Below are 106,323 nucleotides of genomic sequence, written 5' to 3' on the forward strand. Positions count from 1 at the left end.
AAAAAACAGTACAATTAAATTTACCAGAGCTGACACTTGGTAAATAGCTTTAATTTACCTTGTCAAACAATGAGTAATTCATAACAAATTGCACAATATTTGACACAAAACCTTAAAAGTGTATGGTTCATACTACGGTGAAGCAGTACAATGTGCCTATAGGATTAACTGTAGCAGGAACATTGATATTGGCAAACAGATGACCCAGGTTCAGGTGAGTTTGTGAGCAAGGTTATGAATAAAGATAAGATAAGGCTAGTGTTCACAAGAGGGATGATTCAGGTATGGCAACACAAATTAAGAATAATTCAATTAAATAGGAGGTATGTACAACTAGTAGAAGATAAATTAACTATACAAGAGCAATTAAGGTAAAGTTTTGAGGTGGCAAGCAAAAGTATAGTCAAAGCATGGATTTAAGTCAACAGTGTACACCAGAATAATATATACTGTGATTAAGTAATGATACTTACTGTTGTCTGTACTAATATAACACAAAAAATACAGTGTTTGATGCAGTATGGAGAACAACCAAGTCCCATATGAACCCAAGATACTTTAAGTGCAGCTGTTGATGATGTTCACTACAAACAAAACGCAGATGGTTGTAGTCTGTAGCCAGTCATACAGAGGTAATCTGGAGCAGATGGTTGTAGTCTGTAACAGTCATACAGTAGGTAATCTGGAGCAGATGGTTGTAGTCTGTAGCCAGCCATTACAGTAGGTAGATCTGGAGCAGATGGTTGTAGTCTGTAGCAACATACAGCAGGTAGATCTGGAGTAGCAGGGTGAATTCTAGCTATCATGGGTTGGTGATATGCACACAGATCAACAGGGGTCAAACCCCTAGCCCCACCTGGATGAAAAGAAAGTAACAAAATACTTGTTTCATTCAGTTTGCTTTGTATCAATTAAACAAATAACTGCTATTTAAGGAGCAAATAAAAACCATACATTCTAGATCTGTTTTATTATAGTGATAAATTGAACTTAACATTACGTTTTATACAGATTGCTATGAATCTATTTTCAAACTAATGTTATATGAAAATGAAACTAAATTGATGAACAACAAACAACAGTGATGAAAAACTGACACAAACAATCCAGTTTCTTGTGTTCTTTCAGTTATATTACAGTTTATGTTTTACTACTGGCTCTAACATGAAATAGCTAAATCCCAGGAACATGGTTAACCAAACGAGGAAAAAACAAAGTAGGGTCACACATATACACACACTGTCCGTATATGCGTTCAATCTAGCTACTATACAATAAAAACATATATTTGTTCTGGACATCAAGCTAGGCTATATGCAGCGCCATATGCTAGCTAGCTAGCTACAGGTGCTTAAGTTATGTTACTCACCCTCGTAGTTGTGGACATAACTTCATACGTCCCACTTCAAAGCTTTCTCCCGTTTCCTGACGGGTGCAGGTGAAAGTCGTCGACCATTCTGTGCACATTGTTGACATATACTTATAATAAAGCTAAAACGGCGGGATATAAACTTGGTTACAGTAGGTTACAGTGCAGCGCCCTCAACAGACGTCAAAGTAAAGTAGCAGCACCCTCAACGGGGTTGGGATCTCATTGGTCAACACTCAGCTGGCATTCTATTGGTGTTGACTTTTGATAGGGTTATAACACACAAAAATCCAAGCGCCAGGAGAACGAGAGCAGAAACTTTGCAAGTGAGCAGAACAGCCTGAGTCGAGGAGGTAGCTGAGAGCAGGAAATCTGTCCAAACAACAACATATCTGAGTCCAAGCAGAAAGTTTGAGTGCAAGCAGAGCAAATCCAAGCGAGCACAAACTTTGAGCACAAGCAGAGAAAATCAAGCGAGCACAAACTTTGAGCACAAGCAGAGCAAATCCAAGCGCGAGCAGTGACTATTTGAGTGTGAGAGCAAGGTTTTGAGGGAAATTATTACAAAATCTGAACGTAATATCAGTGAGAAATGCTCTCAAATTGAAAGAATGCGCTCTTGATTAAAGATAGGAATATAACTCCATAACTGCTCCCCAAAATATAATGCAAAAAGGTAGATTAATAAGCAGTGAGATCAAATATCCTGGTCATTCTTTTACTGATGACCTAGCCTGACTCACCGGATGTAGACTGCCTATTTGAGCCGGCATTCTCCTCCCCTTCTGCTATCTCCACTAGCCATTTTGCAAGGGTGCTGTCGCTGCATCCAAGGCTTAGCGCTGCCCAAAACGATTGTGATTGGTTTAAAGAAATACAAAAAAAAGCCACGTTTCCCCCCTTTCCCAGAATGTTAACGTGTTCAGCCAGACTTTTCTCCGGCGTCGTGGAGATGTCTTGCGAGCCTACTGGATGTTAGAGACATTATGCTCAGAGCAACATATTTCTAAGTAAATTTCACATGTGAACATATATATAGCTTCTTATTGTTTGCTCCTATACACACCTAACCAATGTTGTAGGTATAAAAAGAGCAGTCTGCAGAGACGTGTGTGTGCCAGGTTTTTATGTGAGTCATATTTTTATTAGCTGGCAGTGATAAGAAACCTTGTATAATGTGGCGCAGATGAGAAGGTAGAGAACAACATAATTGAACTGCACACATTAGGGATGACAACTTTGTTTGGACATCTTGAAGCTAGGTGATGATAATGACGTTTTACATACAATCATTTTACCAGGCAATGTATGTGTTTATACATTTACGTGCTTGTACAGCAAATTTTAAAATCTGGCCCTGTGGACTGGAATGAAGTGAATTGATTGATAAGTGCAGGAATGTAGCTCTGGAGGCCATACAGTCGTAATGCTCAGCACCTGCTTCCATCAGCATTAAGACGCTGTCAGACACCTGTGCTTGCTTGCTTGGTTTGTATAAAGGATATGCAGTCGTCTTCTACAATTTAACGATTGAACCGTTTCAGCTTCCTGCCAGTAAAAACCTCTAGGACAGGAAATTCGACTTTGTCTGCCTCTTGAAAAACAAACCTCCATCTTTGACTAGACTCAGAAATGCCACCATTTGCATGCGAGGTGCCTTAAATGAAGCTGTTAAGTGAAAGTGGATTATATCTGTACACAGTGACCTTTGGGCCCAGATAAGGGCCCATCAGCAGCCTCCCGCCCGGCAAGCTGTGTGTTTTTAATCTCCCATTGTTTTTCCCAGAGAGAGGGACATTTGCTGATAGACTGCCTTAACCCACTGCAGATCAATACTGCAGGAAGCCTTTGTGATGCATATCCAAGCAGCCCCCACCTATCTGTGTCTACAGCAGGCCGGAGGGGGGAGGGTGGGGGGCAAGAGACTCCATCAAATCAACCCTCACTTCCTAACACAGCCATTGTGTTGGCCACCACATTTGTTTCATTGTCTCTGTGTTTTTATTTTTTTATTTTATGGGTATTTCTGATAACAGAGAATGGACTGGGAAATCCATGGTGGACAATACCCACACAACAGCGCATTGACGCACTTTATGAGCTGTGAAATGAATCAGGGTTACCTAACCTCACAGCCCGACTCCAGTGGCATTTTTCAACACTTTTTATTATTTTGACAGCAGGGGGTTCTGTGGGTATTGATAAGTTATGAAATGCAATAAGTGTTAAAGCACCTTTGCAGGTCTAGTCATGTATTGTAGATAACCAGTATCTCGGCTGTATACTTTACAACAACACTACATCACATAAATGAACCGATAAATAGCGCCCAAAAGGCAAAATGTATCCAATGGCATGGAAAATGGAAAGAAACGTACATTAGAAAATGCACATATCGAGAAATTGTCTTGTCTGGCAGCCAAAGGAGTGCAACCCTTGGAGATCAGAAAGTTGAAGGCACACTTGAATATTGGCCACGTCTTAGTTGAAAATGAAAAAAAAACAACTTTAGAACATGTTTTAGGGTTGACCAGTGTTCCCGTCGAGCACGTTCCAAATATCTAACTGTGGAATCTAAATTGCAATTTCATTTCGTTTCCACCCTCAATCCTTCACTCGGATCCTGGGACTCTACATCATTTCTGTACACACACGTCTCTCAGAAATGAATTCTGAAATTAAATTCAGGGACACACGTCCAGCGGCCAGTGTTAACAGATCAATCAGCTGGCCAAACAGCAGGAGGGGCCCGCCGGACGCCTCTGCAGACCAATCAGAAATCTGGGTTCGGCCTGTCTGAGTCGATAGCGTAGGTCCAGGGCCGCCTGGGTACGGTCAAGGCAAGATCCACTGACAGACTGATGGACAGACAGCCGCAGTCCATCCCAGGGCTCCATATAGATTAAAGCCAGCTTCTGTTAGCCTATAGTCGCTGTGCGGTGATTGTGCCTGCAGGGCCTATAGGCCCCAAGGGGGGACTGGGCTTTACAGCGGGAGGGGGAGGGGGAGGAGTGAGGGATGGAGTGGACACCCAGCCCAGGGACCATGACCCCTTCGACCTTGCCAGAAGGGCAGCAAATGTTTCCGAGCTGATTAGCGCTTCCCCAGTAGAGGGCAAAGGCGTGGGCTGAAATCTAGAAAATCATTCCAAAAAAAAAATCTAGAACTGCAATCGATTAGTTGTCAACAATTAAATCTATCGGCAACTATTTGGAAAATCAGTTAGTCAGTTTGAATAATTTTTTATGAAGTCTCTTCTCTCCTCTGTGGCAGGTAACTGAATAGCTTTGAGTTGTGGACAAAACAAGACATTCGAGGACGTCATCTTGGGCTTTGGGAAAACACATGTTCTGACATTCGATAGACCAAACAACTAATCGATTAATCGAGAACCTATTCCACAGATTAATAGACAATAAAAGAAATTATTAGTTTCAGCCCTAGTAAGGTTAGAACAAAGCATTCACTCAATTCAGATGTTTTAAATAAATGAGGACTAAACATTCTTATATTGTCTTATACACTTAAGTAGCAACACATTGTATGTTACCAGTACTGTATTTAGGTTCAACTTTGATGTACTTTTAATTGAGTTTTCCCTTTCATTGTACTTTATACTTCTGCTTCACTGAATTTCATAGGGAAGTATTGTACATTTATTCCACTATATTTATTTGGCAGCTATAGTTACTTTGCAGATAAAACTTACAAAATGTATAATATCCATCTGCATATCCTATAACATAATATATAATAATATAACACTTAAACTGTCCATTCTGTATGAAAAACACTTACTTTTGATATTGATTTACATTTTGCTGATGAGGTAAGGTTTCTTTGAATACCACCTTTTAATAGCAACCCCATTCAAAGTGCAGAAAGAAAAAGACATACATAGGATGTAAACAAAAAACTGTAAAATTAAATAGAAGATACAAATAGGCAAGAATTTAAATGAAACAAACAAAAATAATAAAACTATAGTGCAGTTACAGTGCAGTGCAAAATAGGAATGAATGGTTCCAAATTAAATAGATAAAAAGCAGTCGCAACAAGCAAAAATCTAAGCCTTGATTCAAAAGAACTAAGGGTTGGAGCAGATCTCATAATATTAATAGACTTAAGTACATGTTTAATGCAGGACTTTTACTTGCAGTGGAGTATTTTTAACTAAAGATGTCAATACTACTTTGACCATTCCATGTTTACAAGACCCTTACGGGAACAAATTGACAAGCAAGAATGAAATATCCTAAACAACCACAAGGTGGCGATAAGTAGCCATGGAATGAGCTGCAAAAATGAGGCCTTCATAGAAAACTCCTGCTGCCTTGTGTCATGACAGAAAAGCATCTTCTTTCTCATGCACGCCTTAATCAGCTCGTACAGTTGGCCTCCAACACTGTACACAATTTAAAAAGCATGCGATCCCGCTAAACAGCCAACACGAGGCTATTCAACTTGTCTTTTGAGAGACACTGCGGTGGAGTCAACTGTATTGATCCGAATAAGGAATGATAAAAGGAGGGGAGGCTGAGAGCAGGTGGTGGTGGGCCAGCAGATTCAGGGATTTAGTCGCTCACAGGGTATGTATGGTCAGCGCTGCCGAGCGGCGAGGGGACCAATACCTACTCGAAACAGATGCTCAAAGCAATGGGATGTGCCCCTATTGTGATCAGAGTGGACAGCTGAATTGTTTACCACCAAAGGGCCCTTTTCTTCAGCGGCAGGCCCGTTCACAATGGGGCCCCCACCGCACTGACACACTGAGGATTTCTGCATGGGAGGGTGGGGTGGGGGGGATGAGTGTGTGTGCATTGAGGGATAGGGGGGTTTATAGGGTGCGCCTCTGTCCGTACCCCCTTTTTTCTTTCTCTGTGCTCAGATGGACCTCTCTGCGGCCCCCTGTCTCCTCCACAAAGCCCCCCAAAAGCCACCGGAGGGCAGGGGTTTAAATGTCACGCTTGGCCATCAGAGCTTCCAGCCCCCGGCTCGTGTCTCCAGGGGGAAGCACGCCAAGAGACAGGGAGAGGGAGAGAGGAAAGCTAAGGGGAGGGAGACACTTGCCCTTGCCCCATTGTCCATTACGATAGGCATGAGCTGCTAACTGACTCCAAATCAAGTGTATCCTCTCGCCACGCGCCCTAGCCTTGTCCTGCTCTTGCTCCGACACAAAGGCCCTCTGTGTTTTCAATTTTTCAGCCATCCATAGGTGAATAGCAGCTTTGGTCATGGTATGTTTGACGGAGCAGCTTAAAAGGAGGCTGCAGAGTCTAAATTCAGCTGGCCACCGGGCAGAATGATAAACACAGTTTGTCATCCTGAGACGCTCGAGATCCGTCCACATTGCACTCCGGTGAGCTCTTACATGACAAAAATCAATGCTAACTTTTTGCTTTCAGTCACATAAGAGGGACTTCAAAATGTTAAAGCGGTTAGAGAGGGGAGAAAGAGTGCGGGGTGACAAAGTGTCAAACTGAAATACAAGTACAGGACGAAATATACGAGCTGCCGGCCAACTTTCTCCCGGCTCAAGGTCCTGGCCAATACTTAACCAACCCACAAGATTGAGTGCTTTATGTATCTATTTGTTCTAAATAGTGGCACACTTGACCTTGAGTCAAGATGTGTGTGCTCCTGGCCCGGCCCAGGAATCATCCCTCCTGTCGGAGGAGGAAGGGAGTAACCTTGAACCGCCAAAGGCGCAGGCGTAGCTGAGTGCACAAACTCATTTAACTCCCCGGTTTGTTATCGACATGCTGTAATCATTAACATTATGGATGATGAATAACTACCGACTGCCGCATACCTGCGCAATACGTCGCCGCGCCACGCCGGCTCGGTCCAGCTAGCGGCCGACAGTGGGTGACACGCCGTGGGTGACACGCCGTGCGGACGGTCAGGTGACTTGGAGGGCCACATCACTTAGACTTGTTTTTCCATCCAATCATAGCGACAACTCATCAAAAGTGCCAGCAAAGCACACTGAGGTGCTTAAGGACATATATCACTTCTGTTCTTTACACTTTTTCTTTTTTTTTTAGCACACATACCTCTATGTGAACACTTCACCTCCAGCACCAGCTGTTCAGGCATCTGCAGTGGATAGTTTTTTTTTTGTTCTCTGTATTGATCGTTGCAAATGGGAGAATTCACTGTAGTTTCTGAAAAACACAGAAAATAGACAAAGAAATGATTATGGTCAACACTGCCAGAGCTGTAGGCATGAATGTTAAATGTTAAGTTATTTCAACACTAAAGCAAGTGGTTAAGTATTCATGAAGTAATTTGTGAGAGAGGCACAGGATTAGAGCTGGAACGATGAATCGATCAAGCTAGCAGTTGTCAACTATTAAATTAATCACCAACTTTTTTGATAATCGATTATCAATCGGTTTGGGTCATTTTCTAATAATTCTCTGGTTCCAGCTTCTTAAATGTGAATATTTTCTAGTTTCTCCTCCTTCCCCTTTGTGACAGTAAACTGAATATCTTTGAGTTGTGGACAAAACAAGACTTTTGAGGACTTCATCTTGGGCTTTGGGAAACACTGATCGACATTTTATAGACCAAACAACTAATGGATTAATCGAGAAACAACTCGACAGATGAATCAACATAATTGTTAGTTGTAGCCCTACGCAGGATAAGGATTTTTTTTTCTGTGCTGCAATTTTTTGTTATAGTACACTAAGGTTATCTTCTCAGCTTCCCTTTGTTTTAGGTGTTTCTTTCGGAGCTGGAGTGATAACATAATGGCCCTTTAGTCCCAGGAGCTAAACTCATGAACTACTATCAGTTACATACACATACATGGTTATTTTGAAAAACAGAGACATTTCACTTTGTTTGTGCCCTTCGTTTACACGCAAATGGAGAATTCGCCTCTGAAAACGATTCTTTCTAAAATAAAATCCGGCCAGAGTGGAGATTTTGGAACACTTTGTTTGCACGTTTGCATGTAAACTGAGACAAACAGAGGTTTAGGCAGCCAAGGAAGTGATGAAGAGAAGAGAGAGGAAGTGATTCGTTGCTCTTGTTGCTATTTTCGGGATTCTGATTAGCTAACATTGGCTTGAGCTTCACGTTACACTGCCACCTACAGGTTTGGCGTGCTCTTGACGGCATTGACAGCATACGTATATACACGGGTACGTGTAAACGAATACTTTTCTGAAAACTGACAGGTGTGCACGATGTTATTTTTGAAAACGGAGAGGTTGAAATGTCCGTTTATGAAAATAGCCGGCCACGTGTAAACGTAGCATGTAAAAGTCTCTGTGCCCTGTCAGCGCAAAGCCCGATGCAAGTGTCTTTGCTAGTTTAAGACCGACGCAGTCGTCAATTTCCGGTCCAGCGGCCACGTCGTTGAAATAGCAAAAGGACCTGCGCCAATCTGTGCACCCATGGGCGTGCTGGTCTTACAGGGAGGTGTGTTCAGGTGCATTCTTGGCGTATTGCTATCTTGAGACAGCGGGAAGTGATCGCGCCATTGACCAACAAAAACCTGGTCTAAAGTCAATAGCGCAGCATTTCATTGTTATTTTAACAGCGCATTAGTAAAATGCGCCTAGGCTTATGCACAGCGCATGTACACTATGCTTGTTACACACACAGGGACGCGCAGCAGCACACAAACATGCACAAGATTACAAATAAAAATATTACGGTGCAAATCTGCCGTCATAATAGCAATGCTACAAGGTACAAACACACCTGTTTTTTTAAAGGGAATGGGAGAAGACACATTGATTGGTTTATTGTATGTCACGCCCAAAACACACCTATGAATTAATGAAGACACTAAGTACAACCCTTTTGAACCATGAGCCCGGCGCACGGACCCTTTTTTCCACCGTCAAACTAGCAAAAGTGGATTTGGACACGCCCTAAACGCACCTGCACCATGCCTTCATGCCGTGCGCTTAGATCGTTAAAATAGGGCCCTCTTTGTGCATTCTTGTTTGCATGTCCACTGCATTTAAGGAACTGTGAATGTTAGGTCTATTAGTCCGATACCCGATTGAGACGCAATTCTTGAGGTGGGAGGGAATTTATCAATAAGTAAGCATTTTAACCAGAATACGCAATACTCTGAACAGAAGTCAATGTCATCCTGATTCTTCACATCCCAGCTAAAAGAGAGCTTAAGATATATATTCCAGTAGGCCAGATAAGGAATGAGCATGAAGAAGGGCAAATGTTCAATTTTCACTTTAGTGTCTTTAACCCTAATCACCAAAGGGGTGTGACAATTAATCAATAATGCGATATGTCATGATGTGCTCTCCTGTGATATGGTATCGATACTCTGCATGGGCGTCGCTAAACGTTCTCTTGCAGACCATTGAACTTAAAACCTTTCAAGCTTTCTTGCAGCTCAAGCTTTAGCAACATTGTGGTTGTTTTAGACTAAAGTACACCTCAAAACTTGGCTTCAAATGTTAAAGCTACTCTCCAGACATGTTTTAAAGGTCCCATGACATGGTGCTCTTTGGATGCTTTTATATAGACCTCAGTGGTCCCCTAATATTGTATCTGAAGTCTCTTTTATATAGGCCTCAGTGGTCCCCTAATACTGTATCTGAAGTCTCTTTTATATAGACCTTAGTGGTCCCCTAATACTGTATCTGAAGTCTCTTTTATATAGGCCTCAGTGGTCCCCTAATACTGTATATGAAGTCTCTTTTATATAGACCTTAGTCGTCCCCTAATACTGTATCTGAAGTCTCTTTTATATAGACCTTAGTGGTCCCCTAATACTGTATCTGAAGTCTCTTTTATATAGACCTTAGTGGTCCCCTAATACTGTATCTGAAGTCTCTTTTATATAGACCTTAGTGGTCCCCTAATACTGTATCTGAAGTCTCTTTTATATAGACCTTAGTGGTCCCCTAATACTGTATCTGAAGTCTCTTTTATATAGACCTTAGTGGTCCCCTAATACTGTATCTGAAGTCTCTTTTATATAGACCTTAGTGGTCCCCTAATACTGTATCTGAAGTGTGGGTGTGGCCTTGACCAACTGCCACTTTGCTCGTTTGAAAGCCATGATGTCTCTCTCTCATGGGTGGGCCAAATTCTCTGGGCGGGCAAAGCAGAGAAAGGGGAGGTAACCTTGCTCCTTATGACCTCATAAGGAGAAGATTCCAGATCGACCCATCTGAGCTTTCATTTTCTCAAAGGCAGAGCAGGATACCCAGGGCTCGGTTTACACCTATCACCATTTCTAGCCACTGGGGGACCATAACCTCATAAAGTGACATTTTCATGCCATGGGACATTTAAGACATGTAAAAAATACTTCAAATCATAATTTTGCATCTAATGTGACTTCCACAAAAACATTGAAATTACACCTACTCCATCTCCCTCATTGAAAAATCCAGAATCTATAAATATGCTAATATTTTTTTCTAGATAGAAAGTTTAACTGTTGGACAAAATATGTTTCCTTCTCCCCTGAAACATCCATTCTTAGTGTATGTGCACTAGAGGTTTCAAGTTTCCACATCACTAAGGTTGATGAGAAAAAAAGAAATCCTCCTGGTACACGCACAAACTCTGATTTAAGGTGAGCATAGAGAAACTTCCCTCCTTCAGCAGATTCATGTAAAAAAACAACCTTCTCGTGTCAAACTCTGCAAATACATTATTCTGTACGATGAAGGTCAAACATCGGAGGAACAATAACCAAAATACATTTTTGAGTGGAGTGGGACTTTAAGTACTTCTCTGTAACATTAACTATCTGGGATTAAAAAGTGAACAAAGTTAGAGGACAACTTGGTCAGTTATAAATTAATAATAGTTCAACACTCAACATCAGCACAGAGTGTGTTTGTGTGTGTGTGTGTGTGTGTGTGTGTGGTCTCCTCGGCAACATTAGCAAACAACCTGATATATATCACATTCTGACTCTGGCTGTTATATTGCGAAATTCTGATTGGTGTGTGTAAATACCAGACTTCAACTGTTTCCATCTAATGTACTTCAATCTAGTGAGAAGAGCACAGAAAAAAAAAATCCAGAAAATTCTTATTAAATAGCCAATAGACCTTTTTCATGTTGACATGCCATAGTAGGAAAAGCACAGGTGTATTCAAACCCATTACTGATGGCTGCATTCCACTTAGGAGAGGCCCTGGTATTGTGCATGCTGACTCACTGAAATAGCTTACTGGGACACTTGATGGAATTGAGCCATCGTTAAGGTTATCAATTTCAGCTGTGCTTTTCCTACTATGACAAGTCAAAATGTCTGCTGTGAAAAAGCTCCATATGGTTCTGACTTTAGAAGGTAATGTGTTCATGAAGAACCACATCTTTCATAGTTCGAAGCAGATATAAGACATACATTTTAATGGCCCTTAATGTAATTGTTTATGTTGCCGTGTATGTAATCAGGCCGGACTCACTGACTTTTAGTAGACTCAGTTGTCTATAAAAACGGTGAAACTGAAAAGAAAAGTGTATCGGGCGGGATCACGTTGGTTTTTTTGTGCACGCACATGTATCACCCACATAGAGTACAGTAACATTTTATTATCATTTTATTGATCAAAATTCTACATGGTGCAATACCTTAGGCAAATAAATAAAAACCTAAACTAAAAATCTGAAAAAAAGAGCTTCTGCAAGCTTATGGTTGAATCCTAAACACAAAACCAGGTCACTTCAGTCTGGCAGCCTTTGACAAGTTTGCCCAGAAGTTTGCAACAGCGTCGGATGTACACTTCATATACACTAACTGTTTTTACACCAGGTCTTCGGTTTGACCACATACACAATCTGCCGCAGGGCAATGAAAAAAGTTTGGTAGATTTTCCTCTCTCTCTCTCTCTCTCTCTCTCTCTCTCTCTCTCTCTCTCTCTCTCTCTCTCTCTCTCTGATGGCCTTGGGAGTTTGACTTTTGCCCTGCCAGTGTTTTCCTTCTCTCCAAGCTTTGAGGGCTTTTCATCTCGCCAAGGTGCAAGGGCAGCCACTTCTCTCCTCTCCCAGCCCCTTCATCCCATCCAGCATGCACATACACATGCGCATTTCCATTTCAGCTATAGCGCGAGATTAGCAGCTCCACCAGCCCAAGGCTGGCTTAAGACAAGAGGGCAGACATCTAGCAGTGTTGGTGGGATGCATGCGGGGGAGAAGATCCCCCAAGACTTGTTTGAGGCCGCTGTGGATTCTCTGGATGAATCCTCAAAACGCACATGTGGTTGTTTAGGATGAGCCCTGTGTTGTGAAGTGTCAATTTGTTGTCAACTTGATCGCCTCGCATAGAACTAGCGCTACACTGGATGCATGGAAAATATGATCACATTTAAAGGAGCCTACGGTACTTAGGGATTTATGTTGGAGAAAGCCATTTAATCCGAGGGATTGTTTTGTTTTTTTTCTTCACTGCATAAAATAATACAGCTTTTAATCGTCGAGATTGAGAATCGATCAGTAAATTGTAGGTGGCACTGTGACGTCTTTTCAATTAGATTTTGGTCTAACCTCTTGAACCTATGGTTAGATTTTTTGCTCCATTTGCTTCAAAGGCACTACACTAATACACCATATTGTTATTTTAAGGAAAGATATGACGACTTGGAAAACACATTTGAATGGTGCTATCGGTATATTTTCTTTTATTGAGGTTGTCACTGCTGATGCTACATTCTCTTCTTCTTCCTCTAATCGTCCTGAATGATCTGGATCAGAACCACAGTACTTCCTTTGCATCAGAAGACAAAACCTGCCGAAAACCAAATGTAAAAGATTTCATGAACTGGTGGTATCTGGTTTTGGTGTCATTTGCCTAGATTTTGAGTTATAGATTTCGGAGATGTCATACTTCTCTCTGGTGGGTGAAGCCAATTTCATTTGTGAAATGACATTTTAAATAATTCATCACCTACATTCTTTTTCCAGAATCTGTGTCCCTGTTACTCTGGATAATCTACAGAACATGCTGTCAACAGTTTTAGTAGTGCTTTTTGAACACCACAAAAAACAAAATTCATTTTACACATAGTGGTGTGTTGCTGAAAATCTTAGAAGGGCATGTCTCAAAACTTCAGCAATTCAAACCATACTGTCCTTTTACACGTTTTAAGAACTCTGCTAGCAAAAGGTTATTTGTCTTTTTAATTTCTGTGTCATAATCAAATGGTACTTTATTATTAAGCATGTGTTCGCGAGAGTGAAAAATAGTTCTAAATTAAAGTGCAATACATATTTTCCATTTGGCTTTTAATTTGAAAGTCGATTAGGGGTAAGTAAGAAAATATGTAATTTTCTAATTTGGGTGAAGTGACCCTTTACGTATTTTGGGTTATTGCTATTTCTCTGAGAATGATGCATAGTTCTATTTTAAATACAGACTTAAACCTGTTAACAAAGCTTTGTACAGCCTTCAGCCGACTTACGCTTAGGCCCACATTAGTCAACCCACAATGGTTGGACATCAGGCCATTTGACCGCAAAACCCCCAACAAGTCCATCAGACAGATCAGGCATCCTGTGGCAATATGGCCTGTTACAACTGACCCGTAACATGTTGCCCAACTACAACTAAATTGTGGCTGAATTATTGATACAGTGGCGTTGGCCGCTTTGCAAGTGGGGCCATGAAAGGGAACCAACATGGGAATGGTCTGCTAATTTTATATGGGAGCCTCAGGGCACATTCCTCCCACTGAAGACCAAACATATTGACATATGTGTGTAGGGGGAGAAAGTGTATATGATATCAGCTTGGTGCTGAAGGAGAAAAATGGACAATGTGGCTCTCCACATAGGTTGAACCTCAGTCTCCATGTGTCTATCATTTTTCTGTAAATATGGCTGAGAATGTGAGCGCTGAGGCGATGCATGTAGTGGGTGCATGTATGGCATTGCTTGGCAGGTTGGAGTAAAAATGTATGCAATATCCTTTTCTCTTTTGCTCTCATGCTTTTTAGATTGCTCCCCTGGCATTATTACGGCTAAACTGTCTGTTTCGCATTCATTTGTCAGTGTTACATCAATACCGTATGGAGAAATGGTGGGATGAATTGTGATGTATGCGATCAAGTCGTTTAGAAGGGTAGACCAGGGGCGTGGGGGGCTGTTTGTAGCTAAGCCAAGGTTGTTGACCATCAGTAAACTGGCTGGCTAATTTCTCCAGAAGTGTCCAAAAGCCTTTGTGTCCTCAGTGCACTTTTATTTCCACCTCTCTTGGAATTGTGATGGCTGTGCCTCGGGGCGACAGAGACACCTTGAGGAGCGCCCACCTTTAAATCCGCTGCTCCATGACTTCAACCATGACCCCTCGCTTGAGGGATCCCTCAGGCGAGATTTAAACGAGCTCCCCCAGGTCCGCAGCGGCTCCTCTATTCACCGTCACATTTTTTAAAGACATGAATTGGCCCCTCTCTGATGGTTGATTGTAAAATGTATTTGAATTAAAAATAGAAGATTTGGATAAATTGATATAAAAACGCACATATGTGGGTAAATGCGCCGTGACATGTATGTATAAACAGTGTGCCAGAGAGAAGAAAAGGGCATGCATTTGGAGTGGCTGTGACAGAAAGACAGAGGGAATGCTGAGGGCCCTTGTGACCCTTTTCCTTCTCTCAGTCCTTCTTTTTTTCCATCCTTATTCATAAAATAGAAGATAGTGCTCAGAATAAAAAATAAAACACCCTTACTGTATTTGCATTTCATCAGAATCCAGGGTTTTATTCCTTTTAATTCTAATGTATTTTTATTTTTTTCAAATCTTCTTTCACGTTAAATACGGCTTACATTTTTTCAATGCCTTCTCTCTTTTTTTTCTATTATGGAGGACGAGTGGCGAGAAAAGCATACAATATACAGGCTATTGATCCACGGCCATCACTGCAGAAAAAAAGTCAGTTCGGGGGGTGGGGGAAAGGAGGGGGGACTGGACACAGCGATCGATAACCTACTCTATCAGCCGTTTCCATGGCAACCGGCCGAGCAAGGACAGAGGGCTGCCATGCATTTTGCACCTGTCTATTTCATATACCTATTGTGATAATGAAAGTGTCAGGGAAACGAATGCAAAGGTGACGTGGTGCTCCAGCCCTGCGTCAACTTCCACAATTAAAGAAATTACATAAAGGTTAATAGCTTGCTGGAAAAGTGAGGTGAAAAATGGAAGCGAGGACGGGGGTTCTGGGGGGGGGGGATTCCAGTGACCTCCTCCTCTCCCTGATGTAGGTTGAAGGACGCTGGAAGGCAAACTGGGTTGCAGGAAGTCAGATGCAAATCCGGGTGCCTGGGTTATTTTCAGAAAAACACGCACAGATGACAGTTTGAAATCGGCAGTTGTTTCCTGACAGTAGAGACGGGGGCCTCTTTTGTGGTTGACCCCAATTTGGAGGTCGGGCAAGCATGATCAATGTGCTGGCCATTAGCTCACCATGAGCAACTTTAGGCACAAGAACAGAGAAATATAGCAGGGTAGATACAGAAACTGAGTGAGGAACGAAGGGCGGGCAGGAGGGAGGGAGGGAGGGAGGGAGTGAGGGAGCGGCACTGTTGGTCGAGGTTACCGAAAGCTTTCTTTCTTCAGATCAAAACCCAGCACCGAGCCAGACAGACTATCAGGAGAACTTGACACCCAGACAATCACCGAATCTCCGTCTGTCTGCCCATGGTGGGCATTGAACTTCCAGCCCCCCTTTGAACCGGAGGCTCATTGGCTCCAGAGCAGTGGTGCTGAGCCGGGTCGGCCCTAAGTGAACGGGATGGATATCATGATCTGGGGCCTGTGTTGATCATGTGCCGTATTGATCGCCAATCGAAACTACTGCTGAAAACGCAGGATTGAGCAGGGGAGAGTGCGAGACACAGAGTGGGAGGGAAGGCAATCAGCTGTGGCTTCTTGCTATGGCCGGTAGCCCTGTATCAGGCTGCTGTGGTTGCCGACGCTGCTGCAGAGGAGGAAATGGCGGTTTCGGAGAGTGCTGTACACCACGAGTGCAACACGTCCGGCTTACATGTATTTCCTTGAGGGTTCCCCCCCTCTGTACTGGTGTATTCTGGTCTATTTCTCATTGATGCGGCAATCATGAATGGCAAACCGCAATGGATTTGCTTGAATGACAGCAGAGTGAAACTCGAGCATGAGCGCAGCGTGTCAGCGAGTGGCAAGCTGCACCACTGTGGACAACACAACGGTTGTCCTTCTAGCACCAGAGGCACTCTGTGTTTTGTGAGCTGTGACAGTGAGCTATCGACGGGCACGTGGCTCTGCAGTGTTGTTCAGGGGCCACTGGCCACTGCACTGACCTTTGACACCCCATCCGTGCACTGGCCTTTATTGTTAGGGGAGAAAGAGGAAGAAAGAGGAGCAGGAGGAAGAGGGAGTAGAGGGGGGAATAGATGACCCATTGGCTCCTTGTGTTTGGATTCTCCCTCCCCCCACAGCCTCACCCCTCCCAACCCAACACCTCCATCCATCCCTCCCTCCTTCCCTTACCCCTTCTCCCCCCTCACACACTCTACCTCATGCCGATCAATGACAGTTTCATGTGGCTTCTCTGGGCCTGCAGTGACGTGTGTCCTATTGATTTATCGACATTACTCGAGGCGAGCGAACCCAGAAGCCCCCTCTCTCAGTAGGCAGCCAGGCTCCAGCCCAGCAGAGGCATACCTCCCCCTGCGCCGGGTGGGCCCATGCCAAGTCATCCAACTGTACCGGGCTCTCCGGAAGCGGCGGCGCATTAGCCGCACACAACCGAACAGTATTTTTGTGTGGATGCATGTCTGCGTATGTCACTGAGAATGCTTTTAAGCATCGCCCCCTCCCTCTGCCCATCTAGCTTCTGCCTGTCCCCCCCCTCTTTTCTCCTGCACTCCATGGGACATGTAATGGGGACAATGAGTGAGACACCCTGGCACTCACAACACATTTACTGTCGCCTCCGATTTCCAGAGGCGACTATTCCACTTTTATGGTTAAAAGGTTCTTTTCTTTCGTCCGTGTCAATGTCATGCCTCTGTGGCCATGGCCCATCCTTGTGGCTATGGCTCTCATCTGCCCCTCTTCCTATCTTTTACAGGGGTGGGGGTGCGAATCAGACAAGCCCATCCTTTTACACTCTGCCCCCCCCCCAGGCTCTCCTGTGTCCAGTGAAAGGCCAGTGGATTCAGCAAGAGGAGGGGTAGAGGGCAGCTGGACACTCCCCGTGGCCTGGCTAGCCGCTGATGTGGGGGTCGTAGAGGGGGGGGGGCAATCCAACACCATTAGGACAGGACTGCTGCGATGGCAGCTGGCCCTAAAAAAGGAGGAGGAGGAGGAGGGGGGGGGGTCAAAGGAGGCTCAGAGATCAGTGACCTGGCCACAGTATCCAGCTGGGGGGTTATTTCACGGCCCACCTCCAGCCACGTGCTGGATGACCATCTGGGGATCTGCCAAAGCCCCACAACAGAGGTAGCATCATCTTCTGAGTTGCTGGGATAAGCAACAACAAAAGTCAAGAAATCTGTCGGCCTGATCTTGAGAGAGGTGGGAGGGGGCACCGCAGCTGCCTGTTGTTGTTTGGCATCAAGTGCGGCACGCATCTGCTGTTTAATGCAATGCAGTGCAGTGTTTGCACCTCACAGGTGCTCTGATCTTGTTGAGTGATCGCAGATATAAGAAATCTCTCCCATACTGTACCTTTAGTTTGGGCTGTAGCTGACGATTATTTTCAAGTCTTCTTTGGTTAATCGTTTAGTCTATAAAATGTCAGAAAATAGCGAAAAAGGCCCATCATAATTTCCCAGAGCTCAACGTGATTGATTAATCGAATAATCGTACTACATCTGATGTTGCCTTCCATGGGTCTATATACTGAAAATGACTAAATATCTGAAGTGGAATCCCTGAAAGGTTAAAGGTGTTTCGAATAGGAATTCTCCTCTAAAGTGCAAGAGAGCACAGGGGGTCAACTCAGCAGTCCAGATGGACCGCCAGATTCTCTTTTAGATGAGCTGTTCAGTTTGATGGCTCTGATCGGAGGACAGATTAGCACTGGTTTGTTGTCAGTGCTAACCTCACCCTCCTCCTCCCTTTTACTCCTCCCCTCCTTTCTTCCTCCTCCACCCACAATCCTCCCCCATCCTTTCATCATCCTCTTCTTCTCCCCGAGCCTTCTGTCTTAAACTGTTTAAGGTGATCGAATTTTGCCCATCCTCCCAATGTGGTCGGAGGGGATCAAGGGTTGCTGACCCCAGCCTGATTGTAAAGGTTGTGGAGGAACCTCCATAATAAATAGAGGTCCTGCTAAACACATCTGACCTTCGAGATGTTTCTATGAGCTTAAAAAAAACTCTGCCTTTTATTTTTGGGGATTCTGTAATCCCTTTAACATTTATCATTGTTCTGCTAATGAAAGTGATCTTTGCGTTCATGTCTGATAGGTTTCTAATTAGATTCACATAGACCCATGTGGAAATGGTCCAAAGCATGAGCCAACGGAGGATTGGAGTGGTGGAGTTATTGCTCTCAGAAAACACCGGAGTGCTCCGATGTGCTGAAAGAAATTCATAAATGTGGCGGAGGGGTGGGGTGAGCTGCAATTGTGCACCAGTGTAATCTTTGGTCAGCACTTCTTCATGGCCGATACCCTGATAGGAAAGAAATCCTCTTCTGAAATTTGATTAATTGTTGTCTCTCCGCCTCTCAATCCAAACATTGGTGGAAATGGAGGCCAGTTGACAGGACAGATACATCAGCCTCGAGAGCTGCGAGCCCCTGGCAAGCAGAGGCATTTCTTATCCTGTAACAGGATATCCACATACAGCGAGGTGTGGAAAAGTGAGAACTGCATCGTCTTCATTTGGCCATAACAAGGGAGAGGGGGGGGAGGGGTGTAAGGAGGAGAGAGGTGGGAGGAGAGGGGGGGAGGGGAGTCAGCCAGCCAGCCAGGCAGGCAGCTCGCTAGGTTGGGCCGAGGCGTATCGATTGATTTCCCAATAGCCTCTGGTCCATGAGCGGCGAACCCTGGCCCCGGTTGCTAGGTGACCACACCATCCAAGATGGAGAGCGGGGTGATGAAGGGTGACAGCAGCTCTGGGGGTCAGCGGGGCCACTGGTCATTCTGCAGCCCCTCTGGGACGCTCCGGACATGCAGATAATGCAATGAAACTGGACCTCGACTCGCAGGGAGAGACGAGCGAAGCTGGAATATAGAAAGACAATATCGGAGAGAGGAGAGTGTCGCCCACCATCTTTGTTCTTCTCGGCTGGGATCAATGCAGCGTCTGCGAATCGCCTCGTAGCTGTATGCGCGTGCATACATTACGGCAAAATAAAATTGGAAAAGCAGCCGTTCGATCAGTTGTATGGAGATCGTGTGAGGTTTCAGGTTTCACGTCGTAGAGTTTTTACGCAAAAATTAGATTCCTTGAAAAATGTTTACGACACCGGTGTGATTCCAAAGGGGCCGTTGACCATATATGAAAATATTGATTTGACAAACAAAGGGCTATTCAAATAGTCATTGTCCAAAACATATTGCCTAAATTTGAAGATGAGGGATGTCGTCTTTTTACAACCACAGTAAAAACACACCGCTGTTCTCATCACAGGTCCAAAGCAATTTACTCAAATGTACAATTTACTAAATTGCAAAATAGGTCAAGACATTTTATTGTCACAGTTCTGTTGAAATAAATACACAGCACTGCGTCCTTAGGGTCCGTAGAAAGGAGTTAAATTGTTCATTCATGCATTCTCATTGTAAAATGAAAGGTAGCATATGAAATAAAGTGCCTAATTCCTGTTAATGAAATATCTAGATATTTATAAAAATGACACCTTGGGTTACAAACTGAATGCAGGCATGCAAGTAGAACATTTTGCAGCTTTTTACTAAAGTATGACAAGACCTCTCCTCATGAAGCCAAATATATATTTGACTTATATAATGTTCTGTTTTAAATGATAAACCAGTGAGACCCTTCAATCTTAAGAGCAGAATAAATGCTCAGGGAATGCAGGCTTGGCTCACAAACCGTCCGTGATCTGATCCGTACAAAAGAAAAATACTGTAAACATGAACTGGCCATAATCTATATCACATATTCCACAATGATACATGATACCGTAGCGCTTTTCTACATATCGATTGTTCCACTGTGCGAGTGAAAAATGATACGGAGGGCAAAAGAGAAGAAGACGAAGCAGGAGGAGGAGGAGGAGGAGGAAAAGAAGAAGCTGGGAGGGGGCGGGGGGGATATAAACTGGGAGACAAATGTAAAAGGATCTACATCACACTGTAAGCTGTGCACTGAGAGAAGTTACCAGAAGGCAAAAAAGCAGCACAGAAGGGGGTGGGAGGTTTTGTGTGTGTGTGTGTGTGTGTGTGTGTGTGTGTGTGTGTGTGTGTGTGTGTGTGTGTGTGTGTGTGTGTGTGTGTGTGTGTGTGTGTGTGTGTGTGGGTTGAGGGTCACGGGGAGAAACCCATCCAGTCGGCCCTGAAAGGCCACCTTGCATTCTGGCTGTTGCTTGTGTTCTTCCTGTATAAAGGATTTCCCTTTATCCTGTGCCATGCCTCTCATGTCCTCCTCAGAAGGAGCCTGAGCGTTTTCATGTCTGTTGGAGTTCCATATCCCGAGGAGGGAGGACTTATGTGTCTCTGTGTGCACTTGTGTATTTTCCTCCCTCCTATCTATTAATAATATTGAGGGGGGAGGGAGAGAGAGAGAGAGAGAGAGAGAGAGAAAGACAGGGCGATAGAAGTGGATGTTTGCTTTGGTACTAGGCGATATGTTTCTCTGTTTGCAGCCCTAAGCTGTGCGAGTATTCAGCTCCTAAATATTCCCTTCCCTTGTGACTCCAAACTATATCTCGCCCTAAAGGGCTGCTTGGACCTCCCTGGCCAAATATCAACATACCTTTAACAGCAACTGGCAACCGACATTTTCAAATGGAAGGATTTAGGGCCTGGATGGCTAGAGGAAAAGTGAAAGAGGAGAAGAAGGGAAAGGGAAAAGAGCAAAAGTACAAACCAAATTGTGTCCCAAACATTTTTGGAAACGGTCATTTATTACAAAAAGATTGTTATGTTTGGCCCCGAGGACTCCACCATGGCAGGAAGTCAAATCCTTGACAAGTTGGCTGACTACGTTACCTGTTCTGCCAAAATAACTTGGTGTCATTTTTGATTCTGATCTCAGCTTTGAGAAGCAAATCAGTTTGACGGTTTGATCCAGTTCCCTTCAGCTGTGGGCAATTTCCAAAATCAAGTCTTTCCTCTGCCCCCGTGATCGGCTGGAAAAGGTTTTCCACGCCTTTGTTTTTTATAATGTACGCATTATAACAGTATATCTACTGTAGCATAATATATTCCTTATATGTTCGTCAGCCTTTCATGTCCCTGCTGTTACTTGTTCAAAATGCTACTGCCTAACTTCTCACTTTCACCAAAAAGAAAGACCACGTTGCCCCTGCGCTGGCCTCTCTTCATTCACTTAGATACAGTAGATAGATAGATAGATAGATAGATAGATAGATAGATAGATAGATAGATAGATAGATAGATAGATAGATAGATAGATAGATAGATAGATAGACAGACAGATAGATAGATAGATACTTTATTGAGGGGAAATTCAAGGCCCCAGTAGCTTAAAGACATCACACACAACATACACATACATCATAAACATTATGATAAAAATAACAAATCCACATGAATAATATGGACAATAAAAGAAAAGATACTGAATAAAAAATCCACATGAACGTACTAAGGGATGTATAAGCATGAGACAGGGCAGGGACTGACCCTGTGATTCAGTCTGCACGCTAAGGTGCTCTATGAGGGTGTGTGTCATGGTGGTAGTGCAAATAAGTCCAATAGTGCAAGGATGACGTCTAGAGACCAGCATTAAATACGGACAATATAAGAGAATGGTGTAGACATAGTAATATAAAAACTATAGCAGTGCAAGGATAAAGTTTAAAAAACACAGCATTAAATATGGGCATCATAAGGGAATAAAGTAGACACAGTAGGATAGACACTTCCAGTGCAGTATAGAATTTTATCAGTTGTTTATCAGGCATTTAATTGCCTCTTCTTGCATCTCTGACCTTTTAAATCCTCAAATGTCTTCGCACGTCTTGTCTTTGGGCCTAACTCTGTTGGATGTCCGTGACTGAAACTAAAAAAAGTCCTCAAAACTGAAACAAAATCCGTAGTTTGTCAAACATAGCGGGATCTGTGGCCATTGCCTTCTAAAACTGTTACATATGGCCGTTACAAAATAAAATGTATTTCCTCTGCGGCACAAAAACGTCTTGGTTAAGGTTTTGGGAAGACCATGGTCACGGTTAAAAGAAAACTAGCGTTGACTCTTGGTAAGAACCAATGTCAAAGCCTCACACTTTTTCGACGAATCCATCCAACCCAAACTCCCCCCGGACAAGGTTTTCGGCACCATACAGTACGCTACCTCCACCTTTGTGTCTGCCATCATTTGCGTGGCCGCAAGATGTCTTTGTGTGGTAAACGAGGTCTTTTTGGGGCATTCGATCAAACGACTAATGCTGGGAATCGAGCCTCTGCTGTTTCCTAGTCTATGGAACAGCCTTCCTTGTCAGTATGAGGAGTGCCCCCCCCCCCTCCCCACACTTGAAACTTGCCCCACATGCCATTTTTAATCCTCTGTATTTGGACCTGTGTCACTACCTGTACAGCACAGTGTGTGTGTGTGTGTGTGTGTGTGTGTGTGTGTGTGTGTGTGTGTGTGTGTGTGTGTGTCACTTGTTCTCACAGGGCCTATTTAGCTTTTTTTAAATGTGCTTTCCAAATAAAGTGACTTGACTAAATGACTACTGAGGGACCCCTGCACCCAAGACAGTCCTCCAGCTGTGTTTGTGTGTGTGTGTGTGTGTGTGTGTGTGTGTGTGTGTGTGTGTGTGTGTGTGTGTGTGTGTGTGTGTGTGTGTGTGTGTGTGTTTAGCAGTGGAGAGCGAGGGGGAGGTGGATGGAGATGGTATCAATCGCCAAGCCAGGCCATTGAATGTATTGATTAGTTACCTTTCTTATTAACATGCTGATTAAGAGAGAGAGAGAGAGAGGGAGTGAAAGAGAGGCAGACGAGGCTGCACACACACGCACTCCTGGCTCGCCTCGTACGGACGGACGGAGAGGAAGCAGCAGCCGTGGCCAAGATAGAGAAAAGGATGCAGAGTGGATTTAACAGCCGAGCGGGGAAGGAAAATCAGGGAATAATTGGGAAGAGGAGGAGAGAGGGAAGCAAGTCGAAGAGAAGAGGAGAAGGAGGAGGATGATGAGGAGGGGCGGGAGGTGGGGGTGGACGCAAAGGGGGGGGGGGGGTGGGCCGACCTGACTGGAAAACCAAGGAAGGAAAAAGAGAGAAAGCCTGCTGCCTTTGATCCCCCACCGAGTTACACTGGCTGACTGGCTGGAGAAACTGACACACACTTTTTTCGGCTGTGAGACACACACATTTACACCCACACACACTCACGAGCTCACACACACACACACACACACCTGCACCCTTACTTAAACACACACGCACACTACGAGGCTGACAGGCCAAGGCAAACGCATGCATTATCGAAAGAGAAAATAGCTCTGTGTGTGTGTGTGTGTGTGTGTGTGTGTGTGTGTGTGTTGTGTGTGTGTGTGTGTATTTGCGTGATCAATACGTAGGTGCTTTTTAAACTGTACTTTTATCACTGAGTGACCATGTTAAGCAGCGTGCGGCGAGGGATTTCTTGAGATGCATGCCAAGGTTTTCCGAGAAAGGCGGAATTTTTTATTCCGAGAGGGACCGGAAGGGTAGAGGGCAAGATGGAGGGAGAGAGGGAGAGAGAGGGAGAGAGAGGGAGGCAGGGGGGGGAAGGCAGAGGATGCAGCGAGATGCAGACTTGTTTATTTGTATGTTTGTGTCGAAGCGTTTGAGTGGGTGTGTCTGCATGTTTGTCAGTGGGTTTTTTTTTTATAATTTTTTTATTTGCATGGTAGAGAAGGAGGGATGTTGGAGTATTTCACAAGGCAGCAGATTCCGACCAGAAACTGACATAGGCTATGCATGGTGTCTTATCTGAGAAAGAAGTTCCAATGCAGCTTGCGCAGTTTGATTTGTAATTTTGGTCGCAGCTATAGCAACTGCTGCTGTGTTTAAATGTGGTTATGCGGTGTGAGTGTAAAGCCTGCGGTGACGACACCACAGGCCTGCGAGTGCATGTGTGTGTTGCACAGGCCTCGTCTTCACATTTCTTCACGTTCATATTTCTGTTTCTTATTGTAATTACGATGTGTGTTTTTAATTTGAACTCTCTTTCTTTAAAAAATAAATTTATATTTAGCATTTTTTATTGCCTTAAATTAGAAAAACAGTCAGAAAACAACAGAAAATGGCTCTAATTGAGATTGTAACGGATGATTTGATGAAAGCTGCTTACTTTCCTATTTATTTACTTACACTTTTTTTTATTTGAAACAAATAATGTGTCAAAATGACCTGGAAAAGGGATTTTGTTGTTTTTCCCCCAGACCAATTTTCTGGATTCAAAAAAAAAAAAAAAAAAAATGTTATGCAAATTATTTTCATGGTCATCATGTGGCAGCATGTTGGTCCTCACTTAACACCCAATGCCTTGACAATGAAATAGATCATAATCATAATGGGTCATTGTACTCTCAATCATTGGTGTTAATGAATTATAGGAGTGATAAAAATGAAGATAGATAAAAATCAAATGCAAAATAAACCCCAAAAATGTGACAAAACATCCTCCATACGAGCTGGGGGAACTAAAAATTCCTGCTGGTTCAACAGACTAAACTTGCAAAAAATGTGTCACAGAGGAAGTAACATCTAAATCCTCTGTAAAAAAAATAATAAATAAATAAATTAAAAAAACTTCTCCACCTGTAGCATAGCAAGCAAGAGCAGGACTTTATTTCCTCCTCCTGCTGTTTGACTAATGATGGACTACACTAATTGTTGAACTTTTCAGAACTTCTAATGAGCACTGATTCTGAGCTGAATGAAAGAGAGAGAGAGAGGGGGGGGGGAGAGGAGAGAAAAAGAAATGAACTCAGACAAGTTGCAACTTATCGACCTTTGCACCCCCTCTTTAGCTCCATTTTGCATAAATTAAACACTTTTCCTTCCTCCAGCCACCAGATAATTCCATTTGCATAAAGAATGCGTAGCCAATTATAAAGGGAGACATTTACATTTTATATGAAAAATAGTTGTAGGGCAAATAGGAGGCTGTTTAAAAATGCACGGATCGATACTCACCGGCGCGCGCGTTCATGCCGGAAGCGCGCTCACCCACCCACATCCACACAAACACACACACGTCACACACAATTTCTAAATCAAGAATTAATAATAAATAATAAAATAAAAACAAACTTTCATTTGTATATAACAAAATATCCCCGCAGCAATATTTCAGACAAGTTAATGTATTCCAAATAGGCTACAGATAATCAAGCAAGTCATAAACTGAATATTCAAAAACATTTCCCCCTCATCAGAATCAGAAATAGATCCACTGGCAGCTAAGTAGCACTTATGGTGATGGTGCATACATCAAAAATAATAATATAAAAACAAATGATATATAAATACAGAAACAAACACATACATACAGATGGCTATTTGACATTAAGAAGGGAAAAAAAAGAGGCTGTAGGGTTAGTGAAGGATGTACAAAAATGTAGAGGGATGTGCAAAATGTAATGTTTGATTCTTGCAGGTGAAACTAGTTTTTAGCAGAACCCCCCCCCTACCACCCACACACACACACACACCCTTTACGCACGGTTGGCTCATCCGGAGGCCAATCCAGTGAATTAAACCAGGGCATTTGCATGAATCCAGATATGATCGATAATAACATTATTCACGCTGCGAAGTCAAGTTCCACATCATGGCCTAGCACGCTCATTACCGCAACTAAAACCCGGAAATAATAGAGAAAAGTCATGTGATCATTAGCATTCATTCGCTAGCTCAAAGTTCCAGCGTGCAGCTACAGTATTTTACACCGTCGACCCGATGGAGGCAGATGGAGATTTATGTAGGCCTATAGGCCGAATTTCATCTAGTTATTTGGCTTTTTTTTTTTTTTTTTTTTAAGGGAAAAGCATCTGTTTTGATTTGGAGGCAGATGGAGAACTCTTGATTCTGAGTGTTATTTAATTACTTCCCAGGGTACAAAATCATAAACTATGCAAGTGGCTGCTAGATTTATGGTATAACCTATTGAGTGGCTGGGGAAATGTGTACATCACAAACCATGTAGCTGGTGGACCAAAAAAATCCCCTGATAGGTCTACTTCTATTTATTTTGACTTTTTGAAGGAAAAGCGTCCGTTTTTGAATTGTAGTGTAATAGTAGCCCCGCCTACATAACTACTTATTATAACTTTTCTATTGTTCATTTTCTTTTCTTGTATTATTCTCACTTTATTTTTTATTTTTTTTTGTAAGGAAAGACTGGCAAAGTAAGCTTTTCATTGCATGGTGTAAGCTGTCTTTACAGTGCACAAACGTCTTGAATATTGACTCTTACCTCTTGTAAATACAAGAGAATCAGCCATTTGTGGAATTATTCAGATATTATAATGTAAAGTGATGCTTGCTCTTCATTTATTTCGCTATGATGTAAAGTGTGAAGTTAAAACGGACTTAAGTAGCTGTTATTAGTCAGCGATGTGTTCTGTTAAAAATATATTTAGGTAGCCCCACGTTGTTAATGCAGATAAAATGAAGGCCTGCATGCACCGTTTGCCTTACATGTGTTTAACTCAATCCCTTTAAAAAAAAGAGAGAAAAAAAGAGGATTCATGATGAAAGATGCATATGAATGGCGTTGTTCATTTTTATTTTTATGTTGCATAACAGATCAGATGAGACTAATCAAAGACCCCCTTTTTGACCCCCACAGAATCAGTGCTGCAGGATAACGTTCTCTGATATCAAATATGTTGGGAGTCCATGTGGCTCATTTCTACCATCATTATTATCAATTATATTATTTTATGCTATTTCAGATGTAATCCAGTCAAATGGATTCAGGTATTGATTATTCACGTTGCGATGCGTCGTGGTAATAATTGATTGTATTGATTGGTTAGGGATGGGAGGGAAATAAAAAAGAAAGGCAGTTGACAACAAGAAAAGGGGAAGAGAAAACCCAGAACAAAATTATATTATATAACCCTATATATATATATATATTGTCAACGTGTCCGTGCTGTTTAAATGTCAATATAGTCACAGCACAGCAACCAAAAACGCAATAATACATTTTCTTTCTGGTTTTTAAATCGAAACATGTATTTCTCATTCCATTTTTCTTCAGATATTTTAAGTTGTCTTGACCTATATGTTTTTGTGTGTAATAAAAAACATATAGGTATACAATAACCTAAATATGTTCAAAGAAATATTATTTACAAATGCATGGTTAGCCTACCTGTTTTTTTTTATAATAAATGTACTTTTCGTCATATAGGGATGAAATATGGATTTAAATGTTGAGCCACTTTCAACATTGTGTTGTAAATAAAGCTAGAAATTAAAAATAAATATATAATAGTAATTGTGATGGTCATACCGACTGTTATATTGTCATGCAGGTAGTGTGTACGTGTTAATAACAACATGTGAGTTTAAGAGAATGTCGTCAGCTCAGAGTTGAACTTCACACCTGCAGCTGCACAAAGGAAGTTTTCTTTTGCCTTTAAATCGTCACTGTGTTTCCTTCTGTAAATCCTTTATTTAAAAATAATAATAAAAAATAAAAATAACATACACTGAACTCCGGGGGATGTAAAGACAACTTTATTCAGTGGACTAAATAAATAAAACTTCAGAGACGAGCCACAGGATTCCAGTTTTACTTTTGCTTGCAAATAAAGTTGAATCTGAAATAGAAGAAAAAATAAACACATAGTGGCAGCTTGGGGAAAATATTTTATGACTAAGCAGGCAGAACTCACATTTACATTTTTTTTTTTAGAATCAGCGCGTGCACGACACAGATGTGCGCGGGTGTTTCACCCTAATGCCGTATAGGCGGAGGGAATTATTTAGAAAGGTGTTTCTCTCAGTGTTACCTGACATGTTTTGCTGTTGGCAGGCCTACACACCTCCCATATTTCCAAAGTAATCAGGGACATTTGACTCAGAGGAATATATTATATGTAAAGGCTGCATAGTTATGCTGCATAAAGAGGCTATAAGCCACAACAGGTCATGGCAGCCGTTAGTGAAGGCTGTAAAATGAACGAGAGTAGGCCTACTTTTTTCTTCTTCTCATAAACAGCCTACCTTCCTGCTGAAGTTTGTTTTCAATGTGTGTTATGCGTTGAATAAGATTTAAAAGACTTCTTATGGTGTTTTTACCAGAGTCAACTTTTCTTTCCTTTTCAAAATAAGAGATGAAAATACTGACTGTCCGACACGTGCTGTATTATATGTATAATTATATAATATGACAATAAATAACGTGGGGAATTAAAATGTTTTGTAGCCTGTTTATTATCTACTGTATTGTGTGTGTGTGTGTGTGTGTGTGTGTGTGTGTGTGTGTGTGTGTGTGTGTGTGTGTGTGTGTGTGTGTGTGTGTGTGTGTGAGGTTTTGGTTACCACTGTCCTGTTTACACACACACACACACACACACACACACACACGCTGAATGCAGAAAGATGCGTGATTATACTTTCAGATGTCTGTTTCCCGGTCATTATTGTGTGTGTGTGTGTGTGTGTGTGTGTGATTAAATAATGCATGATATCCAGATGAGACGAAAACAAAACGAGCCATTTAGAGTCCGAATTCAAACAGAATCATCACCAGTCTGTTACCACACCACGGCGATTATTATTGGGCTATTACATAACCAAAAGTACATATCATTAGGCCTATTATAGCCTATATTATTAATAACAATATTGCAGCTGAATTTCCGTCTTTAGGTGAAAACACACAAGTCAAGTCATCAGGAAAAAAAAGAAGAAAGGTGCTTTTTCTCTCTCTTAATCCTTCAGATTAGATTCTTCTTCCCTGATGGACGCTGCATAAAAACCGCCATTTAGATTCTCTTTTTTTTATTTTTTTCCCCTTCTTCCTTTTTCGCTGCTGCAAACAGGGAGTCAATATCTCATTCAAAAGTGCAACCTGGCGCGTGCGCTCCATCTATTATCATTTACCAATAAGTGGTCACGTTTACGCGCTGATTAAACAGCAGATTTGGGGGGCGAGTGTAAAGTACAGGATGAATAATGTCGCGCTGTTTATTTCTCCTCCCGTCCTGTTGCTGCTGTTGCTGCAGCTCGGGGATGATTGCAGGCCTTTTTTGTGGGGCGTGCACAGTCCATGTCCATGGCTGCTGAAAACATCTCGCTTCTGCTTATTGTTTTTCATTTTCTTTCTAATAAAATATGAATTGATTAATCGTATCAGGCTGGAGACCCCTCTGCTCCAGGAGCAGCCATTTCTCTCCCTCCTCCTCCTCCTCCTCCTCCTCCTCCTTCTCCTTCTTCTTCTTCCCTTTTTCACTGCAACCTGCAGAAACCAAAATCCCTTTTCTGCTTCTCTTTAGGCTTCTTCTATAGATTTTCCAGCACATGCATGGTCATTTTAAAGCCACAGCAATGCCCCCTGACCCCTGACCTCCTCGCTATTGGCTGCTTGTAATATTGCAGGATTTGATGCAGCCCTACATGTCCCTCAGGATGAATGCATCAGATAAATGGGTTACATGTAAACACGCCCAATATTGGCTTTAGATTAAAAACTTATATATTCTAAGTCATTCTGCATGCAGAGCTGCGGCTAAATGGCTCAAAATGTGAATATTCCTCGGTATATGAATAGCCTGTATTGGTAATGGAGGGTCTGAAGCTTCTTCTGATGCTCTCAGTGTTAAGTCCCTGTGAGAGCATCAGCTAAATGGCTGAAATGTTAATGTTTTTGGCTGTAATGTTGCTGATCGTGCTGCTGCTGCTGCTGCTCTTACAGAGAGGAAAGTGACATAATATGGATAAGAGTAATATAGAAGCTAAATGCTTACAATGAAAATGGGTGGCCTTTCTGCATGGTGATCTAAGATTGGAGTTTGGGTTGATTGAAATCATGCTCACAGTTTAGAAAAGAAAAGTAATTCTAGCTCTAGAAAAATAATATAAATACATATAGGCTACATATCAATTACACGTATGCACTCATACATTTATACACACATAAAAAAAAACAGTAAGTGCCTCAAATACAGTAAAAATAAGACGTAGCCTCCCACACTTAAGAGTGATGTAAAGCACAAGCACAGACAACACAGCACCAGCCAACTCCAGAGAGATTTGGAGCTTATTGTGCAGTTACATTCATCAGGTAAACACATGGAATGTGAATATTTGTCATCATAACGCGTCATTACGCAGGATAAAGGATTTTTTTTTTTTCTAGATCATAAGTGGCTCTGTGTGTGTGGATGTGTTGACAAACCCAGAAACCTGGGTGTCAGTTTCCCTCCAGGCCCGCCATGGATAGCCCGAAGTTGGGGGGCCTTGCAGTTCGGGTGTCAGCCTTCCTTCTCGGATTTTCCAGCCACAGAAGGTGAACTTTCACCTCGACCTTCAAAATAAAAAAGGACCATTTTATTTTCGCTCTGTATAGCCGCTGACCATTTTACCTCCAGCTACTCGCCATCCATATACGCGCATCCCTCCGTGCTGCGCGCGCTGGGCGGATCGATAGGGCAGCATCTGCTCCGGGAAGCCGGCGGTCCCACACCGCGCACCGCTCCGCTGTTTTCCAAACGCCAGAACTGCTCATCTCTGAAAATTAAACTGACAGACAGATATGATTAGTATGCGCTCTGCCTCCCTGCTTCTGTCTGTCTGTGTGTGTGTGTGTGTGTGTGTTGCTCTCTGAGGCCGGCGCGCGCAAAACATGCACGCACAGGCCTGACCACGCAGACGAGATGTATATTTACGCCTCGTATGTGCACATATACAGGCCCCAGTACTCTTTCATGGACGCCACTAAATGCAAGGCCCCCTGGTGCACGCACGCGTGCACACGCTCATAAACAAAGTGATCACACGCCGTCACGTTAATTTAAGACACAAATCTAAGCATAGGCCTACGCGTGGCACGCTAAATGTACACAAATGACATTTAGTGGACGCTCTTGCACGTGCACACGGGCACGCGCTCCCAGCAGGCCGGGCGTGCAGTGTGTCTGCTCGGTGCTGCAGCAGCAGGTCGAGGGGCTTTCGGAAACGAAAAAAAAATAAATAAATAAGGGGGGTCGCATTGATCTTGTTGAGGGACTTTCCAGTCTGAAGGGTTGGCGGTTTGAGTGAATGGAGGCGCGTGCTGAGTGCTGATTAAGAGCTGGGCTTAACACGAGCGTCACTTGACAACATGTATTCCTGAAAGGTGGGACTTGATGAGTAAAGGGAGAAATGAAATGCATGGAATCATGTTTGGTAGGCTACTATAGAGACAGAAATACAGCATGGGGCCTGGTGTGGAAATGGCGTTTAGCAGAGTGGAATCGGATAGATTTTTTCCCCCTGGAATCAATAAGTTAGTGAGGCCATTTACATAATTGCATATTCACCCTTGTACGCTTTTTTTTTAAATCATCCCAGGGCAATCCAATCTAACCCTGCACTGATAGGCCTTTCTAATAGAAATTAGAAATAAAAGTAAAAGTTGGGCTATAGTAGCCTATAACATTTTAATAAGAAGGAAAATCATAATAATAGAAGAAAAATGGTGTATTATTTAGCGATATCCCATTCCATCCCCATGTTACAGATAATTCGTCAGAGTGACAATAGCAACAGCATCACGTGTTACATAAAATAGACACATAACGACATTAGCCGAATAGTTCGTGAAAACCCATTGGTCAGATCCAATAAACAAACAGCCGAGCGCAGCGGAATGACCGGGATATTGCGCGCACATATAATTCATAAGTTGTGCATGCAATCAGCTGAAGGAGGCTTAACCTGTGGGGGTTAGAAAGGGAGCATCTCCACCTCCACAAGCAACCCCCCCTGCCCCCCACCCCCCACCCCCACCCCCCGGAGAGAAAGGGTTAATTGGAGTAGGAATTTCAGCGCACATCTGTCAGATTTTTAAGGCCGTGACGCACTGAAAGCAGAGAGTCAATGTGAGCAAAGGGGGAGGAGGAGGAGAGGGAGAAAGAGTTGGTGGTGAGATCGATGAAGTGGCAGGCAGAGGGAGGAGGAGGAGGAAAATCTCACGAGATAATGAAAGAAAAAGAGGAGAGCTGCTAGTGTAGAGCAACCACAGGAAGAAAAAAAAATTACTAGGCTAGACCCGGAGATTTTGTTGGAGTGGAAAACAAAGACCGAGAAACGGGAACGGAGAGAGCGCGCGCGAGAGAGAGAAAGAGAGAGAGAGAGATAGAGAGATTCGTCTGTAACCGCAGATGTTTTTTTTTTTTTTTTGCACTCTGGTTTTTGGTGAATGTAGCACCCCGGGGCGCAGCGGACCAATTGTGTGAATCTGCAGGGCTGCTCGGCGACACAATCGGAGACATGCACAGCACGGACAACAGCCGCGGACGCTCTCTGAGAAGTGGAGAATAAAAGGTAGGATTTTTGGAGCTCTATAAACCTACACACGTCGGTGTTTTTTTTTTTTTTTTTGGTCTCTGAATCGCCATCGCGTTAGCTACTTAGTTAACGCATCGTTCAGATGTATTCACGTGGTGTACAGTAAATATGCAAAAAAATCCGCACCTAATACGCAGCTAATGTTCAGCGCTTCGCATGCGCGCTATACTTCTGTATTCATAACTTTGCATAAGAAGGCCAAAAAAAAAAAAAAAACACCATTGTTCCAAAATGAGATTCGGTTGAAGTGATTAAAACAGCGATATCGATGTTTGCTCGTGTGTTATTCCGCGGGATGTGTGAGGTAAAAAATGACTCGAACGCTTCTATGATTGTTATTGTTTTAGGAATGCAAGAGAGCAGGCTACGTGAGTGTTTAATACTGAGCAGAAGGACGTCATTTTGGGCTGTTTTCCTCCCTCTGTAACGGTTAAAAGTTGAAATGCAGCGGAGTAACAGCGCCTTGTCTTGTCTCACGCAGGCACAAAAGCGAAGGGCATCTGCCGAGGAACACAGCTGAGCACCGAAGAGACAAGAGAGAGAGAGAGAGAGCCGAGTGCTGATGCACAAGTGAGAATAAAAAAAAAATCACAGTTAGAGCTCCTGATGCTGTTTGCAAACTGGTTTTCTGGGAGTTTGATGGAGTTTGAGGACACTACTTAACGTTATCAGCTAATTAATTAGACACCCCATAAGCCCGGAAATCAATTAATTCACAAATCAATAAATCCATAGTCTGGTGTAACAAGAGACCTTCCAGACTGTTAGCCCCGGCTGTTGAACAACAATAACAAGAGAAGAGCAACAGCAACACAGGAGAGGGGGGGGGGGTGGGGGGGGGGCAAGAAAAACTACATTTATTGGTTGAAGATTGAAGATGGATGGGAGTCTAGGGGAGATGTCCCTCCACAGCCACTCTGACCTGGCTCACAGTCAGGACCACGGCAGGGCCATGCTGCACTCGCGGGACCTCTCAGCTGCGTTCCCCAGGCCTTCCCTCGGGGGCCCCTCCATGTCTCTGGAGCCCGAGCCCCGTCCGTCCGGCTTCGACCACTCCATGTCGGCGCTGGGCTACAGCGGCGACTCCCCGTCCGGCGCGGGCAGCACCTACACCACCCTGACCCCCCTGCAGCCCTTTGACGACAAGTTCCACCACCACCACCACCATCACCACCCCTGCCTCCCCGTCAGCAACGTCATCGGCAGCTTCACCCTCATGCGCGAGGACCGAGGCCTCGGCACCAACTTCTACAACCCCTACGGCAAGGACCTGGCCATGTCCCAAAGCCTGTCCCCCCCCTCCGCCGGTTCGGGCCTGGCCTCCTCCATGCACGGCTACGGCAGCTTGGGCAACAGTCCCAACGGCAACGGCGGCCAAATGCTCCACGCCGGCTACGACGTCCACGGGGGCAGCCTCTTCTGCCGGACGTCCGATTTCGGCCGCGAGATGTCGCCGCCGGGCCTGGGGGGAGGCGACGTGTCAGTGGGGCATCAGCTGAACAAAATGGAGGCTCACCAGCACGCCCAAACCAGCCACCACGCTCACCTCTACAGCCAGCACTACCAGCCCCACCATCACCCGAACCAGCAGACCTCCAAGATGGGCGAGCACCTGCTCTCCTCTTCGTCCGGCTTGTCCTCGCCCGGCGAGGGCATGCTGGCGGGCTCGCAGGGCGGCGCCGGCGGCGGCAGCGGCGGGGAGGAGATCAACACCAGGGACGTGGCCCAGCGGATCATCACCGAGCTGAAGAAGTACAGCATCCCCCAGGCCATCTTCGCCGAGAGGGTCCTGTGTCGGTCACAGGGCACGCTGTCTGACCTCCTGAGGAACCCCAAGCCCTGGGGCAAGCTCAAGTCCGGCCGGGAGACCTTTAAGAGGATGTCCCGCTGGCTGCAGGAGCCTGAGTTTCAAAGAATGGCCTCGCTCCGGCTGGAGGGTAAGATCTGGCTTTGCTGCTCTATCTACTTCACACACACACACACACACACACACACACACACACACCAACAACAGCAACAAACAGACGCACTCTCTCCCTCTTGTTTTCCCCAAACACCTTCCTTCTCCATGTCTTCCACACACACACAACAAAAAATCCCCCTCTCCAGCAATCAGTATGCAGCTCAGGTTGAGACATGAGGAAAAGCAAAAGCATCATACTGATGTTTCCCTTCTTCACTTCTCCACTGTGAATGCACCACCGGTTTGTCTATTGTTTCAACAGCCTGAATAATAAGAACTTAGCAGCACATTGAGGACAGTCTGAGGCGCAAGACAGGGCCATATGTGCCATTCCTTTGTTTACTTTGCTCCCAAACAGCCTCCTATTGATTTGTACAGTAGCTACAATAAAAAAAAAAAAAAAGCCACAGACATTTGTCCTCCTCTTAAATGAACCATGAAGATCAGCGTGAGCAGCGCTTGGCAATTTAATCGCTTTTGAGCCCACAAAATAATTTGTGCAGATATGCCTTTCTGGAGCGATTGATTCATTCTAGCAGTGATTTATATCAGCCCGGTGCGCGGCTGAAGTTAAGTTGGCAAGGTAGCTGATGCAAATTAGACTTGAGCTTTTGCCAGACGTCTTCTATCAACGTCGTCACCGAGGCAATTACCGCGAGGCTAAATACAAATGTTGTCCTGCTCGGTGGCAGCACCTTGCAGATTTGGGAGATTCTTCATATCTGGGGGAGGGGGGGGGGGGAAACAAGAGGTTATTGCCCAACTGGAGGCGCATGTAATCTTCAGTGCTGCATCGATTAGTCCACCGAGAGAAAATTAAATGACGTCTATTTTGATAATCAATTAATGAAAGTCACTTATCTAGCAAAAATGCTAAACATTAGCTGCCTCAGAATGGGATAATGCGCTGCCTTTCCTGTTCTGTTCTGTTCTGTCTATCAGTTTAATTCAATACATGTTTGGGTGTTGGGCTGTTGGCCAGACAATACAAATACTTTGAAGGTGCCACTCTGGGCTCAGAGAACTTGTGATTTTCTTTGAATTTTTCACAGTTTTCACAAAAAAAACTTTACTTAAACGAAAAGAATAGAAGAAGGGAATTGACAGTCTAAAGAATTAATTTGTTTTGGGCCTAGAATCATTTATACACACATGTATTTCACAGGGTAAAGATTGTTTATTTTATTTTATTTGAAAGGCACATTGTAATCTGCTGCTTGACATTTAATATTCTATGGGGGATGTGGATTGAAGACACGACAGCACGCTGTACAGTGCCGTGTTACAGTGTCGTCCCTCCACAGGGACCGAGGGCCCATCTGATACACGGAGCACAGAAAGAGATCCAAGTGAACACAGTAATATGAGAGGAGTATTAGACGTGTGTGTGTGTGTGTGTGTGTGTGTGTGTGTGTGTGTGTGTGTGTGTGTGTGTGTGTGTGTGTGTGTGTGTGTGTGTGTGTGTGTGTGTGTGTGTGTGTCTGCAAGTGGTCTGCTCACTGCGGGGGTCTGTGAGGAGTACGTGTGTGTGAGCCTGCCCAGTTGATCACTGCTTTTCGCTCTTCGTCAGCAGCCCGACTGATTAAGCCCAACAACACAATGGAGTTCATAGGTAATGATTGTGCACTCTTGCAATCCCTTCACCATTATTGATCTTTGATTGTTGGGCTCTTTTTTTTTGTACATCCTCCATTCAGCAAATACGTTACCGCAATCACACCCAAACCTCTTATCTAAACACGAGTTATCTGTGTGTGGGGGGGGGGGGGGGGTTTTGTTCTGTAATTTGACAGAAAATGCTGTTTGATGAATTTAATTCCTGCGACGTGGGAATGCTTTGTATGCAAAGCGCCTCGTCCTGTCCCGCGAAACCCAATCTTCCCCGTGATAAAACAGCTCTTTGTTCCTTTGAGCAGATTACTAATAGTCAATCATTCTTCTTTTCTTCATTTGCAGCATCTTTTGTTTCCTCATCTTTTACAAACGCAAACATTATTTCAACGAGTGTTCCAAGTCCGAGCAGCCGATCAATCGGGCTCATAAAAAATTAAAGTCCCTACAAAGAGAAGTGTGCTAATGTTTGACAATGCTGCTCTCTCTCTCTCTCTCTCTCTCTCTCTCTCTCTCTCTCTCTCTCTCTCTCTCTCTCTCTCTCTGCTCCCACACACTCTGAAACTGCATATTTAGTTCTTGGCAAAGCCACAATTTGGACAGCTTGGCACTTTTCTACATAACCTACTTTCCAAAGGGGGTTGTTGTGTTTTTTTCCCCCCCTGGCCAACCCCCTTTTGTTTAATTACAAGCCTCTATTGATTTCCATGGGAAAGAGCAGCACGCCTTGCCCACACACACCTCGGCCGCATCGGCGAATCGAGACTGGAATTAGAATGCGTGGTGCCCTGTGCTCCCCAGTCTGAAGATAGCTCAAGTGCTCTCCGCTTCACGCCTCAAGTTTTAAGATGATCCTGCTTAATGCAGCATTCGCTTAAATACATAGAAGGCCCTTCAGTGTCAGCCAGCAGCACTGTGTTATTTCCATAACCGTGTCTCTGATATGTGTCGGGCTGCAGAGCTCTCTGAGTCTCGAAATCATGGAACGTAGTTGCTGCCATTTTGTCTTTTCAAATAATTGTCTTTCTATAGAGACATTTTGCTAAACACGGAGGAGGTGATCCCTCGGATTTATCCGCAGTATCTTGGTTTTTGTGTATGTGTGTGTGTGTGTGTGTGTTTCTGCGTTTGGGTGTGTGTGTGTGTATGCTCTATGGATTACCGCACTGTATATGAGATGCATCTCTAGCCCAACCTCAGGCTGTGGAGGAGGCAATAAGGATTTAGTCGGAGAAGAAGAGAAGAAGGCAGGATAAAGACCACACAGCCATGCTCCGACACTTAAAGTCAAGGAGGGATGGCGGGGGGGGGGGATCAGAGACTATAACTTTAAAGATGATGGCCGAAGCCCTTGACTAAAGGTCTAAATGAATAAGAAAGGTCAATGCGGTTTACGTGTCGGCTCCGGTGCCTGCACCACCCCCACAGTAATGAAAGCCACAAAGCCTTGTCCACCACTCGCTGCGTACAGTCCACATTCTGCTAGCAAAGGCTCAAAGGTCAACGCAGATTCAATTTGCATATCGGGGAATTGTAAACAGGCCGACGTGGCCGTAGCCACGCAACACCTAACAAACAGGGGTTGTTGTTTTTTTTGTTTAAATTTTGTATCTGGCTTTTTGCAGCTCCCCCCACTCCGGCGCTGAAGGGGTTAACCAGCCTCTGTGGGTCGAGGAGTCTGAGCTGCACAGATTTAATCAATAATTTCTATCAGCCCCTGGCCCAAGAAATCAGCAGGGGTGGGCTGGGGGCTGTGGGGTGGGGAGGGGGGGTGTTTGGAGGGGGTGTTCTGGCTGGGGTGGGGGTGTATGTTGAGACGCCGGGGGGTAGGGAAAGGGCTTTCGATCACGTTTCAGCAACACGAGACAGGGGCATACATCATGATTAGAGGCTGTTCCCACGATCATAAGAAGCCTATAGGGGAATATTTATGTCTCCAGTAGTAGCCCCTGCGCCGGGGATTTATAGCATGGTAATTGTGAGCCTTTTACACATGATTACAGCATAAGGAAGCATTTACTTAATGGTCGGCGTTATGATCGTCAGTAAAGGAAAGAGTAGAGGAAGGGGATGGAGGTAAGAAGGAGGAGGAGGAGGAGGAGAGCGGCAGGACACCCTGACTCCAACAAGTCATAAATCCGCGCTACAAGCAAGCTAGCCGGCACTATCATGTCATTCCTTTCATTACTACATGAGCTGAGAGTGCACCACTGTATATATACCATCCTCCCAACCAACCCCCCAACCCGGAAATATTGATGGCGGGGATGAAAAATGTAGCATTTGAAAGAAAAAAAAAGAAGAAAAAAGAAATTATAATTACACTTGTAGTGTATATTGACATGCCGCTGACATCTTGGCCTGTTCAGATTTTAATGAGACGCGGTTCGATAACTCTCAGAAATGCAAAGGAGCTCTGGATGCCCTAAAAGCTAACAGGCACCTGTAATCTCAAGTTGACAAGCGTGCATCCCAGAGTCAAAACATTTCCTCCAGATAATGATTTTAGAGAGGGGAACGTGCGCGGTGGAAATCACAGCCAGATTTATTCATGGCCAGTTGAGTGCTTAAGTTTCAGGAACTCAGCTGGATGTCAGAGCGATCAAAGTCCAACGGTTCCATATACACACACACACATGCACTCACGCACACACACACACACACACACACACACACACACACACACACACACACACACACACACACACACACACACACACGTTTGTGGCACTATCTTTGTGGGGACCCGTCATTGACATAATGCATTCCCTAGCCCCTTACCCTAACCTTAACCATCACAACTAAATGCCTAACCTTAACCCTTACCCTCACCCTAACCATAACCTAATGCTAACCCTAATCCTACAACCAAGTCTTAACCCTCAAACAGCCCTTTAAAGATGTGGGGTCCAGTATTTTGGCCCCACAAAGCTGCCCCACAAGTATACTGGCACTGGACGGTTTTTGGACCACACGAATATAGTTAAACAAGCCCACACACACACACACACGGCTCCCCACCTGTTTCTAAAGCTTCCGATGTGATGCCACTCGTGTGGAAAAGATGGCAGTAAGGTCACACTTATTTCTCGAGCGCTCCGCTAATGAGAGAAATTTGCCGCTGTGAATTTGAGGAGTGAAGAGCCGGTCATACAGTAAACATCAGCCCTCGCTGTGTGAGATGTTTCTCAATGGGAAGATGTAAGCCAATCAATCGAACGTGTCAGCGCTGTTTTGAGAGCAAAAGGCAGCATCTTTGGTTTATATAACGCATGTCTGTAGCATATGTGTGTTTGATTGTGTGTGTGTGTGTGTGTGTGTGTGTGTGTGTGTGTGTGTGTGTGTGTGTGTGTGTGTGTGTGTGTGTGTGTGTGTGTGTGTGTGTTAGGGTCTGAGATATGGGGATTTCAAGGTTATTGCTAGCTGATGTCTCCATTCCATTTAATCAAGTATTTTCTGTCAATAATAGAGTATCATAAACCTTGTTTACAAGTGAAGAAATCTGCCAGTGCAACAAAAAAAAACAAAAAAAGCAGCTTTTTTTTCCAAGAATCATTTTAAAATGAAGTGTGATTTGTTTTGTTCTGGTGCTACGTTCTGCTTTCTCTTTGTTTCAAAATACAGACATTCCACTTCTGGAAAATTCTTGAAAAAAAACCTTAATTAGGAAACAGGTTGAAATCTTTACCTTACTGATCTGGCAGATTTCTTCACTTATTGTGAACAAGACATTCAATGATCATTTGTTTACACTGAAAAAGCTGTTTAGAATGTTTTCAATCTTAAAATGAGTGGGGTAAACGCTTACTATGAAATATCATGGACATTAAACTGTAAAAAGTCCTAATTCAACTCATTATCATCAATTTAATATTGAAAACATTATAGCACAATCATATTAGTTAGCAAAAAGGAAAGAAAACACACTGGATAACAGAGTCCAGACTTTCAGGCCAGCACTAAAAAAGAAAGGTCCAGCATCTGCACAAATCCAGGGTCCTCCCTTAGTGTGGTGTCTGAGTGTGTGTGTGTGTGTGTGTGTGTGCGCGTGTGTGCATGCCCTGTTGTGTTGTCTGCACAAACACTAATGCTTACAACTTAGAAACGCATTTGATACCATCAGCAAAACAGTCGCTCAACCGCACAGTGCTGATTGAAACCTCTTAAAAGTGTACATTTAGGTAATTGGCGCGACCGCCCCCAAATATGCTTTAGTCCACTTAAGGCTTCTAAACACCCTGGGCATTGCCGACTCTGCTTGTTTCACTCACCCCTGACGTAACCCGCCTTTAATAGAAAATAAATTAGTTCCCCTTAAAGTGATTATTACTCACTCACTGCCGCCACATGTAAATGACTTTTATGAGAAACTAATGATGTTGAAGTGTCCACTAAGGGAAAAGGGAAGAAAGGTAGTGAAGGAGATGGACAGAGAAAGAGAGAGAGGGGGTTTGGCTCGGTACACAAAGGCAGAGGTTGGTGGTGTGTTTACAGAATTACAGCGTGTTAGAGGTGAAAGGTTCAGCGATGGATATGCAGAGAGGAACACGCAGCCTGAATTCAAAATGCTCGTCTTGATTCTCAAAATGGATCCGAGCTCAGCCCACGCACACCGGGCTGTTTTTCTTCCGCACTGAGCAAAACTGGCATTTTTTTTCTTTTTTTTTTTCTTCCTTCTTCTTCACATTTCTCTTTCTTTTAGAAAAAAATAAATCAGCCTTTTTTCGTGAGGAAATATTGATTATTTAATTGGACGCGCTGCCGCAGCTGCGGTGGTGTTTAACCCAGACCCTGAGTTTTTATATTGTTGTTGGTGTAAGTATGACTGGCATTAAATAAATAAATAAATAAATTACTAGAAGACTTCTTCACCTCTATCGCTGCTTACAAAGTTTGAATATGGCCAACTCTGACACTGAGCTAATTTTCCCCCTGTGGTACAAAACAAGATAACAGAAATACAGAATATTAAGTAAGGCAGAGTCGGACGAAAATGTGTCAACTTTGACATTCAAATTATTTTAAATGCAGTCACAAGATGTTAAAAAAATCTTAATTCATAGTTTTGAGTAGTTAAGTGGCTCGATGGTGTTTTTTGCCCCCAGCTGTTCCTTCCAGGCAGCGCTGCGACCACTGCCTTCAAGGCACCTAACCCTAACCATAACCATAACCATAACCATAACCATAACCAGTAGCTCCTAACGGTGCCTTTTTGGGGGCAAAAAAACACCGATAAACAGTTAAGTGCTGTCTTACTAACCTGTAGATATGTAGATGTCAGTTTAAAATGTAAAACAAACATGGACAAGTTAAAGCCAGAATCCATAAAGACTGTAATAGCTTTAACGACAAATTAGCTCCCGAAATGAAATCGTAGCAAAAGAGCAATGTATGAGATTTTGGCTGAAAATGATTACCATTGTGTTCATCTGTTCTTTTGCGAAATAAGAGCTTTACTGTGCATCTGTTTATGTGTTTGAATGGGATTATATTTTTTTGGAAGACTATGGGTAACGACACCAGATTTTACATTGTGTCTTCAGGCCATGATACATGTTAAAAAAGACGGCGTTTTCCAAACGCTGAAGGAAGAGCATAATTAAAACCACAGAGAGCTTTGGCCTGGATGTAACGATCGGTTTTATTCCAGCAGTGTACAGCAGCTCGCGCTGGCAATAAGACGTGATAGGTTGAACATCTTGATTCCTTTACTGAACAATGAAACAAATTGCTGATTCGTCTCTTTTCACTAATCAAAGTTGCTTAGCTAATCTGTTTTCTTTCAACAAATCCACTTTCCCTCAGCTTAATCCATTTGTCCTAGTTAGCCAGCCACTCTGTTAGCTAACCTGTTTCCCCCCCCCCCCCTCTTCCTCTTTTATCCATCTGCCTGCAGCCTGCAAGCGGAAGGAGCAGGAGCAGAGCAAGCTGGAGCGCAACCAGGGCCCGAAGCGCACCAGGCTGGTGTTCACGGACCTGCAGCGGCGTACGCTCCTGGCCATCTTCAGGGAGAACCACCGCCCGACCAAAGACCTGCAGGTCACCATCTCCCAGCAGCTGGGCCTGGAGCTCTCCACGGTCAGCAACTTCTTCATGAACGCCCGCCGACGCAACGTCAACAAGTGGGCCGACGAGGGCCGTCCCTCCTCCACGGGCTCCTCGGGCTCCAGCGTTTCCTCCTCCGCAGTGTCCTGCAGCACGGCATGATGACGGTTGGGGAGGGAGCGCCGAGGAGCAAGGGGGAGGGGGAGGGGTGGGGGGGGGGGGCACATTGACTGGTCTAGGCAGAGATCAGCCGTTAATAAATGTCCTCCTCGTTATCAGAAGGAGCGACGGAGCCAGCTTAATATAGATGATTTTATGAAGATGAAGCATTTTCCCAAACCAAAGTCGATCGCTCCCTTGAAAAGGAAGGGGGTGGTGGTGGGGGGGGGTGTTGGTGGGGGATACCCTGAGTGATATGATCGCAGGATGCGAGGTCCTGCTTGTATAGTCAGAGGGTGCAAAGATGATTTTTTGACTCCAAGAAGAGTCACGCCCTTCCATAGACACCATCTCATTGCATTATTTTGATGATCTAGATTAGAGATAATGAGGGTATCACAAATCACGGAGGAAGCATATTTCGGTGTACCTTCTAATCCACAGTCATCTCTCCAAACGTGAAGAATCAAGAGGTTGCCGTTTGCTCACACGTGGAGAGCTCCATTGTGTAACTTCTTAATCAAAAGTGTTCGCCATCATCCAAAGACGTTTGTTAATCCTCCCCAATTAAACCCAATGTTCCTGTGGTTCTGTTTTTCCTCAAGAATCAAGATGAAAGAGGAAGAAAAGGCTTTTTTTTTTTTTTTAACTTCCCATTCGATTTCTGAAGAACCTATTTCTCCTTTCTTAAGCATGTGTTTCCATGGTGGCGGTTCCCCAGGACTGTATGGCGTTGTTCCAAGTCCGAAAGCCTGGAGTTATCAGGAGGGTATTGTAGCGTCCGTGACTCCCGGCTGTCAATCATTTGCCATCCACAGGAGCCTATCCTGTTTATTTTTTTCTGAAAGATGGTCCCGCCTTGAATGAATCAGAGTTTTTCAAGGGTGGTGGCGGGGGGGGGGGAGCCGCAGTGCATCTCGCCGTACGCCAGGACAGAATCAATAAACACAAGTAGGACGCAGAGACAGACTTGTTGGTGCAACTGCCTAGCTTTAAGACTCGCCGAGCATCCAGATGGAAGCTCCACAGCCATGTTTTTTTTTTTTGGACTCAAAATCAAGCCAAAAAAACAAAAACGAAAAAGAAAAAAAAATGAAAAACAACCTTTGAACGCAAAGGCTTCACGGGGGAAGAGCTACACCTTACACAATGTATAGTGACATTGTAGTGTTCATTTCCAAACAACTGTACACACCTCTGCTCCATTACGAAATCTTTTTTCTTTTTTTACAGATGTCTAGAAAAATGGAGGAATGTGATTCTTTCAGCCCTTTTTGTACAGATTTCAAGCACATCGCTCTATTTATAGAAACACGATGGAAGTGCGGGGCAGTTTGTTTCAGCCCTGCTGACGTACAAGGTCCTTTTTTTGGTCCACAAAGGAACGGCTTTAACATGCCTCCTTATAGCCAATAGTTAAATCAAACCTAGAACGTTTCAAATGCAATTGCTGATCTGATCAATGTATTTATTACTGCATTTGTGTATTTATTGTTTTCCCTTTTTTCTTTCCTCTCTCTATTTATTTGGTTATTTATTTATGCTATCTATATACTGTAAGTATTTATTTAACAATGCTCTCTGTATGTCTGTGTGAAACTGAAGACTTTTTTTCTGATGGGCACTTTTAGCTGTAGAATCCCATCGTAATACCAAAGATTAACATTGCCTCCCTGAATGTACGGCCTGAATCCCTAAACCCAGTACCCGATCCTGACCTGATCCCGACCCCCGATTCAGCCCGACCCACCCAGTGATGTTGCGTATCTCTCTCTCTCTCTCTCTCTCTCTCTATCTTTAAGGCCTGGCCTTTGTTTTTTTTTGTTTTTTGTAGAATAATGGGGATTTCTTTACTCTTGCAAATGTCTCCGCGGTCAGCTCTTAACGCCAAGGCCAAAGCTTGTTTGAATGTTGTGATGATATTTATAATTAATACTATGACTAGTAACAATAATGACGATAATGATGTGGCATCTCATAGGTTCGCAGGTTGCTTGTAAAGTTGTGTTCAGACCAACGCCATGTGGCGGAGTGTGTAAAGTGTCCGGGGGATCCACTTAAAGTGCCGTCTGAAGGCCCCATTGAGTGTGAGTCCTTCAGGGGGTCACATGCAAACATGCGTACTGTGTGTCTGCCTGGGTAAAAATGCATGGTTGTGAGCACCCACCTCCCCCCACCCCCCACGCCTAAATCCCTCCCCAGCCCAGTGCAGTGCAGACACTCCTGTCTATGTCCAACTCTGTGTGATCTCACCGTCCTCCACTCCACATGCCAAGTCTTTCTGCCAGTTGTCTCAGTTCCAAGAGGGTTCTTAGGTTCCGTCCCTGGACCTTTGGGGTTCTTAAAGGTACTCTAAGCGATGTCACGCGTTTTTTTTTAGGCTACAACATTTTTTTTGTCACATGCAGCAAACCTCTCCTCGCTATCCGCGGGCTGCCGGTCCCCTGAACACACTGTAAAAAAAACGCGGTCTCTGTAGACAGCCATGGGTCTGCACACGCCAACAAAAACAAAGTGGTCCAACCTGGACCATGCAAACATACACAAACCGTGCTCCAGCGTTCAGCCAATAACGGACAAGAAGGATTTTGGGGTTTGCTGAAGCACAGAAGGGAGGGAATGGGATGAGGAGGAGGGAGGGGCGAGCTGGTCTTCGTTTTGTTTGAAAATACTTTGAACGTCAACAATAAGTTGACGTCGCCCAACATCGCTTAGAGCGCCTTTAACGTGTGTTCCTCATCTTTTGGGGATCTTGGATTTTTGTTCCCCTGGGTTCTAAAAAAAAGGTCTCAGGGTTTGTTCCTGGACCTTTGGGGGGGGTTCTCCTAAAGTGTGTTCCACAACTTCTAAAGCTTCTTCTGGTTTGGTCGTCATCTTCTCAGGACTCCGATTTGGTTGTGAGGCTCGTGGCCTTTGTCCCTGGACTCATCTCGTAGGGGATCTTTAATTTGGTTGCAAGGCTTCTAGGGCCCCTCCAAGATGGTTAGGGGTTCAATTCCTGATCATCTGGGCTTCCTGGAGTTTGTTCCAGCTCCTCTAGGGTTGTTTGGGTTTCCCCCGGCAACTTGCACAGGCACAAGCGATTCGATTGTCCGATGTTTCGTGTTGTGGATGCCTAAATCAGGAGAAAATCACCCAAGATCTGATTCTCTGACCTCTGTGGAAATGCCAAAGAGTGAGCGAGGCTGGCTTGGCAGTTTTCCACCCTCTCTCTCTCTCTCTCTCTCTTCTCTCTCCTCTCTCTTCTGTGTCTTTAACGTTGGAAGGGGGCGGATTGCCGGGGCCCCCATCACAGCGTGCACTTGAAAGACGGGCGGTCATGAAAGAGGCCATCGACTTTTTCGCGGACTTCAAAGGCGAGGCTTTTTTCATCCCGTCTCCTCTCTGGGTATCTGGTCTGGGGTCCGCTCTTGGCCAGACCTGTGGGCTTTAGGGGGGCATTCAAAGGGGGCGGGGGTAGATCAGAGAGGAGGCTGAATCATCCAGAATGAGGATGGTTGTAGTGGTGTGTGTGTGTGTGTAGGAGAGGTGATGGTGGGGGGTTGTTGTTTGAGGAATAGGAGGTGCAGGAGTAGTCGGGCATGGAGCTGAATTAAACTTTAATGAGCAACAATTGTAAGCATGCTGAGAGCGAAGGGGGGCTGTGGGGGGCGGTGCTAGGGGTGTGCGGTGCAGTCTGTACAGTGGGGAGGGGGGAATTAAAAATAAAAGAGCTCTGAGGCTCCTGTGCCGACCCCTGCTCACTACTGTCATTGTATCAAAGCTGAGGTGACACCTTTCAGGTTTCTCTTTGTCTGTCTGACTGCGAGCCTAAAATGGAGACAGAGCTTTTTGTATTAAGCCACCTTCTGCTCCGTGTCAAACAGGGAAGCTCTTCCCTTTCTGTACAGATGGGAGGCGAGAGGGAGGGAGGGAGGGAGGGAGGGAGGGAGGGTGGGAGGAGTGAATTCAGTTGGCTGCTGCAGTTGACCAGCATTGCCAATTTAGCCTGCGGCACCCCCTAGTGGCTCTTCTAGAAACTTGACACTGAAACAAGTCTGGCAGCCGAGGCCGTTAACAGAGCAATTCTGAAGGGAGCCGTAATAACGAAATAGCTGAACTGGAAGCCAATATGTACTTTCAGAATAAAAAAAGAGAAAAAAAAAAAAAGCCAAACTTTTATGTTTAAACCAAAAAAAAAAAAAAAAAAACAACAACCAAAGATTGATGGGTAACTGCTGAATATGTATCATGGGTAGTTTTAGCAGTTCCCTATCAGAGCTACCGTAGCACTCAGAGGATTGAAAAAAAAAAAGAAAAGCACCTGTTGGGTTCCGCGTGCTGATTATTTATGTTGCATAAAACAGTATTAAGTTGAGCTGGAACTGAGAAACTGACATGAGGCAGTGTCTTCAGATGGAAGTCTTTTGACTCTGTAATCCCCAGTGTCCCCCCACCCTACCCCCCCGCCCCAGTCTGTCCCCGCCCTCTCCCCTGTGTGTACATGAAGACTTTACCCATCTACCTCAACTGTGTGAGATGTCGTGTGGCAAAGATATTCCTTAACCAAAGAATCCATCCTGTCAGGGTGTCTGTCTATCTGTCTATCTATCTTATCTATCTTGTCTGTCCATCCGTCTCTTCTTCATGCCTTTTTACTCCAAAACCAAATGTGCTGGAATCAATCCGTAACAGGAGCCGAACGAGGGCCCCCCCTGTCCAGCCAAAGCTTAAGTCCAGTATGCCAGAGTGTCCCATCGATCCATGTCCTGTATATAAATACCAAAATCATTCTCAAGACCAAAAAAAAAAAAAAAAAAAAGAAGGAGGTGACAATCCAAGCAAGGAGGATCTTGCTGTAATCAACGTTGCCTATTCCTTGTTTTACCGAAAAACTCGAATCACGTGCTCTTGCTGTAACAGAAAAGCCCAAAAATCAAGCGCTCATCCAAAAACAAAAATAACAAGCTCGGAGGAGACAGAAGCTATTTTTCCACATTTGTAAGCCACCCCTGCCACCCCCCCCAGTTTTTTTTTTCTTTTTCAAAATGTTTAGTGTAGTTGAAATACTGTTCGATCCCACTGTTGTAAGTAGGAAATAATGAAATCCATACAAAAAGCTTTAAACGGGGAAGAGCTGAGGGAAATATTATATTTGACTGAGTCGGAGTTTCCTCGGCTTGGACTCGACCCACCATGCTTTATCGTGCCATTCTCGTCCATGTGTTAGACTTACTAATGAATGTGGCTAACCAACCAAAGGCTTTAAAAAAAAACTAAACAAAAAAAAAAATGAAGATACACAACACTTTAAACGTCAATCATGGTGGGACATTTTGTATCAACAACTAAAGAAAAATCCCTTTGAATACCTCATGTGAAAATTGTTTGTTGTGATGTTGCACTAAAAAAATAAATAAAAATGACTCATTTGTAACCCAACACTGTCCTCGCTTGACTTCTTTTCTCACCTCGCTGGGGTGTTAGCGGCGAAGCTCTCTGGATTTTTTAAAAAGGCCAACACTGACAACCAAGGGCATAGGTTTTTGATTGGACACAGACAAACACACACACACACATAGTGCGTTTCACTATCTTTGTGGGGACCCGTCATTGACATAATGCATTCCCTAGCCCCTTACCCTAACCTTAACCATCACAACTAAATGCCTAACCCTAACCCTTAACCTCAACCTAACCATTACCTTATCCTAAAAGCAAGTCTTAACCCTCAAACAGCCCTTTAAAGTTGTGGGGTCCAACATTTTGGCCCCACAAAGCTGTCCGACCGAATATAGTTAAACAAGAACACACACACACACACACACACACACATTATAACTGGGGGGGTCTGAGTGCCCCCCCATAAAAATCTTGAGTGTCAACATATTTCTTGCATTATGTTGAATTTGTATGCAACAATTTATGGTGCAAAGGTCTTTATTTATGTAAAGGAAATTAGTATCGCCTGTATTGTTGAAAACCTTTTTACAAATTCCAATCATCACACATGTTTCGATATGTTTTTTTTTTTTTTAGGAATCATGTATATCTCAACAACAAATCAATTGATTTAATACATTAAAGCCATAAGCTCCCAAGTTTAAATCTACATACATTTTTCACGCTCCTGTTGCAGAGTAGACACAGTTCTTGTTTAAAGAACGGTGGGTTGTCTTTCATATTTTTTGAGGGGGACAACTCAACCTCTTCTAAACATTTAGGGGGACATATCCCCCCCCCCCCCGAAATCTACGCTTATGCTGACAACAATAACTTGAAAATGCTGAAATGCAGTTTTTACTCTTATATTACATTATATACCTATTCATCCGACAAACTTGCAAGAAATCCCCCTCATAAACTCTGGAATTTAAGCCTTTGAAGTTGACCCTGCGTAGCTTTATTGCATGACAAATATACAAAATGTTAAATCTGATATGAGCTCTATAATGGTGCTTTATGAAAATGTCCAAACCTAAGGCATGTTTTTATTTTCTCTACATCAAAATGCAAATATTCTAGATCCTGTGTTAAAATTTTACGCAAATGTCGCCCAAATTCAGCCTCACATATTTGGTAATTTTAGAAGGTTTCAGATGTTTTGTGGGTTTAAACAATTCTCATTCAGAAACAGAGGTTTCTGATGATGGACCACTAGTGGATTTGGCAGCGTTTAAGAGATTAAAATGATTTAGTGTTTTCCGGGATAAAGAAGCCTTTCAAATTTTCAGACAGTAAACTTTTCAATCGATATATTGATATACCCATATCAAAGATCCATTATAGGCTACTAAAGATGGTATGAAATGGTACACACTTCCTGTCTCCTAAAGGAGCGTTGCCTTGTATGAACGTGATGTATGAAAAGTTATATTTAAATAATGTATGAATATGTTATTTTACTAACGTTAGATATTTACGCAGCTGAAAGACATATTTAGCATCACAGAGATTAGTTTTGTTAGGGGGTTCACGAACATTAGCTGATGTCAGCTTATCTTTGTTGCCAGATCTCGCGAGAGTTTGGTCCCGAGACAGAAACAGGACTCAAACAAAGTACATTTTCTCCTGATGTGTCCGTCTAAAAAATTTAATTTTAGTGTCAGAATCTTCTGGAGATATGTGGCTTGCGAAAAATATCCAATGTCTACTTTGGTGACTATGGGGCGAAAGAATCGCTCATAATCTGTGTTCACCTTCACTTCTCCCGTTGGAATCAATGCACTCACGACCTGATGCTAGGTTCCTAAAGAGGTGTGGCAGTGGCAGAGCCCACGTGACACAGATACAGGAAACTACTCTGAGTTTGGGCATCTCGTTCATTGACAAATGGACCAATAGACCCCGTTGCTGTGGACGGAAACCAGTGAAGGCTATTAGAAGCACTTTTCCGGTGATCTCTTGCTTTACTGCGCAGCCTCCAACTGAGAGAGACGACGTAAATGTGACGTGAGCAACGTGTCTGAAAGTTGTAAGTCTTCTGGTTGCTGTGCCAAGAGAAATCTCAATCATTCCCAATCTTACAGAGACGGAGAGCGTAGGTATATGTAAGGAGATAACATAAGCACAGGCTAATTATTGCTAACTAACATGCTAGTTAACATTAGTAATTAAACCTAAACAGCTACTGTAAGTCGAAACTGCCTGCGAGCTTCTCCTGTACTGTTCGGTAATTCCTCTACTGTGCGACAGTAAGTCACTTGGTTATGACACAATCGTTAGCCTATTTTTACAAAAACGTCTGCTACGGAGCCATAATGTGAGGTACAAGGTAATGGAGCCTTTTATACATTGTTGTGTTTCTTTAGAAATAAACAATGGACAAATAGAGTCTTTCAGATGTAAAAGTTATTCGCTGTAAAAGTGACGTCAAAATGAATGGCAGTCAGTGGGATGCTAACGGGAGGTGATCTCTTTGTAGCATCAAAATGGCGCCCTGGGGGGTTCGAGTTCTGAAGTGAAGCTTACCCCCTTGGTTCTAAACCGTCTCTGCCCATATTACTGACATTCTTTGGTGAGCAGCTTTAAAAAAAAAAATAGTTCTACATTTTAGGGAGGTATTCTAATTCACTTTCATTGCCGAGAAGTCTGCACGCTAACTATGACGTTACAGCCAGCAGCTAGTTAGCTTAGCAGGGCTGGGACCATGTGCTTTTGCCCCGATTCCATTCTTTGACGATACAAGGTTGCTGATTCGATTCGTATTGCGGTTTTCATTAATTACGATTCCAGAAGTATAGCGATTCAATAGTATTGAGTATTGCAATTTTCTTTTCCTTCATTAACAAAACCAAAAGTTGAATAGTACACTTCTAGAGACAAAATATCATGAGTCATTTCTAAAAACAAATTGTTTTCTAAGAAGAATGCACATCACTTCAGTCAGTCAGTCAGTCAGTATGACATTTATTTATTATGTAAAGAAGAACCTAAAATGCATTTTCTGCTTTCAGTCTGTTTTGCTGGAAACTGATATGATGTAGTCACTGTCAGCGGTACTATATAAACAGAAAATATTCAGGTAAATCATTGGTAAAAAGAAAAGAACTGATTCTGGGGAAAAGAATATATTTAAAAAAAGTGCGAGTAGTCCCTATCTTCTCATCTAACTCTTTTCAAAAAGGCAAATAAGCTCAAAATGGTGAACTATTTCTTTAACTTTTTTAGAAATGTAGGTCAATGTTTGGGGGTCAGTAGAAAATAAAAACAACAAAAAGCTTTTCTTCTTCCTCAAGACAATGTTCCTTGCCTGTAGGCAGCTAGTCCTCTATATGATATGCTATCACATCAGCGTGTGCACAGGACTGAGATGTTTACCAGAGACACGGCTATTGATTTTGGCCGTCCTTCTGTCGTAACATGTAAAAGCTAAATTGACCAACAAGCCAATTTCCCAAAGAGTCAATGGAATCCTTTCAGGCAGTTTTCATGGCAAATTTAACAGACTGAAAAACCTGTAACTGGTGGTGTAAAATCAGATCTTCGCCTTCATCGCGTCAGATATTTACTGAAAGGCTGACATTACAGAGTAGATATGTGTCTTTATTACAGATTCAAACACACACGCACACGCACACACACATACACACACACACACACACACACACACACACACACACACACACACACACACACAGTCGGACACAAACAAACGCACGGTCAAGAAGTTCAATGATGTTTAACTAGTATTTAAAGTCTTGCCATTTTTTGCTTTTTGGTACAAAGGTGTATTAAAAAGGAATTTAAAAGCATATCGAAAAATCTTTAGATTTTTGCACAGTAACATTAAACTGTAAAAATGCTGTATACATAAAATGGATTCTTGCAATTCTGCAACAGATTCAATTGGTTCCCTCTGCAGCTACATGATGGGGTAGCAGCCGAACAGAGCGATACCGCACTGGTTGTTCTTGTTGCGTGCCATCCGGATGTAGCCCTGGTCTCCAAAGGTCATTCCCCAGCTGAGGAAAAGAGCACAGAAACATACGCATATAAATAAAGGAAATAGCGTTTTTTTTTGTGAAAACTGATTCATCAGTAAACAAACATACTAGTGATGAGAATATAAGCAGAAGAGTCATCCACGCGCCTTGAGTCGATCCATCACTGGCGCCTCATGCTAATTGTTTAAAGGTCCCATGACATGGTGCTCTTTGGATGCTTTTATATAGACCTTAGTGGTCCCCTAATACTGTATCTGAAGTCTCTTTTATATAGACCTTAGTGGTCCCCTAATACTGTATCTGAAGTCTCTTTTATATAGACCTTAGTGGTCCCCTAATACTGTATCTGAAGTCTCTTTTATATAGACCTTAGTGGTCCCCTAATACTGTATCTGAAGTCTCTTTTATATAGGCCTTAGTGGTCCCCTAATACTGTATCTGAAGTCTCTTTTATATAGACCTTAGTGGTCCCCTAATACTGTATCTGAAGTCTCTTTTATATAGACCTTAGTGGTCCCCTAATACTGTATCTGAAGTCTCTTTTATATAGGCCTTAGTGGTCCCCTAATACTGTATCTGAAGTCTCTTTCCCAAAATTCAGCCTTGGTGCAGAATTACAGCCACTAGAGCCAGTCCCACAATGAGCTTTCCTTAGTAAATGCCATTTCTGTGTCTGTAGCTTTACATGCTATTGAGGAGGAGAGGGGGGGTCAAGTTGGAGGGTGGGGGTGTGGCCTTGACCAACTGCCATTTTGCTCGTTTGAAAGCCATGGGGCGTTTCTCAATACCAAGAATGCAAAGTACGGACTTGTGTTCTTGGGGAGAACGTTCTTGCTGGTTGTTCTTTGGAAGAATTAACTCGCAAGTTCACAAGCACAGAAAACGCTGTTAACAGTTTGAGACGATGCGTTCTTCCTGTTATTGCTGAACCCTCCCAGCACAGAAGCTGCCTGCAGGTCTCCAAAATACCAGCTAGAAATAAAAACCACAATAATATAACCACTTTGTATTAAAACAATCTCCGGACAAGAAAACCTCATAATGCTACAACTATTGCAATAATATTGAAAAATAAAACTAATTGAGCTTTAATTTTATTGTTTATGGTTTAGCTCAAACAACCCCTTACTTATTCAAAAGAGTGGAACGTGATCCCTACTATTATTAGCGTATAAGTTTAAGTCAGTTTAAATTAAACAAATAAATAGGCATATGCACTGGTGTGTCCTATGTGTTCCTATTAGTGTTATGTGGAATTATCATTTCTATATTATTGTAGTGCATTGTATATGCCCAGGGAGATGGAAATTAGAAATTCAAATTATAAAGGTTGGTGTCTCCCCTTTAGTCTACATAACATGTCATAGCATGTTATCACTTTATGTACAACTGTTCATTTATCATACAGACTGAAACTCAACTTCTAATAAATCAGAAAACAAATACACCAAAAATATGAACTAAATACAAAATATAATGTAGGCTATAGCCTATGGCATAATTTAAACAAGTATCCCGTAAAAGAAACGGGTATATCTCATAGACTAATAATATACAGTCTATCTATGGTATATCTCTCCTCTGCCTGCTGTGTGTGTGTGTGTGTGTGTGTGTGTGTGTGTGTGTGTGTGTGTGTGGGTGTGTGTGCTTGTTGAGTTTAACTCCGAAAAGACAGTTAACCACATGTGTTGTGATATTTAAACAAACGATCCGAAACGGCGAAATAAAAGCCTCTTATTTACGGGACCGGTCTAAAAGACCTCCGTCTTACAGCGGGATCTCCGAGTGTTACTGTCCGAGCGCCGAGCAAGCAGCCCCGGCAGGCGCAAGATGGCGGCCGCGTCATTTTATGGAGCTCCGAAAACTCCGAAAACTTTGGAGCAAATTGTCAATTCGGCAAAGATTTTCGCAAGACTGCCTATATTCGAAATATAAACCGTTCATTTCTCGCCTAAAATGTTCTCAGATGTGAATTTAGTGATGAATAAGATGGCGAAAATTGTTAAAATTGTCCCGTTTTTGGGCTGTCTATGTACTGGAAATCCAACCATCATTGAATGCCGAAATGAATGCTGGGATACAGGTGCTGCGAAGTTCATACAAGTTACCAACCGATGTATCCTCTGTAAATGGGCGTGTCAAGAATACATCCGGGGATTTTGACTGTTCTTGGCGATATGCGAACTTGTGTATTGGGACAGTACTTTGGCAACACAAGATGACGTTTCACAGGGACACAAGCACACAAGTCAATAGAAGAACACAGATTGGAAAACACCCATGATGTCTCTCTCTCATGGGTGGGCCAAATTCTCTGGGCGGGCAAAGCAGAGAAAGGGGAGGTAACCTTGCTCCTTATGACCTCATAAGGAGAAGATTCCAGATCGACCCATCTGAGCTTTCATTTTGTCAAAGGCAGAGCAGGATACCCAGGGCTCGGTTTACACCTATCACCATTTCTAGCCACTGGGGGACCATAGGCAGGCTGGGGGAACTCATATTAATGTTAAAAAACCTCATAAAGTGAAAATTGTATGCCATGGGACCTTTAACACAACTATTTTCATTCACTATTGTCATAATTGGCTTTCGCTTGAAAGTGAAACAATTATGAGTTAAATCTAATCTGAAGCTAGAGTAGTCTTACATTGCCAGACCTTCCTCCACAGCTCTGCGGAGGAGGGTCTGGCTAGTCCACGCAGCATTCCAGGAGGGGAAAAAAACATGCTCTGATTTATTGGCATTTCTTTAAACCAATCACAAAATTTCGTTTGGTCGTCTTGCGCCGGACGGAGCAACGGTGCCACTGAAAAATAGCGTCGGGAAGGAACTTGTTTTGGTGAAATGTGTACGTTTAAAGGTCGTTTTAGTCGTGCAACACAAAACTCCGATTGGACAGATAGTCTAGCTAGCTGTCTGGATTTACCCTGCAGAGATCTGAGGAGCAGTTAACCATAGTCCTCAGAAATCCACCGGAGTTTTTAAAATTCCAACACAAAGAAAGCGGAAGGTGACGGACATCCGGCGGAATTTCTGGCGGCACCTGAACAATCCCGGAAATGAAACGTCATCGATATACACTGAAGCTAGAGTAACTATTATTATAAATGACACATAGTAAGGTCTTAAATAAAATGCTTTCAAGTACAGAATGGCAGAGAAGGAACCAGAACTAGCAGATATGCACTGCTTTTCCCTATTGAAGTGATGGAGCTATATGTTATTACCCTGTTGTTTTGTTGTTGCTTTTTGGCCTTCATTAAATAGGACAGCTATAGACATGAAAAGGGCCGCGGGTCAGACTCGAACCCGGGCCACTGTGGTAAGGACTTAGCATTTGCGCATGCTCATTAGCCTTTGTTTGTTTTTAAAAAGGACCCATGCTCATAATTTTGTTCAGGTTTTGCATATTTTTGTGTTTTGCTGAATGACAATAAAAGGAATCTTGCGACGGAGGATGGCGTGCAGCTAAATACACCGTGCAGTGCTTAAATATGGGTTTGCTCATCTGATAAAGTTCTAAAAAACAAACCTGGCTACATCACATAGTCATTTTTAAATTATTACTGGCAACACTTGGCTTATTTCTTACTTTAGATAATGCTAATCACTTTCTGTGTTGAGGTGTTACATTGGAGGTGAAGGGGTGAACATTTTGAGAAATTATCTTGATGTTTTTATCGTTTTCATTAGAAAATTGGTCTCAAAAGTAGAAGAAAATGGCACCCTCATAAATAATCCAAAAGTTTCTGACATTTTTATTAGCTGAGTGGGACTGAAAAGGCACAGATGGTTAGGCTTTAAGTCTTCTCCAGTGTGTGTGTGTGTGTGTGTGTGTGTGTGTGTGTGTGTGTGTGTGTGTGTGTGTGTGTGTGTGTGTGTGTGTGTGTGTGTGTGTGTGTGTGTGTGAAGTCCTAGCTCAACCAGTCTGTATTTATGTGGTTGACCCCACCCACCATTTCACAGCTGCATGTCCTCAGTCATTAGGCAGATAGAAACAACAGGTGAAAATCATTTCAAAATCCAGGTTAAGATTCCATCAAAGTCATTTTAAAATAATTGGAAAAAAGGTAATATACCGCTGAAATGTTGCCCCTGGCAAGACAGAAGATAGAAGCGTAAAATATAAAACTCTTGGGAACACTTGTTGATGTTTCAGGTGTTTTATGTTGTCATCACTTAATCTCTAACTTCAAAAGGCCAACCTCCCAGTTTATACATCGGTAAACTGATGAGGGAATACATTGTGTGGTGAGACCCGGAAAAAGAGGATTACAACAAGCTAAAACATGCCTGATGAGGTCAGCTGTAGAAAACAGGGAAGTTGCCATGTTTTTAACGCAATAAGTGTTGAGAAATGAAACGTCTTCTTCTCTATTACACTCAAATGATTCCGTGACGCTGCCTGATTTAGACCAACGTTGCAGTCTGGTTGCTTGAGACAGGGGCGTAGCCGTAATTTCCAAAGTGAGGGGAGACAGATTGTTCAGGAGGAGGATTTTTTTGTTAAAAAGATCCTCTCCCATTTGTCTCTCCAAATCGCGGATTCTAATTAGCCTACATTTCATTTATGATTGATGGATACAGACATTTCCATAAACTGTTCCATTCTGCCGCATCTTGCCCAATGGAAGACCTGCTAACATTTTAACTGGCCACACGGAGGTGGAGCATGCCAATGAACCAAATATGTGGTACTAAGGTCATTGTTGGGACCAAGCAGGGGGTTAAACATCGATCTTAACCAAAAATGGCTCAGATTGAGCTGACTGCAGAGACAAAGGATCTTGGCCTACATGTGAATCCCAAAGCCAGTTTCACCAAACTCCTACAGGTTGCCACTTGGAAGCAGAGCCCCAAAATGGAGATTCTACATTCAACACATGGAGGGCAAGGCAGACTGGTGGTGAGACAAAGAACTGCTTCACACCTGTGATAAGGTTGCGCTTTTCCCATTGGCTGTCGGGCCTTTGAATGCACCACCCCGCCACTAGGAGGTGGAGGAGGATAAAAGCTGTCGGCGCTAGTGTTTCTTCGCTTTTCACGGTGACCCAGGTTACTGCAGGAAGCACACTAGTCCGGGCTACCTAGCCAGCATCACCTCGCTGGTCGAGTTGGAGCTGGGACAATTTTATATCTGTCTGATATACAAAGGGGATCCGAGGAAATACTGGCCGAGTATTCCCTCATCTGCAGCGGGTTTAATCAGCCCGGATTCAAGAAAAGGACTGCGTTCTGTTTCTTGCGTCGTCGACCTGGATCACGTTTCGTCCCCTGCTCTGGACGAAACGGATCGTTAAACTCTGGCGAGAGATTAACTGACAAACGACACACACAGTAAGGCTTTACACAGTTCTGGGCAGACGTTAGAACTAGTGTGTTTGTTTTGTTTATTAATGAGCAAAGGGTTCGCTACCGCTTGTGCCATTAAGTTGATCTGTGATTGTAATCATGTATTGGCCATATCTGGTTATTAATCTGTTTCTGTGAATGTATAATCGATCATTATACCGTTGGTTATGCTGTGTTAAGTAGCTGGTTAAAACCATAAGCGCTACCTGCTAAATCACTCCTTTCACGGAGTTTAGTTACTGTCTGCGAGATCATCGCGGAAATCAGCTGTTAGCCACTGAGCTGGCCGTTATCGATAACTAAGATCAAAGTGTTTTGTTTTTCCTCCTTTTACTCTTCTCCTTTTACTAAAACACACACAAACATACACACGGACATAAGCTAGCAACGTAGCTCCCGAGCTAACACTGCTAGCTTAACCACGTGCGGTCCAGGGGTTGGCTTACGTTTATATAGAGCTAAAACACATGAACAGGGCAGGGTTAAGCGTGCGCGTTGCCTAGCAACCCCCTCGACCTTTTCAACCCCTCCTCGTCCACCCAGCACCACTACCGCCCTCTTGAGGCTAAATAGTTTTGTGCAGCTCACAGGAGTAGCCATTTTGGGAGTCGTTTTGAGTTAGAACTACATTTCGACACCGCCCCTCCACTTTCACTCACCGTTACACACACACACACACACACTCGCTCTCTCTCACACACGCTCACACACAGACACAGACGTGTCCATGACATGCTGCTTTTGTTTTTGCTTTGTTTGGTTGTGATATTGTAAAAGGTATATACGTTTTATTATTGAAGGATTATTGTTTGGCTACTGATAATTGTGACGTTAATAAATTTGATTATACTTAATTAGCAGTTGCTGTTGATTATTTGTGTACATGTTGTGATAACTGCTGGTCGAACGGGTCCGCGCTCGAAATCACCCCTTCCTTTATTTCCTTTTTAAAGGATTACCACAGAAATGAGACTGTTCCACAGTTTGATTATTGGTCCCTGACTTGCAGGGTGGTGCCCCGTTTTGATTGTTTGTCGATTTGATAAAGTTATTAATAACCATATTCATAACTTCATTAATATTGATAAAACATCTTTCGATAATTTGCCAATGATCAAATCTGTACCCTACGTGTATCCTACATCATTAATATGCAAAAAGACAAGACAGGGGAAATTTTTGGCCGTATTAGCCCAAAATTGGTGGCCTCTGGCACATTCTAATGCCACTATTTTATCATATATAGGGTTTTTCACACGGGGAGTGACAATTGGCCTGCGGATCTGGATCTACTACGCTCTTCATGTGAAGGACAACGCTCCGCGAGTAAACGCCAGGCGATCAATGGGTGGGGATTCTGTGCAGTACTGTATCCCTGCCGGTACAACTGAATGAGATTAGCTGACTGTGGTATCATATAACCTTTATCACTGGTCGATTTATAACAAATAGTGGCAACCCTAGTTTTTCCTAACCATGGACTGTTATTGATGATAGCTAAAGTTAGCTAAATTAGCATAGTCATAATTACTGACGTTACCGGTCTTGTGCCGATGCTCTGAGAAGCGAAACCCCCGCTGTCTATGTCCTGATAACTGATTAGAAAACAGTTTTATATTTTAGTGAACATTACAAACAGCAAGAATCAGTCTCTTGGTCGTTGATTTGCACGGCGCGTCGCTCGCGTAGGGAAAAGGTCAACACGATTCAACTCTTGCAGCGGGCGGGCGTGTGCGTGTGACGAGCACGAACGCGACAGTTTCCCGGATTGATTGAAAATGAATATGAGGCGCTTGTTTGTTTTATTGTCACAACAGAACAGAGGATGTGAAGATACCGATAGTTTGGAAAAAAATATCGGCCGATAATAATACAGTGCCTTGCGAAAGTATTCGGCCCCCTTGAACGTTTCGACCTTTTGCCACATTTCAGGCCTCAAACATAAAGATATAAAACTGTAATTTTTTGTGAAGAATCAACAACAAGTGGGTCCCAATTATGAAGTGGAACAAAATTCATTGGCTATTTCAAACTTTTTTAACAAATAAAAAACTGAAAAAGTGGGCGTGCAAAATTATTCAGCCCCTTTACTTTCAGTGCAGCAAATCTCTCCAGAAGTTCAGTGAGGATCTCTGAATGATCCAATGTTGACCTAAATGACTAATGATGATAAATAGAATCCAGCTGTGTGTAATCAAGTCTCCGTATAAATGCACCTGCTCTGTGATAGTCTCAGAGGTCCGTTTAAAGCGCAGAGAGCATCATGAAGAACAAGGAACACACCAGGCAGGTCCGAGATACTGTTGTGGAGAAGTTTAAAGCCGGATTTGGATACAAAAAGATTTCCCAAGTTTTAAACATCCCAAGGAGCACTGTGCAAGCGATAATATTGAAATGGAAGGAGTATCAGACCACTACAAATCTACGAAGACGCGGCCGTCCCTCTAAACTTTCAGCTCATACAATGAGAAGACAGATCAGAGATGCAGCCAAGAGGCCCATGATCACTCTGGATGAACTGCAGAGATCTACAGCTGAGGTGGGAGACTCTGTCCATAGGACAACAATCAGTCGTATACTGCACAAATCTGGCCTTTATGGAAGAGTAGCAAGAAGAAAGCCATTTCTTAAAGATATCCATAAAAAGTGTTTAAAGTTTGCCAAAAGCCACATGGGAGACACACCAAACTGTGGAAAGAAAATGTGGAAGAAGGTGCTGTGGTCAGATGAAACCAAAATCGAACTTTTTGGCAACAATGCAAAACGTTATGTTTGGCGTAAAAGCAACACAGCTCATCACCCTGAACACACCATCCCCACTGTCAAACATGGTGGTGGCAGCATCATGGTTTGGGCCTGCTTTTCTTCAGCAGGGACAGGGAAGATGGTTAAAATTGATGGGAAGATGGATGGAGCCAAATACAGGACCATTCTGGAAGAAAACCTGATGGAGTCTGCAAAAGACCTGAGACTGGGACGGAGATTTGTCTTCCAACAAGACAATGATAAACCAAACATAAAGCAAAATCTACAATGGAATGGTTCACAAATAAACATATCCAGGTGTTAGAATGGCCAAGTCAAAGTCCAGACCTGAATCCAATCGAGAATCTGTGGAAAGAACTGAAAACTGCTGTTCACAAACGCTCTCCATCCAACCTCACTGATCTCGAGCTGTTTTGCAAGGAGGAATGGGCAAAAATGTCAGTCTCTCGATGTGCAAAACTGATAGAGACATACCCCAAGCGACTTACAGCTGTAATCGCAGCAAAAGGTGGCGCTACAAAGTATTAACTTAAGGGGGCTGAATAATTTTGCACGCCCAATATTTCAGTTTTTTATTTGTTTAAAAGGTTTGAAATATCCAATAAATTTCGTTCCACTTCATGATTGTGTCCCACTTGTTGTTGATTCTTCACAAAAAATTACAGTTTTATATCTTTATGTTTGAGGCCTGAAATGTGGCAAAAGGTCGAAAAGTTCAAGGGGGCCGAATACTTTCGCAAGGCACTGTATATCGGTCAGGCTCTAGTCTGTTCTACCACTAAACTCATGTGAGCAAAAATATCCAAACCCTCTGTGGGTGGTGAAAAAAATTGACCCCCCCGCCGGTGGGTGTTTCTCTGTTTTTCCCCCCCCCAAAAAAAAAAAAAAAAAAAAAAAAAAAAAACACAAACACCCCCCACAATGTATGTTTGAACTAGACAGGGATTTAGGGGAGATCAGTGAAAATGTCTCACCTGTTTTTCGCATTTATGTTTTTCAATTTTAACACCGAATTTGTTTGCCTATAATCTGATTTTTGATTCACGTGTTTTGAGAAAACGTTATATGGTAATAGGGCTGTGCAATTAATCAAATTTCAATTGCGGATACAATTTTGGCTCCTGACGATCCTGACAAAAACAGAATCATCTAGAAAAAGAATGACTATTTAGCACATTACGTTTTGCAAGTAAACTCTTATTTTGTCGTGTGTTCTGAATGGGGGGAAAACAAAAGGACATTTCACAGTTCAAGGTGTTTTCACTGTTGATTTGTTTAACTGTTTCACAGTTTTTTAAGTTTAACAAAAGCAACATCTTTCCAAAAGTCAATGAGTAATCGTGTTAAACAATCGTAACTTCAATATTGACCAAAATAATAGTGATTATAATGTTTCCTTTAGAATTTCTTTTTAGCAGTGGGGGCAGATCTGTCCGAACAACAAGTGTTTGTGTACAGCCCTATTTCTGATACCATGGTGGCAGAAATTTTGCCATGGTGGGCGGCCACTACAAAATCAACATAGAGGAAACACTGGATTATGATTTTGTTCCATAATCAAGCAGCCCTATATATTAAGATCTCCCCATTTTGAACAGGCACTGTACTAGTGCAATGAAGATGAGAGCCTGTGCAGCTGATGATGTGTAACATACCACTCCTGTAGAAGGTGAATCTGGGCTTCGTGGCGTCGATCGCCACTGAAATGGGTCCAATGGTGGCAAGCGCCTGCTTCAGAGCACCCTCGTCCCCATAAGGCAGGAAGCTGTAACTGGAGCAGTTGGCGGCGCGGTTCTTCGGGTTGTAGCGGCACGGTTGGGACTGGAGTAAGAAGACGAACATGGGTTAAAACCTACGATTACCACTGTGTGAAATATCCCTGATGGTATTACAGCTACAGTGCGTAGTTTCTGCTGCCCCCATGAGGAATTCTAAGCAATGACAACAAAACTGTCGGAACATCCACATGATACAAGCCTTCGGTGATCACGCACCACCCCCACCCCCCCCTCCTCGCAGTTGCTAGTAGCCAAGGAGGACACGGAGGATTAAAAAACATGATGGACTCTTCAGAAGAGGTCATTATCTTCACTCGTTTTTCTGCGAGCGGACGACATCATTTTCTGAACATAGCCATACTGAGAAATACAGAGAGATTTTTGGTGGAGCTGATAGTCTTAATTAGCTTTGTAGCAACTCATTTGGCAATGGCTTGAATGTAACGGACGTTCATTAATATCAAAGAAGTTACGCCGAAATATGTTACACCCATAGTGTAGGCAGACCAGCAGGGTGACATATTCAAAAGAATTTTGAATCTGAAAGAATAAAATAAAAACGGTCGGTCCGTTGGCTTCTTCACTGACAAACTTTACTCTCGTATATCAGATGTCTGACTAACTAAAGAAGGCAGTGCAACAGTTTATGAAGGCTACACTGTGCCAACGCATGAGCTCGTGCGTTTGTACACATTCTATACTACACATAAAAAAAATAAATGAAATGGGCGTATCTGTCATTAAAAATGAATTAGCCTAATACATACTGTGTCCCCAGAATATACTATGTGCCACACTCTTGCCCACATTTCAAATTGCCAATTTGACGTTTAAAACATGTAAAATGTTAAGTTATTATTTATTTATTTTCCCAGAAGCTTTGTTTTGTTAAATTTTTCCAACTTTAGCAGGTGAGTAACTCTCAGACAAAGACACTTGTCACTGTGCTTATTAAGAGAATATTTCACATCACTGATAGAATTTGTAACTTTTTTTTTTTCCGGGTGAATTGGAGCCACAACACCTCCGCGAGGCTGGAACAGTCTGTCGGATTGGCTCCGAACTGCCCTCCTCCTCCTCCTCCTCCTCCTCCTCTCCTCCTCCTCCTCCTCCTCCTCCTCCTCCTCCACACAAACACGAACAACAGCAAACCAGATGAAGCCCGGAGGACAAACACGTTGTCCGCTCCGAATTAATTTGTTGTTGCTCCAAAGAGACATTAACAGCAGAGCGCAGACAAGTTGCAGTCTACAGCCTGGAGGGTCGGACTTAACTTCTCGTACACCCACATTGTTGTCTAATACAGGAATTTTTTTAAACTGTAAACCTGAAGTTTGCACTGGATTCCTTATGTTTAAAACACCACACCATGTTTAAATGTCATGTCAAGTGGGATAACAACACTGTCCTCAACTTCCTGTTTTGTTTTTGGGCTGTCTTCATAATTCAATTCAATTTTATTTATAGTGTCAACTCCCAACAGAAGTTATCTCAGGACACCTACAGATTACAGATTACAGAATCGGTCTAGATGCTACGTTCCAGTCAGAGTCGGAGAGTCAGATTTTCCCGGTTGAAACGTCTGACTTAACTTAGTCTCGCTTTGTCAGACCTTGCTCCACAATGCTGCGGAGGAGGGTCTGTCTAGTCTACACAGCATTCCAGGATGGGAGAAAAACGTGCTGTCACAGCCTTTTGCAATATGTGTATTGTGCCAGTTAATATTGCGATGACGATATGTCAATATACTAGTGTGTATATTTGACTTTTGTTTCTGTGTTTGAATTCTTAACACATAGGCAATACATTTTTTTTACATTACAAGTTTAAATGCATTGGCAAGCAAGTATTTGTTGATAAGATGTGAATAATTCCTAAAAAAAAACATCCCCAAACACGTGTAATGTTTTGAATCTGCAGAAAGTTTTGAACAATACAGCACATTATGAATTAATAATAATAATAATAATAATAATAATAATATTTACATGAGTAAAGACATTTGCATGCAGGAAAAGCACAAATTGTTGCAGAAAAGTTCACCAGAATGCAGGAAATTGAAGTGTTTGATACTCAAAACTATAATTTGTCCCCCCTAATGTTGAAACAAACATTACACCTTGCCTTTACACGTTTTCTTTACAAGTTTAATGAATGTTCCAAATCCCCTTGCTGCATGTTAGAGCAGCAGGATTAAAGCAGTTACTCACCTGTCCCGTGTAGGGGTATGAGGCGTCCGAGTCGATGCCCTGGTTGTCGATGACGTACTGGAAGGCTTTGTGCATGAAGCCACCATTGCAGCCAAAGTTGCCATATTTGCCTGAACAGTCCACCAGGTTTTGGGGGCTGAGGTCCACCAGCTTCCCTGTTGTCTTGGCTAACTGGCCCTCCAGGGCCCCGGCGGCACTGAAGGCCCAGCAGGAGCCACACGAACCCTGGATACAAACGAGTGGTGTTACTGTAATGTCATACACAGTGCATTTCTTTTCTTCTTTATTAGCTTCAGAGTAGTCTCGCATTGCCAGACCTTCCTCCACAGCGCTGCGAAGGAAGGTCTGGCTAGTTCACACAGAATTCCGGGATGAAAGAAAAACGTGCTCTGGTTTATCGGCATTTCTTTAAACCAATCACAATCGTCTTGGGCGGTGCTAAGCGCCAGACGGAGCAACGGTGCCTCTGCACAATAGCCTCGGGAAGGAACTTGTTTTGGTGGAACGTGTGCACGTTCAAAGGTTGTTTTAGTCGTGCAATAGAAAACTCAGATTGGACAGATAGTCTAGCTAGCTGTCTGGATTTACCAGACCAGAAATGGCAACACAAAGTATGCGGAAGGTAACGGACATCCGGACGAAATAAAAGACACCCGGCGGAACTTCTGGCGGCACATGAACAATCCCACAAGTGGATATAGACTAGCTTCAGAGTTAAATGGAAGACTTCACATATCCATGTTTGGCAACACAACATGAGTTTATAAAGACAGAGCCAACGCAGGGTCCAGCAGAGTTTGAGAGGTTAAAGAACTCTGCTGATTCTCTGGGAAATTTGCTTCTTTGTCTATTATATCTAACACGTTGCACAGAACAGAAGGAATTCCAAAATCAATACTTGAGAGTCTCTGGTCGAATGATACTCATCTGCACAACACCAGTTATTCTTCTTCACATTGTAAATCAACTTCTTTGCAGATTTGGAAACAAGATCTCTTTTAAAATACTACACTTTCTTATTATTGACCTTCCACAACAAGATCTTAAGACTCGGTTCGCAAGAAAATAGGTAATAAATTAATAATGACTTATTAAAGCGATTCTGACTTTTGTTCGGTTTGATGTCTTTTGTTGATCATCGTGATCATCGTGTCCCACTCCATGTATACTTGTCTTGATATTATGTCTTATTTGTATATTTGTATTTTTGTAGATTATTTTGGTCTGTGCCTATATGTATATTGTTGTCTCTATTATACAGTATGTGTCTATATTACTATTTGTCTACTGAATGTTTACTACTACATGTCTATTTGGTGAATGTATAGAGAGTTAACACCTACCAAAGTCAAATTCCTTGTGTATGTAAGTATACTTGGCCAAGAAAACAGATTCAGATTTTTTTACACAACTTGTTTTACCACTGACAGTTAGGGTTATGATTAGGAACTTCAAGAGATAAAACTTTGTGGGGAAAAATAATGTATTTATGACCTGTAGTTTAAATATCTCACTTTTGACTACAAAAAATAGTTATCATATCATTTTTTCGGAACCAAGCTAAAGACTGAAAATAAAGTATGAGACAAAAACATAAAACCTCTAAAAGTGAAAGGGTCCATCACAACGTGTCTATACACGTATGTTTAAATAAAGTGCATATAGCAGAATAAAAACCTAAAAGACATGAAATGTACATTTTGATATACTGTACATAAACACGTGTACAAGGTGTTTATGTGTGTGTGTGTGTGTGTGTCTGTTGAGTACTAGGTGGCTATGTGTCCTAAAAAAAGTATTTTGTATTATTCTTAACACAGAAAAAAATTATAATTCCAGCCATGCAAGGTGTAATAAACAATAACTATGAAGTACAAAATAATTTGAATTTTAACACTGGGATATTTGGGGTCTAAGAGGCCAAATAACGGCTGTAGTCTCCTTTATGTGACAAATGTCAAATCATAGATGCCAGCCTGTCTCATTGCTATGTTATGTGTCCAAAATTACAAAGTTTCTGGAATAAGATTTTCCAGGTTTTTTCAGATGCACTGGGCATACATTTTGAACCAGATCCTATTTTAATTATACTTGGAGTTTCTGAGGAGTTTTTGAGACTTACACTGGTGCAACAACATTTTGTTTCATATGGTTTAATTTCTGCTAAGAAACTTATTCTTATGTTTTGGAAGAAAAAGGAAGCTCCAACGCTTAAACTGTGGCTGACAGAGTTGACTGGTACACTACATTTAGAAAGAATTAGGTATGCTCTAAAAGACAAGATTTTGTTATTTGAAAAAACGTGGTCCCCTTTTATTTCTTTTTTGCAAGCTAGTGATTAATCTGCACGCCGTCATTACCTGCCTTTACCACTGGATAGCACTTTTGGGTGGGGGTGGGAGATTGAGAGAGAGATGTATTTTTGTTAAGTTGTCAGTTTTATGTTTGTAAAAAAAGTGTAGTTGCAAATGATCGTCTGCTGGAATACCAAATAAAAACATTTTGAACACAAATAACGGCTGTATACACATTTATAACTTTTTTTTTTTCAAATCATTTATACAAAAAGCATAAGTGTACGTAGAAAAAGCCATGTTATTTCCAAAGCTGAAAAGTTCAAACCGACAGCGGTCGGAAGGTGAACCAGACTATGTGGCGTCAATGTGTGTCAGGCGGTGATCTCACACCTCTTCAGCACCAAAAGCAAAGTGGATGTGGCAACCAAAAAAAACTTGCAAAAGTGGCAGTTGTGGCGACGACTTCCTGTGCGAAAAAGGGACAAACATGGATTGTGTGGCATGACGGCTGCATCGATTGTGTCACTGTGAGACACAAGACTTCTCTGCTTCCACCAACAAATCAGAGTATGTTTATCCCTCCTGTTGTCCTCGGGTGAAATTTGAAAGTTTCTACATCAGAAATTTGGGTTTCTTTCAACCAAATTGCCCGAAAGTAACACAGATGGTTCCATGAAACGCTCTTCACAAGTACAAGTAAGGATCAGTTCAATACTATCATTGACTTTTGGGGGTTTTCATAAACTTTTGACTAAACTTTGACAGTCAGTGTGATTATCCATAAACATCCCCTGATCTTAACTATCAGTCATAATAACGTATACTTTCTGCATTTTTTTTAAACTCTAAAATTAGATAAAAATTTCATAAAGTTTGTTTGTTTGTTTGTTTATTTATTTTCCCCGTGGGGAAATTAGTTTGCAGCAGAAATCACATCATAAGGCATTTATATAACGACATTAATTAAAAAAAAAAGAAAAGAAAAGAAAAATAAATAAAGACCTTATTACCGTACAAAGGATGCATGAGGTTTATTGACTAAAATCCTAAAAATGAGTTTAAAATATGAATATATTATATATGACAATATATGAAAATAGTTGTATCAAGTTGGTGTAAGTGTATACTGGTGGTAGTGGGGGAAAAAGCACAGAAAATGTCAAAAAATGCTACAAAAACGTGTTAAAAGAAAGTGTTAATTTTGACATGGGAGGACAACACAAGGGTTATCTTTACCTGCATCTTAACACTGGTGACACAGCCCTTCTGTCTCCAGTCCATGGTGTCGGGTACATCAGCGCCGTATGTCCCCACAAAGGCAGATGGTGCCCTCTGGATGTCGGTGGGAACGGTGAGTGTGGCGTACGACTGCAGGATCTCCTCTTGTGTCTGTGAGGAAGCAGATAACAACGGATGAAATGAGCAGCAATGAGCTCCCTTTCAAATAGCCTGTATTCATTTAGCAGGGTTGTGAATATAGATTTGAAAGGACAGGAATTGAGTAATTGGGTAAACGATCTGTTTTTTTATTCCGATTGGACTGAAATCTGTTATTATTACTTTCCTGATTAATAAATTTGTCTATAAAGCGTCAGAAAAATAGTAAAATACGCCCATCATTTTTTAGCAGAGCCCAAAGTGATACCTTCCCTTCAATTGTCTTGTCTTATTCGACCAACAGTCCAACACCTTTATAAAACAAATCAAATTCTCACATTGGAAAAACTGTACTTCTTCTCCCCCAGTTATAAACTGGCGACCCTCAATTGTTTCAGCTGTAGTCACATAAAGAAGCTTCAGATAATAGGGGAAATAAATGGCAGTATGTTTGCTTTAACCTCATGCAGAATGTAAATGAGTACATTTTATCATTTCACTCTTTGGCCCTTCCGCTGGTCTAACTTTTCTTTGTCTGACCAACTGTACTTTCTTGACGCAGGCCTTTGATTCTTTGCTGAAGTAATGAGAGGATTTCTGCTCTTAGCTCGACCACTGATCCACAGCTCCTCAAGGATGTGTTCACCACACACAGTATGTTGTGAATAGCCTACAGTATGTTCCGGGTCTAAATTAATGAGTGACTAAAGGACTGAAGGATTAAAGCGGTGTTTGCTTTGCGTCCTTTAACATCGCCTCGATCTGGGTCAAAGATTCTCTGGAAATATTCAGTTTGGCTGATTCCTGAGAACTAAAACTGAGCTCTCCTTCCAATCATCAGTAAAGAATCAAAGGCCTGCGTCAAGAAAGTACAGTTGGTCAGACAAAGAAAAGTTAGACCAGCGGAAGGGCCAAAGAGTGAAACGATAAAATGTACTCATTTACATTCTGCATGAAGTAAACGTACTGTTATTTATTTCCTCGATTATCTGAAGCTTTTTATGTGACTGCAGCTGTAACAATTGGGCCTGTCGCAATATGCAATAAATCAATTAATCGCATGATTAATAAAAATGAGCTCCATCTTAAATGGAAATTATCGCGGCCGGAAGAATTTCCATTTTATTTATTGTTTTTGATTGGGTTTGGTTTTTATTCCAGTGCATTTTTTGTTAACAGAGACTGAGAGTCCATTTTATTTATTGTTTTTGGTTGTTTTGTTCATTTATTGGGGATATTTAAAATGTCTTCCAGTTATTAAATAATTAAATATTCTTTAGAAATAAAAGTTTATTGATCTTTGAAAAGGCGTACCTGCATTATTACAGACAATATTATCGTTTATCGCAATGATTTCTGGGACAATTTATCGTCCAGCAATATTTGTTATCGTGACAGACCTAGCTGTAATCAATATTTTTTTACAATAACAATATATCACATGACAATGTGAAAGAACTTTAGTCAAACGTCAAACTTTAAAACACACAAGTGTTGTTTCACTTTTAAATAAAGGCTCATAAATGTCGAATTACGTTGACAAAGCTAATTAAGACTATTAAGGCTCCACACGACTCTCTCTGTATATCTCAGTATGGCTATGTTCAGAAGATTGTGTCATCCGGTGACTTTCCCGTGCAGAAACTCAAGTGAAGATAATGACCTCTTCTGAAGAGTCCATCATGTTTTTTTAATCCTCCGTGGCTACCATGGTGGCTACTAGCAACTGTGTGAAGGGGGCGTGGGGGTGGTGCGTGATCACGGAAAGCTTGTACCATGTGGACGCGCCGCCAGTTTTGTTGTCATTACTTAGACTTCCTCATGGGAAGAAACTCCGCACTATAGATTCTTAAAAATCACTTAAACAGGAGGAAATTGTGCATTTTTAGGGACTATTTCAAGATGATTTTTAAACACTCTTTGTGCTCTATGAGTATTTATCGCAAACTAATTTGCAAACTCGAAATCTACACACGTAATTATTCTGCACCCCATATTTCACATTTTGCATGGTATTATTGTTCTTGTGGCGGGATTTCCAGCTTAAGAACTCATGCTATGTCAGGTTGAGACTGTCTCAACCTTACATAGCATGAGCATACATGGCCTTAACTTTAGGGGGGTGTCAAACTCAGCTTCACTAAGGGCCACACTGGAAAATGAGGATCACACCAAGGGCCAGACATGTATACTTTGTTGACATGCTTTGATTTAATAAAAAAAGATTTTTGATTGTATAGTATGTCTCACATAAAGCCCTAAAAGATTCAGCCAAAACGTTCCTTAGCCATCATAGAATTTAGCAATTCAAGCAAAACAATGCATTCTGATTACATTTTAAAAATGAAGTAGGCCACCCGACTAACACCAACCTGTTTCACAGGCTGTGTGGGAATTTCTGTGTCTCAAATTGTGCTTTAAGTGTGGCGTAATTGCAGTTTGTCTTTTTGGATTGGCGCACAACTACGCGGGCCAAAATCTATTGTGAACCTAAATTGATATGCGGGGGCCGGATCAAAATTTGCGAGAGGCCGGATTTGGCCCACGGGCCTTGAGTTTGACACCTGTGGCCTAAAGTTTCTCCTCAAATGACAATCCATTAAATGCTTCTCTGTAAGTCATCAAAGTCTCCCGAACCATCTTCACATATATGTGAAATGAGTTGTGCTGCTCCGGAGTTTTTCCTTAAAAGTTCTTACAAAGTACATTCATTTTACTGATCTGCACAACATTTAATTATGATTATGGTCTGAGCATTATATATATGTATTATCACAACCTACCTGCACTTGTTTTATGGTGAATGTTGGTTATTTGAACAAATGTTTTTATGTTATATATGAATGTGCCAGTTACGTGGCACCTTGTTAGTATTCTAGCAAATAGGATTGTCAAATAATTTAATAATAAGTAAGTTACATAATACTAATAAGAATTTTTGTTACGAAGCATTAAAGGACAACAACTGCATTTGTATAAATACTTTGTAAATACCTAATTATACTTTATTATAATGATTAACTGTGGAACTTAAAAGTCCAAACTAGTCAAACTGTATCTAATCTGTATCCATCTGACCTTCCACCGTCATTAATAATACTGTGCCATTTGAATAGATGTGTCAATCATGAATCAATAAAAATCATAACAGTTTCCCCCATCAGTATCAAGCGAGTGCCTCACCAAGTCTCCCATGTGGTTCATGCCGAGGTCGTAGGTGTGAAGCCCCATCGAGGCCTCCAGGTTGTGCATGGTGATGAGCATCAGGTTCTTCTCCCACAATTCCCTGCGGCGCACATCCTCCACCTCAAGGCGTACAGTAAGAGAGCATAGGGTCAAATACTGTATAAGTACATGAGGAATCTTACATCAAATCTTATAGATTTTAGCGCCTACAAATATATTTACATCCTTTTTTTTTTTTTTATTATAACATACTTCATTTTGGTACTTCTTCTCGTGCGTCTTCTTCCACAGCTCCCAGTGGTCGTCCAGCCGGCTGTCAATCATGGCCGCTGCCCCGACACACAGGGAGACGAGCAGCAGGCTCGCAAACATCACGCCTGTAAACACACACACATGGACCACATGAAAAGCCAGCATTAGGGCTGCACAATTAATAGCAATGTTATCGGAATCGCTTTATGGACTAGTGCAATATCCAAATCGCAGGGGGGTGGGGAAGCAATATTTCTCAACCCTTGTGTTGTCTTTCATTCGACCATGTACGTGGGTCCTCCCTGGTGAAAATTAACACTTTTTCTGACGTTTTTGTCTCTTTTTTCCGACACTTTTGGCACTTCTTTCAATGTCTTATCACTTTTTTTGACGTTTAAAGGTGCTGTGAAGATCCAGGACTTAGCCAAAAAATTTGAACAGCCCCTACCCCCACAAGGGAGAATGAATGTGCATGAGCAGTGATTGACACGCAGTTAGACACCACCCCTGGCCCTGATTGGTGCATCTGAACAGGGAACTGTGGATTTTTGCAAATCACACTACAGGCTGTAGCTGGATTTTTTTTTTTTTAATTACCTGCTTCATGTAGTTCTATTGGAACATAGGATCAGTTTCAGCAAATATGACAGAAAGTTAGTTTTATAAGTCTTAACTACTGCACTTTTAACGCTTCTTTTTACTACCATGTATAAAAACCACTAACAAACTTATTTCCACCAGTTTTACACTTATTTTTTAAATTCATGGTCAATAAACCTTATATATATAGGAAATTGCCTAATTCTTGATTTTAAAAAGCAGAAATTATAAATTATTTAGACTAATATTATAATATATAAAGGAAGGATAATCACAGACTTGTATATGTCAACGTTCAGTGAGGATACTGTTTCGAAACATTAAATAAAACACCCAAAATTCAATAAAATAAGTAGAGATCCGATCTTTTGTTGTACTTGCAAAGCCCATTGTATGGAATCATCCATGTTATTTTGGGGTAATTAAAATTAGGTAGTTAAAGAGACAGCCATATTTCTGATTTAGATATTTTGAAACGGGTCAAATTTGACCCAAAGACAACACAAGGGTTAAAGGCTAAATATGCTGTCAAACCATTCTGAAGTAAGTATTGTGGTGCTGCAGAGACATCCCGGCCTTCAAATCGTATCCTACAGACTAAAGAATTCACACTATATAATCATATATTTTTTTCCGTCAAATGAAAATGAGAATAATGATACAAAAATGATCATTCCCTCCAATATCGTGAATCAAATCGCAATTGCAATACCAGTCAAAATAATCGCCATTAGCTATTTTCCTCATATCGTGCAGCCCTAGACAGGATGTAGTCTGACCTTTTGCAGCTCGCCAAGAAAACAAACCGCCTTGGGGAATAAGGCCTTTGAGTCAGAAACACACACGACTGGTGTTCGCTTCAGAAAAACCACAAAGAGGATCCAGGTCTCACATCAGTGATGGCACAATGTTCTCAGAGGTTGCGATGAGTGCCGAAGTCAAAAGCAAAGAAGGGACTTTTGTTAAACTCTGATCCAGATACAAATCATAACTTATTGTTTGTTTGTTTAAGACCTCTTCAGAATCACAAAACGCTTATTGATTGTTACATTTAAGTTGCTCGGAGTCAGATTTAAGTCAAAATAGGACTAAGAAAACAACTAGTAGTAGCTGCAAACAATGCAGCAGTTACGTTTCCTGAGGTCTACGTAAAACAATCACAACATCTACATAAAAATGTTTTGAAAAATGTTTCGTAACTTAGTGTCAAATAGAATGACATCACATCCGACAATAACAGTCCATCATAGTTAGAGTACCTAATTTTTTTAAAGTTTTTTCTGTTATATTCTGTTATTATATTATGTTGTTATACAGCGGATTATACAAATGCTATTGAAAATAAAGTACGTGAACTGAATTATGTGTGAACATAAGTAGCTGGAACACGTCAGACTACAATAATATCTGATATTGCACATATTACGCATAGATTATTGCACCTAATTGCACATTCTTGTCCAAGAAAGACCTTGACCCATTACCCTTACTCCGTTATTAGCACTATTCAGCAAGTTTGCAAAGCAGAAACCCAACACTTCTTCTTGAGAGCTCACTTAAAGCCTCTGAACACCCACACAGGTGATTTCAGTTATTGTGGCTGACAAGACCTCTGCTCAGGTTAAGTGGGCCAGACCTTTGATGGGAATTTATTAGGTCACAATAACTTTTCCAATAACAATGATAAAGCTGTACATTTTTCTTGTCCTAACAGGTGCAACAAAGCTAACAAAAAAAAGCAAAAACCAAATTTCTCCGCAGCGGATAAACAAAAGGTATCTCTTATCTTATACAGTCTAACACAAACCAATAAAAAAAAGCATCAACAGCTGTGGAGCTCATAATGTTTCAGTCTTAGAGCGGTTGATCTGACTCCACTTTCATTTTGAGGATGTGGTCAGCGCTTGTATGTTTAGTTTGAGGTGTTTTGAACATCCTGATCACCCACATTTCACCTGAGACCTCTCAAAGACCGTCCCTGCCTTCTAGTACCAGTATTTCAGAGATTTAGAGCTGCAGAGATGAATCAATTGATGAATTAGTTGTCAACTATTAAATTAATCGCCATCTATTTCAATAATCGGGTTGAGTCCTTTGAAGAAATGAACGTCTCTGATTCCCGCTTCTCAAATGTGAATAGTTTCTTCTCTCCTCTGTGACAGTAAACTGAATGTCTTTGAGTTGTGGGCAAAACAAGACATTTTGAGGATGTCATCTTGAGCTTTGGAAAACACTGATCGACATTTTTGACCATTTTCGGACATTTTATAGAACAAACAACTAACCGATGAATCGAGAAAATAATTGACAGATTAAAAGACTATTAAAAAAAAATTGTTAGTTGCAGCCCAGAGAAAGAAAGAGATTTTGTATGTCCCAACACAGAGTTTGTCAAATGCATTATGCCAAAAAGACCAGGATGTCCTACTGCACTGGTTGGATTTTGCGGTATGCAAGCCAGCAAGCTTTTCTGGTAACTCTAACCCACAATCCTTTGCGCAGCAAGTTCAAGTTTTGAAGAAGTAGTATGTCCCAATTTTATGCATTCTGCATGCAACAGTACATACTGTCTAAGGGAAGCTGTACGCAGTACATACTAACAGTAAATAGAAAAGCGATTTGGAACCCAGCGCACTGTGTGTGTGTGTGTGTGTGTGTGTGTGTGTGTGTGTGTGTGTGTGTGTGTGTGTGCGTGTGTGCATGTGTGCGTGTGTGTGTGTGTTCAAGATCTCAATCTGATGGTCAGCAGTCCACAAATGAAAAGCTATTGAACTGGACATGAATCCCAAAGTGAGGCAACTATCACAAGACCAGAACTGAAACTTAATGAAGAAGCAAGAAATTTTGTCCAAAACGCATCAGAGCCGTCACTACACGGTCAACATCAGTTATTGTTTAATCAAACGGTTGTAAAGGCCGTCGTTACAACAGCTCCAGAAGACTGGAAGTCTTTACTGCCACAAAGACACAATCAGCGTTTAATAATAAGGAAGTATAGCCTACAAAGAGCAGATAATGTTAACCAGTCACAGTTACAAAGATCAGTATGTAGATCTGCCAGTATCACCTGACTGACTGGACCAGTGGTGTAATCTACGTGATACACAGGTATACGCAGTATACCCACTAAGAATGCTCCAGTATTTATATATACCCACTTAAAAATGCCCAATGACACGCAACAACATACTCTCCATTATAATTTTGATATGTTTTGAATTGTCATCTGTGTTTTTCTTCTTCACATGGGCTGAATAAAGGTATTTACAACGTAAATTGGTGCATTAAAGTGTCTCCGAATATAGGAAATGCAGTCATTGATGTTCAAAACTTTTCTAGGGGACGACGCCCAGACCCCCCACTATGATATGGCTCCCCTCCCCCAAAGGCAGATTCTGGCCAATATATATATATACAGTATATATACAGTATACCCACTACAAAACATTAGACTACAGGACTAGATGATAAACAGCTAAGCAGAGAATAAAGTGGTGACACAAACAGTGCCTGAGTTGGACCAAAAAAGGTGCCAGTACCCTAACTCAGCAGTTGCCATGATGACATGATCATCACATGTATTGGATATATTTATATTCAGTGGTGGAATGTAACTAAGTACATTTACTCAAATACGGTACTTGAGTACAAATTTGAGGTACTTGTACTTTACTTGAGTCTTTTTTTCCATGCCACTTTCTAGTTCTACAGAGCGAAATGTTGTACTTTTTACTCCACTACATTCATCTGACAGCTTTAGGTACTTTACAAATGAAGATTTTTGCAGACAAAACACACGTAGTTCATACAATTCGGTTTATTTTAAATTAAACTACCCAATAATATAATGGCCTACAAGCCCAGCTGAAATTATAGAAGATCAAACACTTAGTTGATGGACAGAACTGTTTGGCTCGTTTCCAGTTTCTAAAATGGGAGGGTTTTTTCCTGCATCGAGTACTTTTACTTTTACTACTTTAAGTACATTTTCCAGATGATACTTACATACTTTTACTTAAGTAACATTTTCAATGCAGGACTTTTACTTGTAATGGAGTATTTTTACAGTGTGGTACTAAGTATTGAGTAAAGGATCTGAATACTTCTTCCACCACTGTTTATATATGTATCTTGTAGGCTGTCTTTATGAAACAAAGGATTGTTCCATTCTAGCTTTATGGGGGTGCTGAATGTCTGATTTTACATAGAATTCCTTGGTTTTCTCAATAAATCATGATTCAAAGCTTATTTTAGTATACATATCTGCCTGTTAATAATACTGTTAATAACATAACAAATTATAACTAAGGGCATTTATGTGGACAAAAATCGGAAGAGCCGGGTACTCTACTACAAAAAGACTACAAAATAGACTACAAATGTCACCTAATACCTGACTGAGTCACTATGACAGTTCAAAGTTACATAGCACCAACATGAACCCAAATACAGTATGTATATATACCGTTATCAATATGAATTTAATGATCACACTCCAGAATCTGAAACTCTGTGGACTTCTCGGTCACTGACAGAGAGCTAAGTTGAGTACATACAGTGGACTTTATCCGAAGAAAGTGGCCTTGGTTGATCACTTTAGTTGATCTTATTACTAATTTCAGAAATATTTACAAGAAAAAACAAGACATAGGCCTCAATCAGGCTCATAAAAAGTTTTTTTAAGAGTTTAATGTAACACAAGTGTTCAGCCCGTCGTTTTAAATACCCTTGAGGATGTCCAGTTAGTTCAGTGAAATATATTTAGATGATTCCTTTTGTCGTCTTACAGTCCTAATAAACCTCCACAGCCACACTCGACCTCAGTGTAACAATGTTACAGCAACATGTTATTTCCCGTCACTTTGATAACCACACCTGCACCCTGAAAACACCAAGGGAACTCCTTTGTAAAAACATAGAAACGAAAGTAAAAGCAAATCGGCGTTAAAGCGTCTTATTGCCGATTCCCCTTTTATTAGAAATGTATATTAAATATAAAGTGCAGACTATCTGAATGAAAGCTGATGAAAAAGTGTTAAACTTACGTTGGTCCGTGGGACTTGTCATCGCCGCTGTGTGTTGAACCCTCTGATGGTGTTTTCCTGGTTGATGGGCCTATTTATGATGAAAGTGTCACATGAGCTGTTGCAGTTTCTTCCTCTTCAGAAACAGAAAGCTGCATCGCGCTGATCTGTTTGGTTAACCACCTGAGGCGACTGGGCGCACGCAATGCGACAGAGAAAACAAAAAGGAAGCAAAAGTTAAATGTATTTATAGAGTTTTAACGCCTGAAAGCCTCAAAACCGGTGTAGCCTAGTCTACGTGATACGCAGGTATACGCAGTATACCCACTAATGCTCTAGAATTTCCATATACCCACTTAAAAATGCGCAATGGCACTTAACAACATACTTTCCATTATAATTTTGATATATTTTGAATTGTCATCTGTTGTTTTTCTTCGCATAGGCTAAATAAAGGTATTTCCACCGTAAATTGGTGCATAAAAGTGTGTCAGAATGCAGGAAATGAAGTCTTAGACGCTCAAAATGTCCCTGTAGCCTACTGCCGATGGGCCCATACAGTACAGTATACTCACTACAATACATTAGACTACACCACTGCTCAAAACTAAACCAGAGAATCATAACTCATATTTCAGAGAATAGGGGAGATTTTTTACCTTAGACGTTACCTTACTTAGTGTCTAAACACAGTGAAATAATACCATGTACGTGTATATTATTCATTTAATGTTTACTTTTTATTTTAGTCCCACAAGCGGCTCCTAGAGGCTGTAATGTGAATTACACCTCACAACATACAAACGTGTTGGATACACACACACACACACACACACACACACACACACACACACACACACACACACACACACACACACACACACACACACACACACACACACTTTCTCACTACATTAATATTTTATTTATTTTATGATTTTGCTTGATTCATGTTGCTTACTTTATTTTTATTTTTGCTGTTTGCCTGTATGTTTTTACCTTTTAGCCCACATGATTGCATTTTATTTGCTTATAAAACCTATTGAGGTGAGATTCCTTCTACAGTATATGCCTCTAGGGACATTTTAACATGATAAAATGTCCCGGTAAAAGTCATTTTAGGTGTGCTTAAAATGCTCAGTACATATCAACAGAGTGAGGTCATGAGATGTCCTGTGTGCAAAGTTGAAATTTGTCCTGAGGGTGGAAAAGATGGAAATGAAAAACATTCCTCCAATGACAAAAATTAGCATGTTGATATATATATATATATATATATATATATATATATAATATGAACATGATATTTCTAGTGTGGAAGTGTTTTGGTGTAATGGTGGAACAAAAAGGAAAGGTCGGGGAGGTCAATTAAATTGTGAGGATTCACTGTCAGGGGAGCATGACTGTGCGCTGCAAACGTCTTGGAAATGCAGTAAGTTGTTGCATGGATGGAAATGCAGTGAGTCGTTGCAGGGATGTGTAGTGACCCGTGAGGATGCTGGGTGAAAGGCCAGCGCACTGCGTGGCAGTGTGCCAGATGTTGTCAAGGTCTCTGGACCAAAGTAGATGGACAGATGGAAAAAAAAAAACACATCCACTACGAAATCAATAGGAATCATATAAAATGTAAATAAATTGCTGAATATAAACATCCATTTATTCAGATTACTCTGTATATTATGGTAATGGCCCCCTTACATACACATTGTGTGCAAGATTAAATTAATATCTTGTATTATGCTTTGTACCACACAGTTACACTAAACAGGCCAAGGCCACACCCCTCCACCTTGCCCCCCCACCCCCCTCTCCTCCTCAATAGCTACAGACACAGAAATGATACATTACAAGTAAGTATTGTGGGACTGGCTCTAGTGGCTGTAATTCTGCACCAAGGCTGAATTTCGGGAAAGAGAATTCAGATACAGTATTAGGGGACCACTAAGGTCTATATAAAAGAGACTTCAGATACAGTATTAGGGGACCACTAAGGTCTATATAAAAGAGACTTCAGATACAGTATTAGGGGACCACTAAGACCTATATAAAAGAGACTTCAGATACAGTATTAGGGGACCACTAAGGTCTATATAAAAGAGACTTCAGATACAGTATTAGGGGACCACTAAGGTCTATATAAAAGAGACTTCAGATACAGTATTAGGGGACCACTAAGGCCTATATAAAAGAGACTTCAGATACAGTATTAAGGGGCCACTAAGGTCTATATAAAAGAGACTTCAGATACAGTATTAGGGGACCACTAAGACCTATATAAAAGAGACTTCAGATACAGTATTAGGGGACCACTAAGGTCTATATAAAAGAGACTTCAGATACAGTATTAGGGGACCACTAAGGTCATATATAAAAGAGACTTCAGATACAGTATTAGGGGACCACTAAGGCCTATATAAAAGAGACTTCAGATACAGTATTAGGGGACCACTAAGGCCTATATAAAAGAGACTTCAGATACAGTATTAGGGGACCACTAAGGCCTATATAAAAGAGACTTCAGATACAGTATTAGGGGACCACTAAGGACTATATAAAAGAGACTTCAGATACAGTATTAGGGGACCACTAAGGTCTATATAAAAGAGACTTCAGATACAGTATGAGGGGACCACTAAGGCCTATATAAAAGAGACTTCAGATACAGTATTAGGGGACCACTAAGGTCTATATAAAAGAGACTTCAGATACAGTATGAGGGGACCACTAAGGCCTATATAAAAGAGACTTCAGATACAGTATTAGGGGACCACTAAGGACTATATAAAAGAGACTTCAGATACAGTATTAGGGGACCACTAAGGCCTATATAAAAGAGACTTCAGATACAGTATTAGGGGACAACTAAGGCCTATATAAAAGAGACTTCAGATACAGTATGAGGGGACCACTAAGGCCTATATAAAAGAGACTTCAGATACAGTATTAGGGGACCACTAAGGTCTATATAAAACAGACTTCAGATACAGTATTAGGGGACCACTAAGGCCTATATAAAAGAGACTTCAGATACAGTATTAGGGGACCACTAAGGCCTATATAAAAGAGACTTCAGATACAGTATTAGGGTTCCACTAAGGCCTATATAAAAGAGACTTCAGATACAGTATTAGGGGACCACTAAGGCCTATATAAAAGCATCCAAAAAGCAGCATGTCATAGGACCTTTAAGATGACATTTCACTAGGCAAACAACTTTCTTTCTGGACAGGGAAAATAATTAATCTCTTCACTGAAATTTGGACTCATGACATTTTCTGTTAAATTAATGAGAAGTTTCGGGATACATTTTGCAAAATGTTTAATGGTGCAGACGTTTTGCAAACTGACAGTACTTTCTAAAGGGTCTGGCATAACAATCGGCTAATATAGCAGGGCACAGCATTGTTCACTGCAGGGCTTATAGTTTACAGGCACGTTTATTAATTTTTTTATTCATTTAAGAATAGTGTTGTAGTATAATTTTAGTATTGTGTCTGAGGACATACAGTATGTCATAATTATACAGCAGGTTTTAGAGGAATACTGTTAGAATATATGCCAGGTGCCACGTATTTAATGAACTAAATGCAGCTAATTTAGAAATTCACAGGATACAATGTTATACTTAAACATTGTGCTATTTTAGTTTATTTGCAAAACTGTGCAGCAGCAGCAGCAGCAGCAATGTTTCTTTGGATTAGTATGAATAATCAACGATGCATTCCATTTCAAAATGAAACCTTTATTCATAGAAAACATCAGTTTACAGTTTGATCATCAGAAAAGTGCTGAACAGAACAACAACAAAAATAAAAGTTGACATGATCAAGAGAAAAACTATTTTTAAAAGAACTGACTCTGCATCAACAGGAAAGGAGGAGCTCCCATTGCCCAGCAATGTTTCCAGTCACAATGAATTAAAACTCTATCAGTTCTCACACAAACTGTAATAAAAACTAAAGGGACTTAAACTGTCACCGACTACCAGCCTTGTGTGAAAGGTTGGTTGTGCCTGGTGGGTTTGTAGATTTAACTTAGCACTTTGGCACAAACCAATGTGTGTTCTGGCTCAGGGTTACTAACACCAAGCCCTGGAGGTACTAAATGTGCTTATGGAGCAGACCACAGTGGAGGTCTGCTGGTTAAAGATAAAAATAAAAAGTCTTAGGGGGTTCAAAGTGCTTCAAATAACTCAAGATAACCAAACGTCTTCATGAAACATTTTTAAGGACATTGGAATCCCAGAATCCCTTTTTATCACCAAGATAAATATATTCCAAAAGAGCCCAGTTTGAATTTGGAAAACCTTCATAAACAAATTTCAATCTTCTGTTATTGCTTGTAGTGGTTGCTGACGTGTTGGAATGAACTCTGTGCACATGGTCGTGTATTTTTGTGTGTAGTAGTCTAAGCAAAGCCCCCCTTGTCCTCTTCACATGACAGGGTAGCTGGCGAGGTTGGCGATGCCGCAGGCGTTGCCTCGGTTACGTGCCATCATGATGTAGCCCTTCTTGCCCCAGGTCTCGCCCCAGCTGTCAGGGGAAAAAGACAAAAGATGACGACAGAGATGGAAAGAAAGACACATGAGAGTTATTGAGCATCGCCAGAAGTCAAACAACAGCTCATCAGTTTGTCACTCGACAGAAAGCATCAAATCAACGCTAACAAACAGCCTGTTATGTCATTTCGGCGGCCTTATGAGCCACCTGATGCTGTTCAGACCGGTGATGTGTCCCACCTGTTCTTGACGATCCAGAATTTCTTCCCCTTGGTGTTCACTCCATAGCCCACTGCCAGCACAGCGTGATTGATATCGTCTTTGTTACAGTTGGGGTCGTAGTAGACACCTGGTCACATGACGGAGAGGAAGAATAAGTGAGGAGAGAGTCTGTGCTGGACGTGCATCCATGAAACCAACACACATACAGTACATGTGGAGTTCACACAGATTTTATGGTCATTTCTCTTTTGAAAAATCGACTTGTGAAAATCGGAAATCTTACAGCAAGCATCATAGTTTTATTTATTTAACTGTTCAATGACATTTTCCATAAGATTTATTTTCCATCATGAAAGTAATTCAGTTTTAAAGCCCTCTCCATGCTGACAGGAAGACAATTCTTGTTCATTTTCAAAGTTAGAATCCAGCTCTGTGTCATACTTGTGTGGGCAGTGTGTTTAGATGGACTGTGTGTGTCTGTCGGAGCTCGGAGCAACATTGGGTCTGCTGAAATTCACCGGATGACGAGTTACAAGCTCTGCACACTGGCACCACTCGTGGGAAAGCACACTGTTCATCGCCACACACTGCCAGCACTGCCATGACACAGAGCTGGATTGCAATCGGCAAAGTATCCCTTTAAGATTTTCATAAAATCAACTACATTTTTGATGTAATTTATGTTCTGTGATGGCTATTTAATTATATTCACATATTATCTCCCTATATAATAGTTTTTATTGATATTGGCAGAGCCTGCCATTTTCAGTCTGGTTTTGTATTTGTCGAGAGCTATACAGTAGCTATAAACGATCGTTCATCAAAAATCTACAAAACAAGAAAAACATTTTGATCAGTGGATCAGTTTGAAGTGAATTGGAGTGAATGAACATGCTCACTGACCTCTCTGGTAGAACTGGAAGCTGCTCAGCGTGGCGTCGATGCCCACAGAGACTGGACCCACTTTAAACAGCGCGACAGCCAGCGCTCGCTCGTCACCCAAGGGGATCTCCTTGTAGTCTTTGCACTGGGCTGCCATGCCTGATGAATTGTAGCGGCACGGCTCGTCCTGACCACAAACATAATATTAACATTAATATTTGTTTCACATTTCTGTATCTGTTTGGAAAAGCAAATTAAAGCTCAAAGAAGCTATTTGCATGGTTACAACCCCACTTTAAATATAACAACTTTAACACCCAGAAATCCTCTTATGTTACATCAGTACACAGCATGGTCATGGTGACAGCCCTGAATGTCTGTGACCAAGACCATGCTAACCCTAACCCTAACCCTAACTCTAAGCCTTAACCCCATTTGCCAGCCTGTGTCACATGCACATTTCACATGAGGGTCTGATCACAGCCATGGTACATTCCCAGTATCTAAACTTGCAGACTCATGGCAGACTTTAATCATTAGCACACAGTTGTACTTCCTTCTTGCACTAATAGATGACTAAAGAGGAAACTATGTTTACTTTGCACGTCAATGGGAGTTTCTTTCTTATCATTTCTGCTAAATTACTTTTAAATATTGCCACTGCTTGAAGGTGAAAACGGAATATGAATGTGTTCTTTTATTGTTTTCTAAAACGTGATAAGGTGTGACATGCTGACAGCCAAGTGAGGAAACACTGACCACTTTGGTTTCAGTCTGTGTCTGCTGCTCTTTTGTGGTAAACAGCCGAGTTCTGGAAGTTGTTGTCATCTTGTTTTTTGTAAGACTGCTGGGTATTTTGTAACATTTAAAACCGGGATGTTAAAGAATACTTGATCATTTTGAAGTTGGAAGCAACAGCCACTTAGCTTAGCATAAAGACTAGCACCTTGTTTTTCGTATGGGATTAAACAGGTACATTGTGTCAATAAGTGAGCTTTTAAGGTGCTCGTAGGTGCTTTTGTTGCGTTTCGACAGGGAAGGGCTGAGCTTCTGCTGCTTTAAAGCTGCGGGAGAGTTAAAGGGTTGCCACAAAAAGAATGTCAAAATTGGCGCAAAAATTCGCACTCCATCTCTAATATTAAGTATTGAATTAAGTATGAAACATATTTTAAGGGAACTCAGGGACTGCGTGTAGGTCCATCACTAATAAACGTTTATAAATCAGTTTGGAGCTCATAGAAAAAAGACATATTTCCACGACTTCCCTCGGAATCATTACGTTTTTAACTCTTCTTCAGTTGGCTATTGAAGTAATTCAGTGATAGCTGTCTGTACATCCAGGGGTAAATTGCGAACATGACCTGCTGATAGCTAATCCTCAGTGTCAGACTTTGCAATCCGATGGCTGGGCATCAAGACTTCTTGTTTCGGTTTGTGGCCACAGAACAAGATGTTGTCAAACCAACATGTAAGAGAACGAGCGTTAACACGTTACAGGAAAGAGAAACGAACATTCCAGATTGTGGCGGACCGCAGTTCCTGTGCACGCTTTACCTCAGTCTCAGGACATGTGATACTTTATTAAGATGACCGGAAGTTTGTTTGGGCAACACTTTGACCACATGAAGTGAAAGATTGAGATAAGCATGTTTCTTGGATAATTTTACACAGCATGTACGGCATCGAGGCTCGTTTACCTCTCCGATGTATGGGTAGGCCGCCTCAGAGTCGATGCCTCCGTTTTCCTGCACGTAGCGGAAGGCGTTGGTCATGTATCCTCCTCCACAGCCGTCGTTCTCTTTGACGCAGTCCACCAGGTTCTGGGGACTGAGGTCCACCAGTTTCCCTGTCGCTTTGGCCAACTGGCCCTCGAGGGCCCCGGCCGAACTGAAGGCCCAGCAGGAGCCACAGGCACCCTGTCAGGAGAGGGTGAAAGTTAAGGTCTCACTGATGATAGCTTAGCAGAAATTGGGAAGGAATTAATAAACAGAAATGCATGAAAAACTAGAGTTTTGACTAGATGATGATAGTATTAATATATTGTAAGTACATTACTATCCAGGCAGCCAGGCATTTATGTAAATCACAGAAAAGAAGCATGACCAAACAGAAAATCAGATTAGCAAAGTCCACAACGGGTTTTAGATTAGAGCTGAAACTATTAATTCAATTTTATTTCGATAATTGAGTCATCGTTTGAGTCACTTTTTTTTCTAGCCAAAATGCCACACATTGTTGTAGCTTCTCAGTCATGAAGATTTACTGCTTTTCTTTGTCATGTATGAGAGTAAACTGAATATCTCTGGGTTCTGAATTGTTACTAAGTGAAAACAAGCAATCTAAAGACGGCACCTTGGGCTTTAGGAAATTGTGACCGACATTTTTCTAAATATTCTATAGACTATTCAATAATGAAAACAGCATCTTAACACCACATTAATATCTCATCAGCCTGAGGGAAATCAAACTGATAAATGAGACATGAAAAATAATTCTGTCTTCTCCTCTGTGTCCACTGGGAGGCAGACTTTGACAACTTTGCTTCGAAAGACATTTGTGTTTGTTGGATAAAACTGTCACTTTTTTGAACAGGCAGTTGGAGAGGTGCATGACACGGACATTGTGTTTTAAGCCAACTCAGCGATTAAAACCACGTTCTAAGGTCATCTGTACATGATAAAACCCTATAATATAAAATATCCATACGCATGTTCAGTTATTTTCAGTGGATTAGGAATAAAGTTTTAGAGGCAAATTCTGACATTGTTAGACACATATACAAGGGGTCACAAGCAGAAAAGAAACCGTTTTGTTCTTTCAACATTGTGTCAACAGCTTGTGCTTCAACATGACAATGTTCCTCGTGCACAAAGCCAGCTCCATAAAGAGCCAGTTTGGTTTGGAAAAACTTGATCGTCCTGCTTCGAGTCCTGACCTCAACCCCTTTCAACACCTTTGAGATGAACTGGAACCCAACCTCATCACCAAACATCAGCATTGGACCTCACTAATGCTTTTGTGCCTGAATGGGAGCAAATCCCTGCAGCCAGGTTTTAACATCTGGCTGAAAACAACCCTGACTCGATGGATGCAATGTACAGGTGTCTATAGCCAACTTTCAAATTTCAAATTTCATTTGTCCCCGGAGAGCAATTGGTTTTAAAGCAAGGCATACATAACATAAAAAAAACCAAAAAACATACAGTACAGAAGGAGATGGGGCAGGGGGGGGGAGGTGTCCTGAATACCAGTGGGCTAGAAAACCAACAATAGTCACTAGTGACCGACATTTCACATTTTCCAGTAAGAGGGTAGTACAGGGGTCTTCAACGTTTTTTTTAGGTCAAGGACCCCTTAGCTGAAAAAGAAATGGAGCAGGGACCCCTTACTAAATATATTGTATAAAATTGAGTTGCAAATTAAACAGGGCCTACAATAACGTGTAGGACAAGCCTTTACACGTACCTTTTTGTGGCACATACAATACTAAGCTCTTAAAATAAAAAATTGTTGGCATATTCATATATTTATACATCATGTTTTGTTGTTAAAATGTTGCACAGAACATCCTTAAGCTCAACTGTATCTGTGGATGGCTACCTTATGGCTATAGGCCAGTAAGCCATATCATCAATGATGTGTATATGTTGGATTAATGTTGATGTATATTCTCAGGTGTTTTTTCTTTAAACCATTAAACAATAATTTGGCATCCCCCCTAGGGGTCCCGGACCCCCCCTGTTGAAGATCTCTGGTGTAGTGTATTTAACTATAGGTATCTTTAGATCCCACTGAAAAGGCCAATACAACGTGGCCCAAACCAATATTTCAGTCTAGTCCAGGCCTAGAGCAGCTATTTGAGTTTCACAATAAACATAATCTCATTTCACGTCTCGCAAATAGAATTATGAAATTCCAATTGTTAATCCTGTGTTCCTTTTAAGAACAGGATGTCCGTCCTGTGCTGGAGAACCGAGCTGCTTGTGTTCACGCTCTCTCAGTCATGAAGTAATAAAAAACCTTTGGAGTCGTTGTCTGACTATAAATTCTTGCCTGGCTTTGAGTTAAAACACCTCTACTGCTCCTACTGCTCCTCTTCCTCCTCCTCATGGGAACACCCTGCTGCTTCGGAGTTGCTCCAATTAAAAAGTTTGTAAATGTGTAATCACGTCATTTCACCGGAGGATGTTCTGATTGAGGCTTTGAGCTCTGGAATTTGCCTCAAAACAAACAAAACATCAAAATGTACAATTCAGTCCTCATAAAAGGAGCTGGGGAGGAAGCAGCAGAGTTGTTAGTATGCACAGAGTGCAGTCAGTCTGCTGCATAATTCATTAACAACAGGAACAGAGGAGCAGATCAATAAATCCTCTTTACAGCTGCAGTTTGGTTGGCATCCACCAGAGGGTGACGACGCCTTGCACATAAACTGACTTTGCAGTTACAGTTATTGTTATTATCACCATTATTGGAAGTGAAAATAAAAATCTAAATTGTTGTCTAAATTTTAAAACAATCTGAAATTAATATTTCTTTTATGTTTGGAGTTTTCATCCTTTCGGTTGGCATTGTTATATATTGTAAATCTATTTAGACTGAAATACTGCAACAAAAGCATCTTAAAGCTTCGTCTTTCTAATTGAAACACAAATTAAAAGCATGCTTATATTTTTCCTGATAAAACCAGCTGTAATCTATTTTTCTAAAAAGTTTGGAATGCTCATCATTTTTGTTGTGGTGCAGGGTAAAATATAAATAAAATACTGAGTAATTATACGCCTAATTGGGAGTAAATAAATGTATAGTCTGGATGAACGTTTCCAGGACAATGTTCCGGCGCCGATGTGTGTTGCCGTTGTCTAACTCCGTTCTCTTCGGGGAACAACGACAAACTTCGAGCTAGCAAGCTACGCACTGGCAAATGGCAAGTTTGGAAAAAGTTTTAGATCATGCAACAAGACAAGCCTGCTTGGTTCTTTCGAGAAATGATTGTAAAGATTTACAAAGGATATGTTCCACCAAAACAAGTTCCTTCCCGAGGCTATTTGCAGATCCACCGTCTCTGCGAGCGGAGCTTAGCGCCCCCCCCTAACACCAACCCTTGTTTAAAGAAATGCAGAACACAGAACATTTTTCTTCTCCTATCATGGAATGTGTGTGTGGAGGAGCCGGACCTTACTCCGCGGCGCTGTGGAGATAGGTCCGGCAATGCGAGACTAATAAATCATCACTGTATCACTAGAAAATCATCAAAATTTTTTCGTTGGCTACAAACATTCAAACTACTGTAGACCTCAAAGTCAATAAAACTAAAATAAAAAAAAAATAAAAACTCAGCAATAAAAAAAATCACATTGAAAATGAAATATTAACCCTGCCGAGCCTTCGTGGACCTTTTTCACAGCAGACATTTTGACTTGTCATAGTAGGAAGTATTTCAGTGAGTCAGCGTGAACAATACCAGGGCCTCTCCTAAGTGGAATGCAGCCATCAGTAATGGTTTAATACCAGGACCTCTCCTAAGTGGAATGCAGCCATCATTAATGGTTTTGAATACACCTGTGCTTTTCCTACTATGACATGTCAACATGTCTGCCGTGAAAAAAGGTCTATTGCTTCAGTTTCAGCTGTGATCTTCATTCGATACAGTAGCACAACATTCTGCTGCTAATCTGCCTGTGGAAAGAACAGATGCTCACCATGTTTCAATCCATCTACTTCCCGTTCTGCTCAACTCTTGTTTACATAAATAAGGCCGGCTGTCCGATCCACTCATGATGACTAATTACTTTAATGACTAATCATGCTTTTGTTTTCAAAGTCCATTAGCAGTGAGAACATGCTGTTTCCTCCGGCAGGTTACACTAACTGCGATTGTTTGCTTCCTTTACTTTTCTGGAGCATGAGGGAAGTTGGAGGAAAAGATGAAGGAGGTTTCCAGGTAATTTATTGTAAGATCCTTTTGAGAAAGTATTCACCACATACTCATAATGTCATTCAGCCCTTTGTAAGTTACTGCTGCCCTCTGGAGAGTGCTACTGCACCACTTACACAGGTTGAGGATATTTTTCAATTTCTAAAAATCTAATTAGCGATAAATACAAAGGCTTTTCACTGTTGGGTGAAAACCTTGTATCTCCAGGATGAGATCCCGAACTCGTTCAATTAGTTTGTAATGATTTCATGAAACCAATAGATTAAAGAAATATGAAAATAAAGGCTGAATAATATGGAGGTACTAGGTTTCTGTTGTAAAATATCAACATGTTAATAGCGTTTTCACAATTGTGCATAACCATTTTAATATGTGATTTGTATAATGTCCAGGTAATGAATATTTGCTTAAGATACATGCTGTATTTCTTCTATAATATTTCAGTTACAGTTTAGTCTTTTTTTCACATGTTCCCAGCTGATGTCATTATTTTTGCTTCTGCCTGCAACAGCCACATTTCGCCACAGAAACCAATGAAGTCCCGTGTCTCCTTCTTAGCATTTTGCCTGGAAACAGCCTCGGGAATTCTTTTCTCCCCAAGACCTCAAACAAACACCATCACATGCCTAAACCCAACAGAACTCCTATCTGACCATTTCTATCTTCTATTTCCGTTAACTACTGACGGGACTAACAGCTACAAAAATACAATAACTTCCTCCATTTTGAGATACTCACTGTTCCTGTTTTGATAACAGTGAACAATGACTCATTAGTTTTTCGTCTGAGTCCATTGTCCTCTCATTACCCAGGTCTGTTTTTTTTTTGTGCTTACAGGGGGGAAATTATTTCATCACGTGATTGATGTTAGTAATTGATATCACATGTTCAAACTTTTTATTACACAAGCTCTGTCCTTACTTGTGTTCCTATGAATTGTTTGGTTCATTGTCATAGTTCCTGAAAGTCCAGTTTCTCCACTAAATTGCTGGTGGCAGGATTGAAGTTGGCACACAAACAGATGTTTCCACATGAATTAACTTTGCTTTAATTTTAGCTACCGATGTAGGATAAGAGTCGACCTGCAGGACTTTCCAGCGGTACCCTGGACTCACCAATCACCATCACATTACTGTTTGCAGATGTACGTTTTCTTGGACTATTACTGCTCATGCTTACCCATTGTTCCTATTTATTAAGACCGTACCATTGAAAAGCTTATGGGAGCTGCTATGCACCAATCTTTATCGGAGCTGAGGGACTTAAGCAGGTTTGCATTCCCCAAACTAAGTAGTTTGTCTTCATCTTTGAGGTCTTTTCTTATTTTTTTAAATAATTTTTTGAGGCTTTTTCCCCCTTTATTTCAGAGTGACAGTGGATAGACAGGAAAGGTGGGAGAGAGATGGGGGATGACACGCAGCAAAGGGCTGCACGTCGGATTCGAATCCGGGCTGCTGCAAAGGACTCAGCCTACATAGGGGCATGCTCTTACTGGGTCGCCCCATCCTTGAGATCTTTTCTCTCGTAAATCCGAAACATATGCTTTATTGGAAGTGATTTCAAATAATATATATTTAGTTTTTAGAAGAGACTGTTTCAAAGGTGACGACAACAACTGGAGTCTAAGAACTACATAATTTCATCTGCGGCAGGGTTTTCTCCCAGAAAGCCGCCAAAAAACAATCAAACCTCAAAGCTCTCATGAACTGTACACAGTAAAAATTAATAATTGTCGTCGGTGTAGTTTTTACTGCATATTTGGGGGTTGAGACTTGTATAGATTGTACTAGATGATCTCTGACCTGGTTCTTCACTGCAGTCACCATGCCCTTCTTGCGGTAGTCAACAGATTTGGGAAGCTTGGACACCTGGTCGTCCAGAGCCATGGTGAAGCTGCGCTCGCTGTTCATCGGGACGAGCAGGCCCGTCATCTTCTCGGACACTTCCTCTGACGTCTGCATGCACAGAGACACAGTTAACAGTTGGCGTCGAATTTTAGGTTTCAGGGATGTTTCTGAATGCTCTTGTTCGGATTTTGCAAACAAGAGTGATCACACACATTACAAGAAACAAAGCGTGCAGGTTTAGGGTTACATGTTGCACCACTCTGACAGTAGACGGTATAACACTTTCCTTAGTTACTGACATAACCGGTAAAATAGAAATGTTTTGCGACAGGAACAAGAGAAGTCAGGGAAAGAGGATTTATTTTTAGTCTTAAGACAAGAACAAGTAAAAGAAGATATGGCAACGGGAGGATTTGATTCAGCAGGGGGACAGAGGATGAAAAGTATTTCATGAAGAGATGGGTTTAATAGTTTACTCCAAAGTGAAATGTCATTTTTCTGTACAGTACGGTAAGTCTGTACAGTAAGTGTCAAAAAGTGACACCAGAGGGGCACAAAAGTTCCCATAAAAAAAGCTACAAGATGTACAAAACAACTACATAAAAAGAAGAAGCAGACGAGAAGGATATGAAGAGCAGAAGAGGAATAAAATAAGTGAGTGCTGTTTGCCGGCTGTCACAATGAAACTGCAGGTTATACGCTATTAGGCAATTATTTTTTAAATCCTGCCATTTGTTATTATCAGAAATGCCCCAGTGCTTTCATTACAGCTTAGTCTGCAAGCAGAGGGTTCATTAACGAGACCATCTGGTTATTTCTTTCATTTCACTTAAGTGCTTTCAGCCATAATGAAAATGGAAACACATCCTTAATTTCACAGTCACCTGTTCCTACATTAACAATGAAATTGGCCATTTATCCAGAATTCACGGAGGTGTATACATGCTCCTGTCACTAATAAATGGGCTCAAGCACTGGCAAGTTTGTTTAAACATCTTGCCTTCCACCCATTATTGATGTACAGCTTGTTAAAGCCGGCATCTTGATGCAAAAACAACCATCAGTCATGACCTGCTCTGATACACACGCACACACGTCACTGACTACAGCTAAATTTAAGGACCCCAAACCCATTTTTCACCTCAATGGGCTGCAACATGCATGAGTGAAACAAATAACAAAGAGGACAGCAGCTAAAACGCACAACTGCTGAGGAGAATATGAATCTCTGACACTTAGTGGCTGGTTTTCAGTGAATTTTTTTTACTGCAAATGGGATTTTCGCTTATGAATACTTAGCAGACAGATCAATTGTCCCATGCTACAGTTGCTAACGGTGACTGTATCTCAGACTGTAGCTGAACATGTGTAAGTGCTGGTTGATCTTTTAGAGTTGCAACCATTAGCTAATGGACAGATAATGTATTGGCGTATTGTATTCTTTTTTTATAATCAAATAATCGTTTTAGGCTTTCTTTAAGCAAAAATGCTAAACATATGCTGGTTCCAGCTTCTGGAAAGTGAGGATTTGATGCTTTTCTTTGTCGAACATGAAAGTTACCGGAATGTCTTTGGATGCTGGGGTATCCGACAGATAAAACAAGATATTTGAAGTTGTGTAATTTCACTATAAAATAATCAGCATATTAATCGATGAAAATAATTGCTAGTTGCAACTCCATTGTTTTTTTTGTATCATTTATTTTATAAATGTGTGATACATGATCAGATCCTGAGGCTTGTGAATGGCAAACATGTGGTAATGTAGTTCCATGCCATGACAGTTGGTAGTTTTTTTTACTTCATTAACCTGAAACAACTGTCTGGTGTTGGCACCACAGCAGCTGGGCTGAGCCGAGTGATATCATGGATAAAAAAATGATAAATTACCGACTTGATCGCATTTGGTGATTAAGCTAAAACTGTGCTACAACATGCTGTTACTGGATTGTGAAGGAAACAAGCTGGACTATTTTAAAAACTGATTTCTGTCATTGTATGCTTTTCATTTCCGTGTCAGTTGATACATGGTGTGCTATATACTACATGATCTTTCAAGATGATCACTATGTCATGCCATGATTTGGTCACATGGACACATGTCAGCCTATCCTTCAAACATCAACCAATCATAGCTTGTGTTTTCTTTAATTGCATGACATGCAGAAGTGATCAGGTAGGAGAGGCCTGAAATAGACTTCTGGGAGCAGAAATGTCAAAACCTATGGTATCTGTAGCACCACAGAGCAGGTTTCAAAATGATGTCAAAGTACACAAAAGAAGGCAAACAAACCCTAAAAAAACAATGTGAAATGTGGCCTAAACCATGCAGGACCGCCTCAGACTCACCATGTCGCCCAGGTGGTTCATCCCCATCTCGAAGGAGTGCATGCCCAGTGCTGCCTCCTGGTTGTGGGCTTCAATCATAAGCATGTTCTTTTCCCAGATGGCCCTGCGAATCCCCTCTTCATCCTGAAACAAAGTCAAAGGATTATGGGATACTGGGGACCGGTTGTGTCCTCCAAATTGATACAAGTTCATACAAGGCTTTAAAATGTTTTATGGTGCATTACGTCTAGAAATATGAACTTTGGAACATTCAGTCCCTCAACACGGTCCCAGTAATGGAGTCATTGGTAGCCATTTCTTTTTTTTTACCTCATGGGCTTCATGAAGAGATCATAACTTGCGCTATTTCTCAATGCTAAGTTTTGCTTTCCTTCCTTTCTTCCTTCCTGCCTTCCTGTGTTAACTCCTGACAGCTCAAAGAAATGAATCTGGGCAAATAGGCCAAATTTACGTTTTAATTAGCATATAAAGGAAGGTTGTCTGTGTTACAGCCCCATTTCATTAATTAGGCCAATTAAACCAGTGCACGATCACCTAACAATCTTCCCTAGTGCAGCTTAAACAGCAACATAACTGTCCAATGCAATTGTAATTTGAGGTAAATGTTGCTTTGTCCTTTATTTTGAGAGTATCTGCATTTCATCAGCACTATACGTGTCTATTATGTGCTAAGAAAGAGACTGATTTACATTTCGTCGTCACAATATGGGAATAAGATAGAGGCAAGAGCTTGGTTGATTACCTAAAAAACATCCATGCTCTGCTTAGTATTCGGAGTCTTGACACCATTAGCATAACTACAATCATTATTTCTATCTTGATATCCATTCCAGTAATGAAAAATGCAAATGATGCAGGGAGACTTTGATTCTATTACAGTGATGTCAGTTCAAGGAGGGTTGAATTAGAGGGACTGTTGGAGGAATACTGATTGAAATCAGAGAGAGAGAGAGAGAGAGAGAGAGAGAGTGAGAGAGAGAGAGAGAGAGAAAGAGAGAGAGAGAGAGAGAGCACTGCACTGTCTTTTCTGCTGACTACACAGTATTAATACACCACATAATGACCACATGAACACACACATTTGAATAAATAATACATGCATGTTCACACAGATAAAGATAGAAACAACATCAAACACAAACCTTCACATACTGTACTTGAACCCAGGCACATGCAGGCACTGTAGATAAACTGCATGCACGCACGCACATGCGCACACACACACACACACACACACACACACACACACACACACACACACACACACACACACACACACACACACACACACACACACACACACAGATGTGGAATGGTGACCTCTAGCCAGAGGTGGAAAGCAGAGGGATAACAGATGCTCAGTGAGCGCTCAAGAACTAAATCTATCGTCGGCTCTGACTTAACACCAACTAAACTAAATTTTTTTTCTTCTTTGCAGCCAGGAGCTAGAACAAAAATATTAATAATAAAAAAAAAGAATACTGGGAATTTTAGCGACAGAGAAACTGTGAAAGGAGGGTAAAATATGAAAGGATTTTCCACTGTTGGACATCTGTGACAGCAGCTGACTGCTATATGCAAAACAGTATGATATCAAAACTAATGGCTTAAGTTAACCTCAAATAAAACCTCAATAAGCACGGTTATAATTAGGGTTGGGTATCGTTTTTTTTTTTTTTGATTCCGGTGCTAAATCGATACTTTTAAAACGGTGCCGGTGCCTAAACGGTGCCTGAAACGGTACTTTTCAATAAAGTTAAAAAAAAAAAAGAAGAAGAAAAAAAATAAGGGTAGTAAACAACAGTTAGTGACTTGTTTATTGCTAAGGCCATGGTCAAAATTAAAGATTTAATAATAATGTAATAACTATAACAATAACAATAACTTATTTCACCAGTAAATTGCTGTTGAACCCCAGATGGGAAAAGGGTATTTTACAATTACTGTGAATGCACCACGAGGCAACCTGTTTTAAGTGAATGCACCGTCTGTGTTGTTTAATTCCGACAACGCCAGCTGCGAGTGAACGCACCGTCTGTGTTGTTTAATTCCGACCATATAAACATACTGTATATCTATGAATTGCGACAACGGCAGCTGCTGCTGCGCTGCAGTGCAGACTGTTACATCCCGCTGTTGAAGTCCTCCACAGTGAAATACAGTCACACTTTACACTGTTTAACGTTAGCTGTCAGCATTTTACCGGTGTTTAATCCAGCTGCTAGCTAAAGGTAGGCTAACGTTACATGCTGTCAGGTGTAGTGTAAAGTCAAGCACCGAAATGAGGCACCGAAACTTTCGTTCTTATTCGGTCTCGTTACTACCGTTTACGTCGGCACCGGTTCCCTATTGGCACCGAGTTTCGGTACCCAACCCTAGTTATAATGTCTGTATTTGCCTGGCTAAAGCCAAACTAGTACCCCCTGAATCACACTAGAAAAAGCCAGTTTGTCAAAAGTGGGTCTACAGCCTTTTGGAAATTAACATTTCTGAATTACTGGATGAGAAAGATAAAGTGACTTCTCATTGTGCATGTCCTGCTTTACTTTTGGTTCTCTGTTCTCTAACTCCATCTGTCTTGTTACTCGGGGCCAAAACAAGGAAGTAGAGCAACCAGTGCCGTCCTCACATTTCTTATTTTTACAGTCAGCATTATTGAGACTCATTGTTAAGAGCCTATTGTGTTTCTGGTAAAAGACAGACATGATGACATATTTTAGTATATGTGTTAAGGATTTACAATTACTGATGTTAGATAACACTAACTTTTAGAGAGGAAGCAGCTGCAGTGTGCTGTGGACACATAATACACACATCTCAGTCTTGTTTTGGCAGAGAGGATGTTTCTCTTGTATTGTTAGATGTTACTGATGTGGCAGGCATCTCTTCTTTCTCATCAGAATTAAACCAGAAATAATGCTCTTTTAAAAATTGAGTCCTGCTTTGTAAATGGTTTGAGAGGTGCAGGACATCTGCCAATTGACAGTGACTCATCATTCATTTTCTTATTTTAATTATGTTGGTGGGGATTTAAACACCATAGATCTCAACTAGAGCAAAACATGACAATATGGGAAACCAGGTTTAAGTAACATCTGGTGAATTAATCATCTCTTCCGTAATGGATTCACTGGATAGCATTTATAAAACCTTGGCACACAGACCACTTTTTGACCAGATAATATGCCCTTCATTGAGATAAAGAAACAAATAAACACAGTATCATCATATCTATATATATATATATATATGTCATATACGTCACAAAATTAGGATACTGAACATATTTGCAAAATGCTCACTGACAAAGCATTTATATTATCTTCATTTAACATCCGCTCTTCCAATACAATGGCAACTCACTCACAGCAACTAAAGCATTATTAAACCTTTTTATGGTCATGTTTAGGCAATCACAGCACTTGATTGATGTTAGAGGAAGATAACGGTCTCAGTTTGGAACCAGGGTTTGCATGGTTTCAAACTGAGATCATTATCTTCCTCTAACATGGTGCTGATGTGCTGATGTCTTGCGCATCATATGGGATGGGATGTCCAATCACCTCCCTAAGGCAATTTCTACACTACATCATCCTGGCAGCAATTGTTTCTTTGGAAAAAGTAATTGGGAAAACAAATTAGTAATACGCCTCCAGCATATAAATGGAATTTATTAAGGGGACAGCATTCATTTGTTGGGGCACTTCAAAAAATGGTCCCTTTACCAATCACCACTAGTTATTTCTCTACCATTTAAGCAATACATCGAACTAGACAAGGAAACCCACAGCACATATATTTAATCTATCGCCTCTAAAATATACTAAATCACATCTCAGATGTCCCAGTTGGTACTAATAATCACATAAAATCTATAACTATATGCTGATGATATAATACTATCCACTTAAACTCCACAAATAAAAGCATCTACACTTGAACAATCAACATTTTGACAGACATAATTTAGAATACATTCTGACAGTACAACTTCACTACATAATGAAATGGATAAAATCCAATTAGAGTACACATCAGTAATTTTAATATTCTATAAACAAAAGGCAGCAAACTTGTAACAACATCCACAAATCATTTAGGTCTGGTCACAGTCTACTGTAACTCATCCACTTTCCTATCTGGACTAAACGTTTACCTTGCTGTATTTATCTTGATGATTTTATATTCGATCCATAAACCCTCCATCTCTATTTTCATCTTTGAAATTAAAAAGGAAGAATGAGCTATTTAATTAATTTAATGACAAAATAAGACCCCACACATGCAACTACCATACAACAAAGAATGTTGGCAAAACAACGGAACAATAAAGCCAGCCAAATGGATATTTGGTATAAGTTACTTAAACCTCCTATGAGGAAGATCTACTCTGTTTAATGTTCTCTCAACAGAGCTGCATACTCCCAAATAAATATCCATCAGACTGGCGACAGCAGAAACAGACCAGCTGAGAGAGAGGAGACTAACACTGAACTGACTGGCCGTTAAATTGAGTCAGCTGTAGACAGACAGTGAGTCAAACACAAAGACATCCAAGAGGGAACACAAAAAGCCTAAAGACAGAAAGAAGAGCTTGATGAATGCACTCATCTATACATTTGTATACAGACACAGCTAAGAGGGTAAAGTCAGTAACACTTTCAAAATAAATGTTCTGATAAAAAACTATGAGAAGGAAAACTGTACAGTAAACAACTTTGTGCTTTACCTCTAGAACAACTGAGACTCCAGCAATAATGAAAATGTTGACATCTTTTTCCATTAATGTCAGTGTGATCTTTCCCTCTGTCACTCTACTGCTCCCCTGTTCCCTGTACTTATTTTTGAGAGAACTTCTACAAAAGAAAAAAAAGGGCTTGGTGCAATCCTTGAGGAATTTGCAACGCTGCAGTTCTGAGTATTTTGCTCAGATTTCTATGTCAGGATGTGTACACATTATTGGTACATTTCTTTTAAGGACAATGTAGTCTGTAGAAATCCCATCTTGAGTTCAGATGTGAGCTGCGGCCTGTTTATAAAATACCAGGCTTCGCCACAAAAGAACAGATTCATTGAAGTATGCGGCTTATTGTACATGTTTTCACAGTCAAGCATAAACTTGTGCAATCACACTTTCTCCAGTTGAGGCAAAGATCCCAAAGCAAGTCATAAGAGACTGTCTTCAGGTAGGTTTTAAGAAGTGGAATCACTGTGGTTTTAGATATTGGTATGGTTATGATGTGCAACAAATCAATTTTTTTAGGATAAGGGTGTTTGGCTAAACTTTCAAACAGTACACACTGGGAGAGACTTACCAGGCCATTGTATTCTCTGCTATGTGTGGTCTTCCACTCTTCCCACTGGTTGTCCAGAGAGGCTTGATCCAGGTGGCTCAGAGCTGAGGCCGCCAGCAGCAACACGCACACACACTGCAACATCCTGAAAAAACAGCACATACAGTAATATTGACTGGAATTCGTTTTCAGTTAGGTGTGAGAGTCAAACCCGCTACAATTAACGAAAGGATAAGTAAAAGAAACATCATTTTGTATGGGTTTCTGTGGACTTGTGGAGTTTAGATTTCCAAGTAAACGCTCCAACAGCTGACATTGCAGATAAAACCTGCATCCTGTCCAGAGGTCAGTGGCAGTGACAACAGACAACTGGTGTTCGGAGTGCTAGAAGTCTGGGGAAAACACTAACTCATTTTTGTAGAGTTTTGCTCCTTCATTGTTTTGCCAAAAATATGTCGTTCGTCAGCAGCTTCATGCCAAACATATGAGTAGCAGAAAACCACACGAAGAATCAAACTCCAGTGAGCTAAATACATGTAGGTTAACTTTTTGTTGTTGTGTTGGAAAAGTTCACTTGCGCTCTCATCAAGGATTCTCGGTACATTTTTCAAGTGCAGACTTGGAAAACATTCACAGCGCTTGGAATTTTTTTTGCCAGCTTTGCTTCTCTCCGTTTTTTCCACCATCTGTCATTTGTCAGTTTCTCCCTGTTTCTCTCGTTTTATTACATCCTGCTTCTAATCTGCCTTTGTGTCCGTTGTTTCCAGTAAAGGCCAACAACCTGTAACGTTTAACTAAACTGAACACAGAAAACTTCCTTTCACTTTGAGGATGTGTGAACTGAGCTGCTTTACAATGTCTGCTTCCTACACACATTTATTATAATTAGTCTGGTTTCACCCTTAGGTGATTTGATGGAAATTACATGATTTAAATAACACCGTTTCATGATCTATGCAAATAATTTACAGCAACTTGCGTTGTCGCTGTATGACTGTATTCTCCCTGTGGTTGTTTGCTTTAGAAATGACACCATTAATCAACATTTAAATGTATATGTTTTCATATGTCTCTTGTTGTACGCCACATTACATCTGAAGAGGTCAAAATAGCTCCCAGTTAAGGCTGCAGCTCTGACTTCCAAAACTCTTTCTATTAAGGTGTAACTGGGTCAAAATCATTCTCTAATCCTAATCCTATTAAGAATAATTACTTTCTTAGCTGTAAAAAGTACTTCTTATATCTGAACCTTAATAGTAAATCAGTGCCTGTAATGAAAACATTTCTGTATAGCTTTAGTTCAGTTCAGCTCAGTTTCACGCAAGTTGTTTTCAATTTAGTGCAAGAGTGCAGACATTACTACAACTCAATTGAAATCCTTTTAGACTGATTCTTACAAACTCTAAAACTAACCTTGTTCGAGAGAAGCAATTCACAAAACTGAAAGTAAAACTTAACGTAGTAAACAACAAACTTTACCTTAAGTCCAAAAGTCAAAAAGTTTGGTGAAGTTCCCCGAGTGCAGCGCCGTCTTCTACTGTCAAAGTAAGTCAGGGTGTGAGTTTTTATGGGTTGGAGTTTGAGGAAGTAGCATACGCTGGGAGCTCCAGCGGTCTGGGGAGGAGTTTCCTTGTTTTTCCAGTCAGGGGAATTACATCTGGTTTCACTTTAATAGCAAAGATCCCTAAAACAGATGATGTCAGGTGTCGAATTACACACCGTCTGAAACTCACAAAGAGGCTAGCACTGAACTTAGCACCCTGCTGCATTCTGGGGCACTGCTTAAACAATTAATGCTCTTGTATTTTTAAAGATTGCATCTTGAACTATATTCTTATCCTGACCTCAAACATCACTTGTATTATGTATCAGAACATAGTAAAATATGAACAAGTGCTTACTTCTTGGCTTTAATGTACAAGAATCAATGTGATGGTTATATGGTTTGGAGGACTTGTTGCACTATGATGCACTGGTTCTTACCAGGCTTACCAGTTTAAGAGCACACATTGGCATGGCTTACTGCCACATCTACATGGAGTCAAACCAGAAGGAAAAGTCAAAATGTCTGCCATGTTTTGTTTCAGGCTAAGCCAAAAGCTAGTTCCACTCAGGTTCCCACAGCAAATTTCTAACGGATGTTTTGATTATTTGGTTGTTTTTTTAAGGAATAAGTAAATTGAGAAAGTCAAAGCGTTATGTCCGGACCTCTGTTCCACTGTAACTCAATGCAATATGTCATTCAGCATTTATTTTATCTTTTACTCTACTGTGGTATCTGGCCCTATAAGTTTAAAGTCTGTATAAAGCTCAAATATGCTGAGAAATCATGAGCACTGTGTTAGGGATGTAAGTACAATGATTTTCCTCTCAGCACAGTGATGTGTTGAAGATGATGTCTTATTTGATTCTGTGATTAGGTGACTGAGATCAACGATTTTATGAGTAGTGTTGGAGCCCCCCCCCAAATAGACTCTGACCTCAAAGGGACTTAGACCTTTACTTGCCAACTCACAACTGTTTACTTTATCTAACATGTTACCTAAACATACCCCTTATAAACCATGTTCTTGCTGCAGCAAGACAGAGTGCATATTGGCTTTGTCTCTCCGGGTTCTGCAGGACTTGGAAACTTGCTGGAAACTTGATGTAATAAAACCTTTATGATCAAGTACAATGTCAAGCGGATTTCTTCTTCATACAGCATCGCTACTCAAAACACAACAAAATCAATGCAAAACTTGCTATGAGAAGTTGAAACCTCCTCTGTTCGATATTTTGCAGAATACAATGTGAAACGTTTTTAGGCTTGTGTTAAACACTTTGTTATCTGCATTAATTGAGAACCAAGTACAGAAAAAGCATTGGAAATGTGATGGTATAGGATACAGAGAATAAGTAAATGTGACAGTTTTTGTGTATTATGATGTTCCATCATGAGCAGCGACATTTTATTACATTGTGGAAAGGCTGATGTACAACCAAAAAAGGAAGACATCTGTGTCTTTCCATTACAGACCCTGTTGGTAAAAAACACCTTACATGAAAAGAAAAGATTACAAAGCCTTTAGTTAAGTATGCTTGGCTGACATCTGCTCATTTATACCAGTTGTGAATTTTGCCCCGAACATTATTGAAAAACAATATTAGTAATTAAAGGCTGGCATTTAAACATGTTGCATATTTTAGAAGAAGAGCAGAGAAAAGTTTTTTTTTTAACATTAATAGTACATGAACAAGACATATCAGACCTCGATCACGAGCGTTAACTTATTCAAATAAATGTCCCATGACAGAGCCAATATAGATCTTTGCAAAATTTATTTTCTTTGATGTGTCGTCTGGATTTTGGTGGATGTACTTCCTCGTGCAGTGAGTCAACAGTCCTATGTGTGTCCGGTCTGTGTGTATATATGAACACGTTGTGTGACTCCTATAGTCATACAGCAGTCATACCAGCATGTAGTCATCTATCTAAATATAAGAACGTCCCGTGTACCTCATATGTCCAATGATACATGTTACACGTTACTCACACATGTAATGAGGTCTGAATGAGCAATAATTGAATGGGGAGGCTTTAGTGGTATTACAGATAAGTTCACCAACACCGCTAATTATTCAATACCAATGAGCCCTTAAGTAGATGCTTTTATGTGAAGTGATGATTTATAATACAATGAGTTTTTAGTGGGGCTTTCTTCACTGTGTTGGTTCTGTGGCAGAATCTAAACCTGTGCAAAACCAGATTGTGATATAATCTGATTTTACACAGGTTTGGTTTTCACAAAGACATCTGTCCGTAATCATCCAATATATGGGGCTGCAGTAGTTGAGTCCGCAGCAATCCCGGGACCCATTGGCTCTCAGTCTGTCAACAATTTGGCCTGTGTGGGCAATGGCCAATATTGAAGGGATTCCAGCGGAAATCCAGGCTAAGACTTTATCTTTCTTGCGGTGGTTATTGTTTACAGTCAAAATCAATACTTTTTGTAGTTGTTTTAGGTCCCAATGATATTTTGGCTAATCTATATTAACAGATATCTGCATATGAATGCAGATAAATTAAGAAAAAGCTAATAAAAAGATAAATCGTCAGCAGACGATAGCTGATGGGTTCCGAGATTGCATTTCAGCCAATGCGTTTGGCCTGTTTTGCGGTCCACACGGACTGTTTACTTGCATGCAACCACAGCCCGCTCAAACGTGATTAGTCAATACTACTCGGACTACAAACGGAAACCAGAACGCTTTTGACACCAAAATCTTGTCTCGTTACCTACAGATTTAGCATTTATATGCAGACATCTGTTTATGGAGATTAGGTATGGGACTTGGCTTGGGAAGGAAAAGAAGTGTAGCCGGTTCAAGTCCTGGACGGACCAGGTATCGAGTGTGGACTGGCAGCTGGAAAGGGGCACGCCCTGGGCACTGCTGCGGTGCTCTTGAGCAAGACACAAACCCCTAATTGTTCAGGTCACAGTGCTGCGGCAATCCCTCCACAGTAATGCGTGTGCCTCTTTGTGTGTGTGTGTGTTAATAACAATATAAAAAAAAGTATTTCATTGTTGCCTCTTGCGGGCATTGTTTAAACCTTTAAGTCAAAATTTGTTATTCTATTTCCCCCGAAAAAGTGTAATATAATAGTTTGTTGTAAATGAAAGGTGTGATGATACAGCTCCAAAAAAAGCTTTACCGACTGTAAAAGGAAGTCAATGCCCCCAACAACATGAATTGATGAGAATTTTATAAATAAATGCCTCTATCCATCGCTTAAGTTAGCAGCTTCAGCGTGCCTGTAGGTCACAAGCAATCTCCGCTGCTGTGTAAGATCTCCATTCTGTTAAGGTATCTGGTGTGTTAAGTGCAGCACAGGCCCGGCCTCTCATCATGACTTACAGCTCACTATCTATCTGATTGAAGGATGTTTTTATTTTTTTAATTCCGTTGAGTCTGCTTGCTGGATCTCAGCCGGCAGCAGAGTGAATTTTCAGATCCTTTAAGACTCTTCCTCCAGGTTCCTCTATGGCCACTTAAGATAATGAGACTCAGGGACGATAGTGTCTCGATTGATCTATCATCCAGGACCTGACCCCTCTCTCAGCGCCAACGAACAGGCAGCAGGTGTGTAAATGTGTGTGTGTGTGGGGGGGGGGGGGTTTTGATGAAAGTGGGAATGGCTACGGGCGTTGACATATTTATTAACCAATATTCCTTACTGAGGAATATTGGATTCCAAGCGGTCGATGGCTCTATTTTTATCTGCAGTATTAGAAAATCTATTAATATCTCTATAGACTGACGTTGAGAATGCATTTCTATAATCCCAATGCTCTGATGTGCGCAGTGCCAGCCATTATCTTAATGTTGTGATGGATTTTCTACTCTGACTCTTCATTGTGCACACTGGAAAGTAACCTGAGGCCCAGTTTGACGGTAAATTCCTTTTTTCTGTCCTATTCTTCTCTCTTTGATGCCATCTGCTTCCCATTTTGGTGCACACTGTCAAAACCCACCGCAAAACTGGAAACCGCTCAGCTCCCAGCATCCTCTGCTCCCGTCATATGATCAACCTGCTGACTCAGACCATCACGGGATTTTCGCTTCTTGCTATTACAGAACTGAGTTGGCTCTGTAATAGCAAGAAGTAATCTTACATCACAGAAGATCGAATTACATCCCATTTTCTATATGCATCCCCGATCCATATGAGTCCCTCAGGAACAGATTACGTAACCCTAATGCTGTTCCCTGTTGAAAGTAATTGTGTCTAAGTACTAGTTGTGATTCTTTTCCTCTGCCAATCTACTGAGAGGCTTTAAATCCTGATCTGAACTGTGTGCACTTTTCACTGACCAGTTCAGAGATTAGAACAGCAGACACCAAAGAGGTTTTAAAGGCTTGTTTTGATTCCAACAGATCAGACGGCCTTGTCTTTTTTCATTCCATGCTCGGATTGTTTGTTGAGGGAACAAAATAGCAAGTGCATTCTCTGTCGTTCAAAAGTTGTTGTCGTTTGAACCACACTTTTTGATTGCTCCTCTTTCTGAATGTGAGTGAATGTTTTAGTGTACATTACAAAGTGAACAGAAAAGGTCCCTGTCATCATGAACTGTTTAATTCTACAGGTAAAGACAGATACATTAAAAATAACAGGCAGGTGAAAAATAAAATATATTTTTCTTAAAGGCAAGCAATAAGTTTAATAAAAAAAAAAAAAAAAATGGAATATGGAATATTTTTGCAGACAATTTGTAATTGTTGACTTTAGTGTTCACACATTTAATGAATCAATACTGCCCACTCCTGGAGGAAAAGGAACCTAAACATAAACCTATCTTTTTCTTTGCTGCCATGGTTTAGAAACCAATTGTTACAAATGGGCTTAACTAACCTGGACTCGTTAAACAACAAATCCCAGCTGCTAAAGGTTAACCAATCGTATTGTACCTGCTGGTTGTGTTTAACGTGAAAATGAGACTAAACTTGCCTGGATGAGTTCATGTCTTTCCTACTTCCAGAGGGGTTTGTGCTGTGTTAAACTGACTTACCCTGAATCTGCATGGTTTCGTGTCTGAAGATGGCAGCTTGCTCCAGTGACCACGATGTGGCTTCGGGTCCGCTCCATCGGCGTCTTCACCGGGCCAGACCCACTCTTCCTCGTTGTTGTAGTCCAGTTTTTAAAAGGTGTAGCTACAAAAGTTTGTAATGTGGGATATCCACCATCATCTCCTCCACACACCTGTGAATGTGGCTTATCAGCATCACACAAACACGCCATCCTTATCAACTCCCTACTCAAAAGACACTAAACTGATATCATAACACCATTTTTAAGGAACAGGAACTCTAAATCAAAATGTTAAATTGTCTAGAAGACTGATTTGTGTGTCACCTAGTGTCCCTGTACACTAGACAGTTACAGCGGTTAACTGTCTCCTTTTTAAATGACGACTCCCACCCTTAGTGAATTTTAGCTTCTTCCTTTTGGACAGAGATTTATAGTCCCGAATTGTCGAACAAAGAGGTATAAAAACAGCTTTGTTCCAGCAGCCATCACTCAGATGAACAAGTCGTAGCAATATTACGCAGATGCATGCTCTAGAAGCATCCTTTATTTTATTTGAGTGGTTTTGTGATCATAGGTGCCTTGAGTACTTTTATTATGTATGTCTAATATCCGTGTTGAAAAATACATGTCAAGATGGATGCTTCCTTCAAACCAAATCTACCTACGGCTACAAATAAAGTGACCTGTATCTGAACCTAAAAGGAGGCTTTAAATGTTTTGATTAGTTATCATTATCATGGTCATCTCTGTGCAACCCTTTCCCTGATCTGATTTTGGCGACATACTGTACTTGACACTACCAGAGGAGGTGGATCTGAGCTTTTAAAACAGCGCTTACTCCGATGGATGGTTTGCGAAGAGGCAGCAGATGGAGGAGTCTGGTCTCTCAGCCCGGAGACTCAGCAGCTCCAGGGGAGGTGGAGGTAAATCAGATCATAGCAGTTAGGATTAACAAAAAAAAATTAAAAGTCTTTTACCTCAGACATCCTTCAACAGCAGCATCAAACAACTTGAACTTTGCCTTCAATACATAAATCTGATTAATTCTGAAGAGAACTGTTTGTTCTGTCCTGTGAGCAGTTCATACGAGAGCGCCAGACATCAAAAAGCCTTTTATATTCTTATAATAATCTCATCCAAACAGATTAGATCATCTTTGAACCTTTTAATTCCAAACTGAGACTGTGTACCGAAAAAAATTATTTTATATCTATTCTGGTAGAAAACCAGACCACAGTTCTCACCACAGTTCGTGAAATGGTCACGTAAATTTCATCTATTGATTTGTGTACACGGACATGTTTATCTCGGGTTTTTTTTCGTGATGGTCAGCAGGTTTTTTAAACTAATGTATTTCAATGGGAAGCATCTTTCGTGATCACAGCACGATTCGACAACAATGGGACGGTTGGGTTTAGGAAAAGAAGAAGGCGACAGTTGGGTTTAGGAAACATGACACGTGGGACACAAACCCCGGTCTCCTGGGTGAAAGTCCTGTGGTGTTTGACCCATCCACGACCCCAACCAATCTCACTACGCGAATTTTCGGGCTGTGCGCACGAAATATGTTTAAAAAATTAGTTTAAAAAACGTGCTGACCATCATGAAAAAAACGAGATAAACGTGTCCGTGTACCGAACCAATACATTAAATTACATTAA

The 106,323-nt window shown here is 41.5% G+C and overlaps 3 protein-coding genes across 3 annotated transcripts; 1 reads left to right on the plus strand and 2 right to left on the minus strand.

Annotated features, from left to right (window-relative positions):
* The first annotated feature begins 33,870 nt into the window (after window positions 1-33,870).
* On the plus strand, window positions 33,871-42,819 carry onecutl (one cut domain, family member, like). Its single transcript, XM_039804862.1, has 2 exons — window positions 33,871-34,956; window positions 42,490-42,819. The coding sequence occupies exons 1-2, from the start codon at window positions 33,897-33,899 to the stop codon at window positions 42,798-42,800; spliced, it is 1,371 nt and encodes a 456-aa protein (XP_039660796.1). The 5' UTR covers window positions 33,871-33,896; the 3' UTR covers window positions 42,801-42,819.
* A 19,078-nt stretch (window positions 42,820-61,897) lies between these two features.
* Window positions 61,898-77,240, minus strand: LOC120562448 (cathepsin S-like). The gene is made up of 6 exons (XM_039806160.1): window positions 77,086-77,240; window positions 71,441-71,565; window positions 71,186-71,308; window positions 67,862-68,014; window positions 64,329-64,553; window positions 61,898-62,161 (listed from the first exon to the last, which is right to left on the minus strand). The coding sequence occupies exons 1-6, from the start codon at window positions 77,105-77,107 to the stop codon at window positions 61,898-61,900; spliced, it is 912 nt and encodes a 303-aa protein (XP_039662094.1). The 5' UTR covers window positions 77,108-77,240.
* Window positions 77,241-80,790: 3,550 nt separating this feature from the next.
* ctsk (cathepsin K) lies at window positions 80,791-99,724 on the minus strand. The gene is made up of 8 exons (XM_039806417.1): window positions 99,571-99,724; window positions 98,113-98,236; window positions 92,798-92,920; window positions 90,404-90,556; window positions 84,364-84,582; window positions 82,688-82,853; window positions 81,803-81,911; window positions 80,791-81,596 (listed from the first exon to the last, which is right to left on the minus strand). Exons 2-8 carry the CDS (start codon window positions 98,233-98,235, stop codon window positions 81,497-81,499), a joined length of 993 nt encoding a protein of 330 aa, XP_039662351.1. The 5' UTR covers window position 98,236; window positions 99,571-99,724; the 3' UTR covers window positions 80,791-81,496.
* Window positions 99,725-106,323: the final 6,599 nt, after the last annotated feature.

Source organism: Perca fluviatilis, chromosome 7 (assembly GCF_010015445.1).
Source record: "Perca fluviatilis chromosome 7, GENO_Pfluv_1.0, whole genome shotgun sequence".
NCBI lineage: Eukaryota > Metazoa > Chordata > Actinopteri > Perciformes > Percidae > Perca > Perca fluviatilis.

Bases quoted from the DNA above. Each gene is read 5' to 3' on its own strand.
- onecutl (XM_039804862.1), top strand. From the start codon at position 33,897: ATGGATGGGAGTCTAGGGGAGATGTCCCTCCACAGCCACTCTGACCTG. The intron at 34,957-42,489 runs GTAAGATCTGGC...ATCTGCCTGCAG, and splicing joins GGCCTCGCTCCGGCTGGAGG to CCTGCAAGCGGAAGGAGCAG.
- LOC120562448 (XM_039806160.1), bottom strand. From the start codon at position 77,107: ATGACAAGTCCCACGGACCAAC. The intron at 71,566-77,085 runs GTAAGTTTAACA...GTGTGTTTACAG, and splicing joins GACAAGTCCCACGGACCAAC to GCGTGATGTTTGCGAGCCTG. The intron at 71,309-71,440 runs GTATGTTATAAT...GTACGCCTTGAG, and splicing joins AGAAGAAGTACCAAAATGAA to GTGGAGGATGTGCGCCGCAG.
- ctsk (XM_039806417.1), bottom strand. From the start codon at position 98,235: ATGTTGCAGTGTGTGTGCGTGTTGCTGCTGGCGGCCTCAGCTCTGAGC. The intron at 92,921-98,112 runs GTAAGTCTCTCC...ACTTTGTTTCAG, and splicing joins GCAGAGAATACAATGGCCTG to GATGAAGAGGGGATTCGCAG. The intron at 81,912-82,687 runs GTCAGTGAGCAT...TCATGTGACCAG, and splicing joins CTTCCAGTTCTACCAGAGAG to GTGTCTACTACGACCCCAAC.